We start from the raw sequence: 105,596 nt of genomic DNA, 5'->3' as shown, positions 1-105,596 counted from the left end.
TGCTAGACCTCGAGAGAAAATGCTGGAAACAATTGTACAAAATGGGTCAGACCAGCTCAGACCCTGCAGAACTCATCTTCCGCAGCAGTGCTGTCCTGGAGAACTTTCCTCATCTGTGCTGGCAATACAGTAGCCACTGGCCACATGTGAGGCCTTGAAATGTGGCTGGCTGGTGGGACTGAAGAATGAATTTTATTTTTAATTAATAAACTTCATTTTCTAGAGCAGTTTTAGATTCCTAGCAAAACAGCAGAAAGTAGAGAGAGTTCCCATATACTGTCTGTCCTCACACCCTCACACCCTCCCTTACCAATGACATCCCACACCACGGTGGTATGTTTGTCACAACTGATTGATGTGTCACACGGACACATCATTATCGCCCAGAGTCTGTACTGTGCATTAGGGTTCACTCTTGGTGTTGTGCCTTCTATGGAGGAACGAATTTTTAATCTTATTTTATTGTAACATTTATTATTTTTCTTCCAGTTTTATTGATATATAATTGACATACAGCACTATATAAGTTTAAGGTGTACAGCATAATGATTTGACTTACATACATCATGAACTGATGACCACAATGAGTTTAGTGAACGTCCATCATCTCATATAGATAAAAAATTAAAGACATAGAAAGAATATGTTTTCCTTTTAATAAGAACTCTTAGTATTTACTCCCAACAATTTTCATTATAACATACAGCAGTCTTAATTATATTTATCATGTTGTACATTATATCCCTAGTACTTATTTATCTTATAACTGGAAGTTTGTACCTTTTGACTGCCTTCATCCAATTCCCCCCGACTCCCACCTCCTGCCTCTGATAACGACAAATCTGATCTCTTTTTCTATGAGTTTGTTTCTTTTTGAAGTATAATTGATCTGCAACACTATGTTAGTTCCTGTTCCACAACATAGTGATTTGATATTTCTATACATTTCAAAATGAGAAAGTCTTTACAGACGTAATCAAGTGATAATGACATCATTAAGGTGGGTCCTAATCTGATATGACTAGTATCCTTATAAGTGGGAAATTTGGACACAGAGACAGACATGTACAGAGGGAAGACCATGTAAAGATCCAGGGTGACACCATCTTCAAGCCAAGAAACACTGGAGGCTACCAGAAGCTTGGAAAGGGGCATGGAACAGATCCTCCCTTACAGAATTGTAATTGATTTAAATTTAAACTTACATTGCCATATGTGGCGAGAGGCCACTGTGTTGGACGGTGCAGCTTTAGACTCTGGTGAGAGAGGCCCCAGGACGGCTGATTACTGCCCAGGGTGGCAGGCACAGTAGTAGAGGGAGTTCCAGGCCACTCTGCTGCTGGCCAGGTGAGACTCTCACCATTGAGCCTCTGGTTCCAGTCAAGACACGATAGTCTCTGTGGTTTTTGTTGCCCCTGTAGACTCTCGACAGCGAGGCTGGAAGCCTGCACAATTTTCCTAGACAACCTTGCCCGTTAGTGCCCCATCACATTCTGTGAGAAGGACATCAGAAGACGGGCGAAGAGGAGAAGCCATTTTTTCCAGGCTGCTGCCGGCACCTTAGGCAGTGGCGATGATAGTGGTGACTTTAGCAACAATGGCAGAAGCAGTGGTGGCCGGTGAGGACCGGTATCTGGGTTCCTGCTCAGGGCCCAGTGGTTGTGGGTTTGGGGTAACACCCTTTCCCTTTTGACTTTTAGTCCTAAAGAGGCTAGCAGCTTCCTACTGTTACTAATCTTAGGTAACCTTGCATTTCTCCTCTGTTTTTCCGATGCTTTTGCACTCAGTCTCCTGTTACAAATTGTCCTCTGTTTGAAATATCTAGGATGACTTCTCTTTTCCTTATGGAACATGGACCAATAAAGCACCCAAGGCAGCTAAAAGCCTCCATCACCCCCACCAGGACCACCACTGCATCTTTCCAGCTGTTCCACTTGCTTCCATCCATCCCCTCTCCATCCACTTTGCCTACCTTATCCTGAGCTGCTGTTCTAGAGCAGCTGTTCATGTTCAAAACCCTCTGGTGAGGGGCTCCCTGGTGGACCCATGGTTAAGACTCTGCTCTCCCAATGCAGGGGCCCTGGGTTCAATCCCTGGTTGGGGGCCTAAGATCCTGCATGCCGCACGGTGTGGCAAAAAAAAAAATCTTAAAAAAAACACACCCTCTGGTGGCCTCTCATTTCTCTTTGCACAGGGAACTGAGGAGCAAAGGAGCACCATGAGGCTGAAAACTTGGAGCTCGGAGAGCAAGGTGGTCTCAAGATGAGGCTGGATCACATGCGGTCTTATTTTATTGCTCTTCACACAGGGCTCTCCAATCAGACCATATGTAATCCAGCCTCATTTCAAGACCCTCTGTCTTGCTGTCTGAGTACCAGAGCCTCAGTCTCAAAGTGCCTCTTCGCTACTCAGCTTCTGCTTGTGATGGTTCTGAGGCCCCACCGTCGCTGCAGTCAGGCTCAACCTTCAAGTGTCACACCATTGGACTACTCTGTAGCACTTATCACTGGTTATCTATTTCCTCATGTGATTTTTAAAAATCAATTAATTATTTTTTTGGCTGCGTTGGGTTTTCGTTGCTGCGCGTAGGCTTTCTCTAGTTGCAGTGAGCGGGGGCAACTCTTCGTTGTGGTGCACCACCTTCTCACTGCAGTGGCTTCTCTTGTTGCGGAGCATGGGCTCTAGGCACATGGGCTTCAGTAGTTGTGGCACACAGGCTCAGTAGTTGTGGCACACGGCTTAGTTGCTCCACAGCATGTGGGATCTTTCCCGGACCAGGGCTTGAACCCATGTCCCCTGCATTGGCAGGAGGATCCTTAACCACTGTGCCACCAGGGAAGTTCCTCCTCATGGGATTTTTTCATGTCTGTTTCCTTCCTCTAGACCTGTGGTTCTCACAGTGGGGGGCCTGGGGACCAGCAGCCTCAGTACCTCCTGGGGATTTGTTAGAAATGCAAAAATCTCAGGCCCCACCCAGATCTGTAAACCAGAATCTGGAAATCTAGTCTACTTAACAAGTCTGGGTAGCTCCAGGGTGAGACCTGTTTGTGTAGAGTGTGTGTCTGCCTGGCCCACAAATGGAGCACCTGTACTCAATGAGCATTTGATGGTGAATGGTTGTTGAATGAATCACAAAGCACACTGTGCTCATTTGAAGGGCACGAGGTATGTCAAGTCACTGAAGACACTGGAGCAAGCAGCTGTGAGACTCCAGAGGGGAGGAGGTGGACAGGAAGCTGTGCCCTCACTACCCCAAGATCGCACAGCCTTCCAGCTTGTCTGCCTGAGAAGTGCCACTATCACAGGACACCACGTAAGGGGAAGCTGACCCGTGCTGAAGAAACCTTGTGCCCCTGTGGCCAGCTACTCAGCAGGACCTTCCTTCCTCATCCTCTTAGTGGAAACCGGCCACAGATGAGTGGGTGTCTATAGTAAAAAGAAGGCAAAACATGTCTAAACAAATAAATGTGCCTCCATAATGGTCCTCCAGCAAACACCAGGTGCCTGCTCTGTGCAGGGCTCAGCGTGAGGCATAGAGATGAAACGATAGCAAACACATATTACCATTCCCTCTTTTCAGAAGAGGGGATTGGGGGCGCAGAGAGGCTACTTAAATGACTTGCCAAGATCACACAGCAAGAAAGTGGCCACACACACACACACACACACACACACACACACACACAGCTATCCTAGGAACAGGGCGCCTTGCTGGGCAGGGTGAGGGTCCCGTCGCCAGGTGGGCGACAGCCTCTGCATAGTGCTTTTGCCAGGCGCACGGCAATGGGAACAGCATCCCTAGAAGAGGGCCCATCATCGGCTAGGACCCGGAGGGGTAAGGAACCTTGGCAGACGAGCCAAGGAATTGGGAAGGAGGTGGTGAAGGAGCGCGTGAGGCACTCTGCAAAGGTCCCGGGCCCCGCCCCCTCCAGCTGGGGCTAGGCGCGCGCGGCCCCGCCCTCAACCCCCTCCCCTTCTGGCTCCGCTGAGCTTGCGCGGCCCTGCTTCGGCCCCGCCCTCTCTCAAGCCGGGCTGCGCGCGCACCGCCCCTCGCACCAGTGCACACGCGCGGCCCCGCCCTGTTTCCCCCGGCGCTCTGAGCCCGAGTCCGCGGGAAGATGGCGGCCCCGCTCATCCCCCTCTCCCAGCAGGTACGGGCTGGCTAGGAGGGCGGGCGGCGGGGGCTGCGCCGCCGCCCGTGCGGGGCGCTAGGCGGACGCTGCGGGGAGGCCTAAGCGCGAGGAGGCCTAGCTGGGCGGCGGCGGCTCGCGCTGAGGGGCCCCGGCGGAGGGCGGGCGTGTGGTCCTGAAGGTGACAGGCCGGTCCGGCCTTCGGCCTCCCGCACCAGAGCGACCCAATGCGGGCGGCGACCCCGCAGGCGGGGCCGCAGTGTGTGTCTGTTCCACCCGGGGCCCGGCGTTCTCCGCAGCTTCCAGGGCGGGTGATGCACGGTAGCATTGGGCTGCCTTCCGGGGAGGTGGGCCAGGGGAGCAAGCATTTCTGCGGGTGCGGCAGCCTCGCGGGTCTTTGTCTCCTGCCGGGTCCCAACGCCGGGGCGGCAGTGTCCCCGCCGCGGCGGAGGGCAGAGCCCCGCCGGAGCCAGGACCTGCCAGCAGTGCGATCCCGGACTCTTCTCTTCTTCCACTGGGAGCTCCTTCCGCCACCCCTACGCCGTGAAGGGGGTCGCAAGTCTCCGGGCGCCTTGCGGTGCCCTCAGATCAGCCAGATGCTCTTACTAAGGGGCAGTATCAGTGGCGCGACACAGACGTGCAAAAAGAGCCATGCGCAGGCAACCCTGCCTTCTGGGAGCGACGTTCATTCATTTATCCATCCGTCAAATGTGCGTCGGGCCAGGTGCTGGGAGCGCAGCAGTCACCCAGACCAACAAGGTTGCTGTTGTCCTGGAGGCGACACTCTCGTGGGAACTAGAAACTACCTGTGGCCTGCTAGTAACAGCTGCTTTTATTTGCTGAATATCTGTGTTGTACCAAGCACCGTATTATACGCACTTTGCCAGAATTATCTAGCACAGCATTGGGATTGAGAGTGAGGACACAGGGTCACATCATCTTGTGTTCAGATCTTGACTCCAAGGCTTACTTCTCTGACTGTCCTTGGACGAAGCTCTTAGCCTCTCTATGCCCCAGCCACCTCATTTGGAAAATGGGAATATAAAAAAAGTATTGGGGTTAGGTGAAGATTAAGCATGTAAAGCACTTAGAACAGTGCTTGGCACATCGGACTCACTCATTGATTCTGTAATTATAACCATTATTTAATTCTCTGGTAGATTTGGACATTTGGAAATAGAGATTACAGCTGTGAGAATGCCAAACCCCAGGAGAGCTGTTAGGCAGGTTGACATGACTGGTCAGCTGATCCAAGGAGAGAGACAGTGCGTACTTGCTAAATATTGCCAGAACTAGCCAATTTGTAACACTGTCACTAAATTAAAAGCATTAGAGACCAGTGGTTATGAATTAACAGATATGAAAGTGCTCTGTAAACTATTAAGTGCCCTACAGATGTTGGGTATTATTATTGATAGCCAGTTGCTACCTTTTAGGGTATGGTGGGGGGTGTGTGTGTGTGTGTGTGTGTGTGTGTGTGTGTGTGTGTGAGAGAGAGAGAGAGAGAGAGAGAAACAGGCTTAGGCTCATTTAATGAGGAAGCGCCCCTGGTTTTTAAAACTTCCTATCCACTTTTTGGCACCTGCCTTAATTTGAACTTTTTTTAAAATTAATTAATTAATTTTTTTGGCTGCGTTTGGTCTTCATTGTTGCGCGTGGGCTTTCTCTAGTTGTCGCGAGTGGGGGCTACTCTTTGTTGCAGTGCACGGCCTTTTCATTGTGGTGGCTTCTCGTTGGGGAGCACGGGCTCTAGGCGCGTGGGCTTCAGTAGCTGTGACACACGAGCTCTCAAGCTCAGGCTCAGTAGTTGTGGCGCACGGGCTTAGTTGCTCCGCGGCATGTGGGATATTCCCGGACCAGGGCTCGAACCCGTGTCTCCTGCATTGGCAGGCGGATTCTTAACCCCTGCGCCACCAGAGAAGCCCTTAATTTGAACTTTGATGACAATAGCTAAGGTTAATTGAGTGCTTTAGAGTTTATTAAGTGCTTATCCACACAACGAAGAGAGGGGATTCTTACTTCTTACGTTACTGATGAAGGATTAGCTTTAGAGGAAGGCAGTGGTTTGCTGCTGTGAAGTAAGGTGTGAAAACCTGAATCAGGTCATGTGATTCATCTGCTTAGCACCTTTTAGAACAAAATCCCAATCCCTCCCCAGGAATCCCTGCTGGTCAGGTGCCTGCCAGCCTCCCCTGCTTCTTTCTCACCCTGGCACCCACACTGCAGCCATACTTGCGGCTTTTCTGTTCTGCTCGTAGTTTAAGCTCTGTCTGTCCTTATGATGTCCCATGGGCTGTTCCTCCTTCCTGAAGCGCTCATTCCTATTTCTTACCTTCGTGGTGCCAGTGCCTGGCTCCTTTCAGGTGGCAGCTCAAATGTCATTCTCCCCAGAGGCCTTTGCTGGTTACCTGTTGTAAGTCCCCCTCCCCTAGCACTGTGCCTCCGCCACACCACCCGTCAGCACCAGTCATGGTCCACAGATGTCTGTGGGTCTCTTTGCTGTCTGTGTCCCCATTAGACCAGACATAGATCTCTTGCTCAGTGCTCCTGACTCTGTGCTCAGCACCCAGGGGGTGTCAGGTAAACCCATGAAGCAGGGACCAGTGAGTTGCATCACCCAGCACCCTTCACAGGTGGCTTTTCTTCCCTCCATGTGGCCTGGGGTCTGGGCCCTTGGGGGTGGGAGCATATTTGAACGAGGAGCTCGACAGCCTGAATCCCCTGGTCTCTGACAAGTTCAGGTCATTGACTGGTGTGCTTTTTCCTTTTCCTTTGTTGAATGATGGCATGGCCAGTCTTCCTTCCTTGGGTAATTATGTCAACATTTACACCTGTTAAGTGAAGCACTGCGCCACATGTTCCTGTCAACCCAGGTGTGAGGCACAGACCTATCAGGCGCTTCCAGTCTAGCTGAGGCTAACACGAGTTCAGTTCAGTCTAACACGAGTTCACAGTTATTACAGGGGAAGCATGCATATAATTCCAGGATAATTTCTGGTTGGGGTCACTAGGGGAGCCCCCTGGAGCAGGAGGCCGTGGTCTGGTTGGATTGAGGTGTAGGGCACACTTGGAATGTGGATGGCCAGCTGAGGGTGAGTGAAGCGGGTAGCCAGTGGGATTGTGGATGGTGGGGTGTTTTTCCTCTGCCTCCAGCCCTGTCTGCGTTTTTCCCATCAGCATCTTTCCTGGTCTGCTCCCTACTCTGCCATATCTGTGATGTCCCCTCCCCATGTAGTCTCCTCTGACCCTGAATATAAATCTTGTCAATTTGAAGAGTAGGTAGTTCTCCCTCTAGAAGTGATTTTTTCCTCCATCAATGTCTCATTGATTTATGTTTCTCCCAGCGCCCCCCTTCACCTCTCCTCTTTAATTGCGGCCCACCCTGGAAATGCACCTGTGTCCCTTACCCCCTTTGTACCCCCTTGTGCTCTTGTAGGCAAGGTCACCAGTAACCTACAAGAGCACACGGTGGTCCTTAACCCCAGTGGCCTGTCCTTGGGACTGGTCCTCCTTGAGCCCTGCAACACTTGTCCGTCACTGTAGCCTGCCCTCAGCCTTTACTGTCTCTCTTCTCCCAAATTTCAGCCTCTCCTGTTTGCATCCTTTCTTTCTGTTTGTTCCTGCCTCTGGTGCAGAGCACTCTTAACACTGCCTCCCAACCCTCCCCACCCCGCAATGGCTAGAACCTCATGCTGTGACCTCCTGCTGCATCCTGCCTGCCCCAGAGGCCTCTTTGGTGGTGTCTTCCTTCAGCCCCATCTGAACGGAAGTTCTCCCTCCTGTACCTTCTGTGGGTCCCTTGCATGGCCACCAGACCCAGGGAACAATGGTAATGGGAGGAGAGCGTCAGGCTCAGTGACAATGAGCGTCTGCCCAGTGCCCAAGGAGTTCCTTCTTCCTTCCTCCCCACTTAGTCGTATGCTTCTTTTTAATGGGTACCACTGTTTTAAGAGTGTTTTATTCCCATTTTTCAAACGGGAAACTGAGACCCAGAGAAATTAAGTAACTTGCTGAAGTCCCATAGCTGGTGGGTGCAGAGCTGGGGTTGACCCACATCTGTCTGCCTGCAGAGCCCTGCTCTTTCCGCTCTTCTAGGCAGCCTGCTGGCCCACAGCAGCACCAGGCAAATGTGTCTGGAATGAAGACTCAGTGCTTGGGACACTTGTTTGTCCTTTTGTCCCTTGTTTTTTCCTCCAAAATAATTGCTAGTTTCTGTGTCTTACTAGAATGTTAATGCAGTATAAATTGGGGTGGTGGTGGTAGTCAGGTTTTATTTATTTATTTTTATTTTTAAATTAATTCTTATTGGAGTACAGTTGCTTTACAATGTTGTGAGAGCCAGGTTTTAGAGTAAATTTGGCTCACCCTGTAAGATCCAGAGTTCCCTGGCTGTCTCTGTCTTACTGACCTGCCTCAACCTGGTTTTTGTTGACTACGTGGCTCCTGGTAAAGCACGAACATGTAAGTTTTGCCTCTTCTGCCCCAACTTTGAGCCTTAAAACAACTTTCCCCTGCCTGGTTCTTAATCCTGATCGGTTGATCGGGGAAGCAAGTGACTGTTTTTGATCAGATGTATTGGATAGAGTGTCCACTCTCTGATGCCTCAGGCTGTGCCGACAGCCCCGGCCACCGGTGGTGAGAGGCACCTCATCAGCCCCACTCCAGGGCTGCTGTCCACTTTGACCTGAACTGAGCAGCCAGCACTCACTCGGAAAGCTACTCGATATTCTTCCTCGGGACGGTGCTCTTGGAGCCCCATTATCATTTGAGGCCCCTTCAGGGTGCCTGTTTTTCAATGTTAGGGTTCCCAGATATTCTTTCAGTGACCTCAGTTATGCAGTACTTTCTGCACCTCAGTTTCCCCATCTGCAAATTGGGAATAATACTCTATACCTGTTTTATCTGTCTCACAACAGTGGAGTGTCAGAATCCCTCAGGGTGATAGACGTGTGCGCAAAGTGCCTTCATTTGTGTAGCACACTGTTTGTTCAGGCATTTACTGGGCATCTTCTCTTGGCTGGTGCTTTCTGGGCAGCAGGATGTACCAGCAAACCTGAAGACCATCCTACCCCAGGGAGCTGAGGTTCTAAGGAGAGGAAGCAGACGTACAGAAATGAACAAACACGTACACAGTATAGTGATGCCATCTGCGCTGTGAGAAGTGTAAAGCCGAGGAGGGCACAGTCAGACGCGGAGGTCTGGGAAGGCCTGGAGTCCACACAGGCTCTAAGGACTGAGTAGGAAAGGCATTTGGATGGCTCAGATTATCCTCCCAGTCATCCTGGTCAGTCATCCTTGCTTTATATAAAGGGGTAAACTGAGGCCCAGAGACCTTATGTCACTTGCCAAAGGTGGCACCCAGCAAGCTCACGCTGGCACGGCTCTTCTGACCCCCGTCCTGGGCTCTGCGTTGCACTGCAGTTTCCTGTCTTGGAATTTTTTTTTTTTTTTAAGCTGCCAAACGTTATGGTAGTGTGAGGTCTCATTTGTTTTTAAACAGTGGTCCTGCTACTTCATCATTAGGTTCTATGGAGTCTGTTGGAGAGAAGATCACTTGTTTACATTTTTATTTTATTGTTTTTGAATGGGGAGGGGGAGATGGAAAGACCTGCTCGTCGTCTTTATGAGGGATCAGCGGGCTTCCCTGCTGCAGTGGGTACTCACTGCTTCCAGAGGCTGATGGAGGAGAGAGTGGGCCATGCCCAGCCCCCAGGGAGAGTGCACTCTGCTCAGGCTGGGGAGGCTCAGGTCCGAGCTGGAGGAGGGCCGGGTGACTTGCTTGCACTTGGGTGTGTTGGAGACGCTTGCCTGGAGGAGAAGGGGCATTTGGACTGGGCTGTGGAGATCCTGGGAAGGGAGGGAGGCATGGCATTTCTGACAGAGGCAGAGCAGAATGAGCGAAAGCCAAGAAACTGGAACTCCAGCTCAAAGGGCCGAATGTGAGGCCGGGGATGGGACTTCGGGGTACATGTCCCTCTTTTAACTAGGGTGACTTAGGGTTGAAGGGAAGAAGGTGGCATGGTAAAATGGGACACAGGAGTCTGTGCCTGGCCTACAAATTGGCCTGAGACAAAAGGGCCTGACAGGGTGTCTGCTTGTCTAGAGAGTAGCTGACGCAGACGTGGGGGAGGAAAGGAGATCTGCCGGCTCTGTGGCCCAAAGGCTGCTCCTGCGTGGAGTGCTTTGCCCGCCACAGCAGTCTTACTGCTACAGGCTGATGGAGGGGGAAGTAGAGGTTACAGATGACCGCAAACAGCCGTCTCCTCAGATTGCCGCCCGGTTCTGCCTGCTGAGTGGGATTGTTGTAGTTCTTGATAGCAGAATCGATTTGCTGACTGTGTTCTGGACTGCCTGATAGAGAGTTGGTTCTCCTCCTTTTGTACATACTGGCTGAAAGCAGGGAAAGGTGGTGCCTAGCCGTCACTGTCTATGGACTGGATCAGGCCTCTGCCCCACCCAGCACACGGCACCCCTGTATCCTGCACCTCCCAGACCTGTTGCTCTGCCCTGCAGCCCCTAGGCCCTTCTTTCAGTTGCTTGCATATTCTCTCTTGCCTCAGGGCCTTTGCACATGGTATTCATGGCCTCTCTGGATTGTTCTTTCCCCCACTTCATCTCCGGTTAATCCCTACTCCTCTTCATATCTCAGCTGCCACATCACTTGGCGTGACAGCCTGGCCCAGCTTTTCTGTTACTGCCTTTGGGGATACTCTGTATTTTTCCACATACCAGTTTGTAATTTTCTATTGGTGGGAGTATTTGATTGATGGTCTTTCTCCCGCACTGCCTAGACCATGTCAACAAAGGCAGGGGCTGTGCAGGTTTTAATTTGACCTCGTACCCTAGGTGCTAGGAGTCATCTGTTGAACTAAAGGCTGACGGGTAGGGCAGGTCCACTTTATGAGAGGCAGTTAGGAGCTCTGGCAGTTCTTGAGGAGTGAAGTGACACGTTTAGATTGTCTGACTGCTTATACAGGGAATGCCCAGAGCTGGGTACTAGCTCAGAGACATTTGCTGTGCTACAGTCCTGAAGTGGTACAGAGCAACCTGGCCTGAGGTTTCTGGAAGAGCAGAACGGCTGATGATCAAAGGAATATGTGGATTGGCTACCAGTACAGGGATCCTCTGAGTGGGGGCAGGAAGCAGGAGGAAGAAGCAGGTGTGGTGTGGGCAGCCAGCAGGACAAGACAAGCCTTTGTGGGAGCCAGGTGGGTGGCACCAGGTGGTGGCTGTGTCAGTTGAGACCAGACCTTCATCACCTTTGCAACAGGCCCTCCAAGCTGGGCCAGACCCAACATTGAGGCACAGCCCATCTCCTGGGGACCCCCCCCCACAGTGTTACATTTACTGAGCACCTACTTTGTGCTGGCTCAGACCCAAGATAAATAAAACTGAACACCTGCCCTTCAGATGGCTGAACTGGAGCCGGACTCCCAGGCACGGATAATCCGGACACCCTGTGGCGGACATCCTCGTGGAGGTCCAGTGGTAGCCCGCAGAAGTGGAATGAATTGCCTCCACTGGGCTGGACATAGGAGAGGAGGAAGAGGAGACCTGCATCTCCCTTCTTCTTTTCCCTCCTCTGTTCCAGTAGGACCGGAGGAAGCAGAGGTGTGCAGCCTTTCAGTCTGGCTGCTTGTCCCTCCACCCCCATCTTTATAGTTTGCCCCTCCTATCCGCTCTGCCCAGTCAAAGCCCCTGTTCCCAGACGCTGGTCACCCGGGGTGTCCCAGAGTGGTGTTGCGGAGAGATTTGGGGCACAGGTCTTGCATGCAAGTAAGGGAGTGTGGTTGGATACCCACTTTGTGCCCATTCACCACTGACTCCCTGTTAGTGAGGTGTCATTGTCATCATTCTTGTGCTTATTTCTGAACAAGGAAACTGAAAAGGGAGAGAGGTAAAATGCCTGGCGTCAGACCCCCTGGGGAGGTGGGGTGTCTCGGTTGGCCCACAGATCTAAAACTCCCGTGGATGCCACGCTGTGGGCTCCTGGGAGGGCAGGAGCAGCTCTATCCCTGCTGTGTCCCAGCATCTGAAGCAGGCAGGTGGTGGTCACCTGTTGATTGATTGCTGCGTGCTCTGAATAGCAGCCAGGAGCGCAGTATCTCTCTAGCTGCTCTTGTTGGTAGTTGATTGGTGGGAACATTTTGTATTTTATGTCTTGGGTGAAGAAACAGGCATGTACGTACTCTACTGGTGACGAAAGTCAGGGCACCCCCCTCACCCCTGGGCAACCATCCTGATGGCCAGGCCCCCACCCCTCCCCAGGGTTCCCGATGCCTCTTCACTTCTGCTGTGAGAGGGTGTGAGAAGGGGTTCTCTGATTTACTCGTGACAGTAACAAGCATCCCTGTTGATCCATAGAAGATTGGCTTTTCTTAACCCACATAGGATGGGCTTTTCAACTTTACATTTCCAGTGGAGAAACAAAACTATCTTCTTTCAGGCTGTTTTTAAAGAGGAAAGATTAAACAAGAAAAAAACTTGACAGTGAGCCCCTCTTTAGGAGACTGCTTAACAAGGACTCTGAAGTTTTGGGGATGGATTAGCCCTCTAAATTCCCCCACACCCGAGAAACGGCACTATTGGAGGTCCCAGAACCCTATAGACTTTGGTATGTGTGATCACAGATGTTTCTTCCTTTGGGTGTCTTCTTTGATAAAGATTAGGGCGGCTTCTGTGCCCTCAGTGCACCTCTACATCCATTTTGAACATTTTGAACACTACCTCTGTGGAGAAGAGGGTTCCCAAAGGGATGAGCTGATACCCACGATGCCTAGTGGATCGGGCAATCCTGTGGGTCACTGTGGTGCTCACACATCAGGCCATGGAATCAGCATTTTATTTCAGGCCAAGTTTTTAGTTATTGGCATTTGACTTTTTGATTTTTTTGTTGCCTTTTTGCCACCGGAAAATATTCTTTAATTCACAACCCTGTAAGTGGGTTTTTATAGGTATGTACTTAGCCTACTATGTGTGAAATTGTATGTTTAAAAAAAACAACCACTGAGACTAAGAGAACTGATAAAGACTGTTCTGTCCTGGTGTTGGGAGCAGCTCAGCCAACTAGTTGAGTGAGAAAACGAGTACGATATGTACTATAGAGTGTTCAACATTTGGTGAAATATTTTATTGTTTGGTAAAAAGATCATTTGTCACGGCCAGCTGTAAGGATGACAATTCTTTGTAGATAAAACCTGTCCTTCTGTCTCAGTAACAATAATAACAACCACCATAAAAATAGTTATAACAACTGCTTCCCTTTGTAGCGTGTGCTTTACCTACATATTCTTCTTTTTTTTTGAGTGTATGATTTTTTTTTATACTGGAGTATAATTGCTTCACAGTGGAGTATAATTACTTCACAATGTTGTATTAGTTTCTGCCAGTACAACAAAGTGAATAAGCCCTATGCACACACGTATCCCCATATCCCCTCCTTCTTGAGCCTCCCTCCCACCCTCCCTTTCCCACCCCTCTAGGTGGTCACAAAGCACCGAGCTGATCTCCCCGTGCTATGCAGCAGCTTCCCACCGGCCATCCATTTTACATTTGGTAGTGTATGTATGTCAATGCTACTCTCTCACTGCGTCCTAGCCTCCCTTTCCTCCCTGTGTCCTCAAGTCCGTTCTCAACGTCTGCATCTTTATTCCTGCCCTGCCACTAGGTTCATCGGTACCATTTTTCTAGATTCCATATATATGTGTTAGCATACAGTATTTGTTTTTCTCTTTCTGACTTACTTCACTCTGTATGACAGACTCTATGTCCCTCCACCTCACTACAAATAACTCAAATTTCGTTCCTTTTTATGACTAATATTCCATTGTATATATGTGCCACATCTTCTTTATTCATTCATCTGTCAATGGGCATTTAGTTACCTACTTATTCTCATTTGATACTTTTATAGGAATGGTCAGGGCAGTCACTGTATTATCTCCATTTTACAGATGGGGAAACTGAGGCCCTGAAAGGCTTTGTAGCTTTTCACTCTGCCTCTGAGGGGTGGAGCTTTTTTTTTAATAAATAAATTTATTTATTATAATTTTTGGCTGCGTTGGGTCTTTATTGCTGCGTGTGGGCTTTCTCTAGTTGCAGCGAGCGGGGGGCTACTCTTCATTGCAGTGTGCGGGCTTCTCATTGTGGTGGCTTCTCTTGTTGCAGAGCACGGGCTCTAGGAGCGCAGGCTTCAGTAGTTGTGGCTTGTGGGCTCTAGAGCACAGGCTCAGTAGCTGTGGCTAGTGGGCTCTAGAGCACAGGCTCAGTAGTTGTGGTGCACAGGCTTAGTTGCTCCGCGGCATGTGAGATCTTCCCGGACCAGTGCTGGGACTCGTGTCCCCTGCATTGGCAGGCGGATTCTTAACCACTGTGCCACCAGGGAAGTCCGAGGGGTGGAGCTTTGTCTGCCTGAGAACTGACCATTCTCCACCCATCTTACCCACTCCCTCTCGAGGTTTCATCTAAATCTCACCTGTGCCATGAACAAACTTTTCCTGAAGGTATGGGCCCAGCGCTGTGGGTTGGGTTGAATAAATGTGAAACCTCCACCCCCCAAGTAGTGAAATGTAGGGAGGGGGTCCGGTCATAACAGTAGCCTTAACATAAATTAGGAGTGTGGGAGAGGGGGACTCATTTCAGCTCGGAATTTGGGCGACGTCTTACAGCAGGGGGTTTGGTGCTGGGGCTGGAAGGTAACTGGCTTTCATCAGGCAGATCCCCCCTCCCCCCAGGATAGTTTGTGCCCAGACAAGGGTGAAAGGTGCACAGTGTGTTCAGTAGAGCATCTGCCAGACCAGGAAGGAAGGCGGGGCTTGACGGCTGTTTGTGTGTCTGTGAGCAAGTGAGCGTGTGTGTGTGTGTGTGTGTGTGTGTGTGTGTGTAGGGGTGAGTTTGGGGGAAGTTAACCTGGCAGGGCCAGGAGGTGGCTTTGGGGTGCATCGAAAGCATGGCCGGGTGGAGCTTCACACTCCCTCAGCAACCACAGAGCATCTTTTCGTTTTGGCGTGACCTCGTGCCACATGGGATGGAGGGGGAAGCTGGTGAAGGTGAGGTTCCACCTGAGAGGCTGGGACCTGGTCACAGGTGTGTGCAGAGCGAGGAGGGGGTTGAAAGGCCATTCTCGCTGCTCTGTCTACCTAATCCCTCCCTGCCTGCCCGGCAGGACAAAGCTCCATTCCTGTGCTGCCCTTGCCAGTGCCTTTGTGTGTTTGTTCCCTGACCAGACCGTGATGTGACGCTCTGCTCTGCGGTGGCGGGGACGGCCCTTCTGCTCACAGTGGAATCCGGGAGCTTGGCTTGGTGCCTGCTGCCTAGAGGGCTCCTAGGCTCTGAGGAAGAGCAGTGGGCAGTGGGCGGCTGATCGTGCCACCTACAGAGGGGAGCAGGGAGGAGGCACAGAGAGCTGCTGACTCGATCTGCCCTGGGGATCCCTGGGTCCTCGTGTAATGTTGGGCCAGGGCTCAGAAGATGGCAGGGATGTTGGAACCCTGGGGTGGCCGATGTAGAAAAGGAATTTTGGGAAGGTTCGGGGCACACTTGGGGAAAGTTGGGAGCACCATGAGAAACGGGTGCTTTCAAGGAGGGCTGTAGGTGCCCTGCTGTGTAGGGGGCACTTACTGCTAAGATGTCGCCCCTATGAGTCTCCCCAGGGCCTCTTCAGGGCCTGGTCCATCGAATGGATGAAGGAAAGAGAGAATGGAAATGATGGGGCGGGGGGTGTTCTCTGTGATGCCTGGAAGAGTGGTGTCTAGGGAGGCCTGCAGGGAGGCCAGGGCTACGTTGATCTTTTTATTTATTTATTTTTTAATTAAAAAAATTTTTTTTGGTGTGGGGGCACTCCACGAGGCATGCAAGATCTTAGTTCCCCTACCAGGGATCGAACCCATGCCCCATGCAGTGGAAGCACAGAGTCTTAACCACTGGACCATCAGGGAAGTCCCCAGGGCCACGTTGATCTTAAGCGGCAGTGTTTGGCTGGAATCTGCTCCCTGCCCCACCCACGCTGCCTGGGCAAGGTCCCTTTCCAGTGCCATCCACCTGCTCCTCTGCATGGCCGTACTCAACCCTGTACCCCTCTCTCTGTGCCCATCCTCTGGTCCCCACAGGACCCCACTCCCTTGGTGTTTTCTTGCCAACGGCACCTCCTTTCTCCGTTGTGGGCCTGTCTTCCCCCAGTGCATCCGTGTGGGGGTGCTCCTCAGCCTGTTGGTTGTCTCGTGTCCCCTCGGGCAGGCTCAGCAGTGTAGCCGCCGTCTCCCTGCCCTCACAGGTGGGTGTCTGTGGGCTACAGAGTCGCCCTCCATCCTGTCTTTTCCTCATAGCACTTACAGCCCGCTGTGTGTGTTGTCATGTCTAATGACATTCTCCTCCAGACCAGGAGTTCCGAGAGGCTGGGGTGGGGGCGTGGTCCCCTTATTCACTGTTGCACCCCATGGAGGCCAGTGCCTGGGATCAGGCAGGCACTCCATAGATACTGCTGGAATGGAAAAGAGATTTCCACCTCGACGTCCCATAGGGACATCCCGGAGAAAAATGTTCAAGGGGGAACAGCCCCCTCTCATCTGCATGTTTCCGCATCGTGGATGGCTTTGGGCCTCATTCTCCTGGAGGACGATGGCAGTCTCTCCCTAGCTTCCTCCCCTCCCTCCTGTCACCCGATCCGAGTAGCTGAGTGCATACTCAGTTCACCTTCACAAGCGCGTCTGCTCAGGTCGCCTTCAGAAGGACAGGATGATGTTCTGACCTCTCAGCAAGGGGTGTGCAGACCTGTCATGTCATTGCGTCTGCCATTTCTGCCTGGTCCTGCATCCTGTGCAGGGCAGTGTGTTGGAGCAGGAAGGCTGCCTCCAGTGACTTTTGTTCCTTCCTCACTTCTGTTTCCGGTAGATGGGATTGAGAGTGCTGGACTCCTGGAGCATGGAAGCTTTCACACCTTGATTCTGTGTTCTTCCAGATGGCGTCTCACCCTAAACTACCCCTGCCTGGCTTGTTCACATTGATGCCTCATTGTGTGTCTAGACTTTCAGTTGTGGTTCTCTTGCTCCTTGGTTCTCCTTTTAGGAGAACTCCCCCGTGTCACGTCCCCACTGCAGGCCCTGTGTTCTGCGTGGCTCGGAGGGAGGCCCTGCATTCTGTGCCAAGTGGCAGGCACACGTCTTCAGCTGGCCTTCGTCATGGCGGTCATTTGGGTCCCTGGGGAGAATCGTGTATCATCCTTCAGATCCCTCTTCTCCTTTCGCGTCTTCTTTTCCTTTTTCTGTCCTATTTACAAAAAGCAGTGTGTGCTAACGTGGATCACTGGAGCACTCAGAAAGCCGGGAGAGGCAACCAGTTCACAAGTAGGAATCACTGTACACATGTGGTGTCCGTCCTGCCAGGTTTAGATCCAAGTGGATGTGATCACTGTGTGCTTACCAGCCAGGTCATAACTGCGTGCTGATTTGGGCCCTCCCTTTTCACTTGAGCAAACATCGTAAACGTTCTGCCTGTGCCATTTTTACCGCTTTGTGGTATTCTGTCCCAAGGAGACAGCAGTTCATTATTGGCTTAACTAGTTCTTGACTATTTCCAGTCCTTTACTGTCACCTGCAGTCCCGCCCTGAAGAAGGGCAAACTGATCCAACCCTCTTGCCCTTCTGCCTTCCTGCATATCTGATCATTACAGAATCCCAGGAGGAGACCCTAGAGTATCGGGAAGGCCTAAAGAAATTCTGGTTTTTATTATTTGACAAAAGCAAATTCTGGTTTTGTCAAATAATAAAAAGAAAGAAATTATTTGTTAAAGAAATTAACAAATAAAGGAATTCTGCTTTTTATCATTTGACAAAAGCACGATCCTGCCAGTGATAAAGCTACTTTTCATTTATCACACTTAAACCTGAAGCAGCTTGTACCATTAAAATCCTTGCCAGAGCAGAAACACATCACATGTTCGTCTTTAATTATGTAAAATTTTAAGCACACTACAAGTAGAGGGAAGAGTTTAATAACTCCTATGTACTCACCACCCGTTCACAACAGATGCCAACGTTTTGCAAATGTCTTTACCCAAGTGTTTTTCATCTTAGAAATCATATTTCAATATGCACTTCTAGTAGCTGAGACTGTTTTCTTTTACATTACCACAGTGCCATACCACAGCTTAATTAATAATAATCTGATACCCAGTCCATATTCAAATTTCCGTGATTATCTAAAAATATCACCTTGTGTTTGGTTGTGAGATCTCCTGAGTCTTTTTTTTTTTAATTTTTAAAATTTTGAGGTAATTGTAGATTCACATGCAATTGTTAAAAAACAATGATGCAGAGAGATCCTGTGTATTCTTTATCTGGTTTTCTCCAGTGGTAATATTTTGCAAATCTGTAGGACACCATCCTAACCAAAACATTGACATTGCTACAGTCAGATGCAGAACAGTTCCATCCCCACAGGGATCTCTCTAGTTGCCCTTTTACAGCCACACCCACTTCCCTCCCATCTCATTCCTTTCTGATCCTTGGCAACCACTAATCTGTTCATTTGTATAATTTCAGCATTTTAATAATGTACAGTGGAATCATACAGTATGTAACCTTTGGAGATTGGCCTTTTTCACTCAGTATAATCCTCTGGAGATTCTCCTGGGTTGTTGTGTATATCCGTAGTTGATTCCTTTTCATAGCCAAGTAGTATTCCATGGTGCTGTGGGACCACGGTTCATTGAAGCAGTTACCCATTGAAGGAGATCTGGCGTGCTTCAGTTTTGGGCGATTATGAATAAAGCTGCACTAAACATTTGAGTACAGGATGTTCTGTGAACTTAAGTCTTCATTTCTCTGGATGAATGCCCAGGAGAGTTGCTGGGTCCTGTGATAGTTGCATGTTTAGTTTAGTTTTTTTTTTTTTTTAATCTGCCAAGCTGTTTTCCAGAGTAGTTGTACCTTTTTACATTCCCACAAGCTCCGTATGAGTGATCCAGTTTCTCTGCATGCTTACCAGTGTCACCAATTCTTTTTTTTTAAATAAATTTATTTATTTATTTATTCTTATTTTTGGCCGCGTTGGGTCTTCATTGCTGTGCACAGGCTTTCTCCAGTTGCTGCGAGTGGGAGCTACTCTTCGTTGTGGTGCATGGGCTTCTCATTGCGGTGGCTTCTCTTGCTGTGGAGCACGGGCTCTAGGCATGCAGGCTTCAGTAGTTGTGGCACGTGGGCTCAGTAGTTGTGACTCGCGGGCTCTAGAGCACAGGCTCAGTAGTTGTGGTGCACGGGCTTAGTTGCTCCATGGCATGTGGGATCTTCCTGGACCAGGGCTCGAACCTGTGTCCCCTGCCTTGGCAGGTGGATTCTTTTTTTTTTTTTTGGCTGCTTTGGGCGTTGGGTCTTTGTTGCTGCACGCGGGCTTTCTCTAGTTGCAGTGAGCAGGGGCTATTCTTTGTTGCAGTGCGTGGGCTTCTCGTTGCAATGGCTTCTCTTGTTGTGGAGCATGGGCTCTAGGTGCACGGGCTTCAGTAGTTGTGGCACGTGGGCTCAGTAGTTGTGGGTCACGGGCTCTAGAGTGCAGCCTCAGTAGTTGTGGTGCATGGGCTTAGTTGCTCCGTGGCATGTGGAATCTTCCTGGACCAGGGCTTGAACCCATGTCTCCTGCATTGGCAAGCGGACTCTTAACCACTGTGCCACCAGGGAAGTCCCGGTGTCACTATTTCTTGTTTTAGCCATTCCAATAGGTGTGTGGTGGCCTCTCACTGTGGTTTTTCAAGACAATTTTTTTTTAACTGAAATATAGTTGATTTATAATATGTTAGTTTCAGGTGTACAGCAAAATGATTCAGTTATATGTGTAACTTTTCAGGTTCTTTTCCATTATCAGTTATTACAGTATATTGAATATAGTTCCCTGTCACAGTGGTTTTTAATTTACATTTCCTAGCTAACGATATGCTGGCCATCTTTTCATGTGGTTATTTGCCATCTGTATATCCTCTTTGGTGAATTGTTCATGTCTTATGCTCCTATTCTCATTGGATTGTTTCCTTTTTTGTTGTTAAATTTTGAGAGTTCTTTATGTATTGCAGATACTAGTCCTTTGTTGGATATGTGATTGGCAAATACAGTTGACATTTGAACAACACAGGTTTGAACTGTGCAGGTCCACTTATATGTGAATTTTTTCTTTTCTTTTTTCTTTATTTAAAAAAAAATTATTTTTTTATTTTTCAGTAAATGTGTACTACAGTACTACTTGATCTGAGGTTGGTTGACTCCATAGATGTGGAACTGCAGGTACAGAGGAACTGTATATGGAGGGCTGACTATAAGTTACACTCGGATTTTTGACTGTGTGGAGGGTGGGCACCCCTAACCCCCACATTGTTCAAGGGTCAGCTGTATTTCCTTCTAATCTGTAGCTTGTCTCTGCATCCTCTTATCAGGGTCTTTTGTAGATCAAACATTTTAAATTTTGATGAGGTCCAGTTTATCAATTTTTTTTCCTTATGAATCAGGTTTTTGGTGGCAAGTCTGAACTCTTTGCCCAGCCCCTGATCCTGAATATTTTCTCCTCTGTTTTTTTAATATTAATTAATTAATTTATTTTTGCTGTGTTGGGTCTTCGTTTCTGTGCGAGGGCTTTCTCTAGTTGTGGCAAGCAGGGGCCGCTCTTTTTTTTTTTTTTGTGGTACGTGGGCCTCTCACTGTTGTGGCCTCTCCTGTTGTGGAGCACAGGCTCCAGACACTCAGGCTCAGTGGCCATGGCTCACGGGCCCAGCCACTCCATGGCATGTGGGATCTTCCTGGACCGGGGCACAAACCCGCGTTCCCTGCATCGGCAGGCGGACTCAACCACTGCGCCACCAGGGAAGCCCTGGGGCCACTCTTCATCGCGGTTCTTGGGCCTCTCACTATCGTGGCCTCTCTTGTTGCGGAGCACAGGCTCTAGACACGCAGGCTCAGTAGTTGTGGCTCACGGACCCAGTTGCTCCGTGGCATGTGGGATCCTCCCAGACCAGGGCTTGAACCCGTGTCCCCTGCATTAGCAGGCAGATTCTCAACCACTGCGCCACCAGGGAAGCCCCTTTCTCCTGTTTTTTCCTAAAAGTTTTATAGTTTTACATTTACGTCCATGATCCACTTGGAATTAATTTTGTAAAAAGTGTGAGACTTAGGTCTCCAGGCTCATTCTCTTCCAATGGATGGCTAGTTGCTCCAGCACCATTTGTGGAACAGGCCTCTTTCCTCCTGAGTGGCTTTTGCACCTTTGTCAGAAGTCAACTGGGAGCATCTGTGTGGGTTTGTTCCTGGGCTCACTGTTCTGTTCCATGGTTCTACGTGTCTTTCCTCCATCACTGCCACACTGTCGTAATTACTGTAGTTTTATAGCAAGCCTTGGAATTGAGTAGACTGATTCCTCCCACTTTATTCTTTTTCAACATTGTTTTAACTCCTTTGCCTTTCTGTATAAATTTTAGAGTAATCTTATCTGTATCAACAAAGAATCATGTTAAGCCTGCGTATCAGGCTTAACATGTGATAAGCCTGCTTATCACATGTTGTTGCTTTGGCCTCCAGAAGGCCATTCCACTCAGTTTATTTTCCCACTGGCAGGGCCCAAGATGTGTTGCCACCTTTGCCAACCCTGCATGGCACCTCTCTTTGACTTTGCCAACCTGATAGCAAACAACTGGCATTTCATTCTATTTTGCTGTACCTAAATTGAACATCTCCCCTAACTTTGCTGCATCTCTTCTTTCAGAATCACCTTTTTCTTATCCTTTGCTCATTTTTAAATTGGGATGTCTTTTTCTTCAGGATTTATGAAAGCTCTTTCTCATGTCTCAGTTCTCTCGGCAGTGTTCACCTTAGCTCTGGCTTAGAAACTTCTCATCTGGCAGTTGGAGTGAGCTGTCAGTTTCAGGGAGGTTCAGGATGCCCCAGTTTTTGCTGATGCTCTTTGAGTGCTACTGAGTTATGTCCCGGTTTCCTTACCTGCAGAATGTGGTCCGGCCTGCCTGGAGGGCCGTGCGCACCGCCAAGGTAATGGTTGTGCAAATAGTGAGGGGAACTATCTCTAAGTGGAAGGCGAAGTGCAAGGATTATCAAGTGAGCACTTCTCTAGCCTTGTTTTTGAGTCAGCATCTTGCTTTCCAAGGAGGAACTCAGACAGGGATGTCTTTTGGTGTAAAGTGCCTAACTTCCTGCAAAACTTGGCAACAGCTTTGAAAAACACAGCCGTTATGGGGTCTCAGTTTTCCTGAGGAAATGGCAGGCTGCGCTGGTTTTCAAGTTAGTTCATATGCTTAAGTCAAGTCTTGCACTTTGACCATGTCTGTTGAATAAAATGTACCATGACATAATCACGTGTTTTGCCTTTTCTTAGGTGAGCATGCACGGAAGGCTGTGCAGTGGCCCTGTGTCTGGCTCTGTCATGCCTGGGCTGTTTTTGCAGGGTGCAGAGTAGGTTAGTGCCACATGGCCTGGGTCTCCTCTGGCTCCGTCACTCCTTGGCTGTGTGACCCTGAGCAAGGTAACCTCAGTCTCCTCACCCATAAATTGGGACGAACAGTAGTACCTGCCCATAGCATTGTTTGGGACAATTAAATGAGGTACAGGATAGAAAATAGTGAGGCTCAGTAAATGTGATCCACTATTTATCAGAACAAGGCATTATACTTTTCTAAAAGTTTTAAAATGAAAATTAATTTGCTTTACAAATGTCATTTTGAAACAAGCAAGGCCAGCGATCATTGCTTTGTTTTGCATAAGAGCTCCCGCCCATGGATGAAAGCAGGAATCAGAGAGCTGGATGGACTCAATCCTGAGATGGTTAGGTGTGGCCAGAACTCCAGTCCTCAGGGTTTCCCCTCCAAAGTAGTACTGCTGTGTTCCTCATCTCAAGCTGGTTTTCTCCAGAATTAAAATTGCGCACACTTGCATGAACTGTGGAGTTTAAAGGCCTCCCAGCAGAAGGATGTTCCCTGATGTGCTGCCCTCCCAGTCTCCCCATTTGTAGGTTGCCTCTGGGGTGGAGGTTAGAGCGAAGAGGCTACAGGAACTTTTCTTAGTATTTTAGGAGATCAGCTGAAAGATCAAATTGAAAGTTATATTGAACTTCAATGAATAATTCAGAGTCAAAGATGGCGTCTTAGCACAGTGGGCTGGTGGAGGAGAACACCCTCCTGGGCCGGCTCCGTCCGTTCTTGAAGCCATCTCAGAGCTGTCTGCAGCCTCTTACACTGAAGGCCTTGTCCCCTGGCCTGTCCTCTGGGCTCGCTTTGGGGTTAGGCAGAGGTGGGCAGCTCTGGTGCCCACTCTCAGCTCTCGGGGGCTCTGTCCCAGCAGAGCGGCTGCCTGTACCAACAAGCTGTTTGTGTCCAAGGTCTCTGCCTGTCACTTGGGGACTCGAGGCCTTAGCAGCATTCATCCTCAGCTCTGTTGCAACGGTGTATTGGGCAGCTTGCAGGTGTGACTCCGCTGTCGCCAGGAGGAAGTAGTGTGGTAAGAGGAAGTGCCATTAGATCTGTTGGTGTTCTCCCTTTACTCCCCCTTCTGCTTATGTAGTGCCTGAGGTATGTGTAATTAAATCAGAACCTTTCACTGCTGTCACTGTCCCAGGTTACCCAAATTGATTCCTGTACTTAGAGAGGAATGGGTGAGGCATATTCTGTGGTTTTCCGTTAGTTGTGGGTCATTTGGGATCAACACTTGGCCATAGACTGTCTGTAGGATGAGCCCTTAGCATCGATGGTCCAAGCTTTGGGCCTGGGGCTTCAGAGCCTTTTCTGGACTATTTGGGGTCTTGTTCCTCTTAATTATGGATCTAGTTCAGAAGCGTTTGGGAAGTTTGAGACAGTTATTAACCATCTATGCTCCAAATATCGTAACTTTTTTTCATTGGAATCGTAGTAGCTTGGAAACCTCTCTCTTGCTTACCATGAGATCTTAAAAAAATCCCACTGGAAATGCATTTCAGACCCGTGCCTCTCTGATTGCTGGCAGGAAGGGGACCTTTGTCAAGGTGGGGGTCCCTAGGGTCTCTGCATTCCATTTCCATGAGCCGGGGCACAGGATGTGCTATCTGGACCCAGCACGGTTACCTTTACTGATAGATGACAACAGCCTGCCTGACTTTGCTTCCTCTTTCAGCCTTACTTCTCCGGGGAGATGTGTTTTGAAAGCATGCAGAACTTTTTTAATTTTAATTAGTTAATTATTTTAAATTGAGGTTATGGTTGACATATAACATTATATTAGTTTCAGGTGTACGATGTAATGATTTGCTATTTATACACGTTGTGAAATGATCACAGTACTTAACATGCATCACCATATAGTTATAAAATCTCTTTTCTTGTGATGAGAACTTTTAAGATCTACTCTTAGCAACTTTCAGTATACAGTACAGTATTATTGACTATATTAACCATGCTGTACATTATATCTCATGACTTATTTTATAACTGGAAGTTTGCACCTTTTGACCACCTTTACCCATTTCACCTACCCCCTATTCCCATCTCTGGCAACCACCCATCTGTTCTCTGTATCTGTGAGTTTGGTTTCTTGTTTTTGTTTTTTAGATTCCACATATAAGTGAGATCATCCAGTATCTGTCTTTCCCTGTTTAACTTATTTCACTTAGCATAATGTCTTCAGGGTTCATTCACATTGTCACAAATGACAAGATTTCCTTCTTTTTAATGACTGAATAATATTCCTCTGTGTGCATGAGTGTGTGTGTGTGTACACACCACAGTTTCTTTATCTGTTCATCCATTGATGAGTAAATATTTAGGTTGCTTTCATGCTTGGCTATTGTAAATAATGCTGCAGTGAACATGGAGTTGTTGTTTGTTTGTTTGTTTTTCTTAGTGTTTTCGTTTCCTTTGGATAAATACCCAAAAATGAAATTGCTGGATCATATGGTAGTTCTGTTTTTAACTTTTTGAAGAACCTCCATACTGTTTTCATAGCAGCTGTACCCATTTGCATTTCCACCAACAGTGTGCAAGGGTTCCCTTTTCTCCACGCCCTCTCCAACACTTTGTTATTTCTTATCTTTCTGATGCTAGCCATTCTAACAGGTGTGAGGTGAGATAGTGTAGTTTTGATTTGCATTTCCCTGATGATTAGTGGTGTTGAGCATCTTTTCACATACCTGTTGGCCATCTGTATGTCTTCTTTGGAAAAATGTCTGTTCAGATGCTCTGCCTATTTTTTAATTGGGTTGTTTGTTTTTTTACTTTTGAGTTGTATCAGTTCATGTGGGGTTTTAAACCCTGGAGATCAAACAGGGTGTGATGGTGGACATTGCCATCTAAGTCATAAGAAGCTAAAGGCGACAGCCTCCCCCAGGACGGTATACACAGGGGCCCAGGGCAGGAGGAACCCTCCCTCCAGGGAGCTGCTGTAGCTGTACATTTAGCTCTTTTTTATTTTTGGCTGCGCCATGTGGCTTGCAGGATCTTAGTACGGCAGTGAAAGCGCAGAGTCCTAACAACTGGACCACCAGGGAATTCCCCACTTAGCTCTCATTTCTTCTTATTGGTGTTGTCGCCTTTTGTTTCTCAAGCCATTGGCCTTTACCCTCCTTTCTTGCTTTTTCACATTGTTCTGCCTAGTTTTTTAGCTTTTTCTGCCTTTTCAGGATTTCCCTCTTTCTTTTCCCGTTTTTCTTTTTTTTTTTTTTGACTTTCCTCTGCTGCCTTTCAGATCTTTTTGCTCTTTTCCTTCTGTTTTCCTTCTCTCTTGCTGGTGTTCTTGTACTTTCGCTTCTTTCTGCATTTGCAGGTGTTGGCATCCTCCAGAGGAGCTGACTGTAATCTGGGCATTATTTTTAACCTGAAATGACTTTTTACAGCACAGCGGAATGCAAGTGTTGGGCTGGTTCAAATCAGTGATTGTAACTGAAGGGAACCCGCCTCCCCCCAGTTTTATTCATTATGAAAAGTTGCACAACAGCATTCAAAGACTTTTAAAATAAACACTGTCATCCCGCCTCTCATCTGGTACTCATTTTTCCTGGCATTCTTCTCTTTACCTGTTTACACACCAGTTCTTCCATAAGATTAAGCATAATGGTGTCTTCTTCACTTTTCTTGCTCACTAAATCAACGGCAAGTTAGCCATGTCCTGCTTTTTTCCCGTCATGAGGTAAAAGACCAACACGTGTAAGCCTTTACAGCTAACATCTTAGTGGCTGCTGAATTCCTACCCCTGCTGGCATACTCCTGCAGATCCCCTCCTCCCCACTGGCGGGTGGCTTGCTGAGGTTGGGAAGAGAGACCGTGACACGGTGGGATGTGTGAGGGTTTGGCCGCCAACCAGGCTGAATCCAGGCGTGGCCTCAATTTGCCGCTTGATCCTAGACTGGGTGGTTACCTTCTCTGAACAGCGACATCTTGGGGAATCTGGAATGTCTGGAACACGGAGTGTCTTCGGTGCCAAGCTGAGGATTTTGAACTTCCTGCCTGTCATTGTGGGAGCAGTCACTGGCCAGCTCGCTCCTGGCGGCCGGGGCTGGTCAGTGGTTTTTGCGCAGCCCTTGGGTGGGCGGCTGGTGGAGGACGAGATGGGTGGGGATGAGACCTGGAGCAGGGAAACCAGTCTGAAGCTTCTGTGACTGGTGATTCATGATGATGTGCAGAAACTCCTGTTCTGGTTCCGGAGCCAGAGAACGATCTCAAAGGATAAGGGTGTCTTTTCCCTCTGAGCTCCTGGACACACCGAAATCCCATCGGTCAGTGAATAGAAAATGGCTCTGGTCTGCTGCTCCTTCCTGAACGACTGTGTTGTTTGTGTTGGAATCGGGATTATTTAAGAGCATTAACATTTCCTTTTTCTAAATCGAGTTAAGTGTGTTATCTCTGAAAATAAACTACAGTCCACGTATAGAGCACGTTTAAAGTGCATAAATTTTGATTTTCATTATTGTGTATTTTAGTGATAACAGAATTGAGGGACACTTTTTTTTAGAAGGGTTTTGTGTCCACCTTTGACCAATATCTGTGGTTTTGTTTACAGATTCCCACTGGAAATCCATTATATGAATCTTATTACAAGCAGGTAAGTTTTCACTAGTGTCTTTTTGGATTGAAATTAGAGTGAGTGACTCAGAAACCACAGCTGTGAATTGCAGCCCAGTAAGGCCTTTCATCCCTTTCTGTTTCCAAATTATCAGCTAGCAGCCAGTGTCATGGGTAATGCTTTTACCTGCTGCTCTGTTGCTGAAGCCTTGTCTCAAGTGTTGCTCCCCAATTCCAGGTAGACCCAGCATACACAGGGCGAGTTGGGGCGAGTGAAGCTGCACTTTTTCTAAAGAAGTCTGGGCTCTCAGACATTATCCTTGGGAAGGTATGTGATGAATGATAGCGATTTCTGTGGCCGCCCTCAGGGCTCCCCCGGCAGGTGAAGGCCGGCCTGTGCAGACCCCTCTTCATGCGGTCTGTACTTCCCTTGGAAGTGAGCTGGCCATTGTGAGCGTCTCGGGTCTGTAATTGGTAGATCCAAGTGCTCTGATGGCTACTGCCACCCTTTGCTTGCATAGCAGACAAGAGGCCTGAGTGCTCTTGGGATCTTGATAGCTATGGATTTATGTTGGCCTTGGAGCCAGGTGTACCTGGGTGTTCTCTGGGCTCTGCCACTGACGGCTGTGTGCCCCTGGGGGGAGGGAGGGGTGAAAGCTATTCACCTGTTCTGAGTCTGTGGCTGCTGTGGCGTATACATAAGGCCCACATGTAGCGATGGTGGCTCCTGTTTTGTGATTAAACAGTCAATGATCAGCGGTCGCACTCACGAGCATTTTTGTGTTTCCACAGATATGGGACTTGGCCGACCCAGAAGGTAAAGGGTTCTTGGACAAACAGGTATATACCCGTATACACAGAGCAAGTGGAGGGGCTGGGCCAGAGCCCCCAGGCCGGGTCACCTCTCCACTTCCTTCCTCGTTGTCTCCACTGACAAGTATTACTGGTCATAAGTGCGGACATCAGACTGTTAAAACGGGAAGGTTTCATTTTGAAATAAAAGTCTTTTGAACTCTTGGAGCCATCTTTCATGGTTAGCGTATCTGGTAATATTTTGTGTGCTTACAAGCAGTTGAAATGTTTTCAAAACGTTTTATTTTGAAATAACTTCAGACTCTGATGGAAGTTGCAAAAAATAGTTCAGTGAGTTCCCGTGTATCATTTCCCAGCTCTCACCAAACCACACTGCTCAGAAGCCTGACTCAGAGCTGACCAGTTTTATTGATACCTGCACTTTCTTGTGGTTTTTGTTTCTGTCGTATATAGTTCTATGTAATTTCATCACTTGCATAGATTCACGTAACCATCACAACAGTCAGGATCAGAACATTCTCAGACCCCAGAGTCTCCCTCATGCAGCCCATTGGTAGTCACACCCTGACCCCTGGCAACCACTGGTTCCTTCTCTGACATAATTTTGTCATTTTGAGAATGTTCTATAAATGGAATGTTATAGTACTTATGATTTTTAAGTGGTCATATTTTAATTTAGTTCAGTCTTTCCCCAAACTATATTCCAAGGGATGTTGTTCCTGGTGTCTCACTGTCCGTGATCCGACCCGTCGGGAAAGCACCGTTAGCTTTTCCTCCCTCGCTTGAGATTCACAGTACACATCTGGGTGTTAAGGGTTCTGAGGATCTTTGTGTAAGAGAGCCCTGTTAACTTTGCTTAATGCAGTTCTTCTAACCTTACTAATGTCCCCATTTCTCTACACTCTACACGGGCATTCTGTAGACATCAGCTTGAGAAAAGCTGCTCTAGTGCTCATCTCTTTGAAGAAGTTTTTAAAACCATAATTGTGTTTACAGTTTTAAAAAGAGTCCATGTTCTTAGGCCCGTTGATCAATTAAAAAAAAACTAGGTGATGCCACACGAGTCCACTAAGACTGTGGCATGGCCAGTTCTGGGTTAGGAGGAGGGCGAGGAGGAGCCAAGGCCCCTGCTGGCCTGGTTCAGGTCCTTTGTCCTTATGTGGGAAGTGAAGTCCACGTCAGGCCATTGGGGAGTAGGGAGGGTGAGTAGGAGATGCTCTGTTCAGTGAGGCCAGGGGCATCCCAGGGAATCGCGAGTGTCAATTCCCAAACAACTGTGTCTATTTCAAACCATTTTTAAAAAGTCAACGCATATTTGAACCATCCTTTAGACTCTTAAACTGCAGTCTGCTACTTTTACAATCTAGCATTTCCTACATGTTGAGATTATTTTTGAAAATACATTTATTTGAAAATACATTTATTTGAAATTTTACGGTGTTCAGAAAGCAATGGGCTAAGTCCATTTTAGCATATTCATTTAAACAGTGCTCCCAGGGTGAGACCAGTTCTGCTCAACACTGTAAGTGACTTGCTCACATGTGGTCTTCCTTGTTGAAGTAAACTGAAATCCCTCTTTCCCCAAAGCCCACTGCTGCAGACAGCTCTGCCACTGCCGCTGCCAGCTGGGTGGGGTTTACGCCTCCCCCTTTTTTGGATTTGCAGGGTTTCTATGTTGCACTGAGACTAGTGGCCTGTGCACAGAGCGGCCACGAAGTTACCTTGAGCAATCTGAATTTGAACATGCCGCCGCCTAAGTTTGTAAGTGTCAAAATCCTTCAAGTTCACGTTCTTCTAATATCATCTATTTATCTATCCATGTTTTCTCTCTCCCTCTTTTTAATTTTTTTTTTAATTGCAGGGAAATTTACATAATCTAAAATTAACTGTTTAAAAATGAACAATTGGGTGACATTTAGTGCATTCACAATATTATGGTAACCATCACTTCTAACTGGTCAGAATATTTTCGTCACCCCAAAAGAAAACTCTACACCCATTAAATAATCATTCCCTATTTCCCCCTCCCCCAACCCTTGGCAGCCACTAATCTGCTTTCTGTCTCTATGCATTTGCCTGTTCTGGACATTTTATAGAGTCATACAGCTGGCTTCTTTCACTCAGCATAATGTTTTCAAGGTTCATCCACATTGTAGCATGTGTCAGTACTTCATTCCTTTTCGTTGCTGAATAAGATTGCATTGTGCGGTCTACCCCATTTTGTTTATCCATTCGTCTGTTGGTGGACATAATAATTCATGCACAAGGAATTGTTTGCACACCTGTTTTCAGTTCTTTTGGGTCTATACCTAGGAGTAGAATTGCTGAGTTATATGGTAATCCTGTGTTTAACTTTTTGAGGTTTTTCTCCATTTTGAAAGCACTTTGAAATGTGTACCCTTATAGTGAACACATCCTCCAGTAGTAGAATTCTGTGCCAGCTACAGTGCAATGTACCTCTTTCTCCTCAGCACGACACCAGCAGCCCTTTGATGGTCACGCCGCCTTCTGCAGAGGCCCATTGGGCTGTGAGGGTAAGTGACCGGGGAAGGCGCCCCTCGGCTGTCTTTCACGTGCAGTCGTTTAGCCATTTATGACGTTCAGAACATTTCATAGTTCGATTGTATCATCCACTCTGTTTCAGAGTGAGTATGCCACAGAAGTTGGACAAAATACTTTTCCAAATTAGAGTCTTTGCAAAGGCTATCTATCCCTTTTTCCTATAATTGGGTGTTGCCTACTAAGGCAGTTAGCTAAGTTTCAGATGTTGGACTCTGAAATGTTTACAGTTGAAATCTCGTATTTCTAGGTCATGTTCTGTGGTTTTGCTGCTTGGGTTGGTTAATCAGGATAAAAGGAGAAATTGTGAGAACTCTCAAGCGTGAAGACTTCCAGGATGGCTTCGTAGCTTTCTTCGTTATTTCCAGCCAGTTTATGCGTTATAATTCTTTCCTTTCTGTTTTGCTCCTATTGCTTTTTGAAAAGCTTCTCTCAACACTTAATGTGTTCTTTTTAGGACAGGATGTTGTGGCTGTAGAGCTGTGTTACTGCTTCTAGAAAGAAAAACGAGTGGTGTCTCCTAATAAGTGCGGAATTTACTCCAGAAGGCAACTTGTGTATGGCTTGGAGACAGTCTCCCAGTAATAAGACCTCCTCCCAACTCACTGTGAGCGGGTTGTCACATTTCCTCACTTTTATCTGGTTTAAATACTGACATTAATAGCAGTCCTGCTATGAAATAGACACCCCTCACCCACCCCCCAGCCCCAAGTGCTTTTTTGTCCATTTTTATGGGGTTGGTGTGTTCCCTCCTTGAAAGGGTTTATATGGGAGAGGTCGGGTGCAGGGACAGGGCAGGAAGAGGCCTCAGGTGACTGAGGGGCCAGGAAGTTGCCTTTGTGAGCAATCAAGCATGTTGCTGCAGTGCCTAAGGATTTCTTTCTCTGTAGGCCAATTGCACGGCGCCTACTTTGAAAAGCAGCTGCTTTGTTGTGAAAATGGTGCCAAAGGGATCTTATTATTCCTTGAACCGTTTCGGCCCCTTTCTGGCAGGAACTGTGTTGAGGCCTCAAGAGAAGAGCTGGCGGCTGAGGAGCCTGTGAGGCCTTGGAGAGGGGAGTTGGGGCAGGAATGGCACTGTGGTGGGGCAGAGAGCTTTGCAGTCCATTCAGAGAAATGGTGACAAGTGTTAATGTTCTTTTCTGTGGTGGAAGTTCCTGGGCTTCCTGAAGCCTGAGCCAGCGAGTCTGACAGATCCAGGGAGAGTTCCACACTCCAGGCGGAGGCAGGGAGTTGGGATTCTCATTGCTTGTGGTGACTCGAGTACACAGTGTCTGCTTGTGCTCTGATTTGTTTTTTCTCTTTTTTTAAAAAATTGTGGTAAAATACACATAATATAAAGTTCACTATCTTTTTTAAAAAATTTTTTTATTTTTGGCTGTGTTGGGTCTTCGTTGCTGCACATGGGCTTTCTCTAGGTGAGGCAAGCAGGGGCTACTCTCCGTGACGGTGTGTGGGCTTCTCATTGTCGTGGCTTCACTTGTTGCAGAGCATGGGCTCTAGAGTGCAGCCTCAGTAGTTGTGGCGCACGGGCTTAGTTGCTCCACGGCATGTGGGATCTTCCCGGCCAGGGATCGAACCTGTGTCTCCTGCATTGGCAGGCGGATTCTTAACCACTGTGCCACCAGGGAAGCCCTGTATGTCTTCCTTGGAAACATGTCTGTTCAGATCCTCTGCCCATTTTTTCAGGTTGTTTTTTGATATTGAGTTGAATGAGTTCTTTGTATATTTTTAGATATTAACCCCTTATCAGATAAATCATTTGTAAATCTTTTCTCCCATTCAGTAGGCTGTCTTTTCATTTTGTTGGTGGTTTTCTTTGCCGTGCAAAAGCTTTTAAGTTTAATTAGGTCCCATTTCTTTATTTTTGCTTTTGTTTCCTTTGCTTTAGGAGACAGATCCAAAAAAAATATTGCTATGATTTATGTCAAAGAGTGTTCTGCCTATGTTTTCTTCTAGGAGTTTTCTGGTTTCTGGTCTTACATTTAGGTCTTTAATCCATTTTGAGCTTATTTTTTTATGTGGTGTAAGAAAATGTTCTAATTTCATTCTTTCACATGTAGCTGTCCAGTTTTCCCAGTACCACTTATTGAAGACATTGTTGTTTCTCCATTGTCTATTTTTGTCTCCTTTGTCTTAGATTAACTGACCATAAGTGCATAGGTTTATTTCTGGGCTCTCTGTTCTGTTCCATTGATCTTTGTGTCTGTTTTTTGTGCCAGTACTCTACTGTTTTGATTACTGTAGTTCTGTAACATCAGTTAGGGAGCTTGATATCTCCAGCTCTGTTCTTTCTCAAGATTGTTTTGTCTATTTGGAGTCCTTTGTATTTAATACAAATTTTAAAATTATTTGTTCTCATTCTTTGAAAAATGTCATTGGTATTTTGATAGGGATTGCATTGAATCTGTAGATTGCCTTGGGTAGTATGGTCATTTTAACAATATTAATTCTTCCAATCCATGAGCACGATATATCTTTCCATCAGTTTGTGTTGTCTTCAGTTTCTTTCATCAGTGTCTTGCAGTTTTCTGAGTATAGATCTTTTACCTCCTTAGATTTATTCTTAGATATTTTATAGTTTTTGATGCAACTGTAAATGGGATTGTTTCTTTAATTTCTCTTTCTGATAGTTCGTTGTTAGTGTACAGAAATGCAACAGAATTCTGTATATGTTGCATCCTGCAACAAATTCATTGATGAGCTCTGGTATTTTTTTGGTGGTGTCTTGAGGATTTTCTATGTATAGTATCATGTCATCTGCAAACAGGGACAGTTTTACTTCTTCTTTTCCAATTTGGATTCCTTTTATTTCTTGTCTGATTGCTGCATCTAGGACTTCCAATACTATATTGAAGAAAAGTAGCAAGAGTGGGGGCATCCTTGTCTTGTTCCTGATCTTAGAGGAAATGCTTTCAGCCTTTCACCATTGAGTATAATGTTTGCTGTGGGCTTATCATATATGGCCATTATTATGTTGAATTATGTTCCTTCTCTACCCACTTTCTGGAGAGTTTTTATCTCAAATGGATGCTGAATTTTGTCAAAAGCTTTTACTGCATCTATTGAGATGATCATATGATCTTTATTCTTCAATTTGTTAATGTTATGCTGTTGATATTGAACCCATCCTTGCATCCCTGGAATAAATTCCACTTGATCATGGTGTATGATCCTTTTAATGTATTGTTGAATTTGGTTTGCTAATATTTTATTGAGGATTTTTGCATCCATATTCATCAGTGATATTGGCCTGTAATTTTCTTTGTCTGGTTTTGGTATCAGGGTGATGCTGGCCTTGTCGAATGAGTTTGGAAGCTTTCCTGCCTCTTAAATTTTTTGCGGTAGTTTGAGAAGGATAGGTGTTAACTCTTCTTTAAATGTTTCGTAGAATTTGTCTGGTTCCTGGACTTTGTTGGGAGTTTTTAAAATTACTAATTCAGTTTCATTACTGGTAATCGGTCTGTTCACATTTTCTATTTCTTCCTAATTCAGTCTTGGGAGAGTATACATTTCTAGCAATTTATCCATGTCTTCTAAGTTTTCCAATTTGTTGGCATATAATTGTTCATAGTAATCCCCTATTATCCTTTGTATTTCTGTGATGTCAATTATAATTTCTCCTGTTTTATTTCTGATTTTATTTATTTAGGCCCCCCTTTTTTTTTTTCCTTGATGAGTCTGGCTAAAGGCTTATCAATTTTGTTTATCTTTTCAAAGAACCAGCTCTTACTTTCATTGATCTTTTATATTGTCCTTTTGGTCTCTTTTTCATTTATTACTGCTTTGATCTTTATTATTTCCTTCCTTCTACTAACTTTGGGTTTTGTTTGTTTTTCTTTTTCTAGTATCTTTTGGTGTAAGGTTAGATTGTTTGAGATTTTTCTTGTTTCCTTAGGTAGGCTTGTAGCACTATAAACTCCCTCTTAGAACTGCTTTTGCTGTATACCATAGATTTTTTTAAAAATATTTAAATTTTACTGGAATATAGTTGATTTACAATAGTATACCATAGAATTTGGATCACTTTGTTTCCATTTTCATTTGTCTCCAGGTATTTTTTGATTTTCTCTTTGATGTCTTCAGTGACCCATTGGTTGTTTAGTAACATATTGTTTAGAATGCATGTGTTTGTGTTTTTTGCAGTTTTTTTCCTGTAGTTGATTTCTAGTCTCATACTGTTGTGGTCAGAAAGACTGATATGATTCCAGTCTTAAATTTATTGAGACTTGCTGTAGTGTGTGATCTGTCCTGGAGAATGTCCGATGTGCACTTGAATGTGTATTTTGCTGTTTTGGGATGGAATGTTCTATATATATATCTATTAATTTCATCTGATCTAATGTATCACTTAAGGCCATTCTTTCCTTATTGATTTTCTGTTTAGATGATCTATTGATGTAAGTGGGGTATTAAAATTCCCAATTATTATTGTATTACTGTCAATTTTTCCCTTTATGTTAATATTTGCTTTAGGTATTTTGGTGCTTCTATGTTGGGTGCATATCTGTGTTTACAATTGTTATATCTTCTTGTTGGATTGACCCCTTTATCATTATGTAATGCCCTTCTTTGTCTTTTGTTACAGTCTTTGTTTTACAGTTCTTTTGTCTGATGTAAATATTGCTACCCCAGCTTTCTTTTCATTTCCATTTGTGTGGAATATCATTTTCTAACCCCTCATTTTCAGTCTGTGTGTGTCTTTAGATCTGAAGTCTCTTAAAGGCAGCATATAGATGGGTCTTGTTTTTTATCCATCCAGCCACTCCATGTTTTTTGATTGGAGCATTTAGTCCATTTACATTTAAAGTAGTCATTGATAGGTATGTACTTATTGCCATTTTGTTCATTATTTTCAGTTCGTTTTGGTAGTTTTATTATTGTTGTTCCTTTTTTTCTTTTTTTTAAATGCATGCTTTTCTAATTCTTGGTGGTGTTATTCCCATTTTTTTAAAATTAAATTTATTTATTCATTTTTGGCTGCGTTGGGTCTTCCTTGCTGCACGTGGGCTTTCTCTAGTTGCGGCGAGCGGGGGCTACTCTTCGTTGTGGTGCACGGGCTTCTCATTGTGGTGGCTTCTCTTGTTGTGGAGCACGGGCTTTAGGCACGTGGGCTTCAGTGGTTGTGGCACACGGGCTCAGTAGTTGTGGCTCATGGGCTCCAGAGCGCAGGCTCAGTAGTTGTGGCGCACGGGCTTAGTTGCTCCGTGGGGTGGGATCTTTCCCAGACCAGGGCTCAAACCCATGTCCCCTGCATTGGCAGTCGGATTCTTAACCACTGCGCCACCAGGGAAGTCTGAGTTCCTTTTTTCTTCGCTCTTTTCCCTTGTGATATGGTGACTTTCTTTAGTGTTATGTTTGGATGCTTTTCTCTTTTGTGTCTATGTAGATCCATTATAGGTTTTTGGTTTGTGGTTACCGTGAGGTTCATGTATAACAACGTATGCATAGGTGAGTATTTTAAGTTGATGCTCTCTTAGATTTAGAATGCATTCTAACAATCGTACATTTTTACTTCCCCTCACCACATTTTGTTTTTGACATCGTATTTTGCATCTTCTTATTTTGTGTTTTTCTTAACTACTTATTGTAGAAATAGATGATTTTACTGCTGGTCTTTTAACGTTCCTACTAGCTTTATAAGTGGTTGATCCCTACCTTTACTGTATGTTTGCCTTTACCAATGAGATTTTTTTCCTTTCATAATTTTCTTGTTTCTAGTTGTAGCCTTTTCTTTTCCACTTAGAGAAATCTCTAGCGTTTCTCATAAGGCTTGTTTAGTGGTACTGAACTCTTACTTTTGCTTGTCTGTAAAACTCTTTATTTATCCTTCAAATCTGAATGATAATCTTGCTCAGTAGAGAGTATTCTCGGTTGTAAGTTTTTTCTTTCAGCACTTTGAATATATTGTGCCGGTTCCTTCTGGCCTGTAACATTTCTGCTGAAAAGTCAGCAGAGTTTTATGGGACTTTGCTTGTATGTAACTACTTACTTTTATGTTGTTGCTTTTAAGATTCTCTCTTTATCTTTAATTTTTGCCATTTTAATCATGATGCCTTGGTGTGGACCTCTTTGGATTCATCTTACTTGGAACTTTCTGTGCTTCCTGGACCTGGATATCTGTTTTCTTCCCCAGGTTATGGAAATTTTCAGCTATTTCTTGAAATAAGCTCACTGTCCCTTTCTCTCTCTCTTCTCCTTCTGGGACCCTTATGATGTGAATGTTAGTATGCTTGAAGTTGTCCTAGAGGTCCATCTTAACCATTTTTAAGTGTATAGTTCAGTAGTGTTAGACACATTCACGTTGTTGTGTAACCATCACCACTGTCCATCTCTAGAACGTTTTCATCTTGCAGAATAAAACTCTGTCCCCATTAAACACTAACTTTCCATTCCCCCTCCCCCAACCCATGGCACCCACCATGCTACTTTCTGTTTATTAACCTGAGTACTTTAGGAACCTCATGTAAGTGGAGTCATAGAACATTTATGTTTTTGTAACTGACTTATTTCATTCTGCCTAATGTTTTTATGGTTCATCCATATTGTAGTGTGCATCAGTGTTTTATTCCTTTTAATGGCTGAATAATGTTCCATTGTATGGATGGACCATTTTGTTTATCCATTGTTCCATTGATGGACACTTGTCGAGAGTATTTTCCTAGGGCTCCCAGTGGCCCCAGCTTGTGGTCAGAGTGGTGAGAGGTTTGCCATATCCTCACTTCCCCTTGCCACAGGCTTTGTTTCCATAGGAGGGCAGACTGGAGGCCCCTGCCCAGACCCTCCTCACTGACAGCTCCCTTTACATGCTGCCCGCATTTTGTATTTCAGAATGGTAGAGGCTGCTATTCTGCATTGCAAACCCTGCCCAGCCCTTCACTCTGTTCCTGAGGAGCTTTATTATTTATTTATTTTTTATTGTCAGACACAGAGGACTTCTTATGCTTAAAGTTGATTTTGATAATTAGTTGCTTACATCTTTGGTTTATTTTTATATTTGGTTCTTTAGTTGTTTAAGTTCTATGGATTGATATCCAGATTTCGTTCTTCGTTCTTTCATCTTTCTCATCCTAGTGAGCTAGGAGGTAGGTAGGAATGACCTTGGTCTCCCAGGCATCCCCTGTGGCAGAGAGTGAAGCCCAGCTCCTCTCTCCCCTGTTGATCTTGGCCACCACATCCATAGTCACCAGAGGGCTGTATCCTTCTGGCTAGAGTTCACTCTGGAAGTGCAGTAGGACAGTCGTGTACTCTTAGGTGAGCCCAGCGCTGTGTCCTTGCCCATTTTCAATCAGCTTCAGGCCAGGGCTCATTTTGGACTCTCACACTTTTTCACTCAGGCTGTTTCTTTCCAACTAGGTAGAAGAAAAGGCAAAATTTGATGGAATTTTTGAAAGCCTCTTACCCATCAGTGGTTTGCTTTCTGGAGACAAAGTCAAGCCAGTCCTCATGAACTCAAAGCTGCCTCTTGATGTCCTGGGTAGGGTAAGTGGTTCTCTCACACCGGGCACTGCTGCTGAATCCAGTCAGCCCCATGCTCACCCACCACGGACACTTCGAGGCCTTGCTGCACAGCCATGCAGTGTTGGGTTTCATAAGAGCCAACATGGGTGGAGCAATTGCTGCAGTTGGGCTGGCTTGGGGCCTCACAGGGTGCAGCTCACAGAGGCTCCCCAGCACACATGGGGAGCAGCCTGAGAAGTGCACTCACTACCCAGGGCTCGGGGCAGGCAGAGCTGGGACTCAAACCCAGACTGTGATTTCCCCCTCTGCATTGTGCTTCTAGGGGAAGAGTATGGGCATATATGTCTGTATTTCTTTTCTATTTTTAATTTTTGTTTTTTCCTGCCTAGGAACCTAAGGTAAAGGTACTTTCAATTCTGCTGCAAGTTTAGATAAAATTTTATGCATTCCCCCCATTTTTATTAAAAAAAAAGCCTCAGTTTTGTTCCTATTAAATACAAGTTTTTTAGATACAGGTTTCTAAACCAGACTGTTTTCCTTCTAATGGGTTTGCGTTATGGCCCCTCATGTTTGCTCTGTGCACAAAGCCCAGTTCTGCATGGCTATCTCTGTGCTGAGTTTCCCGCTCTGGGTTGAGAGGGGATGGATGTTGTCATCTCTCTGGATGGAATTGCTGGTGTGGCAGGTGCAGACCTAGAGCAGGAGGGTGGAGCATGGTCCCTGCTGCCCCAGGCCACGCCTGTGGGTCTGGCTCATGACATTTGGTAGAACCATGGGGAAGGGTGCAAATTCCTACCCACTTGGATTCACCTAATAATTTTCCTGTTTGAATATCACTTTTGCAGATACTGGCCCATTTGATAGGATCCAGATAGGACTTTGTTTTGAAATGAGGCCACTAAGAAAGGAGATCTCACAGATCCCTTTGTCTTCTTTTTGGCTGTGGTGTGCTGTAGACGGAGGCCTGTGATGGGGACCCACGCTGATCACCAGTGGTCTTTATGAGGCAGGATGGGGTGATCTGCTCCTGCACAGTGTGACAGTTCTTCAAAATACCTGAAAGTTGGGTGTAATAATGTTGTAGAGCCAAATCCTGAACAAGACAAAGAGATCAACAGAGGTGGAGTGTGCTTTATTAGAAAGGGAGCTACGGCTAGGAAGGGTGAGTTCTGCAGATCTTCTACCTTGGCTCCAGGTCTTGTCCACAGGGGTCACTTCTCATCTACTCCTCTCTCGGTCTCTCCCTCCCTCCAAGCATCAACCCACACGTGCACGCGTTCATGCACGCATGCGTCGGTATGCATGCATCCATGTCCATGCACCCATCCATCCATGCATGCATCCACATTCACGCACCCATCCATGCATGCGTGCATTCACACCCATACATGCATCCGTGTCCATGCACCCATCCATCTGTGGTTGTATCAATGCACTCAGGCATCCATCCTTGCATCTGTGCACCCAGTCATTCACCTGTGCATCCCTGTACCCACGCATTATGCATCCATTTAGTCATTCAGAAGCATTTTTCGGAGTCTGCTCTGGGCCAGCTTTGTACTGAGCACTGGGAAAATGGGGATGAAATTAAATACAGTCCAGGAGATCAAATAAGTAAGTAATAGTTAAGATCTTGGTATTTATTGAGGGCTTAGTATGTGTTAGATCCTATTCTAGCGCTTTGCAGGAATGAAGTCACCAGGTACTTGCAACTACTTTGTTATGAATGGTGTCACTTCCATTTTCCATGTGAGGAAATGGGGGTCCTTCAGAGTGGCTGGTTAGTCGCTCAGGGTTGCATGGAGAAGGGAATGAGGTCCTGGTGGTCCCCAGAGCCTGCACTCTTCCCTGGTGCTTCCCTCCCCTGCCCAACCATTGCCTCCCTGATAATCACAGTTCTGCTTGCTGGGGACAATGGTAGAGGGGGAGGTTCCTGAAAGCCTCCCCCAGAGGAGGGAGAGCAGAGGGGTACAGGGCAGGCAGGGAAGCAGAGGGGTACAGGGCAGGCAGGGAAGGCTGCCTAGAGTAGGTGCCCCTGGGTTGTAGCCTTTAGAGGGAAGGAACAGGTTGCAGATGACGGGTTGAGAAGGCCAGGCACAAAACAGCATGAGCAGAGGCAGCCTGGCACGCTGAGTACTGCTGATATTCTCACCAGGCGGTTCTACCCCCGGGGGATGTAGAGCAGTACCTGGAGACATTTTTGCTTGTCCCACCTGGGTTGGGTGTTACTGATATCAGGTAGGTTGAGGTCATGGTTGCTTCTCAGTATCCTATAATGCACAGGATGTCCCACCACAGAGATGATCTGGCCCCGAATATCAGTGGTGCTGTGGCAGGGGAGGACTGTGGAGTCAGGAAGGCCTGTATGTGCCGTATTTTGGGGAACATTACTCTTCTGAGATTCTGCTTCTTAAATTGAGACCAAAGACGTAAAACACTCAGCCGAGTGCCCGACACCTTTAAAAGGGCATCCATATGCTTGAGGGGACTGCGAACAATTTGAAGTCCCTAGAGATCAAGGTGGAGTCCCAGGAGACTGGGCTGGGGTTGAGGGACCAGCTAAGGGCACAGTGGTCTCCATGTGCACAGGGACTGGATGCCGTCAGCAGGGTGAGGTGGGGTGAGAGTGCATTCTAGAGCAGGTCCTGTGGTTACCCTGGGTACAGGACTAGAGGCAGGGAGGCCAGCTGGAAGCTCTGGCCTCTGTGGAGTGTTGGAGAGAGGCCCAAGCCAAGGACACAGCAGCAGGGGGTGAAGAGGAGGGTCCACATGTGAGAAACATCCCTGGGCTGAAGATCCTAGTGATTGATTGGGGGCGCGGGTACCAGCATATGTAGCATCACAGATGGACCCTGGGCTTCTGCCTGGCTCTGGGCACTGGTGCCATGTGCAGCACTGTCCAAGTCAGACAGGCTTCTGGTCCTGGCGAGCTGACTTGGGTCAGGAAGCTAGTGCCTTGGTTGTACTTTAGAAAACCCAGCACACAGCCTTTGATCCATGCCTGCCTTGTCTTTCAGGATGCTAGGTCGGCCTGGCATATTTTGTGGGATCTTTCTCACCATCCACTGATAAGGGAGAGGAGACAAGATCCCACAGGCCTACTCAAATGCATTCCCGTGGCCCTGCCGTGAATGGGGGCAGGGGCTAGATGTGTGTGTGTCTGTGTGTGTGTGTGTCAGTCAGTGGGGGCGGGAAGGCGGGCTTGTGTTCAGAGCAACACCTGCACCAAAACCAAAGAATCTAAAAATCAGGGTGGACGTGATTACAATCATGATCATTTGTTAGAGAAAATGAATGTTAATATGGTGGAAAGGATCTTGGAATTGACAGTATTTCATTGGATGATGGTTTTTCAGAGAACCTACAGACTGGTTCTTAAATGCATTTTGATTGCCTTGTCTTAACCCTGGTGTGCAGTCAGAATCTGAGTTCTGGTGGGCATGCGTGCTGCCACACAGGCCCTTCCTCCCAGCAGTCCCTTGGTACCGCCCCCCGCTAAGCCTTGCTGCTCTCTTCCCTTGCAGGTCTGGGACCTCAGTGACATCGACAAGGACGGGCACCTGGACAGAGATGAGTTTGCTGTGGTAGGCCCCTGCTGTGACTCTCTTTTCCCACTCTGCTGATGAAGCAAATGTGCAGCTCATGTGGGGGTTTCTTGTTTAATTTTTTTAATGTCTATTTTGACATAATTTGGGTGTAATTTGACAGAGAATTCTTTCGAATCTTCACTCAGATTCCCCAGTGTTGCTGTTTTACTACACTGTTTTATCCTTCTCCCTCTCTCCCTCTCCTCTCCCCTTCCTTCTCTCCTTCTCTCTCATTTGCATATGAATGTATACATGGATATGTATACACAATTAATTTTCCCTTTGAACCATTTTGAAGTAAGTTTCAGACATGGGCCTTTTCATCCTGAAATACTTCAGTGTCTGTATCCCCAAACCAGAGAATTCTCTTGCATAACTGCTGTCCAGTTCAAAATCAGGAAATTGACATTGTCTAATTTATTACAGTATCTATTATGATAGGTTATATCATATATGTTATATATTAGTATATCTATTATTGTATTAATCTATTATCTAATCTAAGGATATTATTCACATTTTGCCAGTTGTTCCCAAAATGTCCTTTATAGTGAAAGAGACTACAGCCTCGTGTTCTTTTTTTTTTTTTTTTTTTTTTTTGCGGTACATGGGCCTCTCACTGTTGTGGCCTCTCCCATTGCGGAGCACAGGCTCAGCGGCCATGGCTCACGGGCCCAGCCGCTCCGCGGCATGTGGGATCTTCCCGGACCGGGGCACGAACCTGTGTCCCCTGCATCGGCAGGCGGACTCCCAACCACTGCGCCACCAGGGAAGCCCCAGCCTCGTGTTCTTATAATCTAGATCAGCTCCTGCGTCTGTCTTTGTGTCTCATGGCCATGTGGGCATTTTTAAGGCCAGTGGTGTGTAGTGTGTCCTTCGGTGTGGGGTTGTCTGCTGTTTCCTGATGATGATCCAGGCCATGCACTTTTGTGTGGCAGGTCCCCACCGAGGTGATGCTTGTTCTCCCCAGGGCACATGACATCGATAGGACATGTGATGTCTTATTCCATGTCTTACTACCTTGATGTCAACCTTGACCCGACCTTGATCAAGTTTGGGGTGGAGGCTTCAGGATTCTCTCTTTTCCTTTGTGCTCAATCTTTCATGAGAGACACGTGGAGACTGAATACCCTGTTACCCCTACAACTCTCACCCGCTAGTTCTTGCATCCTCCCAGGAGTCTCACCTGAATCAGTCAGGTTTCTGGTAGTTGCCAGATGATGATTTTCTAATTCTGTCATTCCTTGCACATCTTCTAGCTGGCCTTCTACTGTAAGGAACTTGTTCATATCAGGGTGGACTTATGGATGTGTCCTCTGTTCTCTGTTCCATGGTTTATAATCCTTTACTGGCATGATTTATTTTGCCCAGTGGGAGTTCCTCCCAGCTGACTCCTTTGTCATTTGGTCACATCATATCATTCTTGAGCACTTGCTTACTTTTGGCACGATAGGATTTTCCTTGCTCTTTCCTTGCTCTTTTTTCTTGCTCTCTCAGCTCCATCATCAGCCATTTTTCCAGGGACCCCCAGTTCCTTATAGTGGAGAATGGTATTAGAAACCAGGATCTGGGCACTGGGGTGCTCAGTGCCCCTGCGATGCCACTGCTTCCAGGCCTTCTCAGCAAACAGAGCTGGGAAGTAGGCATATGTGTAGACATGCCCACCAGGTGCCCTAGCAGCCTGCCATCTACTTCCACGTCTGCTTCTGTTCATGCCAGAGCCCTGACACTCCCACCCTCTTCTCCTTTTAGCAGCAGTGCTAGATCTATGTGAGGATTGGGGCTCTTGTGTCCTATGGGCTGCCTTCCCATTCAGCTGCCCTCCCTCCACACCCCCGTAGCTCACCATTCACCTCTCCCAGCTGCCTGCTGCACTGACTTTGCCTGGCTCTCACCTCCCCACCCTGGGGCCATGTCATTCTGTCCCTCTTTTTCGTTCTCCCTTCCCCTCTCCTTACTCACATCTTTGATCTTTCTCTCCCGTTCATGAGATTTATTCACTCATCTCATTCCGTTAAATCTCAAAGTAGAATAAAGTAGCCCCTTGTAGATAAGGACAATGCTCTAATAAACAGTAATTAAGTTCAAGCAGAAAAAAAAAAAGCTGAGAATTCCTAAGTCATAGAAAACGATGAACTATATCCATATCCCTAAGGTACATCTTCTGTTTTAGGAATTTTAAATGTCTTTAAAATGTGATTTTACAACATACAAATGAATGAAAGCTTGTCATTATCTTACTATACTATGGTGTAAAGCCTTTGAGATTTTAAACTTCTAGGTTAAATTTAAACCATTTGCCAAGGAAATTATCAATTTCTCTTACAATTCCACTCATAATCCCTTACACCCCATAGTACTCAGTTGTGTTTCTTTCCCCCACACATTGACTCTGTTTTGCCTTTTTTACTTTGAGCATGTTCCATGTTTCTCCATCATCCTGTTCTTTTCACTAGCTGTCCATTATTATTTTTTTTATTGTGGTAAAATACACATAACAAAATTTACCGCATAACAAAATTTACCATCATAACCATTTTTATTTAGTTTTTAAAATATTTATTTATTTATTTGGCTGTGCCTGGTCTTAGTTGCGGCACGTGGGATCTTCATTGCCGCGTGTGGGATCTTCGTTGTGTCATGTGGGATCCTTTTAGTTGCGGCGTGTGGGATCTAATTCCCTGACCAGGGATTGAACCCCGGCCCCCTGCATTGGGAGCATGGAGTCTTAACCACTGGACCACCGGGGAAGTCCCATCATAACCATTTTTAAGTGTACGGTTCAGTGGTATTAACACATTCACATGGTTGTGCAACCATCACCACCATCCATCCCCAGAACTCTTTTCACCTTGCAAAACTAAACCTCTGTCCCCATGAAACACTAACTCCCCATCCCCCCTCCCCCAAGCCCCTCATTATTTGTTTTTATATTTCTTTTGATGGCATTTGACTTCAGGTGTTAGTTAGTATCATTGAACTGCCTTTGGGGTGGTCTCCAGGAAGGGGTGATTGGCCTGGAGTGAACCCAGGAACACGCCTCTCTCCTCATAACCTCATGAGCCCTGAATTTCTACTTTTGTTTTTATCATTTCTCATCATTTCAGCCAAGATTTATATTCTTTTATAAGTGGGTCTTAGAGTTGTGTCATTTTGTGTTTCTTTTCATCACTAGCTGAGTTTGGCATTTAGTACAGTTTTTAAGTGACTGTAAATTTTTACCTGTGTTAATGATCTGTTGGTAGCAGCTTAAAGACTAGTTTGAAGTGGGGGGGGGTTGTCATTTTGGTTTTGTTTGTTACTTTTTAAAATAGACTTTTCAATCCTTGTTTTAGACAAAGTTTATTTTCCCCTGCCTACCTCGAGCAGGAGAGCCACCTGTCCATCCTCAGCACACACGCCCTTTTGGGTAGTTTTGTGTCTCCTGAATATCTTGAGGTACATGCAGCTCTCACGGTGTGCCTTTTTTTCCCCTTCCAGTTTTCTTGAGATGTAATTGACAGACAGCACTATATAGGTTTAAGGTGTACTATCATGGTGAGTCTGTAGACTTCCACGTTCCATTACTTTGAAAGTCGTCAGACCTGGAGACAGTGGCCTTGCTGTGTGGCGAAGGGACATGTGTGGAGTCTGGCATGATTGTATTCCTTTTGTACTCATTTCAGTCTCTCGTGATTAAACATATGTCTTAGAAAATTATGCATTGGCAGTGTAGCTCATCAGAAAGGTTTATTTTTACTGTGTTCCATTTGGAAGCAACCTCAAAAAGAGCAGTCTTCATCACATCACTGCAGCCCCTGAAAGAGCTGCCCTCTGCCCACCCTGGCCCTGGGCCTCGCCACCTGAACACCGTTCTCTTTTGTGCTCACAGGCCATGCACTTGGTGTACCGAGCCCTCGAGAAGGAGCCTGTGCCCTCCGCCCTGCCCCCATCCCTCATCCCACCGTCCAAGAGGAAGAAGACGGTGTTCCCGGGAGCTGTGCCTGTCCTGCCTGCCAGCCCCCCGCCGAAAGACAGCCTCCGCTCCACGCCTTCCCACGGCAGCGTCAGCAGCCTGAACAGCACTGGAAGCCTGTCTCCCAAGCACAGTATCAAGCAAACACAGGTACGGTGCCCTCTGCATGCGTGGCCACGTCTCCGAGCAGCTGTTTGCACTGCTGTGTAGAGTGCCAGCAAGATGTTTCTCAGCAGCACGTAGTTCGTGACCCAAGAAGGGTAAAGTCTGTGATTAAATTAAATCTTTACAATAGGTGTCGTAGTCCTCTCTGGCTGCTGTGACAGTGCTGTAGACTGGGTGGCTTCTAAACAGCTGATATTTATTTCTCACAGTTCTGGAAGCTGGAAGTCCAAGATCGAGGTGCCGACAGATTCGGTGTTTGGTGGGGCAATTCCTGATTCACAGGTGGCCGTCCTCTTGCTGGGTCCTCACATGGCGGAAGGGCCATGGAAGCTCTCTGGGGTCCCTTTTTTAAGGGCACTAATCCCATTCGTGAGGGCTCTGTCCTCACGACCTAATCACCTCCCAAAGGCCCCACTTCCTAATGCCATCACAATGGGGCTTAGGACTTCCAGCGTATGAATTGAGGGGGGGGGGGACACAAACATTCAGACCATAGCAACAGGGATTCAGAATTAAGTTTCTCATTCACTTACACATAAATACCGCCTTTCCCCAGCACTACTCACCCCTCTGCCCCTCCTGCCTCGGGCAGACCCTCTGCTGGGAGGGCGTGTCCCCAGATTGCATACTGAGGCACCTGGCGTCGTGAGCCTCTGCTCACGGGGCACCTCATCTGGGGAGCCTGGTGTGACCACACCCTGGACCAGCCACCCTCTACCTGCTCTCTTCTAGATTTCCCACAGCTGGCCTGTTACGCGGTTAATTATGTATCATCTGTCCAGTTCCCCCCCAAACCCCCGCCATTAGCTTCATGAGAGCAGAGTTCGTTCTTGGTTATAATCTCAGCATCTAGAAGAATCTCTGGTACTCTGATGCTCATTAAAAATATGTTGAGTAATCAGGTAATTAAGGGAGGTATCCATCTCGTGTTAGGAAGACAGGAGGGGGCTCCAGCTCTCCATGTGACAGTATCTTATATGTCAAAAAAGACGTTTCTTGTTCTTGCAAAGGCAGCATCATAATGGGCTCTTTGTAAAAGGGCACCTTGGAGATTGTCTAAAAGGTGCAAGGACATGAGTTACATGTGGAATCATGCTTTACTTTCTACCTCATTTGTGGTTTCAAAGCCAAAGCAATGAGTTGTGACAAGAAGGCCAGCCAGCACCCCATGCAAGTTTGGAATATGATAAAAATGAAAACAAGAAAGGCATAGTGAGACAGTGATTTCTCTTGATAGTGACATAATTTTAAAGTTAAATATTCGACTTGCAAGGCTCATTTTCAAGGAGCTTATCACATCCTAGAGTAAAAAAAAGAGATCAGAGAGGGTCGATGAGGCTTGGTCATAGGGGCTAACACAACTCCCCTCACCACTCTGGCCAGTTGGAGAGGCGTGGCCTCTGGTTGGTGAGTTGTATGCGGCTCTCTGTGAAGGAGCCCAGCCTCAGATGGCCCAGCCTGGGCACCTTTGCCAGCTCACCAGCCGTGCCCGGCACTTCCTGGGGGTGCTGCAGTGACTGTGCGATGGGCCCCTGCCCTCTGTGGGGAGACAGACGATAAGCAAATTGGTAAACTAAGGAAGGTCCACCAGTCATGAGAAAGCAGAGCAGGGCCTGGCCTGGAAGTGTCGGGGTGAGGAGGGGGGCATGCTCCCGTGGGTGGGGCCAGCTGGCAGGCTACCGCTGCCGCGGTGACATCTGAGCTAACACCTGAATGATAAGCCATCTGAGGACTAGTGCATGGCAAGGCTCTCAAGTGGAAACGCTCCGTGTGTCCTTGAAACCGGAAAAAGGCTGAGGCAGGGTTAGCCAGGGGATGGTGAGATGGAGTCGGAGAAGCGGGGCTGAGGCCAGCTACTTAGACCTACATGAGCTGCTGTGTTTCAAGACCCAACACCTTGAGTCTGCAGAATTCTTGCCGAAAGCTCTTAAGTACCGTAGGTTAGGCTAGATGGAGTATGTTTTACTGACAAGGAAGCAGGCAGGGCTGAAGTTGTTGTTGGGTGCAGGCCAGCCAGCCTCATAATACCACCCCCTGGTGATCTGGCAGCTCTCCCCAGATCCCAGGAGCATGCTGCTGACCCCCCTGACTAGACCAGTTGTACTAGTGGCCGCTCTTGGGGGTCACAGGTGGGGGTGTCTTTGTCCCTGTGGAAGAGGGGCAGCTGGTGGAATTGCAGACATGAGAACGGGCATTTCTGTGGACCCACAAGTTCCATGCTTTCCCCTCCCCCACTTTCCTCATCCCCAGGGCAACAACACCCTACCTGGGGCCCCCAGAGGGCCGCCCAGTCCAGCTCTCGTGGCCATATGTGAGGGGAAGCCCCTTCCAGCCACCAGGGTCTGTTGCCATTGACTGGAGGCCTACAGCTGCTAAGCTGACCTTAAACCCAGCCCTTTCCAGGAGACCCAGCTCCAAGGGGGAGGTTGTTCAGTGTTGGATTTTTAGCTAAGTAGGCATCGGATTCTTGCTGCTGACATACCCTGAGACCCCCAGAAATGAGGCAGCAAGTTCATTGTGTTTGCGCAACGAATGTCTGGATCCTCATCATCCCAGAGGCGTGATCTGTTGGGGCCCATGGGACCCAGAAACCAATCCCGCCTCAGCTCAGCTTGTCTGACCATTGCTCCTTCTTCTGTGGGCATCTCAGTGTCAGCGTATGAGCTCGTTCCAGGCTCTTGACTTAAAGACAGCAAGCCTCTTCATTAAAGCTCCTTTATGTGCATCTTTACGTCTCCTCTGAACTGTTCAATGACAGACCTGAGGTGGCTTAGAAAATTCCTGTAATGCAGCAGGTAAAACGCTATCTCAGTTCTCGCTGCCTGAGCCTTTGCAATTTGAATCTGGTCCATAAATTCTGATGATTTTTTTTTTTTTTTTGATAAATCCTTGCTGTCCTAAATCATTCTACTCCCTACCCCAAACCCTGGGTAATGTGTTGTCCCTTTCTTCCCAAAATTACTTTCTGGATCCCTGGTGCTCACATCAGGATCCCACTGATTTAGATGATAAGAGAGACCTGGTCAGAAAAGCAGATGAAAGGAAACATCTCTACAAAAAGGGGCAGAGACGCTGTGAAACGTGCTGTGATGGGAGCCCCAAAGGTCAGAGGTGACACACCCAGAATAAGCAATTGAAGAGGCCTGCCACCAAGTGCCCGAGGGGCCTGGATGCCTCTGAGTTGGAGGTGCTCTGGCCCTGGCGGACCCTGGCATTTGCTTTTCTTAAGTAGAACTGGAGCAGGTGGTGTAAGAGGTCACAGGTGCACGAGGTGGCCGAGCCCCAATGCACTGAAATCAAAGCAGCTCGCTGGGCTCTCAGCTTCGTCTGCCATAGCAGGGTCCTCGTGGATGTGGAGCGCTCACAGGTGGTGGGCGTGCTCCTCAGAGGCCCGGGCTCCCCCACCAGCACCACAGGGCCCTGAGTGCCCGCCTGTCATGCAGGTGCAGTTTTCACATCAGCCTCACTCAGTGCCTGTCAGTGCCTTGTGTGTACTGACACCTCACAGGGGGTCTGCTGTGTCGCAGGGAGTGGGGTCAGGGTCAAAGAAGGATGGAGTACAGAATCCTGGAACTGTGGGCGTTGAGAATGCCCCTGCCGCTGCAAAGAAGGTCTGCAGGTGGAGGACAGAAGGCCAGGAACGCTGGCATCGGTGCTGGGCCGGTTCTCGGGAGACAGTCCTTCCAAAATGAGTGGTCAGGAGGGTCCTCTCTGGTACACTTGAAGTCCCCTCCTGGAAGGGGATCACTTTCCATCGTGGAAGGCTTTCCTTCGTGTCCCAGGCAGCGGGGATGGAAGGGCTATTGGTAGAAGGACCTGCTGCGTCTTTACATCCCTCTCAGTACAAAGATTTCAGGGCACTGTGATGGGGTGGAAAGAGGTACAGACTGGCCACTGGGTAAGACTGACCGAGTCAGCATTAACCTCTCTGAGCCTCAGTTTCCGCTGTTAAGAACAGGGATCCTGTCTGCCCTCTTGGCTCGTGGAGGGTTTTCTGCTAAAATGAGCATGAAAGCACTTCAATAGTGTATATTTGCAGGTGATAAAAAGCTTGAGGATTAACTTCTGAAAAACCTTTTCAGCCAACAGTAAACTGGGTGGTGCCAGTGGCGGACAAGATGCGATTTGACGAGATATTTCTGAAGACTGACCTAGACCTGGACGGCTATGTGAGCGGCCAGGAGGTGAAGGAGATCTTCATGCACTCGGGCCTCACCCAGAACCTTCTAGCACACATATGGTAAGAGCAGATAGGTGGACGTCTCTTCCTAAGTACAGGGGGTCTCGCTGTGTGAAAGTAACGGCTGTGGGTGGCTCACACGTTGAGTGAGACTTGTGCTGTGTGAAGGGCCGGAGCGGGTGAGCAGGACAGGAGGGAGCGGTAGTCAGGGCTGAGTGTAAAGACCTCTACCCTGTATTCCGTGCATGTCAGTTCACCCTCCTCCAGCAGGAAGGTCTCCTGTTTTGTCCCTCCAGAGAGCTCTGGGGCAAGTTCTTGCTAGTGGTTTTGCAGCCTTCAGCCCAGCCAGTGAGGGTGCAGATGCTCGGCCCCACCCCCTTCTGGTGGAAGGGTGCAGTAAGGGCCCCAGAGGCTCCGGCAGGGCCACCCTGGGCATCAGGGCTGTGGCCATCTCTCCTAGAGGCCCTTCCCCGTGAAGGTCAGTGACACGGCTGGTGGGAGAGGGTGAGACTGGTCTGTACCTCAGGGCTGGTCGAGGAGCCGTCTTCACCCCCACTTTCCTCCAGGGCCGGCGGAGCGATCTTCATGGCACTGGGATGGCTCCTTTTGTAACTAGCCAGTGGTGAAAGTCGCTTCCTAGCTTTCTCAGTGGAGAAAGCCCTCCCACTTTAGAGGGCTTCACTTGGGAGTTGTAAGAAGAGAATTTCCATGTAATTCTGGAGGGGTGAACCCCTCCAAATAGAGCTGTGAAATTCACTGTGACTTGGGGAAATAACCATCCTTAACAGTAATTCAGAGATAGGCACGTTACAAGGTGAGGCCCTACTGGAGAAAACGGGCTGTCCCTTCTGAAGAAGCACACGACACCTAGTCAGTTAGCAAAAGACTGTGGGAAGCCTGGCCCCTTGTGACGAGTCAGGGGCAGTCTCTATCAGGCCCTTCAGATCCAGTGCCCCCTTTATCACGCTGAAATGCACGTGCATGGAATTCAAATTATACCCTGATCATAACATAGAGTAATTTATAACATGTATCTCAACCTGTAAGTGACATGACAATACGTAAATGACACAACGAAATCACAAATACGCTTGGATTAAAAAGAAAACACGCAGAAGGCATTGCATACAGGGAGAAAAAGGCAAGGACGAAAGAGTGAGCTCTAGAGTAACCACTGGGACAGTGAAAGGACAGGCTGGGTTTGTTTGCAGGTGGCCAGGTGTGGGAGCACATCCAAAGTGGAGATAACAAGCCACGAAGGATTGAAGGGACGAAACGAGGACGTAGGCGTGTCCCCCGCAGTGCCCGGCACCGTGCCACTCAGCATGGTGTCAGAATAAGCACAGTCATGCTGCCCTGGGTGGACGCGGACAGAGTACCCCTGCACGTGGGCCTGGGGGCCCCCGCTCCTTCAGAGACCGGGGAGCAGGGACGGGCCAGAGAGATGGGACCGCAGCCCGAGAGCTGCCGTGGGCTGGGTGTGAAGCAGGACTGGCCCTTGCCAGCAGAATCAGGAAAAATAGTTGCAGTTCGAAATTATCACACCCCGCCCTTGAACTGTGACAAGAACAAAGACATTTTAAAATCAGGCTTGAACAGAGACATTTACAGGGGTCTCCACCAGCCCTGTTCGCTCACAGCGTTTGGACCTGAGTCTGTTACACGTTCCCGGCTCTTCTTTGCTCTGCATCAGGGCATGGTTTCACTACTCTCTCAGTAACTACGTGCAGTGGGGAGGAGACTGCGTGTTGAGTGGACAGAGTGAAGGGATGACATTTTTCACAGATGTGGAGGCCTTGTCCTGGCTGCGTGAGGCTTCCCTTCCCGTACGGCCAGCTCTCGGTGACCAGGGGTGTGGCAGAGCTTCCACACTGCCTTGCCCATGTGCCAGGACACCAGAAGGCCACAAGGGCGGGGTCACCTTAGCAGCGAGGGACTGACCCCTGTGTAGCCATGCCTGGCTTTCCAGGCCCCGTCCCCTCATGATGACAACCCCAGGTGCTGCTTGTCATCCCCATTGAAGGCCAGCGGCTCAGGCCATTCTGATAACCCAAGGCTGCAGGAACCAGCTGAGGATCTGAGTGTGTGCACTCGGCTCCAGCTTCCATTTGCACAGGAATGTGAATCGCATCCACTGCCTGCACACCATCAGAAGCCAGCTGCATGTCTCCTGGCTGCTAACAGGGCTTCCCAAGGGACCGGCTCCTCGGCCCGTGGTGGGGGTGGGCTTGGCGGTTCTCCAGTTGGGAGAAGAGCCCCCTCCTGCCCTGACGCTCTGGTGGGGGGGCTGGGACTGCTCCCCAGGAAGGGGATGTTCAGTAGAAAAGGAGCTGCAGCTGTGGCCCATTGTTTTTATCGTTTTTGTTGTCCATTTTTTAGAAGTGTGGGTTCCACGTACTTGGAACCAATTCTGGTGTTTGTGATGTGTAATTAGCATCCCCACATTTCTCCCAGGGCTCTGGCTGATACGAGGCAAACGGGGAAGTTAAGCAAAGACCAATTCGCGTTAGCTATGTATTTCATTCAGCAGAAGGTCAGTAAAGGCATCGACCCCCCTCAAGTCCTCTCGCCGGACATGGTCCCACCTTCAGAGAGAGGCACTCCCATCCCGGTGAGTAGCCGCTGGCCCATCCCTATCGTGTTTGCGCCACTTCCCTCAGCCCGCCACCAGGTGGCGCTGGCAGCCTGCCCAGCCTTCACTAGGGCCACTCGGGGTGTGTCTGGGCTGCCCAGATGGTTCCCAGGCTGGGGGCTGGAGACAGATGATTTTATCCCTTATTCTAAGACCTACTAGCCCGTGCTGTGCGGTGAGGTCAGCTAGCCAATTTGTAATTCTTTGTCTGAATTTGGTTGCAGGACAGTTCAAGTTCTCTTGGATCGGGGGAGTTTACCGGTGTGAAGGAACTTGATGATATCAGTCAAGAGATCGCCCAGTTACAAAGGTATGTTAAAGCGTCTCCTTCCCTTCAGATTCCAACCAAATCTACGTCCCAGGTTGTTATCGGAAGTAGCAGAGGCTTGTGAACCATGTGGCGAGTTGACCGTCATGAGTTTGTTCAGCAAAAATGAAGGGACACAGATTCTCCTGAGTTCCTGAATTGACTTAATGAGCTCAAGTACTGACATCCTCAGTGGGAGCCGGTGTGGGCTGTGGGGTCTCAGACACATTGTTGCTAGGTGGCCTGCAGGGCACCCACCCCCACCCCCCACCCACCCCCGCCACAGGAAGGCCTTGTAATTTCTGAACACATAAAGTGACTGAGTCTCAGGTAGTGACACTGCTGCTTAGGAGCAACAGGTCAACTCTGAGTCTCAGGCCTTGTGTCCAGGTTTCTGTCTTCACTCCCAGCGCCCACTGCCCTGGTTTCCCCACCTGTAAACAAGGGCTTTGGATGGGGTGTCTGTACTCTCAGAGTCTGGCATAAAAGAATACATCTACTTCCTGTATGCCCCTGTGATCTTCTGCAGAACACCATCCTCTTACCAATTAATTCTGGGGGAGGGTTGGGGGGGGGCGTGCAACGAGCAGAAGGGCCAAAGGCACCCAGCCCTCCACGGGAGACAGACTGTTTCTTGACCGAAAATGAAAACATTACTTTGCCAGAGCGAGCTGGATCCCACTCACAGCTGGATGCCCCTTGGGTGGTGTAGTTTGTGTCCTTAGTGGAGCAGAGCCCTGAGAAGCAAAGGCAGGTCAGATGTCATGTGAGACTGGTTAGGTGGCTGGCTGGCTGGCCACAAAGCCTCAGCCTTGGCCACCTGCTGAAGCCAGACCCTCTGCTTCATGCTCAGCCCAGAGGATGGCTCCCATCTGTCATCTGCTCCCTGGGGCTGTATTTCCAAACCAGAAATCAGCACGTGGAGCCTGACAAGGCTGAGAGGGTCCGTGAGGATGGAGGGCCAGTGTCTCAGAGCCTGGGCAGGCCTGTTACTCAGGACTGCAGGTAGAGGAGGGAGGGGACCCTGTAATGCAAGGGTTGGGGTCTTGGAAGGGACAGTGGTGTCCCAGTCAGGCCAGGGCTGCCTCTTCACAGCTGTGCAGCCTCTGGCAGCCTGGAGCGTTTCCCTGTGAAGGCAAGAGGCAAGCGTGTGCAGAGCAAGAGTGTGCAGGAAGCCAGGCCTGGGTGGCTTTGAGAGTGACCTTCAGGCCTGTTGCTTGGCAGTGTGGCGAAACACGCCTGTCCCCTTGACGTGACTCAGTCGTAATGGGTTGGATGTAAAGAGCACGTTGTATCGTTAGTTAGTTCTTAGACTTGTGGGAACGAACATGCAGATACTCGCGGTTCCATGTCTGGCCCAATGTCCCAGAGGGGGCCTTACTGTCGAGCAAGGGCTGGGTTCCCAGCAGGGGAGGCAGGGTATGTTGGCCACATGAGGTTTCTGATGCCGAGGCAGCCCCCTCAGGCTGCTGTAACAAACTCTCACAGACTGTGGGGCTTGAACAACAGGCCCATACTTACCCCCATCGTGGAGGCTGGAAGTCGAGATAGAGGTGCAGACAGATCCAGTGTCTGATGGGGCCCATCTCCTGGTTCATCGACAGCGTCTTCTCGCCATGTTCTCAGAGGGTGGAGGGGCAAGGAGGTCTCGGGTCTCTCGTAAGGGCGTTAATCCCATTCCTGCAGGCTCCACCCTCATGACCTAAGCATCTCCCAAAGGCCCCACCTCCAAAAACCATCACATTGGGGGGTTAGGGTTTCAACATATGAATTTGTGGGGGGCACAAACAGTCAGTCTCTAAGGAGGAGAGCAAGGCTGGTTGCTGCCCCGGGGGAGCTGTTTGCAGCTGAGGAGGCAGGCAGGGCCCCACCAAGCCCTGGTGCGCACAGCGGCCAGCCACAGCCTCCTGTGAGGGAGTAGCTGGGGGCAGCTGCCGGGCCCAGAGACCCTCACTGCCGCATCTTGCTGCCAGCCCTCTGGACTCCTCACCCAACTTTGCATCACTCCAAACACCTCACCATGGCTCCTCCAGCCGAGCTATGCCTTCTTGTTCCCATCGCCTAGAATGTTTTTCCATCATATATTCCCTTCATAGGCCATGTCCTCAGAGTCCTTCCCTGGTCATCGTATGCAGGACATTGCACACCCCCTTTCCTTATCCCATTGGATTTCCCTTCGTGGTACTTAGGTTGTGTGCCTTTGTGTGTTGATTTGTTGCCTGTCTCTCTCACTGGCCTGTGAGCTCCGTGAAGGTAGGGCCTCACTCCGTGTGTCCTCGTGTCTTCAGTGCTCAGTCTTCTGAGCAGTTATTGCTCACCATTCATGAGCGAGTGTACGTAGGATTTAGAGAATGTATTCATTTTCTGTTGCTGTGTATGGAATGGCTTAAAACAGCACAAATGGCTTAAAACAGCTCTGTAGACCAGGAGTCTAGATGGGCTTAACTGGGCTTCTTGCTCAGGGCCTCACAAGGTCGAATTCAAGGTGTTGTCCAGGTAGGTGGGGATCTGAATCGAGTTGCTCAAAGTTGGGAGTCTGGGGTCTGCTTTCCGTGCTGTGTGGCCAGGGGCTCATTCTGCTCTGAGAGGCTGCCCGGTGCCTGCTCTCTCGTGACCCCTCCATCTTCAAAGTCAGCAGGGGCACATCCAGCCCTTCTCACCCTGGACATTGCTTTGACATTCTCTGCTTTAAAAGGCTTGTGCGGCCATGTTGGGGGCAAAGCCTCATGGCATCCACAGGTTCGACCCACACTTGTAGGGGAGGAGGTCAGGTAGGGCAGATGGTCACTGGGGGCGTTCCTATACTTCTGCCCCCCACTGAGTGGGGCGAGCCCGGGTGGGTTTCTGTGGGATGGATGGGATTGGGTCTTGAGAAGTTGGGATACTGGGGGAACGGTCAACTCATTCACTCTATCTGTGCTTTCCTGAACTATTTTTAAACACACAGAGAGAAATACTCACTGGAACAAGACATTAGAGAAAAGGAAGAGGCAATCAGACAGAAAACCAATGAAGTACAGGTAAGCACTTGGCTGGTTTTCGAGGAATCAACCTTGTGTCACACGCAGTGCAGGGAGTTCCCAGCAGTGATGGTGGAGCAGGGCAAAGGGGGGGCACCGATGCACTCATTGGAAACTTGAGCTTTTGGGGGCTTCCAAGTGATTTTTTTTTTAGTTTCTTATACCATAAGTAGTGGATTTTTTAAAAATTGAGATGTACAATTCATATAACATAAAATCTGCTGTTCTAAAGTATACAGTTCAGTGGTGTTTAGCATGCTCAGTGTGTTGCTTAACGACCACCTCTGTCTAGTTCCAGAACATCTCCATCACCCCAAAAGGGGACCCCATCCTCATTAGCCGTTTCTCCCCATTCCCGCTCCCAGCCCCTGACAGCCACGAATCCACTTTCTGTCTCTATGGGTTTGTCCGTTCCGGACATTTCATATAAAGGGAATCATACAACATTCGGCTTTTTGTGTCTGGTTTCTTTCACTCAGCCTGAAGGACAGTCCTGCTTGGAGAGTCTCTTGTGGGTGGTGGTGACAGCGACACTGGGGGTCTGACTGCTGGGGCTCAAACCTGGCTCTCCTTAGCAGCTGTGTGACCTTGGGCAAGTTACTTAACATCTCTAGGCCTCGTGTGACGTTGGTAGTGAGTGGTCTGCTCTCCCGGGCGGTGGGCTGGAGCATGGGGTCTGGCACGTGCTCAGCACTCACTCGTCGTCTGGGCAGAGGGAGGCTGTGCCAGAAGCGAAATGGTCAGTGCATGGGAGCTGCACCCTTGAAGAGACATCGGTTCCGAGATGTCTCAGGTCTGAATGAATAGAGACGGCTCTGCCGTCGTGAGGAGACTCGAGTTGTCTGTGGGGCTCTGAGAGCGTGGCTGAGCTGTGCCGCTGGGCCTGACAGTCTCTGCTTGGGGCTTCGAGTGCTCTGAGCTCAGAGCCAGGGAAGGAGGAGCGAGGCTGAGCAGTCAGCGCTGCAGCCCCCACGGCTCGGCCAGGGGACTGTGGGTGGGTGGCTCAGCCTCCCGGCCTCCGTCTTCCCACCTGGCAGTGAGGATCAGCGCCAAGAGCAGCATCTGGCCGCCGTGTGCACCGCCTGAGTGGCTGGTTCTTTCTGGGCCACCTCCTAGGGCAGCGACCTGAGCCAGGCCAGGGGAAGCAGCACCTGACTCAGTCAGGCTCATGGGGTGCTGGGCGGCCCTCTTTCCCCCTCCCCTGAGCCTGTCCGCAAAGGGGCTCTAGGATTCCATGAGATACCCAGTGGACAGATGGCATGCAGTGCCTGCCCGCCGGCTGCGGGAAATGTCCTCTGTCGTAGCTGCCGTCTGCAGGTGGGGTAGGGTGGATGCTTTGGGACTCTCATTGGTTCACGCTGTGCAGTGTCCAGGCTCTTCTTTCCTGGCTTCTCACTCTGTACACGTTGGCATCAGGGGTTGGGCCTTACATGGTCCCCTGGAATGTTTTGGATTAGAAGGCAGGGAACAGCCTGCCTCTATCATTGTGTTTTGGTTTTGTTTGGTTTTTTTTTCTCAAATGAGTTGCATCATTTATATGACCACAGGTGAAGTGACTCTATTTTTCTGGGTGTTTGTATGTTCATCCTATCATTTTATTCTCACCTCAGCCCTCTGATTTCCACCCATGTCCTAGAACTGACCCCTCAGACACAGTTCCCTGTCACCCGTATCACCTCACCCCCATCCTTTCAGCTGTTTGGTGTGGTGGTGCTGGCCTCATCTTCCCTTTCACCTTGGCCCTGGCCCGGCTGACCACGTGGGTCCCTGGGCAGTTCTCCCTCCCGTTGTGTCTGGGTCGCTCTGCACGAGCTCTGGTTTGCATTCCCAAAGCTGGGGATCTGGGTGCTGTGATGGCCTTTGGCTCCAGGGAAACCAGTCACCGGGTCTCTGGCACCTGCTCCTGGGCAATTCTAAGAAAGCCGTTGGGTCGCTGTGATGCCTGGAGGTGCTTTCCCCTCTGATCTGTGGCAGGCTCAGCAAGGCCACCCAAAACCCTCGCTACTGGGCTCTGACAGTGCACTCCTGCAGCCTTTGAGATGCTGGGGTCCGTGTGGGCCCCGATGGCCCCTCAGAGCTGGAGGGGGCCCAGCTCCAGCCAGGCCAGCCCCTGTCCCACAGGAGCATCACGTGTACTCCAACGAGGACAGGCCCCTGCTGTCGTGTGATGGCAGCTCCTTGGTCAGGGACAGAACACTATATATATTTTAAAGTTCCTCTGTGAAAACCAGGTTTGATTTTGGTTCCTGCTGCCTTTTCCCAGATGGGTTTGGCCAGGACATCATGTGCCATGCCTGCCAGCACAGGCTGCAGGTCAGGGCCCAGCGTCGAGTAGCAGGCCTTGGTCCTCAGGTTAGTTTATGTTTGGTTTTAAGCAGTGGAGCTTCAGCTTCAGCCCCCTCAGGCCTCCCCTTCCCCCTCCTGCCCTGGGGATCTCTCCATTTCCATGGCTACTGTCTTAGTGAGAACCTGTAGCATCTTTGCCTGGTTTACTGTTGCATTTTGTTTTTGTAACAACAGCTTCACTGAGATGTAATTCACATACTATACAATTCATCCATTTAAAGCGTATAATTCAGTCGTTTTTAGCATATGCACAGAGTTGTACAGCCATCGCCACAGTCAATTGCAGAACATTTTCATCACTCCAAAACGAAACCCCCTACCCATTAGCGATCCCCAGTCCTTCCCCAGCCCTTGGCAACCACTAATCTACATTCTTTTCTCTGAATTTTTCTGTTTGGGACATTTCATATCAATGGGATCACATACTATGTGGCCTTTTGAGTCTGGCCTCTTTTCACTCAGTGTAGTTTTCAGGGTTCATTCATGTTGTTGCATGTGTCAGTGCTTCATTCCTTTTTATGACTGAATAACGCTTCAGTGTATGGCTGTTTTATTCATTGCTTCGTTAGTTGATGGTTGTTTGTGTTTTTCTACTTTTTAGCTATAGCAAGTAATGCCACTGTGAATATTAATGTGCAAGTTTTTGTGTGGATATATGATTTCACTTCTCTTAGGTGTGCGTGTATATATATACATTTAAGAGTGAAGTTGTGGGTCACATGGTAACTGTATGTTTAACCCTTTGAGGAATTGCCAGACTGTTTTCCAAAGTGGCTGTACCATTTTTCATTCTCACTTTCTCCACATCCTCACCAACACTTGATATTTTCCATTTTTTATTATAGCCTTCCTAGTGGGTGTGGAGGGGTATCTCATTGATGCTGTCCCTAATGTTGATGAGCATCTTTTCACGTACTTATTGGCCATTTGTGTATTTTCTCTGGAGGAAAGCTAATTCAGACCCTTTGCCCATTTTTAAATTGGGTTATTTGTCTTTTTATAGTTGAGTTGTAAGAGTTCTTTATATTTTCTAGATAAATTCCCTTATCAGATAAATGATTTGCAAATATTATGTCCCCATCTTTGGGTTGTCTTTTCACTTTCTTGATGGTTGTACCCGGGCCCTCGGCAATGAAAGTGAGGAGTCCTAACCACTGGACTACCAGGGAATTCCCTGAAGCACAAAGGTTTAAAATTTTCCAGTTATTTATTCCGTTTTTTTGCTTTTGCTTTTGGTATCATATCCAAGAACCCATTGCCAAATCCAAGGTCACAAAGATTTACCACACATTTTCTTCTAAGAGTTTTATAGCTTTAGCTGTTACATTTAGGTCTTTGATCCATTTTGAGTGAATTTTTACGTAATGTGTGAAGTAGGGGTCCAACTTCATTGTTTAGCATGTGGAGGGCCCGTTGTCCCAGAACCATTTCTTGAAGAGACTAATCTTGCCCCCACTGAATGGTCTTGGCACCGTTTTCAAAAATCCATTGGTCGTAGACATGTGGATTTATTTCTGAACTCTCAGTTCTATCCCATTGATTTCTGCCTTTCCTTATGCCAGTATCACACTGTCTTGATTACTGTTGCTTTGCAGTAAGTTTTGAAATCGACAAGTGTGAGTCCTCCAGCCTTGTATTTTTCAAGCTTGTTTTGGCTCTCCTGATGAGATCGGGCCCGTTCCGCGTGGTGTGGCCGTAGACTGTTTTGGCTATTCTGGGTCCCTTTCGTTTCCTTATAAATTTTGGAATCTGCTTGTCAGAAGCTGGCTTGCGTTCCAGTGGGGATTGCTCTGAGTCTGTAGGTTGTCTGGGTTTTTTCTGTCTTCTCTTTGCTCAGACACCTCCCCCACTTTGACCCCAGCGCTCTTCCTAACCAGAAGCTGGCAGGTCATCTTCCCGTGGGCTTTTCCGTGGCTACGGTAGGGCTGACCCTCCTTCCTCCTTCGTCTCCCCCTTCCCCATCACTTGTCCTTCCCTCAGATGTGGCAAACCCACATTCCCTACTCTGCCATTAGCTTCCTATCAGACATTCATTGTTAGCTCTCCCAAACTTGTTGGACTTGAGGTCTGTTCTTAAAGGTTGGGGACAAGGAGACTGGGGAGCAAAGAACCTAGCCCCCCAAAATAGCTCAGAGGTGTGTTTTGGCTGTTGAGAGAGGAGAGAGAGAGCCGTGATTTTTTTGTCCTCAAAGCAGGGAGAGGGAGACCCTGCACCTCCTTCGAGTTTTCTTCTGAAATGACGTCAGCCACCAGCAGCCCCGGCCAGCCCTGGGGATTGGCCTCACCACTCCTGTCCTCCCTGACCGCCCAACAGTCCCCTCAAGTCCGCCCCTTCCTTTGATACGCATGGCCACAACCTCACCCAGGCTGCCATCACCTCTCCCTCGGCCCCAGCTTGAGTCCCCTCCCCACTGTCAGCCCCACAGGCCATGCTCTCCCCTCCCATCCCATCCCTGCTTTAGTTATCTGTCTTACAGGTAGGTAAGACATCCCATAAGACATTCGCCTGGTTGAAAATGGACGCCTCCTGCCCTCCCCTGTACCCGCAGAGGTGTAGTCCATCAGCTTCCATGAGGCCTTCCAGGAAGGTCATGTGTGTGTGTGTCAGGAGAGACGTCTGTGCGTATTCCCCCCTTCCTGATTGCACAAATGCCACAGTGCCTCACACGTGTGCTCTGCTGCATGCCTCGTTCATTTCACATTATAACTCTGTTACAAGGTGGAGTGTCCCTCAGGGTGGGCTGTGCTACAAGTCCAGCCAACTCCGCCTGTGGAAGTTTGCATTGTTGACAGATCTTGCCATCACAAACATTGCACGTTTTCACTTGCGCCATCCCCCTCTAGGATCCTTTCCCTAGAGGTCTAACAGTCGAGTCTGAAGACACCCGCACTGGTCGTCTCGTTAGATACGGCCCACGTGGAGGAGCTTTAGCAGCTGAGAATCATCATGTCCTGCTCCCATTTTAGATGTCTGCAGGGGCTTCCTGCTGCAGAAGCCAGTGCCGTCTTTGGCATGGCCTTTGGGGCACGGACTCTGGTGCCCTCGGCCCGCTTTCCTTTGATCCAGCTGGAGCACGGCACCCCTTTCTCTTTGGGGTCCTCTGCGGCCCCGTCCACTCTTCACATTCCTGGCTCTTTTCCTGGCTACCACCTGCTCGTCCTTTGGGTTCGTCGAAGTGGTGCTTCCTTGAGCTCTTGTCCACCTGTGCAGCATCAGTATGGTCTCCCCATGCCCCCGTGACTCTGACTGACAGTCTGACCCATGCTATCCCATGTTCGTCTCAGTTCGTGTCTGGGTGATGCCCTTCCCGCCCCAATGATGACCACATGTCACTGGAGAGCTCTTCTTGCCAGGAGCCCAGCCCCACTCCTGGTGTCTGGCCTCTCTTAGGCCATCAGTAAGTATTTGCTGAGGGACTTAGTGAGAGATTCAGCTGGGGCCACCACACTGAGATGTGTGTGGTATTCCCTGTGGAGTGTGCGGTTTTGTAGGACATCTTGGGGGCTCCAGCCCAGGCTGAGACAGTGTTAGCTTGGACGTGCCCCATGTGAACAAGTCTCGAGTAAATTCATGCCACCCTCCCCTAGGAATTGCAAAATGATTTAGACCGGGAAACAAGCAGTTTGCAAGAGCTGGAAGCTCAGAAACAGGACGCCCAAGACCGCCTGGACGAAATGGATCAGCAAAAGGCCAAGCTCCGAGACATGCTGAGTGACGTCAGGCAGAAGTGCCAGGATGAGACCCAGATGGTAAGTCATCATCCCCCCCTCTCCCCGCTGAGCCCAGCAGGGGAAGGAGGCTTCTTACAGACTTCCCTGAGCTCACCATGACCGTCTCAGCTCAAGGTTGAGATGTCTACTGGTTTAATAGAGTAGTTGAACGTATCATGTGGAAAAGTGTCCAAGCATTTGTGGCCTGACCTCAGTCTCATCCACCATGTTACATGTATAAGCATGAACCCGTGTGTGCACACCACCCTGACCCATGCCCCACAGCACGGTGTGGGCACGTGTCTCCCCTCCCCTGGTGTCTTAGCTGCTTGTTACAAACCAGGGAGGCTGCAGCTTCAGCAGACTGTAAAACCCTTACATCCTGGTCTGAGGCCTCTTGTGGGGACATTCAGCCCCAGGGGACAGACAGATTGCCTATGCTTGTCCCGGGTGTGGAGAGGGGTCCATGTAAAGGAAGCCAGGCGTCGGGCTTTCAGGCTGGTGTCCTCTTCCCTGGGTCAGCTTGTTTCAAGAACATGAGCCAGAATTCTTCCTCGAAGTCGTGTTTCATCTCTTTTCAGATTTCCTCACTGAAGACTCAGATCCAGTCCCAGGAATCCGACCTCAAGTCCCAGGAAGACGACCTGAACCGGGCCAAATCTGAGCTGAACCGACTGCAGCAGGAGGAGACGCAGCTGGAGCAGAGCATTCAGGCTGGGAAAGTTCAACTGGAAACCATCATCAAGTCCCTGAAATCCACGCAAGACGAAATCAACCAGGTATCTCCGAGGGGGTGGGGCGAGGCCTGCCACCACTGGCTGTGGCCGGGGGCTTCTGGGGTCTCCTGCCAAGCAGGGTGGCTGCCACGAGCAAAGCAGTCACAGAGGGGTGTGCGACCAGCGGTCCCAGGTGTCTGTGCCGCAGTAGTTGTTTTCTTTGCTCTCACCCACCTCCCTTTCTTCTTGGAAGCCTTCATTCAGCCTGAAGGTGAAGTGCTGAGAACCCCCCCAGCGTGCGTTCCACCATCGTGTTGACTTTGGCCTGGTGGTGTCTGCTTTGCCTCACTGGCCTTCCACTTCCCCGCCTGAGTGCACATCATTTTTGTGGAGCGGGTGGGGTCTGGGTGAGGACATTAAGTTAACTCATTTGGAGAGAGCCTTGGGTTCAGGACATGCTCTCCCCAACCTTGGTCCTTGTACAAGCAAGAGGGACAGAGTCCAAGACACCTTCCAGCACCCATCTGTCCCCATGTATTGATAGTTCGAAGACCAGCACACCGAGGAGGCCCCATCCTCTCAGGAGCATCGCCCCAATGGGCCCCTGTCCAAGTACCCCTCCCTGTCCCGCTCTGGGGTGAAGGCCTTGAGGCCTGTGGCCGCTGCCCACCAGCAGAGGGAGAGCTCTTTTCCTGCTCCCCTGTATGTAACGGCTAAAGGCCTCCTTGCTCGCCCTCGAGTGTCCCACCTGCAGAGTGAGGGTGATGTTTGTTAGACCTTGGCAGTATCTAAATGCGTGTTCATGCTTCCTTTCTTTTGACTGACTTGATCTCTTTGCTCTTTTTGCCAGTTTACTGGCAAAAGTTGATCACAAACTCAAATCTCAGGGCTTTAATGCCATATATTGTGCTTTTTTGTTAATTAATACCTGTAGGGTTATCTTATGTCTTTTCCCTCCCAGCCTTTGGAGTTTATAAAACATAGGTAGGAGCCAAGGCATAAATGTATGTTAGTGATAATGATAACGATATTAAAAATGATAGCTGCTGCTTATTAAGGCCCACCCTGCCGGACACTGCAAGAGGGGTTTTACCCGTCATTTCCAGGGCTCCATCTTGGAGAAGAGGAAACAGAGAGGTTAGATCACCAGTGCATATGAGACAGTTAAGATAAAGCTGGGGTCTGTCTGACGTCACAGATTGCCTTCCTTCCCCTGGCCTCACGTGCCTCCTCCAGGAACAAGGAGGAGCAAATGGGGTAATAAAATCCCACGAAGGAAAGTGACCGCTGAATATCACTTTGAATAGATTGTACATCTGGATTTTGTCCCATTCCACTTCCTTCTGAGTCACCAAATGTCTGAACACTTGCCTTTCTCAGGGACCGCCTGGGGCAGCAGAAGGGTCTCGTCTTGGTTTACAAGTGGTCTCGCGTCTCATAAACATGGCAACAGGGATTGTCTACTCCGTAGATGGGTAATTCAGTTACCATTGTGAATCGTCCGGGGTTGGATGTTAGGAGAAAAAAATGTGTTGCCTAATACTCTTTTCCTAAACCCTACTTGATGCCGACGATGTCTCTATTGTACAGGCAAGAAGCAAGCTTTCCCAGCTGCACGAAAGCCACCAGGAAGCCCAGAGGAGTCTGGAGCAGTATGACGAGGTGCTCGACGGGGCCCATGGCGCCAGTTTGACCAACTTAGCAGAGCTGAGCGAGGGCGTCTCCCTGACAGAGAGGGGCGGTTTTGGAGCCATGGTAAAGGTTGAACAAATGTAAATGTAAAGGTCCCGGCCCCACACTGGGATCAGAGAAGGCCCTGCCCGCTTGATCCAGCACTTGCCAGCCTCGATTCTGTTCAAGTGCAGGGTGTTTCTTGTTTTCGCTGCTGCTTTGCGTGTCCCCACCAGCCCTGCAGCCTGGCGTCCGGGGCCACACTCCATCCTGGTGTCTGGGACAAAGCCAAGGATAGGCCTGAATCCTTTCTAAGACCAGTTTGTAAAGACCTCCATCTCCGTGAGCTGATCACCCAAATTTGGAGGGCTTCCCAAACTTAACCAAAATTGGATCAACTCTCATACATTGTGAAACCCCGCATCCTACTAATTGAGAGTTTGGAGGAATGTGTGTGTGTGTGTGTGTGTGTGTGTGTGTGTTTCTGTGTTTCTACAAGGAGCACCTTGAAAATCACACGTATAGGTAAAGATCAAGAACAATGACAGCCCTCCTGGGGTGTTGCTGTATCACCTATGAATTGGCCTCTCTCCTGAAATCTTGGTTACGTTTGAGACTTTGGCACTTGGGTTCAAACCTCATGACCCTGGGGGTGCTGGTGAAGGCCCGAGAGAGGCCGTTGGCCTCTTAGGTTTCTGCAGGCCTTCAGGCTGCTGACATCCAGCAGTGTTACTTTGTCCTTTGTTCCTGCCAGAGTTGGCTGTAGCAGCCCTGAGCCCTGGCGTGTGCCGTTTTGCAGTTTACTCTGGCTGACGAGAGTGTCTTTGTGCATCTCTGTGCTGTTGCGGGAGCCAGTGGGATGCTGTTGGTCTCCGTGGTTTCGTCGTGCTCTGCTCCCAAAGCCTTTCACCGCACGCCCCGCACTGCCATCTCTCTCTCCCAGGCTCTTGCTCCTGGCCCTGTTTGCCTCATGGATTCCTTCCCCTCCTTGTAATAATTCAGCCTCTCTGTCTCTCTTCATGTGAGACTCGGCTCTTTCTGTGCATTTCTTGACATGTTTCTTTTCTCAGTAGCCAAGTGCTCAGTCCCAAGGATTTATGGGGAAGCTTACGCCTCCTCCCCCCAGATTGCAGAAGACCTGTTGGTGTTCTCATCTGTCTCCTGTCTCTGGCCGTCACTGCCTCCCTCCGCCATTCACACATTCCTTTCCTCAGGGAATTGTAAACGAGTGAATTCCATATCTGCTCCTGGGCCCGTTGTCAGCTTCGTCAGCTTTACCGTCTACATAGAGACTGTGAACGTTCCTTCTTCCTGAACCGAGTGAGGCAGAATTTCCTGCTTGGCTGTCTGTCTCAGAGTGTGCGTTTCAGCTTCTTAGCCCTGCTCTGATTCTTCCCTCTGTCACTGGTACCCTCACACGGCTCTTGGCTTGCCCTGTTCCGTCTTAGTTCATGGAACAGCTCACTTTTAAACCCTCTCGCAGGCTTTGATAAGATTGGTTTCCTTGGATAAAAAGTTGACAGTGAAGTGGCAGTTTGAAAGCAGCATGGGACTTCCCTCCCCTCTCCTGCCCCCCACAGATTTTTTTACCTTTATTTTTATTCATCTCATTAGCGGGCACAGTTTACATGATAGTCAGTTCATCTTGAAACGTCGACGTCGCATATGTTACGTAGAAACTCAAAACCAGTGTTTGAGAGAAAAACTATTTTTATCTTGTTGTACAAATACAGTTTTTAAAGCACTTTTTGGTTTGTTTCCATTTCTTAATAAACACTTTGAAGAGGGCTTTTTGTTTACTCCTGGACATTTCAGGACTGCTCCGGAGGAGAGGGACCTCTCTTAGTTCTCTTTGAGGGGATGAAAGTGAGGAGTTTAGTTTCTTGAGAACAAGTGTAACCAAAGAGGTGCGTCTAGAACTTTCTAAGTCTGGACGGTTTTACTAAAGTTACTAAGTTTAGTGTTAGGCTCACATGATTTTACTTTGTCCAAGACAGCAGGATTCTTAAAGCCATATTTATTTCTTATCTGTCATCCACTGATGAGAATACTGGCCTCTTGTCCTTGGAGTCAGCACTCGGCCAACCGGTCTACTAGAGAGAAGGTAATAAATCATCCCAGCCTTTAGTCTCGCCGAGAACTCATCATGAAAGAAGGGCTTGTCTGTCACATCCAGCCCCTGGAGTGCTGGAGCCAGTTTTATTGACTCTCCAGAGCCGATTATTAAATAGGAATTTTGTAAGCTGTTATTCAACCTTTGGTAACTGGACGTCAACCATGGTGGGAGTAGCTACACCATGGGAATTGGCAGAGGCTAACAATCAGGGCTTTTTTTTTTTTCCCCCAGAGCGCTGGTTCACCAGCACACCACTGCCTAGCCCCCATCTAAAGGGAAGGAACGTCACAGAATGTCACCTAGATGCCCTTTCAGAGTTGTCATGTCTGTTTCCCAAGAAGTGCAGTAATTAAGACCAGAACTCATTGTTCGAGGTGTTCTCCCTCTGCCACGGGTCGGATCGTTCACCCCGTGCTTGGCAGCTGCACTTGCGTCTCCCAAGCGGGCAGACGGCTCCGTGCTCGTTGGCAGGAGGTCAGTGGATGGTGGAGTTTACGGCCTCTCTGCACCAGGGGAAATCTAGTTTTCTGCTCTGGATCTGTGAAATGGAATCCAAACCACCTGTGGTTACCCTAACCACATGAATCCTGCTGGGGTCTTCTTAGGCTTCTCCTTTGAAGGGGAGGGAGCGGTTGCTGCCTTAGGCAAACAGTTGCTCCTGAGAGAGAGATTGCAGACTTGACTTTCCGCTCAGGGGATTTCGGGCCAGACCCCCCAGGATCAGTCTCTTCTCTGCCATTGTCCACGGTTATTTGTCAGTCTTCCAAGTGGCAATTGAAAACATTATAAAAACAAAAACAAAACAACACAACCAATTTGTACATCAGTGCTAATTAAAAACTAAACAGAAGCTTCCACACCGAGGCCAAGTTGTCATTCTTAACTCACTACTTTATCCACCTCATACAGCATCTCTCTCTGTTCTTCTGGAACAGATACGTTCCTTCCCCTGGGCTGCAGTGCGAGAGGTTTATTTTCCACACCGGCCTCCTGGCTTCCTTAGATTATGACTTCTCCATCACGTTGATCTGTGTCTCAGAACCCCATTGGGTGCTTGCTGGCGTGGGCATGTCACAGTAGTTAGCAGTACGACGTCCTTACTGAGTCCTTGCCCTGCTATCAGACACAGTTCTTGCAGACATCGGTACTTACTTGCCTAAGAACTGGCTTATTTTCCCCACCTTGGGAAACCCTGTGGTTGGAGGCTCCAGATAATCTTTCTCAGGTAAGGAAAATCGTTCCGTATTCATCAGAGGGCAGGGGTGTTGGTCAGTCCTTCCGAAGCCTTGGGCTTCCTGTTAGCCTGGTGCCTCTGAGATCCGTCCTGCTCCCTGAAGTCAACTGGCCCGGGGTGGTAGGAGCCTCGTCAGGAATCTTCCTTTTGGCCCCTTTGACGTCATTGCCCTGTATTTTCACGGAAGCCGAGCTCTTTAATCATTTGGTTTTGGTCAGTTGGAATAATGGCTGAGTTTGCCAGCCCCGAGGATGCTGACACATTTGCCAGATTTAGTGAGGATGTTGTGCTTTTTAACATCATAGTGAAACCTTCATGTTTTCACTGAGGGTGTGTCTTCATTAACCAAAATATCTCAGTATTTCTGAACCAAGTACACCGGCCCTATGTGTACTGTGAAGCCTCTCCCCAGCCCTTTCAGGTCATTTTCCACTATAAAGACGTGCTCTTCAAAAGCCGGTTTTTTTCCCTTCTGATTTAAATATTCTTGTTTGTTTCTAGAAATAAGCACTTTAAAAAAAAAATGCAAAGTGTTGCATATGCTCTAGTAGTTCTAACTGCGTAAGCACTCATTTCCTCTCAGGATGTAAATAGCCAGCATGTTTCTTGGTGTGGAAACGGCATTTTTGAAAATGCCCACGTAGGTAACACACTCTGAGGAGGTGTTTGAGGGAGGCACACCTTTGGACAAGGCCTCCGGCTGCAGTCGTCGGTGGCTCATTACATTTTCTTTCTGACATTTCCAAAAACATGACTTTTTTTCTGACTCGATTTTTTTGTTTTAATTGTGGCAAAAGGCACGTAACGTAGAATTTACCATCTTAACCATTTTTCATTGTACAGTTCAGTAGTGTTAAGTTTATTCACATTGTACCACTAAGCGCCAGAACTTTTTCATACCCATTAAACAGTAACTCCCCCTCCCCCCTCCCCCAGTCCCTGGCACCCACTATTCTGCTTTCTGTCTCTATGAATTTGATGTCTCTAGGGACTTCATGTAAGTAGAATTACACAATATTTGTCTTCTTGTGACTGGCTTCTTTCACTTAGCATAATGTGTTCAGGGTTCATCTGTGTTGCATGTGTCAGAATTTCCTTTTTAAGGCTGAATAGTATTCCATTGTATGTACATACCACATTTTGCTTATTCATTCATCCATCAGTAGACGCTTGGGTTGCTTCCACTCAATGATTTTTAAATAAACTTTTTAATTTTAGAAGACTTATAGAAAAGTTGCAGAGATGGTACAGAGAGTTCCCATGTACCCCACACCCAGCTTCTCCTGTTATTAACATCTTGTATGGTACATTTATCATAACTAATGAGCCATTGTCGACATGTTATCATTAACTAAAGTCCATCTTCTATGGTTTTTTAAAAAAATTACTCTCTTTAGGATCACATCATTTACAGGGAAAATATACCAGTTAGGTATAGAATTCTGTACTTTGCTTTAAATCTGAAATAATTAAATTCCTGTCCTGTCTCTTCACAAAATTATAGGACGATCCTTTCAAAAATAAAGCCTTGTTATTTAGCAACAACACCCAAGAATTGCATCCGGATCCTTTTCAGGCAGAAGACCCCTTCAAATCTGACCCATTTAAAGGAGCCGATCCCTTCAAAGGTATCTCATTTGGCACCCACTTTATCATTGAAAGGCTGTTTTGTGCCCCCTAGGGTTGTCCAGTGACTAGAACAGTTAGGAGGAAAGAAATTCTTTGAGCCTAATGGGCCTCTTGAGTTTTTCACCCCACCTGGTTATCTAAAGAGCTGTGGTGTTGAGGGGAGGGGGTGGGAAGAGCTCCAGGCTCACCAAGAGACATCCACGTTCAAGGGTGGCCTGCTTGGCCCTGAGACTCTGCATGCTTCAGTTCCCATCCACCTCTCGGGATTGATAAGATAATCAGACGTAGTGGTGATTATGGAACCACCTAGTAAACAGCAGATCCCCACGTAAACATCTAAGGTCTTAACGTGGTGAGTTCATCCGGATCCACACACGAGTCAAGAATAAGAAGAATTCTAGAAACAAGATTTCCTAAGTTTCTTCAGTTTTTGCAGAGCAAAACAGTATTTCCAAGAAGGCTATCTGTACTTTTCTGAGAAAAATGCCAGGGCAGGGAGAGGGCAGAGGGAGTGCCTTTCCAGTTTCAGATTTGGAGTGGAAGCACCTTAGTTCTGAGAGATGAGTCAGGCAGTCCCGAAACTCAGATGTACCATGCGGCTGAGGATGGGGCAGCTCCGGGGTCCCAGGTTCTTGGAGCCCTGGGAAGTGACGGGGAGGGACGGGGGTGAGACAGGAGAGTAAAGCACTGTGTAGAAAGAGAGAGTGAATTCAGCCTTGCCCTACGCTTTCCTTGATTTAGGCCCGTGTTGAGCAGCCAACAATACTTTTAATTTTATCTTAGCTGTCCTCGCCATGACAAACTGCCTTAGTCAGTGGCTGCCCCTGCTTCCCCACTTTGCTCTGCCAAGGTCATGTCTACCATAGACCTGAACGGTCCTCTCTCCTCTAAATCCAGGTGACCCATTCCAGAGCGACCCCTTTGCCGAACAACAGACGGCTTCAACAGGTAAAAAAAAAAAAAAAAAAAAAGCCTAAGCCTTTGTTAAAAGAAACATTTTGTGGACTGGCTCTCAGAATATTCCCATTCCTAGTTCAGGTTGAGGGAAATGGGGAAACACCTTGCAGCCTCCTTTGCCAGGTCAGTTTCTGAAGGAACCTCCATTGTCCCTCCCTTTCACAGTCTGGTGCCCCTTCTTGCCAGTCGCATAGCATGATGAGAATTAGAACTAGGAAAGAAGCCCCTGATAGCTAGGCCACTGTTTGGACACTTGTGCCCACTTGTGTCACCTGTGGTGGCATCAGGGTGTCCCATTGGTACCCACATGCGGTGGCACTTCTGCCCACACATACCAGGGAGTGGACTGGGAAGGACAGCATCGCACTGCATAAAAGCCTAGCATCTTGTTCCCTGCTGGTGGTGGTGGCTTGCCCCTCCTATAGTCACCAGGCCCACACCTCACGTTCGAGGAGAATGAACGCACCCTGGGCGTGGTGTTGGGATCATGCTGCCCATTTATCTAATTTTTCCCCTTGTATTCGCTTTTTCTATTGAGGTGAAATTCACATAACACAAAACTAACAAATTCACATAACACAGATTAACCACATTTCAGTGACGTTTAGTTCATTCACTGTGTTACGCAGCCACCACCTCTGTGTAGCTCCAGAACATTTCCATCTCCCCAAAAGGAGACCCTGTCCCCGTGAGCAGTCTCCCTAGTCCCACTCTCCAGCCCCTGCTTTCTGTCCTTATGGATTTACTCATTTTATTTTGAAATCAAGTGTTATTGAGAGGTATAATTAACACACAACAGAACTCACCCATTTTAAGTGCAGAACTGGATAAGTTTTGACAAATGTGTATAGTTGTGTGAGAAAGAGAACATTTCCATTATCCAGAAGGTTCCCTGGTCTCCCCCACCCCCTTCCCCCCCAGGTCTCTGGCAACCACTGACCTGCTTTCTGCCACTACGGTTTTTACCTTTTCTAGACTCTCATGTAAATAGTGCCAGTCAGTTGTGTGTTCTTTTATATTTGGGTTCTTTCACTTAGGCATAATGTTTATTCATGGGGCATTTTTTTCTTCTTTCCAAAACACCTAGATCCATTCGGAGGGGATCCTTTCAAAGAAAATGACCCATTCCATGGCTCTGCCCCCGACGACTTCTTTAAGAAACAGACAAAGAACGACCCATTTACCTCAGACCCATTCACGAAAAACCCTTCCTTACCTTCAAAGGTGAGTGACCCCGGAGAGGCTGCCTTCTGGTGCTGCCCGTCTGCATACTCTGCGTGTGTGAAGGCAGCCCTTTCCATTCCCCACCCTCCATGGACCGAGTCAGGGCCTCCATCACTCAGACTGTGAGTGCTAAGCCTGACGAATGAGGGCTGTGCAAGGCCAGGGGATTCCCCAGGGGCTGGCTCGAAGGCCAAGCCTCGTTACTGCATAGCAAGGTGACCGTTTCTGCCGATCCCTACAGAGGCTTGTCCCACGAAGCAAGGTGTCACATCCAGCAGTCCAGTGAGCCCAAGTCAGGGCGGGCTGTGTCCTGAACAGCTGTCATTCCTCTGTCCCTTTCTGTGCCCCTTTACTTCAGCTCAGGCCCACCTGCTGGGTTCTCTGCTCTGTCGTCTGCCCCCAGTACCACTCCACCTCCCAACAAAGACAAAATAGAGCACCACACACTCCCACAGGTTTCCATGTGACTGCTCCTGCCATCTTCCTAGTGCAAAGCACTAATGGTGACATTGGCATCAGCCAGCCTCAGTGGGTCCCCGCCATGGCAGGAGGAAGTCCAGACCCACAGCCTGGCTGCACTTAGTGTGCTCCCCCGCCCCCCAGCAAGTAGTAAACCATACGTTTTGCACGTTAGACTCAACAGACTGGTTTAAATTGGTGTAAATGAGGATTTAAAAAGCAAACAGTAACTTTGTGATTGAATAGAGAATTTTTGTGTCTAAGTGAGGGCAATGTATAGCCTTCCTTCACGTTCTAGGCTGCATCTCTGTCCCCACCTTACCCATTCCCTAGTTTTTCACTTCTCCATAGACCTACTGGTATGTATCACGGGCCCCAGAGCTCCTTGAAGGCAGGGATTAACCTGTAACGTTTCTATCTGCGAGACCTGTCATGGGATCCCCCCCTTTCATCGCTGGTGTTGGTGGTCTGTGTTATCTACGTTTATCAATTTTGTTGATCTTTTCCACGAGCCAACTTTTGGCTGTGTTAATTTTCTCTCCTGTTTGTTTCCTGTTTCACTGATTTCTGCTCTTCATTATTTCCTTCCTCCCACTTTGCTCTTTTGTTTCTAACTTCTTAAGATACAACCTTAGGTCATTGGTCTTGGATCTTCTTTTCTAATATGAGTGTTTAAAGCTATGCATTTCTTTTGAGGTGCTGCTTTAGCTGCATTCCATCCATTTTGGTATGTTGTATCTTCATTGTCATTCATTTTGAGATATTTTCCAGTTTTCCTTGTGAATGCTCTGTTGAACCTGGATTATTTAAAGTATATTGTTTCATTTCGAGATACTTTTTTTTCCCCCTAGGTATTTTATAATACTGATTTCTAATTAAATCTACTGTTATTAGAGGACATATTTTGTATGTTTTCAGTCCTTTTAGATTTATTGAGACTCGTTTTATGGTCTGTGTTGGTGAACATACTTTGTACACTTGAGAAGAATGTCTGTTTGCCGTTGTTGGGTGTAACGTTCTGTAAAGGCCAGTTAGGTCAAGGTGGTTGTTCTGATTGTCTATATTTTCTTCCCTTTCGCCACACCATGCGGCTTGCGGGATCTTAGTGCCCCGATCAGGGATTGAACCCAGGCTGCAGCAGTGAAAGTGCCCAGTCCTAACCACTAGACTGCCAGGGAGTTCCCCTTTTTTCCTTTTTTTAAAATGTAAGGTATAGTTGACTTACAATATTGTGTTAGTTTCTAATGTACAGCAGAGTGATTCAGTATACCTATATACATATATATATACTTTTTCATTATGGTTTGTTACAGGACTGGTCGTCTATTTTTTTTTTTTAATTAACTCATTTATTTATTTATATTTTTGGCTGTGTTGGGTCTTCGTTTCTGTGCGAGGGCTTTCTCTAGTTGCGGCGAGCGGGGGCCACTCTTCATCGCCGTGCACGGGCCTCTCACTGTCGTGGCCTCTCTTGTTGTGGAGCACAGGCTCCAGACACACAGGCTCAGTAGTTGTGGCTCACGGGCCCAGTCGCTCCGTGGCATGTGGGATCTTCCCAGACCAGGGCTCGAACCCGTGTCCCCTATGTTGGCAGGCAGATTCTCAACCACTGTGCCACCAGGGAAGCCCTGGTCATCTATTTTTATGGTTTTTGTTTGTTTGTAAGCTCTACCAGTTGCTGAGAGAGGAGTGTTAAAATCTCCTATGATTGCAGAATTGTCCATATCCTCCTTAATTCTGTCAAGTTTAACTTCATGTGTTTTGAAGCTCTGTCAGGTGCCTACACATTCATGATTGTTGTGTCATCCTGATGCAGTGACCTTTTTTTCTTTGTAAAGGGTTCCTTTTTTCCTCTGGTGCTTTGTCTTAATCTATTTTTATCACATATTAAAATAGCCACCTCATTCTCCTTATGCGTAGTCTTTGCATGATATATCTTTTTTCATCCATTTACTTTCAACCTGTCTGGGAGTTGAAGGATGTCTTTTGTGTCGAGCATGTAGTTGGGCCTTGCTTTTCTATCCAGTCTGGAAATCTCTGCCTTCTAAATGGAGTGTCTAGTCTGTTAACATTTAATGCAATTATTGATATGGTTGGATTTACGTCTACTATTTTATTATTTACTTTCTTTTATCCTCTGTATTTTATTCCTCTGTTCCCCTTCTTCTGTCTTCTTTTGGATTATTTGAATGTTTTCTAGAATTCCATTTTCTGGTATCTGTTGACCTTTTTTAACCATACCTTTTTTCATTATTTCTTAGAGGTTGCTTTAAGGATTACTATATACACTCTTAACTTATCATGGGCTACTTGGAATTAATATTATGTCACTTAATGTAAAATGTAGAAAACTTGTAATCATATAGGTCCATTTATCCACCCTCCCCCAAACAGCAGCGTCTCTGTTATAGTTGTCCTATGAATGTAATACATCTAAATATGTTAAACTCCATAAGACAGTGTTTTAATTTTTGCTTTAATCCACTGTATGAATTCTAAAGAGGAAAAAATAGTTATGTTCTTTTTTCTGGCTGCCTTAAAGAGCCTCTCTTTACATTTGCTTTTCAGTAGTTTGTGTAGGCTCTGGATATGTTTTTCTTTGTATTTATGCTGCTGGGCATTTGCTGAAGTTCTTACATCTATAAATTATGTCTTCACCAAATTTGGTAAGTTTTCTGCCATTATTTCTTTGAAAAAAATTTTTTTCTATTCTATATTCTCTCTTCTCTTTGTGGGATTCGAGTTACATAGATGTTAGACCTTTTGCTGTTGTCTTTACAGGTCCCTGAGGCTCTGTTTCTTTTCATTCTTTTTTTCTTCAGATTGGGTAATTTCTACTGATTTATCTTCAACTTCACTTACATTTTTCTGTCATTTGCTGGTTAGCTAACCTAGTGAAGTTTTTATTCTAGATATTATACTTTACATTGTTTGAGAATGTCCATGTTTCTTCTGTATAGTTTCCATTTCTCTACTAAGATATCCTGTCTTTTTATTCATCTTAAGTGTTTTTTCCTTTATCTCATTAAGCACAGTTATTGCTGCTTTAAAGTCATCCTCATCTGAGAATTCCAAAATCTGGGTCATCTTGAGATTGACTCCATTGATTGTCTTTTCCCTTGAGAACCGCATTTTTCAGGTTCTCTCTGTATGTTGAATAACTTAAAAATATATTCTATGCATTGTGAGTGCTCTGTTGTGGAGACTGGATTCTGTTGCATTCCTCCAAAGAGTGTGGATGGTTTTATTTCAGCAGGCAACTAACTTGGTGAGACTCATATTGCAAACTCTCCCTCTCTCACCTGTGGTTTCATTCCTGTGGCCTTAGCTGTAGGCTGCTCTGAGTCTACCAACCCACACACAGTGTAGGGGTGAGCGTGAGACGTGGACAGAGCTTGTCATGGCATTTGGGGCTCCCATTCTCTGCCTCTCCTTTCTAGATCCCGCATCCCTTTCTCATGGCTGTGGTTGTCCTGGGGCTCCCTCCTCTGAGCTTCAGTCCAGAAAGACAGTGAGTTTTCTATTGGAGTCATAGGCCCCCAGTACTCTCAGACTGTAGCTTCAAAAGGGAAAAGCTTGGAAGTTTCCTGGTCTAGTGGTCTAGTGGTTAGGACTTGGTGCTTTCACTGTCGTGGCCCAGGTTCAATCCCCAGTCAGAGAACTGAGATCCCTCAAGCCGAGTAGCGCGGCCAAGATAAAAAGAACCACAGGAAAAAAAAAACAAAAAATGGAAAACTCAATCTTGTACTGCTTTTTCTGCCAAGTTTCAATTCTTTTCCAAAGTCTTCCTGCTTTGGTTCACTTCCTGGGTCTTCAGGTGATGGCTTTTTTTTTTTTTTTCCAGTTCAGAGTGTTTATAGGTGTTATCTGCGGGAGGGGTTGGTCTGTTGGGATTTAACTCTGCCGGGATTTAGTTTAAATCATTTTTATCCTCCCCAAGGCTGGGCAGCAGATATGGTGCATATAGATGTCAAGAAAGTTTGTGGTTGAATGAATGGATGATGAACAAAGGAACTGCTTTTCACTCTCTCCTCTCTCCTTTCACTCAGCTCGACCCCTTTGAATCCAGTGATCCTTTTTCATCCTCCAGTGTCTCCTCAAAAGGCTCAGGTGAGACTGATGGCTTATTTTCCTTCTCACTCTTCCTCGGGCAGTGGAACGGCCCACCCATTTCCAAATCTGGTGTGTCCTCAGTGCTTATGTCATTAGTAAGTGGCACCCAGATCCTCGCCTGAGGCAGTGCAGCCAAAGCCGCTCCCCTCTGGCTGCTCATCTTTCTGAGCAATAGCTGGCATCTTACTGGGTGGAAAGGAAGCTTGGCGGCAGGGGTTAATTTAGTAATAACACCAATGTACTAGCTACTCTTTGCTCAATCCTCCTTATGGATCTTTGGTTCTAACCTCTGGATTTTTTTTCCTAAAGGAATCCAAAGTTCTACTGAGGCTTGTGCTATGGGCACTGGATTTGAGGGAACCTCCCCTCACAGCATAAAGCTCTTAGGTGTGCCTTTAAGGGAGGGGAGCGTTTGCGGACTCCCCCTTGCTTTTGGAAACAGGTTCCACTTGGTACTGCCGCCTTGCCTAACATCTTGTGCTTGTTAGTTGCAGAGTTTGATTTCGTAGGTGAACTCGTGGGTTATTCTGGACAAATCGCACCACCCACCAAAGGAGAAAGCTCAGCAAAAATCTCTACCTGCAGATGACCTCCCCACATAAATCATGTGGGTGGCTGGTCGCCTCCCTCTCCCTCTCCCCTCCTGATCCAGCAGGACAGGCAGCAGGCTCTCCTTCCACAGGGTGCTTGTCACTCCTTTGGTGACGGTGAACAATGCTGGCTTGCAGCACAGCCGCAGGGCAGAGTCCCTCTGGCTCTCCCTGCGCCGGCTCTCATGGCTGCCAACCGTCTGGCTGAGCTGCACCAACCATGAGCCAGAGTGGGCAGGGGCAGGGGGCCTTGTTGAGGACTTGCACCCGATTCACCACCCCATCAAACAAACGTGACCTCCATGGATCTCCTGCTTTGGGGGCCATTGAGAACCAAGAGGTGACACTTCCCCCTGCTCCCAGGAGGCGTGTTCTGTGAATGCCCTGTAACTCTTCCTCTGCTGGTGCTGCTTGCAGGTCCCTTTGGAACCTTAGACCCCTTCGGAAGTGGGTCCTTCAATAGTGCTGAGGGCTTTGCCGACTTCAGCCAGATGTCCAAGGTAAAGCCCTTCCCACGGAGCCCCTGTGCCTCTGCCAGTGTCCTTGTGCCTCTTGTCGTGGTCTTGTCGTGGGCTGCCAGGTGTAACTGTTTAATGCCACGTATGTATTTCTTTGGCACCTGTCAAACTCTGAAATGTATTCTCATGTGAGGTCGTGAGTCAGCAGATGGGGTCTAGAAAGTGCCCATGGCTGTGGCTGGACCCACTTCCCTTCCTCCAAGCGAAACTGCCAGAGCCCTGAGTCCCTCCCTGAGGCGTAAGCGCCGCGGGCTCCCCGCTACTGCCACTGGTGTCAGATGGCAGTCAGACCTCAGGTGATAAAGTCATCTCTGTGACTGAACAAGGTTGCGAAGGTCTTGGGCCCTGAGGGCCAGGCCTGGCGTGCAGCCCGCTGAGGCTGGAACCGTGGGCCTTGGGCCAGAAGGCAGGAGGTGTGTCTGGAGCTGCCCATGGACAGAACCCGAGAAGGATGTGGAAACCGAGGGCTAGGCTCGGTGAATAAATATGCAGGTGAAAAGTGAGCCTTTCAGGAAGGACGATAGGCACTCCTGGTTGGACTGGATGGTGCCTACACGGCCATAGTTACGTAAACTGACTGTGGATATAGTCCCACAGATAGTGTTAGAGCTCTTTCGAGAGGGGCTTGGAGGATGGTGCTTAACGTAGCAGGAAGTCGGTCAGTAGATATGTCCAAAATGGACAGATCAAGAAATAAGAGTAGAGGCCCACGACTGAGAGGTAGATTCCAGAAGAAACTGCTAAGAAGTCGAAAATGTTGGCCTAGGCGAGTAGGTCTGCTGTTCTTTGTTCTAACCTTTAGCGTCCCTTGGTTTTGACCGTGACCCGTGTTTCTTTGCCAAGAATTAAGGGAAGCAGCATTAGGTGTGCGCGTCTTGGCCTCGGTGGGTGAGGGTGGGATCCGTCACAGATAAAGCGCTGCGTGTGGCACGGCCTGTGGCCGCGGAGCCATAAAGCCCTGCATTCTTTGTTGAGTCCACCGGTCTGTCCCAGCCGCCTGCTCCAGCCCAGGTGCCGTGAGCACTGGGGGGCGGCCACATGCAGATACGGTTCCTGTCTCCTCGCTGGTGGGGGTGGGGTGGGGAGGGAGCCCCCCCGGAGTGTGTGGGATGGGTACCCACGGTGGGGAGTCCCGGGCCCCCGGCACCGCTCGCCCCGCGTGCCAGCTCCTCAGAGCATCCTGCGTGTTTCCTCCACGTTCACTCAGCCCGAGGGGCGCACGACTGTCTGGGCGCTGAGCACTCGTGGTTAGCAATGTGTGATTGTGGTGCGTGGCTTCCAAGAAACATTTGGGATTTTGTTTATGTTTTCAAAGAAATGCGTGAGTATAAACTGTGGAGGTAGCAAATGTAGCTTCTGGCCAGAGGCAGAGCATCTGTTTGCCCATTGGCCGCCGCAGAAGGGAGCCCAGAAGTGCTGGGGTTTCGGCCTCTCTCCTTCCAGTGCCTGGAGGGAATGAGCCTCCATCACTCGTATGGGAACTGTGACGCTGACGGTCGGGGCGCCATCTGGGATCAGCCAGAAGGGACCAGGGCCTGAGATTTGCCCTCATGTTTGCCCGTCACTGCGTGGCTGTTACACACACTCCTTGAGTGGAGCTATGTGTCCTTGTCTTCTGTCCGTGCTTAGTGGGTGGGAAACCATCGCTTGAAATGAGAAAACTTCTGCCACACGGGGGCGGCAGTCTCCAGGGAAGGGCTTCGCACTGTATTCTCAAGCTGGCACAAGTGGGACCTCTCCCTGCGCAAGGCCGAGGAGGGAGTGAGAGCTAGCAGTGCCCCCGAGCTGGGACAAGGACGAGGGCATGAACGGGGTCCTCTGTTTCAAGAAGCACCTGAGTTGAGGCTGTGTGTGGGGTGGCCAGCCTGGCGGGGCCCCGGATGGCAGAAACGGCCGCGTCTCCCTCCTCCAGGCAGTGCCTGTGTTTCCCGTAGCTGCAGAGACACCCCAGAGCCGGGCAGTTCAGAACCTGGCCCTTCCCTCCTTCTGCCCGTTCTAACCTAAGGTTGCATTTTCCCTTTTCTAATTCCGCTTTCCCTCTCCTTGTTCGCGTGTCCCAGATCAGGCTGCGCACACGTGCACTTGCGACTTCAGGGCCAGTGTCCCTTCCTGTTCGTGGCGCTGGGCGGGATGGAGCTGGATGGGGCCGTGGAAAGTTTGTCTCCAGTACTCCATTGTTTTGTTTCCACGATTCCATCAGCTCCTGATCTCATGCCACTTGCCCAATTGAATACAGGGCCCTAACCTCATAGGTCTCTGTTTTTCCCTTTTGGTTCCCTTTCTGTTTTTCAAGAACAACATTGTGTATATAAATAAAATGCTGAAGGAAATGAAAGTAAGTGGCAAGATGGTGTTTTTTTTTTTTTTTGACTTCTTGGTTTGTGTGTGTGTGTGTGTGTGTGTGTGTGTGTGTGTGTGTTAACATCGCTGTCTTTTCTCCACCTGAGTGGGGTGGGGAGGCAATGCACGCTGGCGATGCGTGCTGGCTCCTTTTCTTTCTTTTTTTTTTCCTTTTCTTAACTTCACCCTAAATTGGAGTGTCCTCCCTCTGCCTGGCAGTGCTAGAGGAGAGTGCCAGCCAGCAGTCTGACTCCAGTAGATTCCTTTGGGAGGTTCTCTGGGCTTGCACCCTTCATTGAGGTCCCTCAACACCCGAGAAGATTTTTCTAGACAGTATTACCTTGCTTTAAAAACACATTCCCCAAAATAGATTTCAGAGAGCATCTGAGAATAAAAACAAGACTCTAACTTAATTATTTTACTCCCGCCCTAAAAAAAAACCCACCTATGAAATACTTGACTGCCCATTGTCAGCCCATTTTCAGTTGTTTTTCAAGCGTGCGTTCCTATTTAGGGCTTTTTTTTTTTTTTTTTTTTTAAGTTTAGAGTCGTTTGCTTTAAATCAATTCTTTAAACTGTGACTCTCTTAGAGCTGCTTCTCATATAGTAGCTTTTCTGTCTGTCCTTTTTTCTTTTTCTTTCTTTTTTTTTTGGAGCACACTTCACTCTAGCCCAGCCAGAGAGCCCCTACCGGCTTTACTGAAACCCTTCTAAAAATAGCAACTTTCCCTGAAGCCACAGCCTGAGTAGGAACCAGTCAGGTCCCAAAGGAAGCGTCTTGGGAAACTTCAAGTCATGAAAATTAGGATTCGGAAATGACGCAGGCTTTTTGGTGTCAGAAGTGATATAATTCCCTGCTGTGGCCGAACCAGGCGCTTACAGTTGGAACCCTTTCGCCTTGGAGCGGGCCCACTGGCTCCGTGGGTTTAGACAGACGAGGGGGCGGAGAGTCGGCTTGGCCCGTGGAGTCCCCAGCCAGCCGGGAGGCTCACTGCAGCTCGCGCTTCAGGCTGGGGGTTGCACGGGCTGGGTGGACAAGGGCCCTGTGCACCCCACAACTCTGGGGGCGGTCACGTCCAGAGAGCCCTGGGTGTCCCTCTATACCCCTTCCCCAGAGCTGGCGCCTTTGCAGCACCCAAGACAAGAACTGGGGCCCACGCAGGTGCCTCGGGGGCTGGTCACGCCTCCACTCTGTCAAGATTAGTTTTGATTCCCTCCTGCCCGTCTCAGGTTGTGGCGAGGGCAGCAAGAGTCGTAGACCCAGGCTGTGTCCTGGGAACGGCAGAAGCAAAGGCATCAGCATTCCCTCGCTCTCCATCTCCTTAGCCCCCACTGCGTCTTCTTTCCCAACCAGCAGACCCTGACCCACTCACTTTAGAGCTAAGCTGCTGGTCGACACGGCACCTTAGCTCTACTGCTCTCTTCGTCTGGGAAAGGCTCTGTGAATGACGGGAAGCAGCAGAAATGAAGCATCGGTGGCCGATGGAGCGTTTGCAGATTCTTGTGGGTATCCAAGAGAGTTCTAGTCACATCCACATCCTTGGCGTGATTATAATCGTGCTATCTTTGTGCTGATGCAGTCCAGGTGCCAGCTGGAGCAATTTATGCATTACCTTTCGTTTTCTTGCCACAGCCCTGCGAGCTGGGGCCTGTCATTATCGTTGTTTCATAGATGAGGAAACAGAGGCACGGAGCCGGTAGCAGGGCCTCCAGATCCCATCCCAACCACTGTGCTCTGCAGCAGACGTTCTGGAAACTCGAGCAGCAGGTTTTGCAGAGACTCCCAGACTTTTGTACCGAAAAGGACAAGCGTCACAGAGCCTGGGAAAGGGGGGCGGCAGCAGTGGAGGGAGGGACCTCCTTGCTCCATTGCAGCCCTTCTGGCTCAGAGCTTCCCGGCGGGCCCAGGTGGTCTTGGCAGGGAAATGAGTCTTTCCCATTAGACCCCATCCTCCCCAGGGCCTTCTGCCCTGCTCTGCCCCTTGCCTGCATCTGTGCATGTCTCCCTCATGGGCATGAGGAGAGTCCCCAGACCTCCCGTGGGGGGCGGGCGGCGGGCTGCCAGCAGCCAAGGGCAGGGCCCGAGAGCCCTGGCCCAGGAGGTGGACGGCGTGGGTTCCCGCCCTGACTCCCCCGCTGAGGTGCTGTGTGACTAGCAGGCTGCATCTCCTCCCCGTGCCTCAGTTTCCCTGTGTATAAGGTAGAAGTGATGACAGTAGGACTTGTCCCAAGGCCGTTGGGAAGATGTGGTGAGAAGATCAGCGAGCGTCTCCTACCCTGGCGAGTGAGCGTCTCCTACCCTGGCGGCCCCAGAGGCTTGTGGGGAGGAACCAGGGCGCCCAGTGGGCTTGGCTGAGTGTGCAGCAGCCACCCCGGGCCCCCTCCTCCTCCCTGGGGGCTGGCCGCCTCTCTCCCACCTGAGGCTAGTATCTAGGTACCAGGGGCAGAGGCGGCCGCATCCCCGTCCCCGTGACCGGATCCGGAAGAGGGGGAGCCGCGTCCCCGTGACTGGCATCAGCCCTTCTCCCCACTTCTCCAGTGATGTGTCGGAACCAGATTACCTAAGAAGGTCCCACAAGTGCACTCTTGTGTTCCTGCTTTGTCTTCTGTCCCTTGACCTGCCCCACTGGGGAGGGCATCGCAAGTGCCCCTCCTCACGCAACCCCCCCCTCCACCCCTGCTGCGTGTGGCCCACCCTGTCCCACTGCGCGTCTCCTTTCCTTTGCTTTTTGAGGACCGTATCAGCATTTTCACTCCCGTGTCCACCAATTCCTTTAGCGTCTAGCAGCTATGAATCTCCTTGCTCTACTTTTTTGTAAACGTGGTCTCCCACCTCTGTAGAAAGCAGTCTCCTCCCTTTGGGGTGCAGCTCTGGCTGTCTGTGCGCATCCGTCTGTTGGTGGAGGTTTGTTATGCCTGGTACTGTGCTGGTGCTCCAGGTGAGGGTGCACAGGTAGACAAGTCCCTGCCCGCCGCAGGCAGTTGGCAGGTGTGCGCCCTGTCACTGGCACTTGCCCTTCAGGCAACTTGCCCCAGTTAGGTGGGAGGGGCCTGAGTACCCGTCACTGCGGCGTGATGATGTGTGTCCCGTCAGCTCCCACCAGGATGTCCGAGCAGTCAGTTAGTAGGAAGTGGTGTCAGGGAGAGCTCTGGGGGTGGCAGTGAGGTCTAGCCAGTCTCTGAGGAAGAAGAGGGGCTTGAGGTGGACGGGGTGGGCTGAGCCCCCAGTTGGGGACTCTGTATATATGGAGGCCTCGAGATGGGGCACAAGGGGGTTCCAGGCACCAGGGAACTGGCCAGGAGAGGGTTGGGGCAACTGCAGGGATGAAGCTAAAGCCCTGGGCAGTGGCAGGGGGGTAGGGTGGTGAGGGGCTGTGAGGGAGGCCCTGCATGACTTGAGGAGTGCTTGGAGGTTACCTTCAAGCTTCAGGGCTGTTCAGTGCTCCTACCCACCTCCCATCTACCTAGCTCCCTACCTGCCTGGCAGCTGTACCTACCCATCTACCTACCTGCCCACCCATCTATCCAAGCATCTCTCTGTTGCTGGTTGACATGGTCCCTCCTGGGTCTGAGGTGGTAGATGTGGAGGTGGGTGGAAGCAGGAGGAGGCTGGGGGAGGGTCCGGGCCAGAGCTGACAAGAGCCCACTGGAGGCAGCGATGGCTGTGCCCACGGGGCTGCGGTGGGCTCTGACCTGAGCCACTGGGTCAGGCAGCCCACGGGCACAGAGAGGGTCTGGTGCCGCTCTGACCCAACGCCTGACACTGACTGAAGGGGGAGAGGCTGGGCGCATCTCTGAAGTATGAGCAGGAAGCCCAGGGGACCCTGGGGTCAGGAGAGACCTGATATCCCCCTGTGGGTGGCAGGAAGCACCCCACCCCCACCCCATGTCAGAAGCCCGTCGAGGCACCGGGTTACTCTCACTTGCTCTGTGTGTTTGCTGGCTGCTCCTCACTGGCCAGAGGACCCTGGCTGTTGAGGGTGGAGGAAAGTTGGGGGGGGCTTGTGAGAGACCCTGGGCCCGAGTGGCGGCCATGCTGTGCAAGCCCGGAGGGCTCGGTGGATGTCCGCTGCCTCCGTGTTAACGATTATCTCTGCCTCTCTTTCGTGTCCTCTCTTACAGCCCCCAACTTCTGGCCCTTTCACCTCCTCCTTTGGAGGGGCAGGATGCTCAGATGACCCCTTTAAAAGTAAACAGGACACTCCCGCTCTGCCTCCGAAGAAACCTGCTCCTCCGCGGCCTAAACCGCCCAGCGGTCAGTACGCTTTCTTCTCTCACAGCCACCCGCCCACCGTCGCCAGGCAGCGGGGGCACTGCGGGCCCCTCCTTTCACCAGCCCAGAGTAGAGCAGACGCTGCAGGGCCTGCACTCAGAGCAGGAGGGTCTCCCCTCCGGCCGTCGCCTGGGTCCGCACACACTGTGTGCCTGGGACGTGCTTCCCGCCCCATCTGCCCTCGCCTCGTCCTCTGGGCCTCTTGGCTCCAGGCTGTGTGGGGCTCCAGGGTGGTCTCCGGAAGGCCAAGAGCTCAGAGCCCTCCTTGCGGTCGGGAGAGCTGCCGCATGGCCCCCGGTTCAGCATGCAGTCGTGGCCCCTCCGGCCTCCCCACCCGACCCAAGCTCTTTCCCAGGTTGGCTCAGGGAGGGCCCAGGGGTGGGGACGGCAGCAGCAGTGGCTGAGGCCTCCACTCAATCCAGTGCCTCCAGACTGGTTAAGGACTTGGGGAGGGGTGGGTGGGGTCTTCCTTGGCCATGTTTGATGTGAGAGGAGGCAGGATGGCTCGGGGCTCCCTTCTCCTCCGCTCCGGCCCCAGCATCTAGGTGGATGGCTCCGAGCAAGGGGTTTCCTGTAGACTCTGCCTCTCCTGGCTGCGGTGGGGTGGCTGCTTTCTCTCAGGGGTGAGCCTGGCATGTCCCCCTGAGGATGCTGAGGACTGTTAGCTCATGCAGGGGACCTCTCTTACGTGATGGCGATAGGCCAACAGGCCAGGTTACCAGACTCAAAAGCAGAAAGCTATTGCTCCAAGCGGCAGAGAGATTCACTGCAATTTCCCAGTCCATTTATCTGTCCCCTCTTCATCGTTCGCGCTCATCTCCCAGCAGAATCACCTATGTTGTCCTTAGACTTCTGGATGGCCACAGGAGAACCACACGCTCCCTCGGTCGCGCCTTCTATTCCACAGCCTTCCCCTCCCCGGTCCTTTCTGTCGGGGGGGTGGTGCTCTCCTTCCCGCCCGAGCTCGCCCTTCCCCGTCAGTCCGCCCCGGGGACTCGCCTTGGCACCTTGTGGTCATCGGTGCAGGCCCCCAAGCTCTCTAGTTTCAAGGGGTCATCAGTCCAAGGCTGGCCAGTCTTCCTACACCTGCCACTGGAGCCAAACAGAGGGGAAAAGCTATTTAAAAATGCTCCCTCTCCCTTTCTGTCACCTGGGCTGGCCAGAGCTTTCTCTCAGGAGGACAGGAACTCTGCCCGCAGTGCCCAGTTTGGCCTCCTTGTGGATGGGTCACGAGAGAAAGCACGACCAACAGGCGGGATGAATTTATAACAGGTTTTCTGTGAACTGTGAGCAGAAACACACACATAAAGAGATCACTTCTGTAAGCCACGCATCAAAGGCATTTATCATAAAACGGAGGAGAAAAGCAAAAACAACAAAGGAATTCCCTTGTGTCTGTGAGAGGCCGCTTATATATACCTTAGAGGCAGTGGCCCTTAGGGAACCCCTGACGGTCTCCTGATGGAATGACATTGGGCCTTCTCTGCCTGGAAGATGGGAGCCACAGCACACCTACACACACGTGCACATGCAGTCACACGCTGCACTCGTGCACACGCTCGCACAGTGCTTGCATACACCTGCATGCACACTGCACACGTGAAAGTACACACACACGAGTGCACACGTGCCCAGCAGCTCGGCATCTGTCGGGCCTCGTGGAGGAGCTGCTCCCCTCACTGGCTGTGGCAGGCGCAGAGCTTCATTCTCGGGGTTTCTTGGAAACACTCATCTCAGCCTCCTCCCCTTCCCTGAACCAATGCTGGGTGCTTTTGAACTTGCCCTCCGCTGTCACCTCCCCTTGTGTCTCCCTCTGCGAGCCTCTCCACCCCGCCTTGGCTTCTGCTTTCAGTGTGCCGTGGACTTAGAAAGCAGAGCCCGCCAGAGGCACGGCTCACCTCCTCGGAGCTGACTTCAGGGCTCGGGCTTTTTAGAGCGCTGTCCACGTTTGGGGAGGTTTGGCCCTGTATGCTGGGCGTCTCAGGCTGCCTTTGCTCGTGGCTTGGGGCTGCCGCAACCTTGCTGTGCCACAGCCTGCTAGGGTGCCGGGTGCCCCGAATATCGTCTTCACATCACAGCCCTCAAGGTGCACGTGCATGACTGTTAGCTTGCCAGATTCTAGCAAGACCCGCAAAGACGGGGCAGGCACCGTGATGCCCTCTTACCAGAACTGGAAAGGGAAGTGAGAGGGGTCACGTGTGACCCAAGGTCACGCAGCAAGGTGGTAGCAGGACCAGCCCTGGACCCAGGGGCCACCACCGCCCCCCTGCCGGCCTCCCACCCCCAGAGACAGCTGTAATGACAATCAGGCTGTGAGGTGCGGGTGCTCTGGACAGTAGTCAGCTTGTGTGCAGTGCGTAATCTGTGAGCGGCCACGACGTGTCTGCGTAGAGGCCTAAATGTCTCTCATCTGATTCTCTTACCTAGAAGCAGTGGCTGAACAGGAAATCCCTGCGTTGTACACACTGCTGGGTGGTAGGTACACACTGTGTGGCGGGTGCCCCTGGAGCACTTCCAGTGGTGTTTCTGCTGTGATTTCATACTAACCTCTAACAACCTGGAAATTGCTGGCTGTGCCGATGCCGATGTACCCGCGAGGGACACCTGACCCAGCAGGTGGATGTAGGTGGGTGGGGGGCATTTGGCTCTTTGAGGGATGCGCAGGAAGGTGTCCACCCCACGCTGCTTCCCTGATTGAGGGAATTGGAGCCCAGCTGTGCACACTGCTCTCCCCTCCCCCATCCAGGCCGCAAGGAGCAAGGCCACTTAAACCGGAGCCTCCTGGCAGTTATCTGGTTCTTAGCAAGACAGGTCGGCAGAGGAGAGTTGGAGGAAGTCCCACTCAGAACGGTTGTTATGAAAGCATCAGGCCTGGCTCTTGTTTTCTTGGCTGCTAAAGATGAGAAGCAACCAAGATGTCCAGCTGTTGTTGTCGTTGTTTTTGTAAGAAAACAAAAGTCCAGCAGTTTGCAAGGGAGGGGATGGAATGTGCTCTTCTGCTCGTCTTGCTGACCCAGCCTTTTCCCGCTTCGAGGGGCCGCGTGGCCAGCATGTGGCAACGCCGGGCGGTCACGCTCAGGGGCCATCCTGACACGTGGGGGAGCGTTGGTCCCAGGCGGCTGAGCCGGGAGGAGATGAGGCAGGTACCCTGCTCCCGGGGACGTGTGGCCCTGGCGGTCGAGCTGTGATCCCGCGAAGGTAGGCGAGTGGACAATCCAGCCTGCTGCGTGATAATGATTTTTCTCACAACCCACACACACAGCTTCATACCTGCACTCCAAATACCAAGAGGAAGGAATGGGCTCTTCTGTAACCCTCGCCGCCCCGCATGTGAAATGGGTCCGATTGGCCACATTCCCACTTGAGGCTGGTCTGCAGGGGACCCAGAGGTTTCTAGAACCCTGCCAGGTCTTTGCGCCTGGAGTCGACTCCGATGTGTGAGGCCAGGACAGGCGAATCTGATGCCATATCCCTCCAGTATCTGGGCCACCTGTCCCACTAGAATCCCGAGAGGCTGTGTGATCAGGATGGTTTCACGTTCCAGCCGCTTCCGTTTCCCTGAGGGGCTCTGGGCAAGTGTCTTAACCTCGCCGAACCTCAGTTTCCCTGCCTGGACATGGGACCAACTCTGGCCTAGCATGTGGCCTCTCTGGTAAGTGCCTTGCACAGTGATTACCATGATGGGCATGGTGTGCATCCCCCAACCCATCCCCAGGGTACAGAGACCAGGACTCGGGGTCCTCCTTCCCTAGCTCCTTTCCCGGGAAAGACAGAGGCTGGGCCTGAGGTGGACATATGCGTACAGGGATTTATCAAGGGATCCTTTTCCCCCATGAGATTGCAGTTTAGCAGACACCTTTGCAGTTGAAAAAAAGTCAGAGCGTGGGTAGTTGAACTTCAAAGAGGTCTCCAGGGTCCCCTCTGGCGAAGCTCAGCTGTCGTCACTCGTGGGACCAAATGCACGTTTGGGTCTGAGTTACTCTTGGTTTTTGAGGTGCCATCTCTTGTGCACCAGCGGCTTCAGTTTTTACATTCTGTGGGAGCTGGTTTTTTGTTTGTGTTTTTGAGCTTGATTAAAGATTAATTGACATGCGACAAACGTATATAAGCATCAGCCTGTGCAGTCACGGTGGGGATCCTACCAACTGGGACCCTCACCAGGGTTCTCTGGGAAAGAGTTCTGGTGCCATAGGTGTGTGACCGGCGCAGCCCGCGGCTGGCCGTCTGCTCTGACCCAAGCCAGAAAGTGGACCTTTGGGGGCTGTCAAGAATCGCCCTCTGTGGCATGTGCACGGAGCTTTGGCATCAGCGCTGAGTTCTCTGTGCCTGGAGGTCTTTTCTAGAAAAGTCTACCAAGGTATGAAATGACCAGCAGGTGTCTGTTTGGGGTAGAGAGAATTGGTTTCTTCTAGACAGATGCAAAACAGACCGTTCTGGCAGCCGCCGAAACCTGTCAGTTAGAGTTAGCGCTGGCACACCTCCCCCAGGTAAACAGCGGTGTGCTTTCTGCAACGGACCGGAGATCGAGATCAGTCAGAACTCACCGCTAAAGAGTTTCTAGGTAAAAGTTGTTGATTTGCAAAGGGAGAAACAGATTTTTTTTTAAGTGCAGGAAATGGCTGTGTGGGTGTCAGTGATTGGGCCTCGCGCCTGCGGCGACAGATAGCGGGATCCTGTGCCCCGGGCCCCACCCTTGCCACTTCCTGCAAGTGCAGCCCCACGTTGCGGTTCCTGCAGCGCCCGGGTGACACCAGCTAGCGCGCCTTCACCGCTAACCAGCCAGTCACCTTTAACCTTTCCCCAATTTAATTATTATTACTGCTAATAACCTTTGCACCTTCAGGATAAAACCACGCACACACTGGTGATGTCTTTCTGCCCCTCTTCCCCTTCCCATAATTCTTCCAACACACACAGGACAACGGGAGACCGTTTAACCGGGGTCCTGTTTGGTTCAAGTGATTCTCAAAAAGTAAATAGATAAATAATCATTTCCCCCCTAGAACATGAGTCCCCTCCCACAGCTGTGACTGACTCCACACAGGGTGACTGGCTGTGGGATCTTTCTCTTGGGCGGTTTTCTGGTTGCCGCCCACACTTGGGCCAAGCCCGCTGGCTCGGTGGTCCGCTTGACCGTCCCGGGAGCTGCCACACAGGACTCGGTCAGGGAGGACGCCCCCGGTTCATCCGTGGCGCCAGCCCAGGTGTGTGCTTGGCTCTGAGATGCCAGGCTGGGGGTGAAACCAGGGTGGTCATCCCTGGCCCGTGTGGGTTCCGTCCCCTTGTTTGTTGCACAAGATCCACTCTTAAAATGGCTTCACCAGTTGAGCCGTGCGGTTAGCACCTCAACCTTGAGCTTAACTACTTTAATTCCGTTCCCACGATGATTTCAGAGAGATAATTTGGTGGGTACCTGTGAAGTTCTAGAACGGGACAAAAGCAGTTCACTGCCAGCTCGAGGAGCCTGGAATTATGGCCGTTGCCAGCCAGCCAGGGTTGGGGTACTCCAGGGGAGCCTCAGGCGCCCAGCCTGGCGGAGTCCTCCTTTCCCGCGGGCCACCCCCTGCCCGCCGGGAGCTTCTGTGCCAGGGCTGGGCGGGACCCCTGCCAGCGTGTGCTCGAGAGCCGGCTCCCAGCAGAGGGAGAAAAGCCATTGTCCTCTCAGCCTCTTAACCTGTAAAATGCCTGGAGATGAATTGCTCTTTGGGGTGAATTTCTGTTCTCAAAGTTGGCAGAGTTCAAAAATAGAAGCATTTGCCTACCTTAGCACACGCCCACCCTCCTGCGCCCGGAATCGAGCGGTGGATTGAGTGGGAGTTGAGTGACGCTCTTGTTGCCTATCGTTCAGCAGGGTGCAAGTGCCCAGGCTTGGGGTTCTGGAGCAGAGGAGTCAGGGCTCAGCCAGCTGGGCTCTGGTGGCGGGGTGTAGCAGGGCCTCGTGTTAGGGTGCAGGCCCAGAGAGTGTGGACTCCCCTCTCTGGTGTCTGCGCATCCGTGTGAACGGACAGCAGCTGCCACCTTGACCCCGGCCCCCTCCCCGGCCGCCAGGGGCTGCCTCGTGTACCTGCCCCCAGGCCTCCTGCAGCCCCTTGGTTCCACCTACAGCAAGGTGAGGGGGCCCAGGACGATGTTCCTTGTGCAGCCCTTGCTGTTCTGATGGGGTGAATGTGGTCCCTCATCTCTCACATTCAGAGCACTGAGTCAACCCCCGGCCGCCGCCATTGTCAGTTGAAAAACAGCACATGTGTGTAATCTGAGTGGGTGGTGGGAACTGGCTGTAAAGGGAGTGAGAGTGGGCGGGTCCCCCATCTACTGCAGGCTCTCTGGCTCCTTTCATGCGGCCCCGACAACGGGAGGGGGCTCCGGGTGGGCTCTGCACCCCCCCTTCAGTGCACAAGTGCCTTCAAACTGGCTTCCAGACCCACCGTGTGGCACCCTGGGGATTTTGTTAAATGTGGGCACGGCGCCTCTCTGCCCGTGCAGTGGTGACGTTCTGGCAGCATTGGCACTGCTCTATAGGGAGGAACAAAGCCTGGGCCACCGCGGCCCCAGGGCTCTCCCCACCAGGCTGTAGCTAACATATCCCTTGTCCCCCCCCAAGGCACCCTAGGCCCCTCAGAGGGACGAGGCAGGCCAGCACACAGGGCTGATTCAGCAGAGTGTGTTGCAGGCGCAAATCAAAGAACAAGTACGATTTTTCAAAAAGCAGAACTGTGAGACCTGCCAGTCTGCATTATTTTGGTTGCAAAGACTGATCTGTGATTTGTAAATTCGTTTATATGTCATGTGCCCACTCCCCGTTTTTGCTGCAGAACTAAAGTGGCCCCTGTCAGGTTTCTTATGAATGTCTTAGGAGCTTTTCGTGGAAACCTTGAAAATTGTATTTTTCAGTCCAAAGGATATTTGTCTTTTGAGGACCCTGAAAGTGTGGCTACTTTTCCCCCTTCTCTGCTTTTCCTTCTGACAGTGCGAAGACCCCACATCCACTGGGCTCCTCAGCCTTGACTACCCTGGGCACCTCACAGAGAATGAAAAACGCATCAGTTCAGGGGGCGCCTGGTGGATAATAGTAAATATTTGTTCAGCTTTTCTCAACAATTCAGAACCAAACCTCATCCTGTTCCCTTCAATGCATTAAGCAGATTTTTCTTAAAATTCGGTAAATATTTTTAGTGGAAAATCTCAAGATTGTGATGGTGGGGACCTCAGATTTTATCTGCCGGCACTGTGCTGCTTGGCACGGCTTTGATCTGCCGGGCTTGCCTTCTCCTCGCGTGTGCATCAGCCACAGCGAGCGGGGCTGGTGTCTGCAGGACTCCTTGCTGGCAAGCCGCTTGGGTGGCCCTATGGGTCACGTCCTGAGAAATTAGCTCTCCTCGCTCTCCCGCCCCATCCCGCCACAGGGGGACGTGTGTTTTTCACGTGTGTTGGTGAAAAGCGATCTTCTTCAGTAAAAAGTTCCCAAGTGATTATGGATGTGAAAGGTTGTGCTCCGGACAGCCTGCTTTCTCTCTCCCCCCAGTTAAGCTTTGTTGGTGGGTTTAAGGGGGCAGGAAGGGAGGCACCAAGGTGACAAGGAGTGCCTCCTCCCAGCCACAGCTCTCCTGTGTAGTATGACTCTCGGAAGCCTGGCGGTTGTGTAGGCGTCCCCTATAGTGTAGGACGAGTGACAGTTGTGTAGGCGTCCCCTGTAGTGTAGGACGAGTGACTGTTGTGTAGGCGTCCCCCGTAGTGTAGGACGAGTGACAGTTGTGTGGACGTCCCGTGTTGCAACGAATGGCAGTTTGGGAACGTCCTGTGTTGTGTAGGGTAGTAGCTCAGGTGGGGCAGCTGTCCTGACCACAAACCTTTGTTTTTTATTTTTGTGTTTTGTTGTTTTTGTATTTAAGTCTCATCTACAGAACTGCATTTCCCAACTGCAGCCCTCAATCTTATAAATAGAACGCAGCAAGTATCTGGTTGGGATGAAAACATACACTCAGACTCATGTCTATTTTTGATATTTTCATTCATCCGATTTATTGAGACCCCCCCCCAAAATCACCCAACCCTCTTACTTTTCTTCTAAGTAAAGAATTTCAAGCAAGAGAATCTGGCTTCTTTCAGTGTTCACATTTGTATGTTGAGGGGGGTTTGTGTTCTATCATTCTCTCCACTCACCACCGCTGCAGGGACCCTCCCGGCAGAGAGCTTCCCGAGAGGCGAGGAGGGAGGGTCGGCACGGGCTTCACCACTGCTGGGTTGCCGGGGGCCTGTGTGGCCTCAGAAAGTTCAGAAGTAGGGGAATAAAAGACATTGCTACCAGGGTGGGGCCGGCCACCGAAGTTTTTTTTAACAGCACACACCGTGGTAAACGATCGGGTTCATATTGTTTTTGCTCAAGGCTGTCCTGTGTGTGGTTTCGGTGCACCGCTGGGGTAGCTGCTGAAACTGCTGCGGTTTGAAATAAGTCCTATTCTGTCCTATCCTCAACCTTGCGTTCCTCCCTCTGGTCATGAAGACTCCTCTGAGTGATGGAGAGTCTCTCTGGGGGGCGCGGCAGCAGCTTCCAGCCAGCCCCCAGGGCTGGAAGTCACAGGCTCCAGCCTCTGCAGTCACAGCCTCCCCTACGCTCGGGGCTCCCTTCCCTGGGCAGGTGTCTAGGAATGACAGGCCAGGTATCATCCTGGTTAGCTTTATACCAAAATTAAAAAAAAAAAAGGGTGATCTGTGCTCTCTTCACTGAAACACGCCCCAGTCAAGCTTTTTCCTCACTCTCCGTACCCGGAGCCATGGAAAGGCATAAAGCCGGGCAGCCGGCTTTGCTCGGGGGGCATGGAGGCAGATCGAGTTACTTTGTCCCGTTTGAGATGAGCAACACCTCAGAAAATCGGAAAAAAACCAAAACAATTAAGGGTTAGCAGAAGTGGTTACATAAAAGCAGGAACTAGCCCCAGAATGTTTTAAAAGCGCAGCTGCTAAAAATAAACAGGGGCGCAGAGTGGGAAGTTTGGACCAAGGGCAATCAGGGCGAGGGTTTCTTTGTAAAAAGCCTATGCTCGCGAGCATCGTGTCAGGCCGATCCGGGGATGCCACCGATTTCGCACGTGCCAGGTCCGATAATTCAGCCTCTGTGCCTGAGCACAAAAACAGATAACCGAGAAAAAACCGTTTGATTTTCTCCCCCTCACGCCCCCGAAAACAGGAGCAGTTGATGTGCCCTGGTTTCATATTAACACAGTCATGATTTCTAAATAACAACGGTTTCGGCAGCAGAGCAAAACCAGTCCCGGGCTGTGCTTGACATGATTGCCAGTTCTCATCTCCCCGATCATCTCTTTGCTTGTCGGAAACCTCAACTTGACATTCTAGCTGGCTGGATTCTTAACTGCCCCCCACCCCCCACCAAAAACTGATTAAAAAAAAAAAAAATCCCCCAAAGCAGGGGAGGAAGGTCTTCTTAATTGAAAAAGGAAAAAAAAGAAGAGCGCACAAGTGGGCAATGATGTATTTATTTGAACATTTGGACTGTTGTGGTCGCTCTCAGGGCCTGGCTGGGGTCGACTGACCCACTTCTCCCGGCTCAGATGTCTGCCCTTTGTGAGCAACTCCTGCAAGAAGTGCTCCAGGAAGTCAAGCAGCCGTCCACCCTGGACTTGCTGCTGGAACCAGAGGCTGCTCTGGGCCCTGGGCTTTTCAGCCTGTCCCTGGCAACTCTTACTTTTTCTTGGATTTGGATTTTGCTATTTGGTCCATTCTTTTAGTTTCTGATTTTAAAAACATTAGCCTAAGAGTGCACCGATGAATACTTGTCGCCCTTTCTTGCAAAGGAGGGAAGCCAGATGGCTGTATCCCTTCCTGGCTCATCAGTGAGGTTCCCCCAAAGGCCTCAGGCCCCTCAGGATGGCCCCGTGGAGCCTGGGTGGTGGCATCCCGCCCATGAGGACCCCCACCAAGAAGAGGGGGCTGGTATTACTGGCACCTGCAGTGTGCTGAGCCCCACCTACGTGGAGCTGACCCTCAGGTGTGCTGGAGACCAAGACAGGTTGGTGCACGGGAGGTAGACAGGGCAGTGGGGAAGCCTGCAGGGGTGGAGTGAGCCCTGGAGAAGGGTCTTCCAGGGGAAGGGAAAGGCTGTGTCAGGGCCGGGGGAGACTGGCCGGGCTGGACAGTGCAGGGCGGTCAGCATGGTGGAAGTCGCTAGTTGCTATGGGAAGGAGGCCGCGGTGGCCAGGCTGCAGGGACTGTGCCCGCTGAGGTCAGTGTCCCTTCCCTCAGTGTCGCCACCCCTCAGGACCGCGTCTCCCAGGGTGCCCCTGCCAGAGGCACACATTGTACCGGCTCAGTTCACAGGTGAGGACCCGTCACCGTGGGCCCAGAGAAGGCTGCAGGTGTTTCAGGGCCCCCCCCCCACCCCGAGCATAGTTCACTCGGGAACATGTCTGTCCGTCCACGATCAAGCCCCAGTGATGCCGCGGCTTGGGGTTTGGAGAGCGAGGCGGGGTCTGCATCTTGGTGCACCCTGCAGGGGGACTCTGGTGGGTGTGGAGCACACCTGGGGCGTGGTGCTACTCCACCCTGCGGAAGGAGGCTGCCTGGGGGGACCAAGGAAGCAGGATGGTGGCGGCCAGTGCACACAACTCAGCAGTTCAAGGGGAGGACACTGTTGCCCAGGGGCTGCACGTGCCCACCACGCTGCGCACGGGACATACGAGTGGCTCTGTTAGAGCAGAGAGCTGCAGTCGGGGGTCCTCGGTTTCCTAGTGGGGCCCATAGGGGCAAGCTGTCCTGACCTCTAGGGATTGGAGCTGCGCCGGCCTGGCCTGGCATTGGCAGACCAGTAACGCTTGATTTACGAAAGCAGGCAGCCCATCCCAGGCCGAGCCCGGCTCCGGCAGCCGTGCACAGCCGGTGCTCTATTACCCTGTGAGAGTGTGCTAGGGCCTCCGTAACAAATACCACAGACTGGGTGGCTTAGACAGCCGAAACTGATCGTCTCACAGATTTGGAGGCTGCAAGTCCGAGGTCAAGGTGTAGGTAGGGTTGGTTTCTCCTGAGGCCTCTCTGCTTGGCTTGTAGACAGCGTCCTCCCCCCCGTGTCTTCCCGGGGTCTCCGCTCTGTGCATGTCTGTGTCCGACTCTCCTCTGCTTCCAAGATCACCAGTCCTATTGGATTAGGGCCCACTCATAGGACCTCATTCTAATTTAATTACTTCTGCAAAGATCCCGTGTCCAAAGACAGTCACATTCCGAGGTACTGGGCGAGAGGACCTGAACATAGTGAATTGGGGGGTGTTGCGAGGGGAACCAATTCAGCCCATCACAACCCCATTTCATGGATAAGGAAACTGAGGCTGAGAGAGCAAGGCTGAGTGGGGTGGTGGCCGTGCTTTGCACCGTCTTCCAGGGGCCCACACCCCACTCCCTGCCCAGGGCCGAGCTGGGAGGGCTGAACACAGGCATGGGGAGACAGCGGGTCACAGGCGTTTGAGGTGGAGGTGCCATCTGGGCAGAGGGGCTGTCTGAAAAGAAGCCCGGGGTTGGGGGGTCCTGGGGGGGGAGGGAGGTGCCGCTCAGGCCCTGGAGGGCGGTTGGGGGGTGATGTTGGGAAGGGTTCCGTGTGGGCTGTAGGGCCTTCTGGATTCGCCACAGCGGATGCGGGGCCCCAGGGCAGGGCCGGGCACGGTGGAGCTTGCACGTTAGAAAGCTCCGTTCAGCAGAGGGGTCTAAGCAGCGGGCCCTGCCCTAGGCAGCGGGGACACAGCTGAGGACAGCAGGGCCCTCACCCTCGTGGAGCTCACGTTCTGTTGGGAAAGAGAGAAAATATACAGCAAGTGACATAATAACGACGGAGCGTGACGAGGGCTGCAGAGGTGTCTGAGCCAGAAGTGGGGAGGGCGGCCTCTGTGTGTGCGGCACCCACACGAGGAAGAGCGTTCCAGCCTGGGCAGCAGGAAGCGCAGAGGGCTGCGCTGGGCAGGGCAGGATGGCCGAGGCTGGGGTGTGTATTCCCAGAGCAGCGGGGGAGCTCGGCAGTGTCGGGTCAGCTCTGCGTTAAAAGGCCACCTTGCTGGGTGCGGACGGCCCATGGGGTGAGAAGCCGAGAGGGTGAGCAGCCAGTGGCTGTCGCAGGGGTGATTCCCAGGGACCCGGGAGAGGTGAGGACCACTCGCCTGAGGTGGTGGTGCGGCCATGTGGACCAGAGCACCCTGCCTCACGCCCACCCTCCCTCCTGCCCAGGGTGCCCCTGGGCTCCGCCTGGCTGCCCACTGCTCGCAGCTGCGCAGCCTGGAGTTGACACGCTGCGGGGCAGGTCTTGCCCGACCCCTCCCGCCAGAGCTGCACGCTCGCCTCTGAAGAGAGGGGAAGGGGTCCGCGGCAACACGGTAGCGCTCTCCGGTCACTGTGGTGCTGGGCCTGGGAGGCCTTGGCTCACCCATCGGCTCAACCCTTGGACCAGGGAGTAGCCTGGTTGTGTAAGGTGGCCTTGGGGGAGGCATTTCTTCAAAGCCAGCACCCAGATCGCCCTGCTCTCTGAAGCCTAGGGGCTGAGGTCCAGGAGGGAGAGGAGGAGGCAGGATAGCCGACAGCAGGGAGAACGTCTCAGGGAGGGGCATTTGGTGCTGGGTGGGGTGGGCCGCCTGAAGTCTGTGGCTCTGTCACAAATAGGAGAGAAGGGACCAGAGGTAGAGAACTCAGCCTGCACAGAAGATGGGTCGTGGGGATCAGCCCCAGGACTTCACCCTGAGAAGCAGTTACCCTGGGGGAGAGAGGCCCTAATTCCTGCTGTGCCGCGGGACTTGGCACCGCCCTTCTGGGGAAGGGCCCCCCACCCCGGGGCTTTGTCGGTGGCTCACCTGGCTTATTGGGCCTCAGGGCTGACTGAACTGATTCGTGGCCACAGGGAGAGGTTGACCGATGTCCCAGCCTACAGCCTCCTCTCCACCCTCCCTTCTTGGTCGGGGTGCATCCTGTCGGAGCCTGGGACAGGCAGTGTGACAGGGAAGGTCAGGCTGCAGTGGGCACACCTTCTGACCCACAGCTCCACCTCCAGAAACGTTTCCTATAAATAAACACACGTGCGTGGGGGTGCTGCTCATGACAGTGAGAACCTGCAAAGGCCAGGGGTCAGCAAAGGGGCCCCATTAGGCCACAGGCAAGGGCATAGAGGTGCTCCGCTCTGACCGCAGGAAGCAACAGAGGGCTGGGTGCAGGGCTGCATGTGTCTCAGAGTCCTGGGCAAGCCTCGGGAAGTTAAGACTCTCGGTTTCCTTGAACAAGCGAAAAGAAACCAGCAGCAGCTCTGACGGGAGGGGGCAGCTTGGGGCCTCTGTGTTCCAGCTGTCGGTGGGGGCATCCATGCACTGGCATCCCCCGCCCACCCAGAAGTCCCGATTCAGGTGGGATGGGGTGTGGGGATTTTAACCAGTGCTTCTGGTGGGCTCGGCGCCCATCTCTTCTCCGTGGGCTCTCCCAGGCGGGACCACGTCACTGGTAACTCGAATTTCTCATGCATGGGTGAAGCTGACAGAGACAGGGTGGCATTTGTACCTTACGGCCACCCAGCTGCTGCGTCGAGTGACAAGTAAATAAACTTGCGTGTCTGGGGGGGGCCTCAGGCCAGGCTCTCACAGGCCCCACACACACTGAGCCCCACTTGCGCAGGCACTGCGGTGCCGGATGCTGAGTGGCCTGGAGTGGGGCGCAGCCCCGTGCAGCCCCGAGGAGCACGCCGTGCACCAGTCACCCAGTCTGACCCCTACCTCTTCGTTCCCACTTCCCAGACAGGAAACTGAGGCCAGCTGGGGCTGAGGGGTTTGTCCTCATCTGGGTCTCAGAACTAAGGGTGACAGAGGCAGGAGTCGTTAGGGACACCTTGAGGCTGTCAGAAATGTGGCCTGGGAAGCAGCGTCAGAGAGGGTGGTTTTGGAGCTGGGCACGGACATGGACGTGCGGGCAGGTGGGGTGGCGGAGGCGAGCAGGGTGAAGAAGGCAGGTGTCCTGGGCTCAGGTGCTACAGGGGTCAGCTGTAGCTCAGGGCCAGGGGCATTCTCTGGACGTGCAGCTGGATGTCCAGGGTCTTCTGTGGAATGTGACCCTCGGCTTTTGGGTTGTTTTTGCGCATTACTTTGAAATTGCAAGAGTAAACATAGGCAGCTCAGTTAACAAATCAGAATCGTGTTAAGTATCCTCGAGCCTCTAGCCCGGGCTTGGACACAGAGCTGCCAGATTGAACGTCTCACCCCCTGGGTTACCCCAGTACCCTGGGCAGCTGTTGGGCAAATGAGTGGCATCAGGCAGGAACCTGGCCTGCAAAACAGGCAGATCCCTGAGGCTCATCACGTGGGCCCCCCGCCCCCTCTTGCCAAGCAGGCCTGGAGAAGGTTCAGGTTCCTAGCGGATTGTTCTGACATATTGGCAGGATTTGTTGGGAGAAGCCACCTGTCCTCAGGCCATACCCCCGAAGCATGGCCTCACAACCTCATTTCCCTCCAATTCTAAACATCTCTCTCCCGCGTCCCCGTGGAGATCTGCCTTGCCGGGACCGGGGCATCCCAGAGCCACCCTCTTGGCAAGAGCCCAGAAAGGCCCAAAGCCTGCCCCTTGGAGCCAAAGGGACAGAAGCGGGAGCTGGAAACGAATTTAAACCCAGGACGGCAGAGTGGGTTTGTCTGGTGAGCTGCCTCCGGACCCTCACGACTAACACGGCTAACTCTGCACACACCACATTGTGAAACTAATCGCCCTGTTTAGTTGCAAGTAATCTCCACCCCCTTTTTTTTAATCGTTGGACGCTTGCAGTGTATTTTTCTGCTCAGCCGTGACTTTTGAAAAACTCAGTGCGATAGTAAATGTGTTGCCATGCTAAAATGAATCACTTTGAAACACGCCTGCATGTGAGCTCTTTAAAGATGATGTAAATTTTAGCTGCGGTGGGAGGGGAGGGGAGGGGGTCATCTGAAGTGGTTTTCTTGTAACGCCCACAAACCATTAAGCCTCCGGGATAAATGGAGAGGAAAGCCAAGATCCACGCAGATTCCCCGGGGTCCGTCCCATGAGCGGCATTCCAGCTCTTTCCAAAGAGGGATAGGGTTTCCCAGGGAGCTGGTGCCCGGCTCTTCAGTCAGGACTCTGTTCTGTCTGTGGTCAGTAACTTGTATTTCTTTTTTTTCTCCTTTTTTTTTTTTTTTTTTTTTCTTCTCCTAAACTTTCCAGGTAAAAGTACACCCGTAAGCCAGCTTGGTTCTGCAGACTTTCCCGAGCCCCCCGATCCATTCCAGCCACTCGGGGCTGACAGCAGTGACCCGTTCCAAAATAAAAAGGGGTTTGGGGACCCGTTTAGTGGAAAAGATCCATTTGCTCCCTCCTCTTCAGCTAAACCTTCTAAAGCCTCCTCCTTGGGCTTTGCAGACTTCACCTCTGTAAGTTAAGTTCTCCGCCTCCGCGCCATTCCCTCCCCTCCCTACGCTTGCAGCTTCTTTGGGGTTATTTCTTTTTTGTCTCTTTCGAATGGCAAACCTCCTCCTGGCTCAAGTCTCCCGGTACCTCACACCATCACCCGTGTTATTTATTCTGTACTGCTGCTTTCTGTAAGAAAAACGGTTTCTCAATAAAAAAAAAAGAGCTCTGGTTTGGATACTCTGTGATAAGGGCACGTTTTCTTCCAGCAGGGTGGCCCAGTATGCCTGTTTTTCTGTCCTTCACGGTAGACTCTTTGTATTAGTTCTGTTGCCCAGAGCCTGTTGTGTTCATTGATTTTTTTGGAAGCCACGACATCAGACGCTTCTGAAGTACGAAAACAAGACTGCTAAAGTTACATTCGGGTCTTGCTGTCCTCAAAAAAGTCTTTGTGGGGGAGTTCTGATGGTCCCACCCAGTGCATTTTGGGCAGCAAGTGCGAATTGAAGGACCCAGCCGGATCACATGAAGGGAAAGCAAATTTGGTTTTTTAAAACTTTTATTTCAGTTACCAGCTACAATGAAAACTGAAATGCAACCTAGAACAGCCACTCTGAATCCCCTTCCTTTTGCAGGGAAAAACCCCCCAAACTCAGAAAGCCATTAGCAGAGTTAAGTGCCTTTTTCGAAGCTAATCCAGGGATTTTGAAGGTCTGGTTTTGTGTCTTGGTGTGAAAAAAGATTCCAGATTGTAAAACGCTGTCACATTAGAGTGTTTTCAGTACCCTCATCAGTACCCAGAGATCTTGTTCTCAGAGAGCTTCAGACGTTGTCTTCCCAGAATCAGTTTCACTGTCTGTTGCGCACCTGTGTTTTTTAAAAGGTTTTCTTCCCTCGATTTTGCAGTTTCCTCGTTCGTTGTGAGATGTGTTGTTTATAGATGCTTCCACTCCTAGAATATCCGTCTTAAAGCACGCTCTGCCATATCAGTGCCCAGTGAACACCCAGTTCCTTTCAGATCCACCTCGCGCACAGCTGTCGTGGCTTATTGAAATCGCCCAAGACGCCGACACATTCCTGGCTCTTGGCGACCTGTAAATATTTTACGACTGCAGTTAGCGGGGTTGTGCTGACGGCCAGGGCACAGTGTGGATATATATACAAGTGGCAACATTGTTAATAAAAGCCAGAAACAAAACCCGCTTTATCTACAGTTTCTTAGATAGCACTGCCTTTATTTTTCAATGGAAAAACTGAAACACTGATGAAAAAAAATAGAGCTATTCACGCATGACTCAGGTACTCTAGGGTAGGGCGGAAGGGCAAGTGGATTTGAATGGCAATTGGAAGAAATGACTGTTCTCTCTCTGAAATGCACAGTTCTATTTCCTGTGCCCACCCCCCCCACCCCCAGCTGGTTTTTGGAAAATTTTTTTTTTTTTAAACCCGAAGATTTCAAGTTATCATTTGACACATCATTTCTGGTCATTCCAGCACAGTTGTTAACATCGATTTTAAAACACCCCTGGGATTTAATCACCCTCAACTGCAGGTGAGGAATTGGATTCTGCCCAGTTTGCAGCCCTGCTGTTTTACGTTTAAAATCACCTTTCCCGCTTCAGACGCCCCAGTCTTTCCAGGGGAAATCACCTGACTGGGAGATCCAGCCCACTCTAATGGGATGGGATGCATGGGAGGCAGGACACCTAATTGGTTTGGTTTGTCCCCTCAGTCATACCATGGTCCAAAACATGGTCAAAAGTGTCCCACCTCCAGGGACTCAGGATGTCCTTGCGTTTTCATGGCGTCCGGGGGCTCAGTCCATTGGCCGGTGGTTTCTGTGTTCACTGGACCTCAAAGATACATGCCAACTCGAGGCCAAAGTCGGTTCCTCTGGTTTGTTGCTTCAGCTTCCCTGAGTAGATGCAGAGAGGTCTCTAACTGCCCAGCAGCCTGGCAGCGTGCCTCGTTCAGATTGGATGTTCTAAGCGTGCCATCAGGCCATGTTGTTACGCGTGCAAAAGCAGCTTGGTCCGTGTTGGAGTTCAGGGATGCCAGTGTTACAAGTGTACTCAATCCCGCCCCCCTTGGCACCCCAGCTCTGCCACTCTGGAACCCTCTCATTCATAAGCCCCCAGTTTCCATCAGTGGGTTACTTGTGCTTGTAGCGGCTCACAGGAACTCTCTCTGGTATTTCTTTTAAAACAAGCCTTTCTGTCTTAGGTGAACGTGTTTACTAGGAAGTAGTATTTAGAGGTGAGCAAAACAGCGCTTTCTTTTGGGAAGTCTGCATTAAGAGCAGAGCAAATATCAGACGGGATCAGTCACGCTTTGCGTCGTCAAACGAGTCGGATGCTTCCCTGGTGGCGCGGTGGTTGAGGGTCTGCCTGCCGATGCAGGGGACACGGGTTCGTGCCCCGGTCCGGGAAGATCCCACATGCCGCGGATCCCACATGCATTATCCTGCTGTCCTTGCGATAGCAGGGTAAGCGAGTTAATGGGACGTGGCTAGAAGTGTCCCCACGCGTAGTGGTGGCAGACGGGTGCACATGTCGATCCCTGGGGAGGAAGGGTGCTGGTGCTTCACGTGCCTCTTCAGAGGCCTCTGAACCTCGGATTTCTGTGGAGAGGCCGCCGAAAACAAACCGCTTAGAGTCCGTCAGGCCCCGGCGCGGGAGGTATCTCAGAAGAGCAGAATGCTCGTGCCCAGCCAGGTCTCGGTTCCTCGACGGCACAAGAGTGAAGCAGAAATCGGAGCTTGCCGTTTACCGAGCAGCTCCTGCACCCTCAGGCGGTCCAGATTCGCGCCGGCGTGTAACGCGTCCAGGTCAGAGGACAAGAGCGCGGCCCCGTCAAGGTATCTCCACCAGGGCCGGGGGAAGGATTTTCTGCTGCTCCGAGACACAGAGGGAGCCACAGAGAAGCCCCTTCCTCCAGTATCCCTCAGACATCACAGCCCGTTGTGCTCCTCAAGTGCAAGCAGACCACGTGCCTGCTGCAAGTCTCCATCCTGGATCCTAAGCTGGCCTCAAACCAGTCCACTCTGAAGGCATCTAGAACGTTCCTGTCAGCACGTTTCCTGTGAACACACAGACTCCTTGAGCAGGAGGCACCCGGGCTGAGCAGGCACCGTGGCGTGGGCCCAGCCTGCCCGTCCCTGGCCACGTGACCTCAGCCAATCCCTTGACCCCTCCGGGCCTTGGTTTTCAGCTTTGGTGTGGACCACCCCGGTCATTACTTGTTGGCCCCTACCCGCCCCCTCCTCTGAGCTGGCAAGGGCGAGGCCCCTGTCAGCCCAGCTGTCCCCTCCCCATGCTGTCAGCAGCACCGCAGTCATTCCCATCAGCATTTGTTGTTTTTTCCTTGTTTTTCTCCTGAAGAGGTGTTGAAAAATTCCCCAAAGAATACGGTGGGGCGGTGGAGGGGGGAGGGCGATTATCTGTGACCAGTGGTGGAAACACGAGGGGCGGGGACTGGCTTTCAGGAGTCCAACTTGGAGACCCATCAGCCCTCTGAGCATTTTTCTGGGCAGTTTCTCTAGAAAACAAGGACCAGCCTTTGTTCCCGGGGACAGCCCCTCTTCGTGCTGACCCTCACCTGCCCCTGTCTGACTCCCCAGGCAGGTGGAGAGAGGCCTCCCGGGCTGTCCTGCTTCCTCCTTCTCCTCGGGGCCACATCCAGCTCCAAAGCAGCCTCCCCCCACCCAGCCCTTCCCTGCCCCAGTCCCCGCTGTCTGGCCCTGCCTCACCCGCACACTGGCTGTCAGGTCATGAAACATTGAGAAGCTGCCAACCCCATCGCCCCGTTCGCTTGCCCAGGGAGCCTCCTCAGGAGACTCTTAGCTCCCTTCTGGGGCCTGTAAGCCCCTCGAGGTCCGGCCCCTTCGACCCTGTGCTCTTCTGGCAGCACCAAGTTTGAGCACTTGGCGCCCAAGAGCTGGCACCTCACTGGGGATGGTGCCCAGACCTCCAGGGCCTGTCCTGTGCCCTCAACTCTGCAGTTACAGCTGACCACTGCCATCCCCACTGCCCCCCGAACCAGGGAGGAGGTCCAGAGTCCCGAGGGCCCAGGCTCTGCAGCCACCTGCACCTCCACCCCCAGGCCTCAGTGTTCTCAGCTGTCAGCCCACCTCCTGGGTTGCCACTCAGACTGTGTGTGTGTGAAGAAGTAGCCATGAATTCCTGTCTCTGTTCCTTCCGCGGGGCTCCTGGTGGGTCTGCCGGGGCCTCCACAAGAGCCTCTCTCAGGTTGGGATTGTCTGTAGGTCTGTTTGTTCCCGAGTGGCGCCAGGCCCCTCTTTACCTTTGGTGTGTCATCCAGTGCTTAGCAGAGAGCCAGCCAGAGTCAGTGCACGGAAGAGAGACGCTGATCCAGGCAGGCCAGGGGTCCGAATGGGCTGCAGCTCTGCTCGGGGCCAGTGGTGCTGGAGGCCTCTCAACTGGAGGCAGAGTACAGCAACTGGGGGCCTCGGGGGGTTGGGGACCCCCACCAGGGGAAAAGCGTGTGAGGTCTGGCTTTGCTTTTCTTTCCATAGAGCTAAGGTACCCCGAATGGTTTGAATTCACCCATCTCAGGATCAAAACGATTTCTTCCCTTGTTTTAAAAAATGATTCTTTAAAAAGTTGAACCTTTCGGAAAAGGACCCCAAGAATAAAAAACTCCTGGACCAGATGGCGGTGTAAATGCCAGGGCTCCTGTAAACGTCCAAGTACAAGGCGGCTCTGAGCGTCTCCCAGAGCTCCTGGGACTGTGGCTGAGACGGAGATGCTGCGTTTCAGGACCTCATCATCTTGCTTGGCCTCAAGGCCCCTTTACGCGTTTGAGACTCAGAGATCTGTTTGAACCGGAACTCTCCAGCCCCAGCGCCTCTCACCCGGGCATCAAGGCCCGTCGAGGCCCAGGCTCCGTGGGGTTTGCTGTCCCAGCTCCTTGGGGTTCCACTGACTCTGCTCCCCAGCTGCTTCCAGAGACGCCCCTGCCATCCCCCGAGAAGAGGCCCCGCGGGCGTGCTGTGGGGGGGAGTCCCTGGAAGTCTCTCAGTGTCCCCGATATCATGCCTGGCTTCCGCCTGCTTCAGGTCCCTGCAGGGACGGGACAGCTGGTTTGTCTGGTGGCAGTTAAGGTCAGACTCAGCCCTGTGTCTCAGTGCATTGACCCCTTCCAGACTGGGGGGCAGGACTGGGGCGTGCGCGTCCCCTCCCCCTCCCCAACCAAGACAAGGGCTTCCGGCGTTTCCTGGTCTTCACCTGCACACCGGGCACCTTCCCGCACACACCCCAGCACTGCGTTTCCCCGCACCCACCCGTCCACCCCCGACAGGCCTCCGCCTCCTCGCCCAGCAGCACGCCCCCACCCCTCCCCGCCCCAGCAAGCAGGCAGCCAGCGCCGGGGCCGTGTAACCCACCCTCCGTTTTTCCTTCGCAGTTTGGCAATGAGGAGCAGCAGCTGGCGTGGGCCAAGCGGGAGAGCGAGAAGGCGGAGCAGGAGAGGCTGGCGCGGCTGCGGCGGCAGGAGCAGGAGGACCTCGAGCTGGCCATCGCGCTCAGCAAGGCTGACATGCCCACCGCCTAGGCGCGGGCCCCGTGCTCGCGCCCGCCGGCAGCACGGCCGCGGGCCAGGCTTGCCACAGGCGAGGCCTCGGAAGTCCCTATAGATAGACGCACACTCGGTCTCGGCGGTCCCCGCTTCACGTTGTGACATGTCGCAGCCACTGTTATGTCAAGGGCTCGCTGGTCGGAGGGCCTCGGGCTCTGGGTGGCTCACCCAGGGCACGGAAACACAGCTCATCCCAGTGCAGGAGGCCCGAGGAGACGCCCAAGGATCCATCTCTTCGCTGTGACATCCCCGTCTCCCTCCCGGAACCAGCAGGACGAGCAGAGGAAAGCGCCTGTCTCCTGCCTTTCATCCCCTGCTCACAGCTGGGCAAGTACCAGCGTGCGGGGCGCACCCCACCCCGTCGCCTCCCCGACCTCCCTCTGAGACAGACACCCCGGTGATGTATGCATTCATTGTATAAAATTTAAGTTTGAATGATTAATATAAAATATTTTAATACAAAACACTAGAATTCTTTTTTTTCCTCTCTCTTTTCCACTTAAACGTTGTTTTCCTTGCATTAACGTTCACACGTGATGTCACATGAGGCAGACCAGGCAGAGGTGGAAGACCAGGTCGAATGTTCCCGGTTAAATCCTAAGTGTTTGAGCAGAGAAAGCCAGTTTTGGAAGTTTTCAAGGGTCACCCTGTCCCTCGGGATGCAGCGTGCTTCTGAAATGGTGGGCTGTGACCTCACTGCGACTGGGGCAGGTGGCCCTTTGTCCCAGCAGTGCAGTTTGAAACGAGATTCCTGCATACAGTTCACTGGGGCCTCGTCTGGTCTGCACGAGGGGTGAGGCCGGCAGGGTGGTCTCCACAGAGTCAGCACGCGGGGAGAGCTTTCCACCGGGATGCAGCTGAATTCCCCTAGAACCTTCCAGAAGCTTGGACTTAACTGTTGGGACGACCTCAGGA

General features: G+C 50.3%; 1 protein-coding gene across 11 annotated transcripts; it reads left to right on the top strand.

Moving 5' to 3' along the window:
• Window positions 1-4,063: 4,063 nt before the first annotated feature.
• Window positions 4,064-105,152, top strand: EPS15L1 (epidermal growth factor receptor pathway substrate 15 like 1). 11 transcript variants are annotated; one of them, XM_060296817.2, is made up of 25 exons: window positions 4,064-4,151; window positions 27,131-27,172; window positions 27,371-27,460; window positions 27,925-27,972; window positions 29,611-29,706; window positions 30,417-30,479; window positions 37,861-37,986; window positions 41,490-41,549; window positions 45,424-45,657; window positions 49,755-49,912; window positions 52,307-52,463; window positions 52,709-52,794; window positions 55,739-55,811; window positions 61,746-61,907; window positions 62,450-62,647; window positions 64,175-64,246; window positions 69,110-69,233; window positions 70,132-70,182; window positions 71,279-71,415; window positions 75,924-75,984; window positions 76,995-77,077; window positions 83,558-83,690; window positions 86,136-86,183; window positions 98,904-99,109; window positions 104,511-105,152. In XM_060296817.2, exons 1-25 carry the CDS (start codon window positions 4,119-4,121, stop codon window positions 104,655-104,657), a joined length of 2,688 nt encoding a protein of 895 aa, XP_060152800.1. In that variant the 5' UTR covers window positions 4,064-4,118; the 3' UTR covers window positions 104,658-105,152. The 11 variants fall into 11 exon arrangements, 10 of the variants coding, with proteins under 10 accessions (XP_060152800.1, XP_030736104.1, XP_060152801.1 ...); XM_030880244.3 differs by having other exon boundaries at window positions 64,175-64,339; XM_060296820.1 differs by having other exon boundaries at window positions 4,095-4,151; window positions 27,375-27,460; window positions 64,175-64,339.
• Window positions 105,153-105,596: the final 444 nt, after the last annotated feature.

The sequence above is a fragment of the Globicephala melas genome, chromosome 3, assembly GCF_963455315.2.
Source record: "Globicephala melas chromosome 3, mGloMel1.2, whole genome shotgun sequence".
NCBI lineage: Eukaryota > Metazoa > Chordata > Mammalia > Artiodactyla > Delphinidae > Globicephala > Globicephala melas.
Note: the sequence above shows the minus strand (reverse complement) of the source record. Positions and strands in the feature narration are given on the sequence as shown.

What these genes read in the sequence shown, in the direction of transcription:
- EPS15L1 (XM_030880244.3), top strand. Translation starts at nt 4,119, where the DNA reads ATGGCGGCCCCGCTCATCCCCCTCTCCCAGCAG. An exon ending in TCATCCCCCTCTCCCAGCAG is followed by an intron (nt 4,152 to 27,130) that starts GTACGGGCTGGC and finishes TTTTGTTTACAG; the next exon opens with ATTCCCACTGGAAATCCATT. An exon ending in GAGATCGCCCAGTTACAAAG is followed by an intron (nt 52,795 to 55,738) that starts GTATGTTAAAGC and finishes TTAAACACACAG; the next exon opens with AGAGAAATACTCACTGGAAC.